General features: G+C 42.9%; 2 protein-coding genes and 1 pseudogene across 2 annotated transcripts in view; all 3 read left to right on the top strand.

Annotated features, from left to right (window-relative positions):
* The window catches only part of ARNT2 (aryl hydrocarbon receptor nuclear translocator 2), a 68,190-nt gene extending 24,015 nt beyond the window's left edge, over positions 1-44,175 (top strand). Inside the window, exons 5-18 of the mRNA XM_062501196.1 lie at positions 6,638-6,740; positions 8,745-8,810; positions 9,201-9,286; positions 16,237-16,313; positions 18,246-18,380; positions 19,150-19,224; positions 23,210-23,361; positions 29,162-29,234; positions 29,392-29,515; positions 33,568-33,667; positions 36,230-36,368; positions 38,832-38,997; positions 41,582-41,718; positions 44,077-44,175. Of these exons, the coding sequence (XP_062357180.1) occupies positions 6,638-6,740; positions 8,745-8,810; positions 9,201-9,286; positions 16,237-16,313; positions 18,246-18,380; positions 19,150-19,224; positions 23,210-23,361; positions 29,162-29,234; positions 29,392-29,515; positions 33,568-33,667; positions 36,230-36,368; positions 38,832-38,997; positions 41,582-41,718; positions 44,077-44,175 (1,532 nt within the window). The remainder of the gene's footprint in view (positions 1-6,637; positions 6,741-8,744; positions 8,811-9,200; positions 9,287-16,236; positions 16,314-18,245; positions 18,381-19,149; positions 19,225-23,209; positions 23,362-29,161; positions 29,235-29,391; positions 29,516-33,567; positions 33,668-36,229; positions 36,369-38,831; positions 38,998-41,581; positions 41,719-44,076) is intronic.
* Positions 44,176-76,088: 31,913 nt separating this feature from the next.
* Positions 76,089-103,927, top strand: ABHD17C (abhydrolase domain containing 17C, depalmitoylase). Its single transcript, XM_062501336.1, has 3 exons — positions 76,089-76,621; positions 99,383-99,562; positions 102,497-103,927. Exons 1-3 carry the CDS (start codon positions 76,089-76,091, stop codon positions 102,714-102,716), a joined length of 933 nt encoding a protein of 310 aa, XP_062357320.1. The 3' UTR covers positions 102,717-103,927.
* A 7,595-nt stretch (positions 103,928-111,522) lies between these two features.
* Positions 111,523-133,385, top strand: LOC134048999 (inactive cell surface hyaluronidase CEMIP2-like; annotated as a pseudogene).
* The last annotated feature ends 10,463 nt before the right edge of the window (positions 133,386-143,848 follow it).

The following is a 143,848-nucleotide window of genomic DNA, read 5'->3' as shown; positions in this document are numbered from 1 at the left end:
TGCTGTGGTGTCTGCTAACAGCAAATACCTGCTCCAAGCCAGTTGTTTATTTTGTATGTCAATACATTTATTTATCAGTGTATTGCAATGTAGTGTGAGTGCAGTGGGGTAGGGCTATGGGGCTGCTGCCTGCTGCAAGATAAAACAAGCATGTGAGGCCAGGGAAGCCCCAGCCTGGGAGATCTAAAGCAGTCTCATAACTTCTGGGTGGAGGCAGTGCCAGCTTTGGAGCAAGAGCAACTTAATTTTATCCCTGCCATCCCACGAGTTTCTTGGTTGGTTTGTGTGCAGTATGATCACAGCTGGGAATTCCTGTGTGGTCCCTGACATTGTTCCAGGCTGTGTGAGCTGACTGATTTTACAGTTCTACTGTATTCTCAAGGGATGTTTGTGTACCAATGTCCCCTTGTGTTGTACAGCAGGCTGGTAGGGTGCAATCCCATCCTCTGTAGAGTCAGGCCAGCTGGGAAACAAGAGTGGGGTGTATATATGGAGAGACCTTATTTGTACCTGCAGTGCTTCTTGGTCCTTGAAACTTCTGAAAGGATCATGATTTTAATATCACGGAAGATTTAGATTGCATCAGCCACCTCCACACGATAGGAACATGTCCATTTTTGTCACTCCTGCCACATCCTCCATTTCCTGAAATCCAGGGATGGAGGCGGTGGTTCTGTTCCGTAGAGGCTGTGGTACCAGTGAGGGATGACCTGTGCTACCAGACATCTTCCAGGCAGGACCAGGGGCTCCTGTACCACAGGGGAGACAGTCTGGAGAGCAGACCATTCACTCTTTGACAGATGTGAAGGAGGAATGTTTGAGTAAACAGGAGTATTAGTGGGTATTTTCCTGGGAACTGCACTGTAACCTTGGAGTGAGTGAGAGAGGCAGGCTGTAAAAATCAGCACTGGTAACTGGTGCCAGTCTTGTGGTTCTACCCTTAGTTTGTGATTTTAAGTTAGGATGGTCTTAAATTCACCTATGTTTTGAGTATTGATGTTGTTCCTATTGCTCATGTGTTTGCTTTCCATGAGGGGGCAGAGGGATGCACTTTTTTTCAGTATGGTTTTATTAGGATTGTATTCTTTGTTGTGTACTCTGATATGGGTATATGCATGGTAGGTAGAGTCTTTGCTTTTATGAGTCTTGCCTTTATGTAAATAATCAACCCCATAATGCTAAAAAAAGGCTGTCCATGTTTTGGGGGGTTTTTAAATTTGTATATTGTTCTATTTGTATATTGCTATATTTTTCTGGTTTGTATAAATGTGAGTTCCTGGAAGTAGAGTCTTCAAATACTGTGGTTGCAAGGCAGTTGTGATTCTTAATGTACTCTGTAATTTCTTTTATATTAGAATCCACAGGGTGGATGTATATTTATTACACTTAATAGAGCTTAAAGCACTTGCTGAGTTGCACTAAACATGAGATAAAATCGCATCACTTACAGTTGTGAGACGTACATTGTAAAGTTCTTTTATTTTGGTTTAATTGTTGAATTAATGCAGAGTAATTGCTCTGGCATAAGCTTATCAAGAGTAATTTAATACAAATTGATAAAATTTAGGCTATTTAGTCTTATTGGAGACATTTTGTTTATGCATTTGTAGTGCATCTGTTGTTTTGAAGAGGAACTCTGTCAGCTGAGCACCTCAGTGTAAAGCTGAATGCTCAGCTGTATTCAGTGCATATGTACAAACTGATAAATGGCAGTTTCAAGAAGAATTTCACCTTGTTTTCTTGAACTTGACTGTTTATCCCAAACAGTGACCTGGATCTTGATTCTCCACAAATTGTAGAACACTCAAGGTTTTTCAGTTGATCTTTTCTGCTAATTTCTAAAGTCCTGATATACTAATACAGAACATCACCACAGAAATCCTTTGTTCTCTGACCCTTCTGTTTGAGAGTGAGCTTACATTTGGAGCTGTGTTCAGCAGCAGCAGTACCTTGACCATCACTTTGTTGTTTTTTTAAAATCATTTCCTCTTGTTTTCATCCATCCTGGTCTTGCTTTTCCTGGTTTTATAGTGAGATAAAGATGGTTTTAGTTTTCATAAGGATTTTTGGGTGCAGTATTCCTGTGTTCTGTTTGTCTTCCGTGAGCAGCCTGTGGAGTATTTTTGATGAGCCCAAAGTCATCTTTTGTTATCTTGTCCAAACCAAACTTACTTTATCCTTTATTTTATTTTGCCTGGAAAGAAGTATATGGAGAATTGGTGGCTGAGAATAATTATGAAATATCTAACTTTGTATTATTATCATCTGAAAGGTGAAACTTGCTGGGTTGCTGAAGGTATTGAGGTCAAGGTGAGAATCCATATATTAATTCAGACTGTTTCCCTGTCAGGTCCATGATTCTGTGCAAGACAGGAGTCCATCTGCTGATGAGTTAGAGGGAAATGGAAAATTGTATCATGTACTTCGCCAATAATATTCTTGTGCACATGAGGCCAAACCAAATTTCTTCTGAGATCTATGAGCTGGGTTTTTCCATGCTGCATACTGGATGTGGGCACTGTATGCTTGTTTTAGACCAAACCATTTCAACTTGCACTGAAATTTTTGCAGAGGAATGCCCTTATGTATCACCCTTCTTTCTAGTTACAGACTGCAGCATTCTTAGGAACTGGGAATCCAGCAGAGAAAGCATTTGTGGTAGAATTAGGTGTTGAAGTATATGGAGTTTTGAATCAAAATAAACAAACAAAAAAAACCCAAAACAAAAACAAACAAACAAAAAAAAGGAAAAACACTAAAAAAACCCCAAAAATGTGGAAAAAAAGCAAAAAGAACATACTGTGATTACCAGGCTATAAACCTGAGCGTGCAGTGCATAAACATGGAGGAAAATTTTCGAACAAGCTGGTGCTATTGTGTGAAAGTGGATTTGAGCCAAATTCCCAGATTTGAAACCCCATGAACTCCAGTAGGCCCAGGCCAATCCTTGGTTTAGGTTCATCTCAAAACATTCCAAGCACACAACACAGGTTTGAACATTCTCTGTAGCAACTGGAGATCCAGAAGGGGAAGGTTTGTGCATAATGCAGTCACTGTTTGCACACACGAGGGGCACATCAGTGCCAGCGTGAGCATTTGCCCCCTTGATCATCATGAGAATGTTTTTAGAGCATCTTTTGAAAACACCCTGCAGGAAATGTTTCTGGCATGTGTCTGCAGTACTTGAATTTGTTCTCTCTTTACTGGTAAGAGCTTTATGTGGCTTCTCTAATTCTACCCAAATAATGAAGTTGCCCGTTGTCCTCACCTCCGTGTGCCTGTGTGCCAGCCCTTTCCTGTCACAGCAGCTGACATCAGGCTCCTGGATCACCCAGTGGTTTCTTGCTCGGAGAACAGCTGGTTTATTACAGGTTGAAGCAATACTGCCTTCTGGATGGGGACTGTAGTGGGGAGATTTCAACAAATTATCAATTATACCCAGACCAGCCAGAGAAATTTATGTGCCCATTTTAATCAGCATTGTGCTTTTTTGTTTGCTTTCTCCTTCTCAGCAGAGCAAACTCTGGTTTCCTCTGAATTGTGCAGCTGCTGTAAAGGGCAATAAGACAGCAGTGTCAGTCACAGCAGTGCTCCTGCACTTGCAGCATCCCAGGGTTGTGTCTGGAGCTGGAGAGGGGAAAAGTTTAACACAAAAATGAGCTACATGCAATTAACAGTTTATGGGGAAGCTCATAAGGGATCCAGCTGGTGTTGGCACTGGGCTGTTCAATGGCTCTTCTGAAGAAACTAGAAGGAGAATTTAAAAAGAATGCACAAATGCACTGTTCAGTTAACAGAAGTTATCAGAGCATCCTGGAATATTTCTTATTAATAACAATATAATTTCCAAGTTAAACATCAGATGTGCTTTGTGTTTGTCCCATGGAGAAACCTAAATGAGCATTTATCATGAGGATGCTGGAACAGAGATAAGAATACTTTATAATTCTGTGACAACTGTCATCATCAGGACATGCCACCTCCTTGAACTGAGCTGCCAGTGTGACTGAGGTGCAGTTTATGCCAGTTTGCTTGATTTAGTCTATTAATCTATAATTAATTAAAATGCCATATGTTGGGATTTAGCTATGATTAATATATAATTCTTCCTCTTTTTAATACAATTTGATCATAAGATTCTAATAATGGATGAGACACAAACTCCTTGTTCTATTTCAAAATCTGTAATATATTGTTAGAGCTCTACAAGGTTGACATATGAATGCTGGACTATTAAAACAAGCTGCTGAGAGAGCTTTGTCAAAGTATCAGTACAGCAAACATTTCTCTGACTCACATACCCCCTGCAGTGATTTTGTAAGTCAGGGCAAAATTTAGAACTCTATTTGTTATCTGGTACATATTTCAAAGACATTGCCAAACAAAAAGCTAAATTTAAAATCTCTGACTTTTGTTATTGGGGGTTCCAGACATGCCAAAGGAACATGTGTCAGCAGTTTTAGACTTAGTGGCCACATAATTGTGAAACATCCTTTATGTTTTGTAGTAGATGCTCTTGGATGATAAAAACAGGAAAATTTCTATTAGCTGTTTGAGTTACATTCACTGTCTCAGTGCTTTTTGATTAATATTGGTGTCTCTTCAAGAATTTGTATTGGAATGAAAAAAGAAAGTGCACAGAAAACAACTTTTTTCTTTTTGTGTGTATGACAAAGTTATTTTGCCCTAAGAGAAAATTGCTTTTAGTGGTTTGATTTGACTGGCCTCTTGACACAGCCAGCCATTGGATCCTGCACATATATTCTATCTTTATGTGCTTTATTGTGTAATGCCTTCATTTGTGAACAAGTTTGCCTCCTGCCTGATGGTATTTAATTTCTCTAAATTGTCTGATTAGCTGGGGGGGATGGGGAAATAGACTGTGCCTTTGGCTATAGAAAATAAGACAGACTGTTCAGTGCAGGGAAGGGAAGTGTGTTAGATCTTCAGATCCATCCTGCATCATGGGGTCAGCACAGCTGAGCTGGGAAATGTGGTGTGATTTCTTCCCAGCTCACACCTGAATCATAGCCCAGGATTAATATATGGCCCAGTGCTTTAAATTGAAGCACCTTTAGGAATTGTTCCCCAGGCTTGCTGACTTCTTAACCATCCGAGATACACCTTGAGGATAACACCAAATGGGATGTGACCTTCTGTTGCCAGGGATAACAAATAACTCCAGAAGGAGTTATCTGGAGTATACATTAAAACTAAAATCCTGCTGCCTAGTTCCTTATCTGAAAACTATTATGTAATGATTTCATTCCCATTCATGGGTGGAAGTAAATATTTGGAGGTAGAGTAATTCTGAATAGTGTTTGGCAGTAGGTTTATTTCAGAACTTAATTTTTGGACAGAGACTTTTAGGTCAGTCTGGTGAGGGAAACTTTGAATGTTTGCTGCATGTTTTCTTAATTCAGTACCGACAGAATAGGTGCCTTAGATTGCTGTAAACCTGGCTATTTATATCACACTGAAGGTTTGTATAGTTTCAGTTACTGAAAGATACTTACCTTAAACATGTGGGTTTGCTCATGGCCATGTGTTGTCAGCACTGGTGGCTGTCATTTAATTGCATGGCAGCTGTTCCACTTCATTTCTCTGGCCCACTGTCACTTCTGTGGCTGCATCCAGCCCTTGAGCATTGTGGATGTGGTCCAGTGATTCATTACTAGTCTGTGCTAGGTTTTGTAGTCATCTCTTGGCATTTGAGCTGTAGATATGAAAATCCATTCTGTTAGTTCTTTGGTGATAAGCAGAAGGATTCTGGGTGATACCCAGTGTCCTGATCTGAACCTGTCTGTAGTAATCAGTCTTCTGTTTTAAATGGAAATATTAATCTGTTAGCCCCTTCCTACCTTTGCATGCATTCCCTCTGTCCTGTCCTCTCTAGAGCTGACTTGGTGGCTGTCATCCCTTTTCCAAGCTGTGCCTGTGGTGTGATTCTGAGGGTTGTAGGGAGCAGGGTCAGGCCCTGGACCTTGCACAGGCTTATGTTGCTGTATGGTGAATCAGATCATTTCAGTGATCTGTCTAAAAATAAACTTTAGAAATGGTCTTGCTGTGTCAGTTTTTTAGCAACTTTAAAAGGGTCCCAGCACATGGACTGTTGTGACAAATCCTGTATCTCATCATCAGGGAGAAAAGTTTGGTCTTCTGTGCATCTCACCATCCTGACAGCTCTGACTGAGGTGGTGCTGTGGTGACTGTGTTCTGGATAGGCACAAGCACAGGGAAAGAAGTGCAGCTCTCAGGGGACTGATAAATGTTGCTTTATCCACAGTTCTGGTAAAGAGTGGAGCAAGCAGATCAAGTCAAAAGCTATGCCTGTTGTCATTGCCTTGTTGGCCTCCAGGCATTTGACTCTGCCCTGGAAGTTGGTCTTGGGCCAGCCAAGAAAAGAGCCATCATTCCTGTGACTCAGAGTCAACTTTGCTGAAATTGTTAGTTAAACCAGCACATAACTGATCCTCCCCTGTGAGACCAGGATCAAGATTTTTTTTGTTGTTGTTGGTATTTTTTCCCCTAACTGGGTTAATGGCATTCACCTCATGAATTTCTTGTTATCTTAGTTTCTAGTAAATGGAATTAAATTTATGTACTGAACATCAGTTGATCTCCCTGGCATTTCTAGGACGAATCCTGGACTTGAAGACGGGGACAGTAAAGAAGGAAGGTCAGCAGTCCTCAATGAGAATGTGCATGGGATCCAGGCGCTCTTTCATTTGCAGGATGAGGTATGCATTTACCCTGTGTTCCCATAATGGTTCCAGTCCTGTCTCAGCTTAGACTGCAGACATTTTGTTGCACTAATTTGGCCTTGATTTCAAACTGAAGCTGTAATGACACACTCCCATGAAGTATTTCTAGGGTCCTTGCTTTAGGAACTAGAGTGGAACTGAAACTAGTTTTCAGTAAACAGTAAATGACAAAACAGCACCTCATTTCTGTTGTAGTTTTTCTAATCAGTGTGGGCTGTAGGTTCCTTTTTCCAGAGATCTTCATGACAGCTTCACCCCTGGATTTTCGCCATTGTCTTTTCTAGTAAAGTGACTCAAATTGATACTTTGGGAACAAAGTTTTCGCAAGTGTAATGAACACCCAGCTCATTATGCTTTTTCAGCAAATCAAGAATATTAAAATAATCTTGAAGATAAACAAGAATTTGGTTGAAAACCTGCCAGCTATGCAGGAATTAACCTAAGCCTGGTATGAATTAATCAGATGTCAGCTGGCTGATGCTGGATAAATGAGTAATTTTTAGAGGGATTTTGATTTTCAGTTTTCCAACTTCTCCTGCAATGTTTGGGCTTCTTTAAAGAGATTTGTCTGCCCAGTGCTTTTTTGGGGCTTGTGAGCACTTCTCTTGTTTTAGTGCTAACAGGCTAAAATGCCTGTTGCTATTTATTGTAATAAATTTTTATCTGTGGTTAGGAGGAGAAAGTGCATAATTGCATCTGTAGGCTATGTCCAGTATAGCTGATAACAGCACTGCAAAATTCATTACAGAATGAAACACATAAAGCACAGTATTTGACATGTTAAAGTACAGATACCTGTACTTTGGTAATGTGGTGGATTTTTTCCAGTCCTGTGAGGATGCTGAATGTATGGCTCTTGGGTGCCTTTGTAAGGTGTTTATAGACTTTGTACCTGTTTGATCAGACTTCAGAGATTTAGAACCTTTTCCCCTGTTAACTGGGAGGAAAGAAATGCTGCCCAGCAGAGCAGCCCTGAGAACACTGCTTTTTCTTCCTCCCAAGATGCCCATCATGTTAGGAGAACTTGTTTGTGCAAAGAAAAACAGGCCTAGTGTCCTGGTTGCAATTGTTCCCTGGCTTTAAAAACAGGTCAGATTGCAGTTATTTCCTAGCACTCTTATTCTGTTAATTCCAGTGCATGAGAGTGATTTTACACATGCCAGTAACCCCACTGTTTTTGTATTTCTAAATTTTTTTTTAGCTGTTCACTTCTTCTCCTTGGCAGTGACTGATAAGAAAAAAAAAATAAAGGAATAAAAAGAAAACCTTCTGTGAAGAATGGCCCTCAGATAATGTGAACTTTTCCTTGTGGTTGCTTCTTTCACTGTTGTTATTATTTTTCCATTAAAAATGAGGCTGCTTTTACCCTTCAAACTATTTACTCAGCTTCAGATGGACTGTTGAAATTATACAGTTAGGCATACTTACAAATATCACAAAATACACATGAACAAGTGTTAAACAAAGTTACTTGACAGTGCAAATAGTTTGATCTCGCAAACATTATCTTAATGTCTACAGGCATTGTAGCTGGTGTCTGGCAGTGGAATTTTTCTGTCTAGGGAATCTACAGGAGCACTAAGATTGGTTTGTGTGAATATTTGGGGGTCTGACATATTTTTCTCTAGTTTTCACCCCTGTTTTATGACATTTTAAGGTGTATCTATTCTTTAGCCACCCTTGGGGTATCAATTTCAAATAGTCTTTGTACTGGGCAAGAGTGGAGGGGTATCTTTTTCTAGTCTCTTTTAGTTTTCTAAAATAAATAAGATTTTTATAGCACATCTAAAAAGCTCAGCCTGTGGAAGCAGCACGATTTAAGTAAACATGAATACACAAGTTTTTGCTAGGAATAAGTATGCATTACTGTCTACTTATATATGGTAGTAAAGATCTCAAAATGCATTTTCAGCATGTGTGTTTATATTTTAAAATATTAATTTACTTTAAAAGCTCTTTAAAATATTAATTTACTTTTAGGTGTGGAAATGCTCCTCTGGATCATTTACCTCTGAACAGAATAACCACCATGAGAAAAAGATACAGGTACTAATACTTAATTTACCACAAAGCAGCTGTAGTTCCCCTAAGCCCTGTCCTTTGCCACTGAGTTAATGCCCACTCCAGGAGTGTTGCACACACTGGATCCTTTGCAAACAAAATCTCTTTGCATGTGTCACTCAGATTCTTTGTTTTATACCAGCTCCATCTCTGAATCAATCTTTGATATTTTTCTCCAAGAAATATTACAGAAAACAGGTACAGCTTGAATAGCAGCACAACAGAGCTGGCAGTGTACAGAACCCTAGGTTGATTCTTGGGTGTTTCCAGCATAACTTACAAATATTGGTGAATCATTAGTAGTCATAGTTTGAAAGCATAAATCTATTCTGCATGTCAATCAATGTGATGTTTTTGTGTTTCTTCTTCATTCAGGAATGGCCTGGGCCCAGTGAAAGAAGGTGAAGCACAATATGCTGTTGTCCATTGCACTGGCTATATCAAGGCTTGGCCACCAGCAGGTTTGTATCCCTTGTGGAAGGTGGTGTGCACAAACCTTAGGACAGCTGAAAACCTGACTCAGGTTTCCTTGCTGCTAGAAAAACAGGGAGAATTTTAGTGGGCTAACCAGTTAAAGCTCACCTTGATAAGCTTTTGAGAAGAAGAAATCAGCTGTTGTTACTCAAGGCATCCCCGTTTTTCCATGTGACACCCTTCTCAATTTCATTGTCACAAAGGACCTGTAGGAATTGCCAGTAATGCAGGATTTCAGAAACTGAGGCCAAAAGTTTGCAAGTTATGTTGATAAACCAACATAAAAATGGTCTCATTGTAAGAAGGTGGACACAAAGGATTGTGTACCTCTAGGAAACGCCAAATAATGCTTTTATACTTAAGTACTGAATTGCAAGTACCTATATATGAGAATGTGTAATTTCACTTTAGACACAGGGATGTTCTCAGTAATAGTGTTACTTGAGAATGTTCAGTATTTGTGATAAATTCTGTTTTGAGGCTGTTGTTCTGGGAATCAGGTCTTGGCATACTACTTTGATCCACGGAGAAAAACATTTACCTGCTGGAACTCAGTATTGCATATGGGAATATTTACCTTTGAAAAATTCTGAGAGGAGACAGTGGAGCTCATCCAGACCTCATTATGAGTGGGGTTATTTGACCTTGGCATTTGCAGGAGTTGAAGAGGTTGTTTGCAATGTGACAGCGCCTGCTGGCATGAATCAAACCAGGAGCTGTCCTGCCCTTTTGTGGTTGTACACCACGGCCATAAATCACGTTGATCCAGGCATTATGAGTCCTGAGAGGTGGTTTGTACCAAATGTGTGCAGACATCAGCATGCAGATGTGAACTTCTTGTTGGTTTTCTGCTGAAATGCAGTTTCGGAAGCAGAGGAAAACTGCCCCTCTTGTTGCTAATAGGATTTAATAGGAGTCAAGATGATTCGGCTTTGCTTCTGTCTCAAAAGTGTGAGAGCACAGTGTCTGTAAAGTGCTCTGAAAATAGATGGTTTTTTCAATTTTTTTTTCTTCCACAAGAAGATTAACTTTTCTGTTGGTAATTCTAAACGTAATTTAATTTGACCTTGATATATGGGATGTCTCCTCAAGAAGGTGTAGGTCATATAAGATTTTGTTTAGCTTGAATGAGAAAATTGCTGCATGTTATGGGATGTTTAAAGAGATCTGACTCTTCAGGGGTGTATGTTGCTGATGCAGAGCTACAGATGCACGAACTTTTGTCGGCACTGGGTCCTGATGTTGGCAGTGTGGGCCCTTCAGGCACCAGTTCTTCAGGACAGCAGCCTGGGGTTAAAAGGAACTTCTGTGTCTTTGAGTACCCAGTGGTCAGGTATCAGCCACATTGTAAATCCCAGTTGGCATTAGTGAGGTCTTTTCCCCATCTCAACTCTTCCAAAACCTTGCTGCTTTCCCATATATAACAACCTCATTAATTTTAAGTCCTCATTACTTTATGGGATGTTTGTATTTCACTGAAGGGCAAATGGGAATTTTCCTGTCTTGTGTCTCTGTGTCTCTCCAGTGTTCTGTGTTTCCAGAAGGAGTTTATATCCTGTCAGCCTGGACCTTGCAAAGACAATCCAGCGCACTTCTCCTTTCCATTCTCAGGATGCATTCTCTTAACCCTTGTGACTTTTGTCTGCAATTGTTCATTTTTTCACTTCACTTCTCAAAATGCAGGTCACTGGCACTATGCATTCTTATTTCAGATGAGTTTGTAGTGATGGATAGCACAAACAGTATTTCCTGTCTTACCTGGCTGTGTAGGGTGCAGCATCCTGCTCTTTTGTGTGGTGCATCCTGCAGGCACCCTAAGACATCTGATACAACTTTATTTGTCTTCCAGGTTGCCTTTTTCTCACTTGTCAACTGCAAATCTTGCTTTGAATTGTGTGATGTTTCAATTAGTAATATCAAATTCCATCCTATTTCTCTTGCTTTAGCTTATGACTGTTACTGTTCCCCAAGTGCATGCTTATGCATTTAGTAATGTTGGATTTCATCCCATTTCTATTACTCCACTCCTCAAAATCACATGGTGCTTCCTTATGATATCCCAGTGCTCCTCCACAATGTTAATGTCTCCAAACTATAGCACAGTCCTAAGGGATGTTTTTGATTTTGACAGCCTTATGTGGAATTTCATTGGTCTTTTATGTTACCATTGAAATTGTTACTCCTATTAGTCATGTCTGAGTGCCTTTTTCAGGGCACACAGAACTGAACCAGGGCCTTTTCCATGAGTGTTTCTTTGCCCTCCCAGTCTTCCCACTTTGTGTTGGTGATTGTCCTGTATCCATTGGCTTTCAAAGCTGGATGGGAACATCCATGGGCTGAATTGTTCCACTGTATGTTTGAGTAAATAAATGACAACATCACTGCATTTGTTCTGATTTCCAGCAGTAATCCAACCATAATCTGCAAAGCAAATGAGATAACTACAGCAGTAATGGAATTTGCCAAGGCTTCTCTACCCTGTAATAGAATTACTTTGTTCAAATCTGCAAGCCCTGCATGGTCTCTGGATTCTTGGGAATAAATGGGCTTGTGCTAAATCACAGCTGTTTAAAAATTCAGTGATCAAAAAGATAATTTTCATTTATTTTTCAGTTGCCAAGTGGACACTGGTATAAACTCCAGATCCTTTTCTTTCAAAGCATGCAGTGTGGCATGTGCATTATATAGCAAATATACAACACAAAGGGTACTAACCAGTATTATCAAATGCCCTTAATATGTACTTTGTCTCATTTGTTCAGCACTTGGTATTTTCTCTTTCTGGGTCGAATTGCGTTTTCTGTGGCCAGTGTTCGGGTTTTTTTATTCCCACACTGAATAAAACAATCAGTGTTGATACAGAAACATCAAGAGAAGAACTGCTTTGTAATGATTATTGGTGTGATAGACTGTTTGACAGTGCTGCTGCAGGGAGGAGTCTGTGCAAGTCTGAAGTGGTCTGAGTACCTCAAGCAGGTGAAAATGAATAAGCTACAGACAGCTGGTGGCTTATTTTAAGGACTGGGTATGTTGTGTTATGGCTCAGGTCTGTGTTCAGCATGAAAACGTGTTGGCCCATCCAGCCTACCTTTGTGTTTTTTCTCACTTACGTGGAGCTGCAAGGCTCATGTATTTGCATTCTGTCTTCAGCCCCTTCTTCACTGAGAAAGGGGAGGGAACACAGAGCAAGCATCATGCCTCGCCCTCTGTTCAGGCTATGTGTTAATGGTCTGTTCATTTTCTTCCACTGAGCCTAAAAAGACTGGTAAAATTAAGATCAAGTGCAAAACCAGGCATATGACAGCTACACAATTCTATCCCCACAGGTTAAATGCTGGCCTCAAGTAGTCAGGGTGCAAACTTGGTGTGGAAGTCAAAGGTAAAAGGAGTCAGGTACTTCAGATGGATGTTCCAGCAAGTCATGGTGTATGTTTGGTTAAATAATGAGAGCGTGGTGTTGGGTTATTTTGAATGAGGTAAAAGGACCCCTTGTTTGAAGCTGGCTGAGCAGCAATCCCAGCCTTTGTCCTTCTGTTCCCAGCAAAGCAGCACAGATGGAACTTGTGATCCTCAGCCTAGAGAGTGCTGCAAGTTCATGGCCAGTCATAAAACTGAGAAGTGCTGACCTTCTCCTGGGGCTTTTTCCCATTTTCAACTTAAGCAAGATTTTCTTTTCTTCTGTTTTTTTTCCCCTCTGAATACCTCATTCCTGGAAGGAAATGAGTCTTCTGTGGTCCATATGATATTTTCCTAATAGGTTAGTTCTGCTTTTTTTTCATGCTGTAAGATTTGGTGAAGAGAGAAGATAAGTTCTGTCAGGATGTTGGTAGTTTTCTGTAAAACAATGCCGGGATGGGCAGAAAAGCACATAGTGAAGAAAAGAGATAGACACGTTTCAAAAACTTCAAATAAAAAGTCACAGAATAATGTTAAATTCAGATAATGTTGAAATCTTTTTTTTCTCTTTAGTTAAAAAAGAAACATTTTAGTCTTCCAAGTCAGACTTACGGTAACATCTTAACCACAGCATGCCAAAGCTGTTAGGTTATTTTAAAGTTTTGGCCAAAATCTGGACGTTTGTGCAAAGTAGTCCCTCTTCCAATACAAAACAAAATAGTTGCTTGAATATTCCTTGCAGTGCTGTCATTTTTAAGGCTTTATTTATTTTTTTAAAAACTGGTTAATTTAGTTTTTATTGGGATTTTTCACAAGATTTTTATCCTTAGTATCCACAGCCTTTTTTGTGAAAGCCTTTTTCCATTGTTTTGTATGAGAGATAAAGTCACATGGTGTAGTTCCTTCCCTGGCAAGTAACTATCAGAAATGGTTCTAATGGAGACAGGCATTATCAGGGGATTGCTAGTGACCACTGGACACTTAAATTCCATCTTTCTAAAGAATTATAAATAATTTCTTTTTTTAGTGTAGTGAAATAAAACCATAAATCAACTAACACTGTTCCATGTCTTGCAGAAAATGTGTGGCAGAAGGGTAGACAAAGAAAGCAGAAAATGGAACTTTTCTGTTGTTAGAGCCAACTGGAAGCTCATTGGGAAAACTAAAAAGTTCCTTTTATGTCCACACCAACACATGCTGTTGCCCTGTGGGAAACTGTTTGCTGGTATAAAGGACACGTGGAAATTAAATATAACCTCTGACAGCACAGCATTCTATTTGTGATGCTCAGTTGCAGCTTAGCTGTGCCAGTTGTTGATATGAACTCAGGCAAGCACAGCACTGTATTTATTATTTGAGAGGGGTGTATATTTGGTGTTGAGAAATAAACCCTCTCCCAGGATTACACATAAAGAATGTGAATAACTGAAGTATGTTTATTTTGTTGATGCCCCCTAAAGATCAGTTTCATGGCTGCTTTCCTCCAAGCTCTTACAACTTTTTTTAGAGATAGTGATGGTACTTGGTGATGTTAAGGAGCAATATTACACTATGTTAAGAGCTGGACAAACTGGTAGAAAGTGCAGTGCATGTCTTTATTTACCTGTCCATACTGGAGTGTGTTCAGTAGGAAATGTGCTAAAGCAAAAGTAAATCTCATCCACAAATGCACCCTCCCATATAAAGACACCCAGAGTTGAATCTGTGGAAATATCAGCTGAAGAACAAAGAAAATAATTTCTCTTTATGGAATGCTGCCAGTAATAGCACCTACATTGCAGAGAAGCAGACAATCTTTTTGTAATATTTTTTCTCTAGGCACTTTGGGAAGGGGTTAACAATTCACTGGGTCATGTATTGATTAATTTGCCTCCATTTATCAACAGAGTGACATCAGAAATAATGTTTCTTAGCTGGGTTTAATTTTGGAGGTTGTTTATGTTACTTTGATTTTATTTGAGCAGTAGCAAGCATGGACCAAGTTCCTAAAAAGGAAAGCATTGTTGAAAGCTGCAGAGAAAAGAAGATTATGCAAAGTGGAAGCTGCCCAGCTGTATCCTTGCTGTCCTTTGCAATACTCTGTGCCACTAAGGAAATGATTGGAAAAGCTTTTGAAGTCAAGGGAATATACTTTAAATGTGTCCTTCTCAAATGGAAAACTTCATTTGAAAGGGATCTTTTGGTTAAGGTTATCCAACTAGAATGCTTAAGAGTTATTTCCTTAAAACATACTTGTTAGATGATACAATAATGCTCCTCCTTTGTAAAGCTCTTGAGACCCTTTGATAAAATTCTAGCAGTAGGGGCTGCAAATAATGTTGTGCACCCCAGATTATGAAATTATTGCAGAACAAGTTTCAATATATACAAAAACATGGGGGCGGTCTTTCATACTTGGTGTAATTTATTTTATTATATAGTTCATTGAGGACCAAAAAATACCTGTTTGGAAACTGATTGTCAGATAAGATTCAACTATTTTGACACAAAACAACATCCTTAGAGATTACTCCAGTTCATTCAGCAACATTTTTAGTAATTTTTCAGAGGTGTCAGTTAAGAAAGTGGTGTGCTGTCATCCTCTGGACTGTCCAATGATTGCCTTACATTGGGGATTATAAATTTTAAAAATAAAGTGGCTGTTGTTTCAGAAATGGTAGCTGCTCTGCAATTAATTTCAATAATGCTTTTAAGTGCCTCTTAAATGATTCACTGCCTGTTATGACTGAATTCCTTAAAATCCTTGTGAAAGAGTTTATAGATCACTTAAAATAGGTCAGTGGTGTCAGTCCTGGAAGACATTTTTTCAAGTGTTTTATATGAGCTCAGTATCTCAGTTCTGGAGTTGGGAAATAGTCTTAACTCAAGGTTTAGCCAACAAGCAAGTAAACAGTGCTAATCTGAATGTTCCTATTTGTGAAACACTGAGATGGAAAATAGTACACATGTATGTTTTGAAACTATTCCTGTGTTTATAGTAGTTACTCCTGTTACACAACTGGAACAAGCAGTGTTAGCAAAACATCCACATTTTTTTCAGTCTTTCAACGTAACGACGCAGGTTTAGTCCATTATAGAAGAAAGTAAAACCAGCTGGTAGATATGTGTGCGGAGTTAGTGATTAATTTAGGCTGTGCCTTGTTTTTAAGGCTCCTAATAAAATGTTATTCCCAAGGAAAACAACGCAGTGTACCTTCACTGACCTTATTAAGTGACCCCATGGTTCCATAACATGCTGGTAGAGCAGCACTCATGGAAATGTTACTGTCCAACTTGGTGTATAATGGAATTTTTGTATCTGCTTTTCAGCAGCCAAAATTGCTGCTAAGGGTACTATGTATACATGTGAGGTACGTAGGATTGAGCACAACTGAGAAGGATCATCTGATGTGAATCCAGAAATAATGACTGAAACTTAGAGAAGAAAATTAGGTTATTTTGTAAGATTTAGAGCACCTAGAAGAGTATAGAGTCAGAACAGCAGCATCTCTGTTTATCCCCATTTCCTGATTGTAACAGTATTTGTTATCATTCACTCCAGGAATGACTATACCAGAAGAAGATGCTGATGTGGGACAAGGTAGTAAATACTGCCTCGTGGCAATAGGAAGGCTTCAGGTAATGCCAATCTTTCCCTTTACAAACTATTTCTGAAAGCATGATCATTGTTCTGGTGTGGTTGTAAAAGATTTGCATGCTGTTTTGCTACTAGACTGTAACTTTTAATATGCCTCCAGTTTATGAAGTGCCTTGATGTCTGTGCAGTCAATGATCTGTCTAGAACTTGTCAGCAGAGCAAAATGAAACTGTGATTTTGGTGTATATGTGTACTTAATCCAGTAACAGCAGCAGAGATGCTCCTGAAGATGAGTGTGCACAGACCTGCCATTCTTTAGGGTGTGTAGGGTCGGGGTGCTGGAGGAAGTGAGAAACGTGGCAGTGCAGGTGGTGCCTTAAAGTGACCCCCAAAGCCAGTGATAGCTCCCTGCCATTTTTCCAGTCATTGACTCTCTGACTAATCAACTACTTGAAAAACTGTGATTGCAGGAGTTATTCTGAAAATGGTAAAGATAAAGCAGTCAAGAGGCACTTGAGAAATCATAGCTTTATTCTCAGCATGTATTGTGTTATGCATTCGGATGAGATGTGAGCAGAAGGAACTGGGAGAATAAAATTTTCCTTCCTTTTTGTTTAGATGGTTGCAATTTCTGTAGTGCGTTTCCTCCTTTGTGCATTGCTGAGCAGAGTTCAGAGCTCTGAGCTAAAACAGTGGTGGTAAATCTCCTTCACCACAGCAGGGAGGACAGTTTTCATCTTCCTGGTCTGGGAATTCTGCCATGGGTAAACATGTTTGAGCCTCTTGCATGATCCCCTGCACTCGCTGCCATCTGCTAGGAGAGGATCACTCCTGAAAGGTGGAATGACCCTTTCACAGGGGCCAAACCCATCTTACCCGAGGTGAACAGCCTGCAAGTGTTAGCACGTTTGCAGAGTGGCTCTCCATGGCCGTGGCAGAACTACACAAGTACTGCAGGATGGCTTTTAGGCTAATCATGCTTTCATAATCAAGAGTAACATATTCCACTAATGGAAAGAAGGAAGTTATGGGGGTGCATGTGTTACAACTTCCAAAGAAAGATGGTTTCCAAGTAATGTCTGTTACATTAGAGGAGGCATTGTGGTATGTGAGGGAGGGCAGGAGGAAGCTCTGTGGTGGGTTAAATCAGAAAGGAGTCAGGGTGCACAAATTAAAAACTCTTGTTCTGTAACAGCAAGTTGAAATCTTGCATACGATTAACTGGCTAATCAGCTCCAAGTTAGCAAAAAAATTAAGGTTTTTGCTCATTTTGCATTGTTAGCAGAGGTGGCTCTGGAAGTTGTAAGAAAATCAGCGCTCCCCTGTGTACCTCCAGTGAGAAAGTGTGGATATGAAATGGCCTGATAGCACAGATTTCAGGCAGAGCTGAAAAATCTCTCTGGTGAGATTTGAGAAATATTTAGAGAACTGTTTCTCATTATGAGCAGCTGCTTGCTGGTCTAATATCCCCTACCTCAGCCTCTGGAGGACTTGGTTCAGGTTCTGTAGGTGTTTCAGGTGAGATTCATGTCACCTGAAACGTGAGTGTTTAGTCTGAGCAGTCCTGTTGGTTAGGTCTACAGATAACGGGTTGGTTTCCTATCCTGAAAAGAATAAATAGACTGCATTGTCTTTTGCATGTCACTCATTCTTGGTGGACAGGGATAGGAACCACGACGCCTGACATGCTGCAAAGTGAGATGAATCCAGATGGACTTATATCCTCACTATATCCCCCTTTCTTGGGAACTTCTGGTGTGTTTGTTTCTCTGCTGTGCTGTTAAGCCTCAATAGATGCTGTAGGGTGAGATATTTGCCCTGCAAAGTGGACTAAAGGCTGTTCTGTCACTTACCTGTGCTGTTGTTTTATTTGATTTCCTTCAGTTGTTAGCAGTCTGCCAGCAGATCTGTTCTTTAGCTGTGGGGTCAGATTTGGCCCTAGGTGACTGTGGTGTGGTCTTGCTTGGCCCCAGGTGACCAGCTCTCCCGTGTGCATGGACATGAACGGCATGTCAGTCCCCACGGAGTTCCTGTCCAGGCACAACTCTGATGGAGTCATCACCTTTGTGGACCCAAGGTGCATCAGCGTCATTGGCTACCAGCCCCAGGTCTGTGGCCACCGGGAATGTGGAGAATGGGTGGAGCTAATGCAGAAAATCCCATTTGCAAACATGAAGTATTTGTAGCTGATAATTCATACATGGTGCACTAAATGCTGTTTGTTTTCCTTTGCTGTCCACGCCTCTCTGTGTGGGGTATCTTCTTAGACCTTTAGATCTGATTAAAATTCTAACTGCAGAGTGCTCTGAACATTGCACAGCTTTCCAATGAAGACATTTCTGTGATAGAAAGTTAACAGTGCTTGGAGAGAGTTTTAGTCCTGTAGACCTTTGATTCTGCCAATCTCTTGAACAGTAAGCAAACATAATTTACAGCAGCTATTTTCCTTTAGGCTTACATCTGCTACTCTGAACAGGAGGCTAGTACAGAACTGAGTAGAATAGTAAATGAACCACAGCTCTCCCTCAGATAACTCCCAACAGTTGCAATTTAGAGACAAAAGTAGTTCCTTGTTTGTTTCCTTTATTTTTTTTTAATTTCGAATTGCATTATAGTAAGTGTTTTTGCCAAAGTTAGTTCCATAAAATGAACTGTAGTAGCAGATGTCATTCTTTTCAAGACACCATTTCACAGGTATTAGAAAATCACTTAAACTTTTTTGTAAAAACATAGGGCATGATGCCTACAAACCTTGCTTGTGTGGTTCATCTGTGATTAAGTATTATAGATCTTGTGTTTGCAAGAATTACTTGCAGGTCTGCATGCGGCTTTGTGTTGTGGCTTGGATTTTTTACATAGCTTTATGTTTTATTCTAGGATCTTCTGGGGAAAGATATTTTAGAATTCTGCCATCCTGAAGATCAAAGCCATTTGCGAGAGAGTTTCCAACAGGTGCTGTGTCCTGCTCCTTCTGTTCCACATTTTATTATTTTGTTATTATTTTGACCACAGAAATAGTTTTTATTTTATAGTTCAAGGTATGGTTTTTTTCTGTTATGCAGGAGGAGTGGCAAAATACAAAACAATTTGTTAGTCAGTTATCAGTTGGTTAAACTGCATAATAAATGGCAGCTTAAACTGCAGCACAAGTTGACAGTGTTTTCAGAAATAAATCTTCTAGTTATACATTTGGTTTTTTGCTGCACAGGGTGAACTGTTTTGGAGATGCCTGTATTGATCCCACTAGGTTAAGTAGTAACCAAAATGATTTACCTTCCAAGATGGGCTGTTGATTTGGAAGTGGTTACATCCCTCTGTTACACTGGATTGTTTGTAACTGAGTTCTCTGCTAGCATAGATGAAATGCTTTTTCATGTACTTTAATGGAGTTACACCACTTTACATCAGCACATAATTTGGCCATTTTCTCTACTAGAAATTGAAATGTACAGGGAAGTAACAAAAGAAACACAACATGCAGGAAGAGTTACTGGTTTGAATTCATTTTTACTGTGGGCCACATTTACATCAGCTGAATCGGTGACATTTATTCCATTGCAGAACTTGCTGTTTCACCTTGGTCTGGGACATGTATTAGTAGGTCTTTCCCTGAGCTGCCTCCTATTGCTGGGCTTTTCTGTGCCTTTCCTGCTGCACCAGAACACCCAGCACAGAGTGTTTAACCAATTGCTGAGGCTCTGCTGATCTAGGTGGTTCCAAATTTTCTAGCAACAGGCAATAGCTTAACCACGTTGTGTTCATCCATCTTGTGTTGGATGCTGAGATGTATTTTCAGCTGTGAAATGTGGATATGAAGTGTCTTCTAAATAATTCTTATAGCCAACTGTTGGTTCAGGCATGGCATGCACAGACAGAGCCTCTAGGGGAAAACCAACTGAATACTGTGTCCCTAGAACAGATTGTGAAACTGAGCTTATGGTCTCTGCAGAAGCATTGGAGATAGTGTAAGATATTGGTCCTCCTGAGCTGTTTCTCACCATCCCCCCCTTTAACAGGGATTACCAGCCCCATGGTCAACTCCATGTTCCCTTGCACAGTCTGAGTGCACACAGCAGCCTTTTTAAATTCAAGATGTTGATTCAGAGGCTGTGGGAGTTGAATGCTTTAAACAGGTCAGCACACCCAGAGCATCTCCTCTGCCCCACTGTGGCTGGGGATGTGATGCTGCAGCTGAATCCTCCTGACAGGGCTCTGTACCAGGAGTCAGTTCCTGCTTCCCCTCTTCTCTCCTGCCTGCCCTCCTCCCCTCCTCCCTGCTGCCTTGGTGCTGGCACGGATGGGCTTGCTGGGAAGGCTGAGGCACTAATTCTTTCTGCAGGGAACTTCCAGCTTTGGGCTGGTTCAGCTCCCTGAACTGGTGCCTGATGCCATCAGCAGCGCAGGAGCAGTGAGGATGCAGATGCTGATTTTCAGTGGTGCCCAAATGATTGATTCCACTCATCTGTCCAAGAGACAGTGACACAGAGCTGCTGGATAATGACCCGTCACACATCCAGTGTTGCCAGGGTCTCAGCAGGGCTGACTAAGGAACATTGCAGTTAATGGCTTGGTCCTCCTCGTGTTCCTGGGAGGGAGATCAGGCTGTGGGAGGCTGCCAGTGTGTCCCTGAACTCGGCTGCTGAGAGCTCCACTGTCACCACTCACTGCTAGGCATGTGCATAAGTGATTTGCTGGATCAAGGACCTACAGAATTTGCTTAAGGTCATACAGAAAGACAGCAGGAAAAGATGCAATTAGAAGTGAAAGTTCCTGCTCACTCAATCTATGTCCAATCTATGAAAATACTGTCTTGTTTCTGTAGCAGGCACTGCCTTCTTTGGTGTATTTTTGTTCAGTACAGTAGCAATGTGATGGGGGCTGTTATTCCCATCATGCAATGAAGGACTGAAGTAAACAGTTAAGCTTTGCACCAGGTGGTTTTTATTTCCGAAGAATATAAGAAAGTAAAGTTTAATCATTAGCCTTGAAATGTTTTGTGCTGATTTGTTTGTGTGCTCTGTCTTAAGACAGTTCAGGATTTTCCCACCAACAATCTCTCTGCAATATATATTATTACAGAATTACTGTTTGCTTAATTGGGGTTTCAGGGTAATAGTTCGCCGTTTGTTTTATTATTGTTAGTTCAGACTTAGAAATCTCTTAATTAAAAAGGTAACTGTGATTTCAAATAAACTCTTTTTTTTTTTTTTCTAAAACCTGAAAACTTGACACTTCTCATTTGCTGACAGTATCAGAACCAGGCTGGTGCATAACAGAGGAGGGAGGGAGGGTGGGTTTTGTAATTTTTGGTCAATTGCCAGTATATATCTCAGAGCTTTATTTTCTTGGGAAGATAAATTCATTCGTCAGGGTGGTAAAAATCAGGCCAGAATAAGATAGTCTCAAGGCTAAGACCAACAAATACAGGTTAATATCAAAGGCTCCAGTATGCAGCTATTGGATAGCTATGCAGTAGGATGCTATTCAGATTGCACACTCTACACCAGCTCTGTCGTTTCTACCCTGGGCGTGGTAGTAGAAAATTCCTGATAAAAGAATGTTGCCCAGTGAGCTCAGAAAAACCCTGTAAAAGCATTAAAAATCCCCCAACAAAACCAGTCTAAAGTCATTTACTTCAGTAAGATTTTGAACTTTCCTGGGCTTTGCTAAAGCTTGTTGTGTCTTCTGTTTGCATTCTTTCCATTTAGTTCTATATCCAGTTGATTAATTTGAATTGCAGACCTCTGAAAAAAACAGGATTGGAACATTTTTCTTAATCTAATTGCTTGTCCATAAAGACAGAGGGTAAATAGTGGGACTTCTACTTTTAGAGAATACAGGCTGCAGATAGCTAATATAAAGTAAATTCCAGATGTTAACGATTAAGAATCCACAAGATGTGGCATTTATTTGCAGTAGACCTTCCCTTTCCTTCCTTGAGGCAAGCCTGAGATAGCCTGGTGGAAAAGCTGTAAAATGTAAGCAGAGATAGGCCAGGTAAGTGCCAGCTGAATGACTTAAAACTGGAGGTTTTCTTCTGGTTTAACCCCAGATTGTTGGATAACACGTGAAATGCAGTTGCACTGTTAGAAGATTGCTTTAGTTGGCTGCTTCTTAATCCTCCAATAAATTGGTGCTCAACTGTTAACTTGAACAAAACTTCAGCTATTAAACCCAGGCATCTGAATTCTTCGTTACAAACAAATAGCCTGTGGAAGCAAGGAATTTATACTATTAAAATGGACAGTGGCTTATTGGTGTTCTCTCCATTCAGACACTGTCTCACTCTCTTTTCTTCTGAAAGCCAGAAGCAAGTGTTGCCTGTTAACAATTTGCCATCCTAGAGAATGTTTTAATATGTTTGGAGTGGGGGAGAACCAACCCCCGCTGGTTTCTAAAATAACAAAAAATAAACTTCATTGTGTTTAAGCATTGTCCTAAATTTGGATGCTGATTTATACCATCCATTAATTGTATAGCTGGGTATCCAAGCAGCAAAGCAATCAACCTCAAAATGGCTTTTCCTGTAGGCTATTGTTTAGCTGCAATGATTGGTTTATGATTTACATATAAACATTTAAAAGATCCTCAGTTTGGTTTCTGTCAATCTCTTGATAAGTGTTTCACATTAAAACATTCCTGAAGTTTCTTTGTTAGGATAACAGCACAACCTGATGATTGTCCTGAGTCTGTATTCTTTTTATAAGCAGGCTGGAAATTGGCATTTTATGTGACAAAGCATGAGGATTTCATTCCAAAGGAGATGGTTGTAAGCACGGATAGGATTTTGTGTAATCTTTCCAAATGACAAATTCCTCTGCTGTGCCCGTAGCTGTCTGGAATTCAAGTTTGAAGTGCACCAGTTGCTGCTGTTGACTATTCATTTGCACAGCAGATAGCAATCTCCTGTTATTAACCTTTCCAAATGGCTTTGCAGGTGGTAAAACTGAAAGGTCAAGTCCTGTCTGTGATGTATCGTTTTCGCACCAAAAACCGGGAGTGGATGCTGATCAGAACCAGCAGCTTCACATTTCAGAATCCTTACTCTGATGAGATCGAATACATCATCTGCACCAACACTAACGTTAAGTATGTGCCTTTCTGGGTGCTCAGCTCTGTGGTTTTAAGGAATTGTAACCATTCTTTTTCACTGTAAAGCACTTCCCAGTTTTTAACAGATACCTTTCGTTTCTGTCTGACAGTGCAGGCTGTAACAGGGTTTTGCTGCATCAGGAGATTTCCCAGTGTAGCTGTTTCTCTGTGTCATTATCCTGTGATACTTCCAGGGCCTGGCTGCACTGGGGGGAAGCGTCACTTATCTGTTATGTCATTAGACATGGCCATTGATCTCAGTCCAGGCTGCTTGAACTAATGCAGAGCTTCCAGCAGCTCAGCAGCTGTCCTGATACTGGAGGAAGGTTAGCCTCACTCCTGAGCCAAAAGAAAATTCCGTGTCCATGTTCATTGTGATCGTACCATTCTGTAACTCTGGGCTCTTCTGCTTGAGCTGTGTCTACTCCTGTGAACTAATGAAGGTGTCAAAATTAGTTCCTAGTAGGTTTGATTGGGAAGGGTTCCTGATAGTTTAGATTTGATAGAATGTCTCCAAGTATGGGGGCATTCCAACTCCTTATCCTAAGAGGGAAATGAAATCATCCTGTCTTGAAATTAATATTTTCAAAAATCTTTCATTTGGCCTTGTAGGAGGAGGTCACACTCAGAGTGTGGTGGAGGTTGATGTCTGTGGACTGAGCAGAGATGCTTTTGGAACCTGCTGGGTTCTCAGCCAGTAACTCCAGAAACTAATCTGGCCTTGATTGCTTTATATTGTGAGGCTTTTTAATAAATGTTTCTTCTTTCCAATATAAACTTAATCTATTCTTAAAACTAAATTTGCTTCCGGTCTGACCAGAGATTTTTTTTGCCAAGTCTTTAGCTGGGAGGAAATTACTGGGTTTGAGATCTGAGCCTGTTTGACCATGTATTGGAAATGCTGGATGAGCTGTCTGCTGCTGGTGGTGCCTGCTGAGAGCTCCACTGCAAAACCAAACCCCTGGGGCTTTGGCATTGGAGTTTGGAAGTGCCTCTGGGCATTCCTTGTCTTGCTTCTTTGGACATGGCACATACCTGGACTGGAAGGACTGTGCATGCACTTACATGCAACCCAGCACCACAGTTGTTTTCCCCTTTTTTTTTTTTTTCCCTTCTCTTCTGCGTACCCAAAAAGTTGGACTTAAACTGAATAGTTAAGCTCATTAAAAACAGGCAAATGTGTCTTGAAATCAGACTGCTTGTCTGCACTGTGCATCAAAATAGCTATTTCCACATTTCTGCTGTCCTGTAATACTTTTCCAAATAATTTGTATATGCAAAAACAGGCCTACAAAGTAAAAAACATCTTCTGAGGTTTGTCCCGGACTGGCTTAATTGTGTTTTGTTCCCAAGAGGCCACGGATGAAAAAGTGGGGCTGGAGGTTTATGCTGTGTTGACTCTGGGAATGCTTTTTTCTGAGCCTGCACTGTACAGTTCAGCTTGGCACCACAGCACTCTGTGATGAATAGGACTGTGCCAGCTCCTGGCTCTGCTTCCATTTCTCTTGCTAGGTTTGAATAACAACCCAGAAATGCTGACCTAATATGGAAGTTTCCTGCTGCTACTTTGACAGAGGATGTTCCCTCTTTCCTGTCATGTTGAAAATGTTCTGAAATGGGCAAGATACAGCCCATTATGCTCCTGCTTTTGAATAGTAGAAAGAATGCATTATTCAGACTGGTTTTGTTTTTCCCCTTATTCTCTCCCAGTTCTCAGATTTCCAAAGAGGACTTACTGTAAAGTACTGCAGTTCCTGCCTGCTTCTGGCTTTCTTTTTTTTTCCCCCACTCACATTTTGGGTCATGTTTTGATTTCTGATTTCCTAGCTGCCCTGAAGAATTTTATGTCATGGTGCAGCTGGTGATTTCCAACTTTTCATTAAGCTGCTGCTGGGACTGGTGGTTTGGCACCAGTGCTGGTGTGTGTGGCCATCCTTACGTGTTCCTGGAAGGTGCTCTGTGTCCAGCAAGGTGTTTCCCATGGACACCAGGCAGGGATGCCTTGCTGTGCCCAGCTGAAGGCACAGAGGCAGATTTGATCTGCCTATCGCTAGGCAGCCCCATAAAAACCAAGCTTGAGGTAGTTAAAAATTTAGCGTGAAATTGTAAAGACAGTGTAGCCAAAAAATCTGGTTTTAAATCAGTTTTTAGCTGAGGATAGTTTAAAGCCACAGTACATGTGTATGTCTGTTAATGGAGTAGCTCGAGTTGGTTAGTGAGCAGCATTTTCCCAAAAGACTGTAGAGGGCAGTGATGACTCCATTTATGGAGGGATTCACTGATTTTTACTGCTATTTGTTGGCTTGGTTTGGTTGTTCTGTTTCTTTTTTTCCTGTCTTTTTTTCTCTCCTTTCTGCCCTAACCTCCCCCCCCCCCCCCCCCTTTTTTTTTTAAATAAAGATACTCCTTTAGAGCTTCAAACAGTCAAATGTCCAAACTTGCTTTTGGTACAGAAGGACAGAAGGATAAGGAAACATTAGGTTCAAATGTTCACTTAGTTCTTTGCAAAAAAAAAAAGAAAAGAAAAAAAGAAAAGAAAACTTCTCTCAGTTTCACTTGGGTGTAGTCATCCAAGAGAAACTTCCTGGAGAAATGAAGCATTTAACGTTTCACATTTGTGCTGTGTTGGGCTGAAAAGAAGAGTCCCCTGTTTGACCACGTCTTCCTGTGTAGTTGGAACTGTTTGATTTCCAAAGAGAAAAAATGATTGTTATCAGTGTTTATTTATTATACAGATAGACCAGTGTTTGAATAAAATAATGTTGTGGTGACAGGTTATATAAAGGTCTTATGTGTATATATATTTATATGTATATACATCAAAATAAAGAAGAGGTGTATTTTTCTGACTGTGTGGAATATCTGATGTTTCATTTTTGGAAGCCACAAATCTTGTGCTGCACTGTGTGAATTTATGAGCCCTGTGGTCGTCCTGAGTCTCGAGACTTCTTGTGTTGGAGTGAGCTGGCACAGGTCACTGCTGGAAGCAGCCTGCTGGATGAATCAGCCTGTGGGAGAGGTGCATTCTGCTCTGGATGCTCCTGGGCCAAAATAATAAAAGAGATCAACTATCCTGATAAAATTCCAGTTGGTGGTAGTTGGTGGTAAAGACTTTCTCATGTTCTTGTGTCATCTGTGGTCTGTCTGATAACTGGAGTTAGACAGACCTTTTTTGCAGGGGTGAGTTAAAGCTCTGTGCTAAAGGAGGGAGATCCTGAGAATTTCTGAAGGAGGATTTTGCAACCACAGCCCCAAGGCTTTTACTACTCTGCTTTTGTCCAAACCAGACACAGGAAACGTGTGTGCCTGTATTATATAAAAATAACTTGGTAGGGATGCAGTACTGTTGTTTCTCTCCCACCAAAAAGCCTGTTAATTTTAAAGTTCAAATAATTTTTTTTTTTACTCTGATGCCTGGAAAGGGAACCAGTGTTTTCAGTTTTCATAGAGAGAGCTTAACATCCTCTCGAATGTCAGAAGAACTTCCATGCTATCTTCCTTTTTCTTCCATGTATATTTACTAAAGTAAATTTGAATTTAACTGTCAAAGCCTTCAGATTTGCTGAACCATTCCTTGTCCAAGGGCTTTCCCAGTTTCATACTGAACCTATGGGTCAGTACAGACAGAATCCACTGTTAACCCAGAGACTGGTTTGTGTTGGGTATCTTGTAGAGCCAAGAAATTATTCATTACCCCTTTAACCCATGAAACTGAAAGTGAAACCAAGGACAATTTTTGGGTTCAAAGTTAGAAGGCAGCTTTGAGTTCTGCTTAAATTGATGATAGTCCCTTGTTCTGTTTCATTTTTACTGTCCAGCAGTTGGGTGACTGGGGGGACCTGCTTGTGTTGGTTGTCAGAAGGTGGTGAGATGGCAAGGTCTGAAGCAGCCACAGCAGCAGCACTGAGCTCTCCCTGGTCGGCTGCTGCATTAATTGCTGAACCATTTCTTTCAGGTTTCAAGCACCATTTAAACTATTTATGCAGTAGCAGCCAAAAACAACAGAAGATGCTACCCTGGCTTTGCATTTCAATCTTAATTAAGTGCAGCATAACTTGCACAGAGTTCAGTAAAGATACACGCAACTTTTTGTTTTTTTATAGGAAATGGATTTTGGGAGGTTGTTCCCAAAGTTCAGTGCTGTTAACACAATGTGGTTGTATTGTACTGCAGCTTAATGAGTATTAGAGATGAAAGATAGAGAGGGGCTAAGGAGCACTAAGTTAGAGAAGTGCCTACAAAACAAATAACAAGTGAGTGTGCTGTTTGGTTTGGCTCATTTGTATGTATATGGCTGAATCAAGAAAACATTCTTTATAAGGAACAGAGGAGAACCCAATGTGCTGTTTATTGACACACGCACCAAGTCGGTGGTAATAAAAACAAATGAAACAGTGTAATTGGCTTTCACATTAACAACGGGATTTAATGGGTGTTTATTGTCCATGGGGTGGTATTTAGAAGCTTCCCCATAGATTCCCCACAATTAAATTGCCTCCCGTAGTTCTGTTGGAAAAGTTTGCATTTTATGCTTGTGAACAAAGAATGTCTTTGCATTCCAGAGGTATTTTTTAGGAATTTTCTATTCGCTGAAATAATAGGGAAAAATCCATGACTCTGTAATGGCTTGGAGGACTGCCTCTTTTTGCATGTTACTGCTAGGACAAAAGTTATTCCCTGTATTATGTGTTCTCACACTGGAAGGCTTGCGGAAGGCTTTTGGCAACTTACTCTGACCTGCTGTTTGTTGCAGGACACAGATTTTTGCCATGGAGCATAAAAACTGACCAAAGTGTCTTCTGGAAAAGCTTCAAGAGATAGCAAAATCTGTTACTTAGTTCAGTAGCTTGTTTGAGTGATTCTTCCCATTTCCACCAGTTTGTGTCTAATTTGTCATTTGACTCTGTCTGCAAGTTTGTCTCTCAGACCCTTGGCATTTGAATCTACTTCAAAATCTGAAACGTTTGGATGACAATCTAAAATTTAAGCCTGTGGCTAAAAATACATTGCAATTTTCAAAGTTTCAAATCCATGATCCTGCTGTTTTGCAAAAATTTTCTGGGGAAAGACACACGTGGTGTGTAGTTCCTGTTTTTTGAGTGATTTTTCTTTCAGAAAGAAGCAAGAAACATACACAAACTGTGAGCACTGTCAAGGATCATTCACAAGTATCAAATCCAAGTATTGTCAGTTCAACTCCAATCCAATGCTAACCTCTGAGCTGTAGCATAATTGTGGGGGTTTGTATCTTCTTTTCTCATCAAGCCAAGAGCACCACAAAGATGAGTGTTCGACCCATGCATCTCCAGGCCAGAAATTTTCTTGCTTCTTGTGCCTGTGCAACAGAAAGCGACTGTTAATCAAAGAGCTGCAAAACATCTGGATAACTTTCCAGCTGCTGAGGTGTTCTGTCATTAGGTATCTTCCCAGAGAGCAAGCTTACTGTTTCCTTCAGCAGAGTCAGGGGGTCTGGTATGTTCATCATTAACATGAGGATGACAATGCATTAAGAATAGTGAATTTTTAAATCCTTTATAAAGAGGTTGTGTTCCATCCTCCATTACTTACCCACCTGCACTTCCGTGCTATCACAGCAAAATTCTTCCTGAGCCCTGTTGTATTCCTGTGTGCAGATTTTCTCAATGAGAGAGCTTTGAAAACAGATGGATCTCACAGGAAAGGATTTAGTAAATCATCTGAGACACATTTCACTGGGAGTGTAAAATAGGAGACCATGACAATTCCTTTTTGTATCTTAATTGGTTTTTGTAAGAAAGTAATTTTGTCTCCCTTGCAGACAACTTCAGCAACAGCAAGCAGAACTCGAAGTACATCAAAGAGATGGGCTGTCATCCTATGACTTATCTCAGGTGAAATTTCTCAGATTTTTCTTTTTGTGCCTCTGATCATTTAAGATGTAAAACAACAGCAGGTTTCAGCAGAACTAAAAGTACATTGTGACTGTCCCCAAATTCCTTTTTGTCAAGTACAGTAGAGGGAATTACGTTCCTCTGTGTATCTCAACAGGTGCCTGTTCCAAGTATACCAGCTAATGTTCACGAGGGTGGAAAGTCTGTGGAAAAGCCTGATGCTATCTTCTCCCAAGAGAGAGATCCTAGATTTGCTGAGATGTTTGCTGGAATAACTGCTTGTAAGTGAATGTCCCTGATGTTTAATTTACAATACTGTATTAAGCTTGGTTACATGACATACAGCACAGCTTCAGGAGACTGAAGAGAAGCTGCCGTGTGGCAGAGAATTTTCTAAGCAGCATCAGTCTTCAGGACATTTCCTAGCATTTGTCATTAGTTGGTGTTTCCCCTAAAGATGATAGGAGTAAATTCAAAGAGGGAAGGAGGGCTTTTGTGTCACCAGAGCTGCCTGGTTTTGATTCTTTTCATTTCACGGGGACACCTTAGGCTATGCTCCTCGATATTAAATATATTGAGGAGAACATTCCATTTCTAAGTGTATATTTTCTTTCTTAAACAGCATATGTAAATTTATTTCTCTAAATTGTGACATATTTATCTAAAAAGGGATAAGAAAGTTACCATATAATCTTAAGATAGGCTGCAGGTTTTTTTATCAAATCACCAGCTTTTCTCTTGATGCTTTCAGAGTCATATGCTGCCAACAATATACTTGTTCATTATACTTGTCAGTTGAAGCATCTCCAGTCTTGTTACCTGGTTGTGAGGAGTCCTTGCTCTTTTCCCCACAACTTTTAAACTTGTTAGCAAGTTCTTCTAAGAGTGATAGGAATCTCAGGAACAATATGTTGTTCTGTATTCCTTGGAAATTACTGTGAGGACAGAGTCCTTACTGATGCCCTCACCAGAGGATTTCCCAGCCCTGTTCTAAGAGGTAACAGCCAGCTTGGCAGTCAGACAGATGGAGCTGTCTCAAAGTATTCCCAGCCTGTGCTGCCTTTTGCCCTAACAGAACAGAAACCACCAAGACTGGCAGCTGAAGGGATCATCTGAAATATATCTGTAGGAAACCAGGCTCATTAATGCCATGGCTTGTGGAAGAGCTCATTGAGTGTTTATTGTTCCTAACTGTCCTCACTGAAAAAAGAGGATTTTTTACATTTGTTTTAAATAAATCAATGTGCAAATGTCATGCAGTGCAGGGAGGACACAACCCACAGGGTTAGACTCCAGGAGTGTTGGAAAGTGACCTCACTGTTGGTTTCTTATGTCTGGATTGGCTTTTTCAATTGGAGAAGACATTGTAACTGCAATATATACTTGATATTCTGTCCTCCTGTTGCTAGGACTTCTCTGCTATTCCTGTTCATCCTTGTCTGTTTACTGGAACAGTGGAGTCAACAGCTGAGACCATAAAAGGGGTCTATTAGAAGGTAGCAAGACTCCGACCCTAAATACCATAGTATGTTTTTCCAAGCAAGAACATCTTGCTTTTTGGCTGCCTTACTTGCTCGTTTTCAGGCAGCTCTCAGCTGTTTGTAGGGAGGGGTTAGGGTTAGGGGTGTCGCAAGCTGTGAGGTAGCTGGGAAGTTATGTTCTTGAAAATGCCATTTCTCTTTTCATTGTTATCAATTTACAGGCTATGCTTTTTTTGGGACATTCTCCCTGTCTGAATTTCTCATGGGAGCTGTGATCAAGGTCTCCTCTGAATGATAAAGGATGGCTCCCACTTAGGGATGAGATACCCTATTCCAAAACCAATATTGACAAGCCTGTGTGCTGCCTGCCAGACTTTTGCATTATGTTGATACCTGATCTCATTCTGTAAGGACATGGGCTGACACAGGGAGATTGCTGCTGTAATTGCATGAAGTGGCCACACTTGATTAAAACCCCAGGAGCTGGGAGAAGATGCCTGGCTTTACTGAATCATGCAAGTGATTTGAAGCATGGGGTGATGCAGTCCTTAGAGAAAGATCCTGCCTCAGTCAAGAGGCAGAAATGTTGGAAATGCTGGTCCTGCTGGGGGAAGGCACATCGTTGACCAGTACAATGGTAGAGTTTAGAGAGAAACAGGTAAAATTCACCAAAAAAAATCCCCAAAGAAACAGTACTGTACCAAAGGTGAGAGCAGAGAATTGTGTGAAAAATCCTGGGTAGGAATACAGCTGGGAGAGATATGGGAGAGATATGGGCCATAATCAGAGGCTAAAGACCATTCAGGGTAACTCAGGAAGGAGAATTAGCTGCTTGCTATTAGTTTAGCTGTTTCCCTTTGTCTTGGCCTCATCCTGTGGCACAAACCCTGGTAGCTGCCATGGCAACTCTGCTGCACTTGAGGAATTCCAGTTCATTTGGGGTACTCTCAGTTTTTCTGGTGAGTTGTTCTCAAACATCTAAAGCACCCACAGGATTTTGGCTCCGTCTCTTCCAGCCCTGAGAGTTTGGTGTCCCTGCAAAGGGTGGCCTTAGAAAATAGGGCATCTCATGCAAGAATTACATTACTTCAGAAAAAGAGAAATTCCTCTCTCCTTCTTCTCAGAGATATGCCGACCCATTCTCAGTTCTTCCTACTGTATACACAGCCTTCTCTACACCTTGTCCCCATTTCTCCCTGTTGTTTTGGGTTTTTTTATACGAGAGTGTTGTTTTGCAGCCCAGCTTTGGTTTCTGTGATGGGCAGTAGGTATCCAGGGAGGAATTTCTACAAATTTCTGCATTACAAAAGACAAGCAATGCCAGCTTGCATCAGTGGCATCCACACTCCCTCTCTGAGGCTCCTGTGGGGGAATTTGAGGTGACTTTTTTTCTTTTGAGAGGCAAGCTTAGTGTAATGTAAGAACAACTTAGGTAACAGAGAAGAGCTGGTGTGTGTTGGAGGCCTTTGGTGAGTCACACTGAATAGGTCTTTAAAAGCTAGGGAAAGCCAAAAAATTAAACACCTAAAAATTACTTCTGGTACTTGTGAGTTGAGTGGGCCTTTCATCCAGAGAGCATCTTGTGAAATGAGTGGGAATCTGAAAAGAGCAAAGGGGGAAATGAGGAGGCAGACTTGATTTCTAGACCTGTCAGGTACATAGCAACAAATGGTAAACTATCAGTGAGTTTCAGGGTGTTTTGCACTTGTAGGAGAGATGGAGAAAGTGAATAAAGAGTGGTGTAGCAGACCTGTAAATTATTTTAAGAGAAGTAGCAGTGAGATTTCCCTGGGCTTTGGAATAATCCAGTACCAGAAAATTAAATTAAGGGACCAAATGGTGCTGTTCACCCAATCTTGTTCCATTCAATTAGAGATTGATCTCCAGTTGCTACATTAAGGGTAGACTATAAAAGTTAATGGCATCACTTTGTGCAATCACTTTGTGTTATTCACTGTGCTGATTTGTCTTCCACCCCTCTGGGATGCTTCCATTCTATTTCATGGCTCCCCCAAGCCACATGAGGACAGCAAATTCCACAGCAGACGTGTGTTTTGCCTTACCACAGGTCAGGTGTGCAGGTCTTGTGACACTCAGGAGCAAAGTGCCTCCAGCCACCTGTGATGCAGGTGGGGCTGCAGGTTGTCTGAGATGAGCAGGCAATGCCACCAGGCTGCTGGGGAGGTGGGTGCTCCTTGGGCTGTCCCTTGAAGCAGATTGTCAGCTGGTTAGGAGAGAGCTCTTGGACACCCTTCCTTGGCTTCTCTGACCAGCAGGGTGGGCGCCTTCAGCTGCACCTCAGTGCAGACAGTCTGTGGTACCAGCCCTGGGGCTGAAGGACTTTTCATGGTGCCAGAGCTGGACCCTCACCTGAGCCACAGGTGTGATGCACGTGCATCACACCTTCTTCAGAGCAGGCTTGTTTCAGGTGCCATCCCTTCATCCTCCTGGGCAGACCCTCACACCTTTCTTCCAGAAAAGCTTTGTTCCCCTCTCCAGTCTGTGTCTGGGGGCACCTCTCAATCCCCACCTGGAGCTGAGCTCTGTCCTGTCAGGAGCAGCTTCCAGCAGGTCTGGGCTGTGTGGCCAGAGGGCACAGCCAGCAGCATAATGTTCCATGCCAACAATGACATTAACGAGGGGGGCCCATGGGGAGAGGGTAGAGGAGACACAAACCAGCTGTGCCCCTGGTTTCACACTGAATTGTCATTTTGTGTCATTCCTAATGTGTTCCACAGGGCTTCTTCATGAAGCTTGAAGAAGGGAAGAAAGCATACATTGCAATTAAATAGTTTTTCCTCCATTATCTCATCCACTAAATTAATTTTCTGTGATTTGTTTTTCTCTTGTAGCAGATAAAAAAATGATGGCCTCTGCATCCACAGCGGGAAACCAGCAGCTTTACTCACAGGGAAGCCCATTTCAGCCAGGACACTCGGGAAAAACTTTCAGGTATTTAGTGCAGATCCTGAATGGATCAGTTTCTGTCTGAGAGGGGGGTCTGTCCCACTTCAGTACGATGGAAACAAAACCAACCCAAGGTGCAAGAGCTTTCTTTACATGAATGAATTTTACTTTGTGTGCACTTCACTGCCAAGGATGTTTCAGCACTTATGTTGGGCTTACAAGCTGAGATGATTTGGGTATCTCTCTTAAAAATATTGGCTGGTAAGTAGGTACTTCTTGCTGTGATATTGTAATTGGAAAAAACCTAAGAAGCAGCAACAAATTCTGAAGGGAAATAACTCTGAGATGTGACAGGACAGGGTCAGAGATCTGAGGAATATTCAACCAAGCTGGGAAGGTGCAAAGATTTGTTTTTCACTTACAGCTGTCACTACTCCTGCAAGCTGCCTTGAAGGGCATTGATGTGGGTGTCAAAGGGAACAGAGGGATCCTGCCTCCACAGTCCCAGGTGTGAGGACTGGGACAGGAGCATGAATACTCTTCAAAGGCAACTTCCAAATGCATGTAAGGTGGTGGTCTGGCATGTTCCAAGGCATTTTTGAGTTACTCTAAGTGCGTGTCCTTGCCTCCCAGCTGGCAATACAGGTTCCAGCTGCATCTGGAGAGTGTGATAGCAGCAGTTGTGTTTACCTTAGTGCTTTGTGATATCACCATTGTCTTACTGGAGTTTCATTCTCCTGTTCAAACCAGCCAAGGCTGTGAAAGTGAAGGAACAGCCACTCAGAACCTGTCAATCCCTTGAACTGGAAAACATCGGCAGACACTGATTTTGTTTAAACCTATATGCTCTTAAAGTTGTAATTGCTGATAATCTCAGTGAAGAGAAGTAAGATCCATGTGAGTGTGTTTTGTCAAATTAAAACCAAGTATAACTTTGAGAGATATGACAGTAAATTTAAATGTCTTTTATTTAGATATTGTGTGTTACTGGGACTTGTCATCTGGGGGTTTGGCTTGTGTTCTGTTCATTTCCTTTGCTAATTCCTGATGTTTATAGCTTTTTTCCTACTGCTATTCTGTTACTTCAAGTAATGGCTTTCATTCTTGCCAGCACTTCCACTCTGAGTGAACTGTCCTCTGTATAATCTCCAGCCTGGCCCATTCAGTCCCTGAGCCTGGGCAGTCTCTAGGCACTGTTCTGCAGAATCCTGCTTTCCAAGTGCAGTTCCAGATACAGTCCAAGCTCCTTAGATGATGGGACATGCTAGTCCAGCTGAGGTGCTGGCAGTATAGCCAGCCCTCCCCAGCAGTTACTGTGTGCTCCAGCCAGATTTACATGGACTTTCCGGTCTACATTTCCCTCTTTAGGAACTCTCTGGTAGTATAAAATAAAAATAAAACAGATTTTTTAGAAGTTAGAAAACTCTATAAAGAATTTCTAAACATACACTCTGCTCTTAAGCAGGAAGGAATCCTGAGTAACAGCTTCCATATTCAAATGCCTGCCACGTTTTTCTTTACACTCTGCGAGGGATCCTGTCAGCCTTTTCCAAGGATTCAAATTCCTCCTTTCTCTCTGCTCAGCGTTGTTTACTTCTTTTCCCAATCTGCTCTTTTCTCTCTGTAAGATTGTGAAAATAAACAATAGGGAAGGGATTGGAGAAAAGAACAAACTGTTTCAGTGGATCCACAAAAGTGGTTTTGTGTGCTGTCTTAATTTCTATTCATTTATATATGACATGTAAGAAATATGGGTGTATATATAAAAGTACAGTCACAATGTGTGGTTGTGTAGATTCCATTGCTGAAGACTTCCATGAGAATAAAATGGTGAAGTGGATCAGTTCCTTCATAAACTTTTTCTTATAATTAGGAATTTCTGGGTACTTCTCTGTAGTGAAATTCAGTAAGAAGGAAACAGCTAACATATAAAAATGTTCCTTAAAAATATTGTTTTTTATTATTATTATTAGTAGTAGTGTTTCAAACTAGCTACATGAATTTAACTTCCTGTCTTGATTATTGTTTTGCCTGGGTGTATAACAGCCTGTTCTTCTTTAGCATCAGTTGCTGAAAAAAGGGATTAAAAGCCCTTATTTTTAATATGCAGCACATAATTCTTCATTTCCCAGGCAGGAAACAAATAAAGAAGTGCTTATAAGTATCATTTTTGTGCCCATCTTCATTTAGAATGGCATTTAAGAAAATGCTCAAATACTGTTGACTTTAAACACAAATTTGTAATGAAGTACCTGCTTGAATACTCTCTACAAGCCATATTTTTAATGCATTAAATGTGAAACTGGTGTGGGGCTAAGTGTGCATGCAGCATGTGTGAGACTGTTTTTATTTTTAGAAGCCCTTTCCAAGAGATTGCTGCAGTCTAATTCAGAATAATTTTGCCTGTTGTATCTACTAAGACTGACATTTAGAATGCCAGTGTGTTTCATAGTTCTCTAAAGGTTTTCAGTCTTTTTTTTTTCTCATATCAAGACAGATTAAATAATTAGTTTTAATATATTATCAATGTTTCTTTATCTGGAATACAATTTGTGCATTGAGAATACACCTTACAAACGAGGCTCTGTGTCTGTTCTGAACCCTTAGTTCATCTGTGGTGCATGTGCCTGGTGTGAACGACATCCAGTCTTCCTCCTCGACAGGCCAGAACCTGACACAGATATCCCGGCAGCTCAACCAGAGCCAGGTGGCCTGGACAGGAAATCGCCCACCATTTCCAGGACAGGTATTGATTTCAAGTGCTTTGTTTTGGTGGTTGTTAAGGATTTGCACTCTCTGTGCATTTTGCAAAAGTGTTAGTGAAGCCATTTATAATTTCAGTGGGTTTGATTTGTGGTTGGGTGGAATTGTGACAGTGTGAGCAGCTGCCCCGTGTGTAACAGCACTTGGTTTGGGATGGTGGTCATTGAGGTGGCAGTGGCTGAACTGACCCAAACCCCACTGCAAGGTCTTGTCCTGCATTTGTTTTATGTGTGCACTGGATGAAGGTAACAGGACAGATCTTCTGCTTTAGTATTAAGCCTGCGAATTACATTTTTCTTGGACCAGGACCTTGCACCCAGCAGTGTTGCCCACGTTATCAGGGTGGGCAGAAGGGGCATGTACAAATCCAGGCATGGATTGGGAGCAGAGGCTGCTCAGCCTGCTGCCCCTCCATTAGCACTGCCCAGTGTAGCTCACACTGTTCTGTGCTGGAGGAAACAGCACATACCTCCATCAGATGCACTGTGCTTGTCAGTGTTAGCCCAGAAATCACCTCTTGTTCTGTGTAACAGTTTAAAAATGGTTTAAAACTCTATTAAAAGACAAATAATAGGAAATAATGAAGTTCGATCTTAATAATGCTGCTCTTAATCCTTCCTGAGTTCACACTGTTTGACAGGTTGGAATGGCATGTTGAGGTGGTCACTAAATAAATTTTCAACAAGTGAATTGTTTCCACATTAATCACTGATTATTCCCAGCCCTCAGAATGTCATGGTTATCTGCCACACCTGGTTAATGAAATCCAGTCGCAACATTAACTCATTTCTTCAAATGATATGAAAGATGCTGAAAATGACTGAAACAAATTATTCATCCCTCTTACTGCACAAATTCTGTCCAAGTCAACCAAGTTGGTATGTGAGTATAAGGAAATTGGAATTAATTCTTCCATCTTAAATAAAGTAAAATGGAGCTAAGCCTTGCAAAAGTGACATGCCAGGATCCCACTGCTACTGTGGAAACCTTCAGAAATGTAAGTTTCTTAGCTTGGAACTAAAATGAAGTCTCTTAGTAGCATCTTCCACATGTTATATGCCTTTTGAGATCTGTTTTCCTCTCCCAGCTCCCTTGCATTTGCCCAAAAATCATAGAATCATTAAGTTTAGAAAAGACTTTTATGGTCATCAAGTCCAGCCATTAACCCACTGCTGCCAGTTTCACCACTAACCCACATCCCCAGGTGCCACATCTACACATCTTTTAAACACCTCCAGGGATGGTGACTCAGTCTCTTCCTTGAGCAGCCTCCTCCTGTTCTTGACAACCCTTTTGGTGAAGGAATTTTTCCTGCTGAGAAATGATGGGAAGTAGCTCCATGAACACTTCTGCCAGCTACCTCAGTGCCCTTGTGTGGATCCTGCCCAACCCTTGGACCTGTGCGTGTCTGAGTGGTGTAGCAGGTCACTGACCTTTTCCCCTTGGATTGTAGGGGCTTCATTTTGCTCCCTGTCCCTCTCTTCTTGGGAAGAACGGCTTCCTTTGCATGCATTGATTGCCACTAACAGTGCACAGCATTGCAGGTATTCAGAGATGTAATGCCTTCAGTTTCTCTTTGTGGGGTTGGTTAGGCAGTGACTTTTTCTTGGGACTGCTGGACTTACTGATAGTGTAGGAAATGGTTTATAATCAGACTCTGTCTGTACACCATACATTAGCACATGACTTTGGATGGAACACTTCACTCCCTTTAGTCTCAGTGTACTGGCTGTACCTGTCTCAAAGCAGCCTCTGCAGTGTTCAGTCATTTGTATAACATCCTGGGAGATCCTGTGACAGAGCCATTATGTAGGTAGAATAACCTACCAGCAAGCTGGATTTTAGTGCTTTGAATTCACTCAGCTGCCCAATTAAAGCAATGTTAGACTGTTTCTTCCCTTCTGCCTGGACTTGGTGATTGATTCTTCCAAGCTTTTTGCAAGGCAAAGTAACTAGTGCCTGTATTTCACAGGCAGGGAGAGAAAGCAGCTCATTAGCTTTGAAACTTCTTTGGCCATTTAGTTCCAAGGACTGGAGGCTCTGGTCATCTGACACCTGCGTGTGTCCTGCAAGACATTCAGATGACTGATTTTACTGTGGCACTGCAAAATCAATACACCTGGAAAATAAAGATGAATTCTTCAGACCTGTTGGGTTTGAGATTAATCCTCGTAATAGTGGTGAAGGAAATCCTGGTATACCAAATAGCTCTGATACAGAGTACATGTGAGCTAATCAGCAGGAGAGCTGTAACTGTTGGTTTATGGTCTGTTGTATTCCTTCTGCAGCAATAAGCTGGTTTGGACAGATATTAAATACAGCTGAGACAGGAGAAACGTGCTTGTTGGCATCCACAGAGTTTATTTAGTCTTTGCTTCGTGTTGGAAAATGTGATTCTGCAGTGCTGTTCCCCAACAATAAAACTTTTTCCTTCTTTATTCCTCAGCAAATTCCATCTCAGTCTGGCAAGGCTCAGTCGTCTCCCTTTGGGATTGGAACAAGTCACACCTACCCAGCTGATCCATCATCCTACAGCCCCCTGTCCAGCCCAGCCACCTCTTCTCCAAGTGGGAATGCCTACTCCAGCCTAGCAAACCGAAGTGCAGGCTTTGGTGAGTTTTAAATGGTGTAACACAGAAATGCACGTAGAAATGAAACTCTTCAGCACTAACTTCATTAAAAATCTTCCAATATTTAATCAGTAAAAATTGGGGTTTTTTTGCTCTTTTGGTGAGTCAGTTGGGAAGCCCAGGTGGTGAAAGGGTTTTGGTGTCTGCTACTGCGCAGAAGGGACAGAACTGACCTGTTCCCTCGTGCTGCATCTCTTCCACATCAAACATATTTCAGAATATTGTCATTCTGTGGTATGAGGGAACTTTTTTTATTTTTTCCCCAGCAAATGGTGTCCTGAAAGATTATAAATTTGCTTATATCACTAGTAATCATCCTCCCAACTTGTGATCAGCTGGCTCAATTTCTTTTTACTTCTCGGTGGAACACTTAAAAGGCACAAATTTGCTTTTTTTTATATTTTATCTTCTTCTTCTTCATGGTGGTGTCCTCTTGCACTGAGATTGCATGTTGGACTTTGGCTGAAAAGAGGATTTATTTTGTACCCCCAGTGCTACTAACCTAATTGCAGCCATGTTTTGAAATGGTTTTCTTTTCCTGTTACATGCTAAATTTGTGGCTTTCAGACCATGACCCAGTAGGTAACTCCTTGGCAAGTTTTCTGCACTCACCAGAAGAATAATATTCAAGAGTAAAAAATATAATGGATTCTATGAGAAATGTCACTGGGTGACAATAATGTGCATTCCCCAAAGGCACAGGTAGCAGTGTCCTAATGTGTGTTGCTTGCTCCTGTCCCTGGGGAGCAGATCTGGCACAGCCCTGTTGCAGGCAGGGCCCCACGGGCACAGACCTGTGCCTAGAAAAAGGACATTGGGATGGAGCTCTTCCCACACGGCTTATTCCTCCCTCCATTTCCATTTCCACCAAGCATTGTACATTTGTTTATGAGACAGCCTTGTATTTCAGGCTTAAGCTACTTGGCAAGAACCCTTTGAGTTAATGAGAAACATCTCCTGACCTACATCAGTTTGGGTGCTATTAATAACCCAGCCTTCACGGAGACCAGCGGCTTCCACCGCCGGCTGGCAGGAGCTGTTCTGCTGAAAAGAAACATCATTTGCTTCACTCAGTTCATTTCAATGTGGTGTTCTGAGAGAGAAAAAAACCCAAACCCAAAACAAACTTGCAGCTTGCTTTTAAAGCGTAGCTTAGATGAATTTTATTTTGGCTCTTAAAATCTCTGCAGGGTTTTTGAGTCAGCTGAATTACTGGTTGTGGTAATGTCAGTAAGGGAAGGACTGTAATCTTCTTCTTCAGATGTGATTGAAATGCACCACTACGGCCTGTTTACTTTCCTGTAAAACCTTCCCTTTATCTGTTTTGCATGGCTTAACTGGTAGCCAATGGATTGGGTTAAATATGTGTGTCTGTATTTTCTGAAGTCACGGCTGTGAGTAGTGGCTGATTTGACATGGCCGAGTCTGGCTCTAAAGACTTGGCATGGCACAGCACAGGTGTGGAAGTTTGGCACAGGAAATTTGGCACCCTTGGCAGAGGATGCTGGTGATTGGGAAGAACCAGATACGTACAGCTTGATCCTCTCCTGTGAGAGGGAAACAGGAAGAAGAGGGGAAAAAATAACTGGAGCAGTTACAAAGAAAAACATTATCAAGAAAAAAAAGGAAGAAATGTTTGGAGGAAAAGCATAAGCCTGGTGGCAAGCTTTCTGAAATGCTAATTCTTAGAAGGAGATACTGTAACTAATGAATGGAAAATAATGCAAAAAATAATATAATTAAGTGGCAGTCTGCAGAAGTGCAGGGTAAAATAAATCCAGCTTAAGTGTAATCTGTTACTGTACTCATGAAAAATGTATGTGTAATAGGTAACCAAATTAATGTCTGGCAACATGCTTTTTTTCTGGTGGACCATTTAGAAGAAATTAATCACCTTGAAATCATTATTTGAAGTGTATTTACAACAAAGCCTTGCTATTCATGTTACTCTGTCAAATGTAGATGGCCTGAGACTTTTAGGAAAGTATCACCATATCGACAGGATAATAATTTGCTATGAACTGCATATTAAATGAATCACTTTGCAGATGTATCACTGGAGGACAAGACAGTCCAGCAATGCCTGTATTTAATCAGCAAGGCTGTAGTCTGTTGATCATAGTGTTTCTACATCTGCTTTAAAAAATCTTGTATCTGCGTACATGATTCTTAGATGAGTACCAAACTGCACCCATTGCTCCACAAGAATTCAGTGATTTTGAGGAGAAACAGCATTCAGATGGTGAAGTTTGGTTTTTTAAGTGAAATGAAAAATACTCCTTATTATTGATTAAAAATTGGGGAGATGCTTGAAGATGGTTTTCCAGTGCCTGGCTCACCATTTCACTGTGTTTTGCTCTGGGCAGTTTATAGCTGTGCCGCCGTGGCCCTGAGCTTTGCTCTGGGGCTGAAACTCTCTCCAGCTTCCTCCTCCTAGGGCTGCTGTCACTCAGGGCCTTTCTCCAAGGCTCCTTTGCAAATCCAGGCACTGATGGATGCCGCCCAAAGCAGGCAGATGTTTTGGAGGAGCTTCTCTCTGACTTCTGCCTTTTCTTCCCCCATCCAGCTGAAGGTGGCCAGAGCAGTGGGCAGTTCCAGGGGAGACCTTCCGAAGTGTGGTCGCAGTGGCAGAGCCAACACCACAACCAGCAGAGCAGCGACCAGCACTCACACCCACAGCCCAACCAGACCGAGGTGTTCCAGGTGAGGAGTGCTCAGAGAGCCCAGAGTCCCCCTGATGACCCCTCAGTTCTGAGAGTTGTGGCCCTTGAGCATCAGGGTCAGCAGGGTCTGGAGCACTTCCCTGCTGCAGCGTGCTGCCACAGGCCTGCACTGCTCTCCTTAGCTACTCAGGTGGTTTGGGTTTCTGCCACACAACGGCATCTTTGCTGATGTAGAACACTGTTCTGCCATCTCTTTGCATCCTATATTTAGGGCTTTCATCTTTTGCAGAGAACCCGTGAAGTATTCCCAAGTGGAGTGTCTTTCTTATCCTCTGCTGGCCTCTGACAACTCAAGTTCCATTAGATATCAATGTCATTCTCTTTGACATTGTTCAAGCAGGAAAGGGGTCTGATACTGCACAGAAGATAGTGTACAATAATTTTTTTAAGGTTAAACCCAGTCAGATATCAGATAGGTGGTAAACAGTCATCTTCAACTATCTAATTAACTCTAATTCTGAGTCGACTACAGATAGCAAAGACCTACTGTAGAGTAGGACTTCATAACATGAATGAGCAATGACATACCTGTCCTTGTGTAACTGGTTTATAAATTAGAGGAAGAAGACAGTTTACAAGGAAGCAATGCAGACAAATTCAGGAAAGACAGTTCAAGCCCCAAGCAAGGTTTAGAAGCGGGGCGCCTCCTTGTCTTTTGGGAAGTAAATTCAGCTGCAAGACTGGGCTCGTGTACAGCTGCTTGCAAGAATGCTGCAGAAGAGCTGTGAGCATGGGAATATTGCTGTGTGGATGAACCATTGCTCTCACACAAGATCAAACAGCAGCACTTCATCTGGAATAGCTGCCTGTCTGCATCCTCTTAGCCCACGGCCCAGACAAGATTGGTCTGTTGCATCTCTTTGTTTTAGCAAAGGTTAATTGCTATCCAAGAGGATATTCAGGGTAATTCCAGTGGACCTGATGCAGCATGGTTTGGTGGCCAGCAGAGACATGGGGCTCCAAGCAGTCTTGATTGTTTCTTAACAAACTTCTCACGAAGCTGGTGGAAGGGAGCACCATGGGATCATAGGAGAGCTGGGCTTATCTGCAGAGCTCTTGGAGGTGAGCGTGCTTTTGGAAGGAATTAGGATAATAGCTGGATGGGATAAGAAACTTGGATGAGTTTAAAGGCCTCCGAGAAGTTGCTTGGATTGTGCCCAAAGTCAGCCCTGGGTTAGCTGGGCTTAAGGAGGGAAGCAGACTCAAGAGGAGACCTTGCTGGATCTGTGCCTGAGGAGACTTTGCCTCAGAGGCCCCAGCAGCAGAAATGCCTTCAGAAATGGAAATATAGACAGGAGGGAGCAGCTACAGCTTCCCTTTGGCTGGGAGAGAATGTGGGAAAACATCAAATAAGTCCAAGTTTGGGTCAGAAAATGAAGGCTGGCAGCTGCTGGCAGCTCAGACACTGCCAGTTGTGTTCACAGTCTCTCTCACCACATTGACAAGGATGCTGTGAAGATTTCAGATGGATTTTAATCAGTCTTTATTTTGGAGGAACTTCCCAGTATGCAGCAGCTCTCAGTTCTTTCACAGAGCAGATCCCGTGAGCTTTCTTATTTGTTTTTTTTCAGTTTTGTTTTATTGTGAGGCTAATGAGCCATCCCTGGCAAGACTTGGCTTTGTGGTAAGAGCTTATTATTGTAAGAACTAACAGGAAAAGCAAGCGTAAACTCTGTTTTTCCCAGCAAGGGATGTCTTTTCCCTGTGGCTTCAGTCTCCGGCTGAGAGGAAAGGTTGAGTGTTTTTTGAAGGCTCCTGCAGAGACCTCACTTGGCTCAAGACACGTGAGAGCAATTACCACAAAATCCCATTTCTCCTGGGAAGTTCCTGCTGTTTCCTTTACCTCTGTACATTCATGAAGGCTGCTTGGGCACCTTGCTAGATGGGGTGGATGTCCAGTCTTGAGTGTTCCCCAGAGCAATGCTGCATGAGGAAGTGAGACCTTGCCCAAACCCATCCTGACACAGCTGGAGCTGCAGTGTGGGAGATGTTGTATACTCCTCATGCAGAGAAACCGGAGTTGGCTTCTCTCCATACGTAGCTCCCATTCCAAGGGGAGCTGTTTCAGTCTGAGAGGAGTAGGAGGCAGCTCAAATATGTTTTATTTTAGAGGAGCAATCCAAAACTTCTGCCCTGTCCCACCTCTTGTTCAGAAACACTCCAGCAAAATAAAAGTAGCACATAAACCTTAGCCCAGCCCTCTGCACAGGTCTGGTTTTCACCTTATCTAAACTTGGCTTTTCTTGATTTTACACTGAGAAGATGAACAGGAAGCAGTTTGTGTCTGGATAATGTGTTGGCAAGTGAGGCTTCACTTTGATTTTTCCTTATCATGCAGGACATGCTGCCGATGCCGGGGGATCCAACACAGGGCACTGGCAATTACAACATTGAAGATTTTGCTGACCTGGGCATGTTTCCACCTTTTTCCGAGTAGCTTGTGAAGCAGAAATGGAAGTTCTTCTCCAAGGCCATTTCAGTGTAATTTTGGCGCTGCTTTTTCTGTGTTGCATTTCTGTAGAAGCTACTAAACCAGAAGACACATTTCTCACATTTCAGATAGTGGTGTAGGGCTTGCTCTCTCTTCCTTGGGGTGCATCAGTGCCAACAGAAGAGCTCCAGCACTTGTTAGTGTTCATTGACAGCTCCATTGGGGTTTTTTTTTATTATCATCTACCTCAGAGATAAAAATTTTGCTTGTTTAAAAAAAAATAAATCTCTGAGTCTCAAATATTTGAATGTGAATGATACATAATATTTCCTTTGAATGGTAATTTTTCAGTAGATAACAAATTAACAAAGACTAACAGAGAAAAGGTAAGGTCGTGTCTCCTTATGGTGCCTACCGCTCAATTTCGATGCCTTGCTTTAAGCTTAAGTTTCTGAAAGCAGACACAGTATTCTGTTTTCTTTGATTCTTGTAGGTTTTAGGTCACTTTAAATGTTGAGATTAAGCAACTTAATGTAGGCCTCTCTCACCAGAAGATTCAGCTCTGCCTTTTCTAACTTAAACTTGAATGTGTGTACATTTTGGTACTTTATGTATATCTTGTGCTGTATGAAGTGATTTCCTGTACTGGTTTCTTTTACCTTTACAAAGGGTCCATTCTGGAGTGTACTGAAACGGTTGATGATGTATGTGAAGGATTTGAATATCATGGGAGTCTCCATCACTTCACATAGATGTTCTTACTTTTAATTCAGGTGGTTCTCTATTCAGAACAAATACTTACATAAGCTATTCGTCTGGTTTTGCACTGAATTGAGGCCTATAACCTTGTACATTTCTCACTGGCTGCTTTAATTATTAGTGTTCTTGCTTTCCCAAAAATATTGCCTCTTAAAAAATGACTGTAAACACATTGAGATTGCATTTTCTATATTAGCTGCATTTCCTTTCTGTGAAGTACTTTTTTATACTGTGAAACCTCACATTTTAACAGTGCAAGGTGGTGGCCTGTTACTAGGGAATCATTCAAGCTCATTTGCTGCAAGCAGTGAGATGGTTTTGTAGTGTATATTTTTTTTAGAGTGGGTTGGTAATAGATATTGATTGGGCTATTGTCCACTGCATACACAGTGATAACTTGAATTTTTGCTTGGATTCCCAAGCAAATGCTTCTGTTAAACCCTGTTAACCCTGTTCCGTTAAATATGGGATTTTCAGCTTACCAAGGTTGTTGAGGACTCTTGACTGCTCTGAATGCTGTGTGCTTTTCCACAGAGGTAAGTCAATCACCTTCCTCTTGGGCAAGTCACCTGCCATATGTCTTCATCAGAGATGTGGGAGGAATCTTTTTGTTCAGTAGCTCATGTGCATGATGAGTTACAGAGGTTGGATTGTAAGGATTTTATCCTAATCGTTTCTTCTGGGATGGGAGGTGAAAGAATCATTCACCAAGCCCCGAGTTCCTGCGTGCAGGTTGTTCATAACCTTCGAGGTTGGGTGTTGGTAGGCAGCCTCTGCGGAGGAGGAAGGGGCAGCTTCTCTCAGCTTTTGGACATTCAGGGGCCATCACAGACCTTGAAAGAGCAGCCCCAGGGCATAGCCCCCATCCAGAAGATCTCAGTGTGTGCGGCAATTCTTGGATTTCACAAGATTAAGTTCTGCCCTCCCATAACCCCTGTTGAATTCCGGGGTGTCTCTGAGTGGGGACACAGTGCACATCAGCACAGTCTGTATTTTTGGGATAACATCCTGGGGAGCAGGCAGGCCCTGCCCCACAGCCTGCCCTGGCCATGCAGGTTTCAGGTGAGTGTGGCCCAGGGACACGGCTGGCACAGCTGGGGCTGTGCCCATTGACACTGTCCCAGCCTTGTCCCAGAGCAGCATGTCGTGTTCAGTAGCCAGGAAGAGTCCTTCTTACTATTGCTCTCACTAAACCTGGGACCAATCTCTTACCCTATGTGCAAGTGGGGCTAGGGAGTCTTTTTTTAGGACAGTTTTGTATATCTCTAGATGAGGTACTGAAGAGGCCTCAGATCTCCTGGTCTGCACTTGCTTCACCAAATCACTGAGAACAAACAAAAATCTTCCTGTCTCTTCTCCCCTGGAGATCAGGAAAATACCATCTTAGGTGAGCAAGCCATGTGCTTACGCAGTGTTCTTTTAAATACATGGATGTTTATTCTCTTGTAGCCATCTCCTTTTCCCCTCGTGCTGCTCAAATAAATGACTGCTCATGGAATTGGAGAGGCAAAGCTCTGCTGCCTCAGAGTAAAGTTCACTAAGAGGTGCCTGGATCCTGCACCAGTGAGTGAGGTGCTCAGTGTCTGTGCAGGGTTTTGAAATGAGCTGCTTACAAGGGAGGGAGCAGTAGGTGAGCAGTTTGTGTCTCTGCACAGAAGATGCTTGACATGATAAATGTCGGTTGTTCTGAAATTTTTATAAATTTTTCTGTAAAGTGAATAATGAATTCAGTGAAAAAGTGCTGTTCCTGTGTTTTATTTTACCCAACAAGCTGCTCAAAGTATATTTATAGTTTATTTTATTTCCTGAATTCAATTTAAAAATAAGGTTTTTAAAGTAATTTTCTTTCTCCTGACATCAGCAATGATAGCTTCCTCAGTGTGTCGTGGGTTTTATACTACTGGAGAAGGCTTCCCGTGTACAGATTTTGGTTGTGCAGTTCGAAGTGCACTGTTAGAAGAAATTCAAGCATCTCTCTTTTTCTTGTTGTTTTTTTGAAGTCAGTACGCCTGAGGGAATCAGAGCATGGACAGCTTCTCACCTTGTTGACTCCTCCTGCCTTTCTGGTTGGGAAAGGTGATGGCTGCTCTGTTGGGGGCAGTGTGGATGGTGCCCAGGTTGGTTTGGCCTTTCCCTGTCAGCCGTTCCTGTTGTGCCAGCCCGAGCCAGCACTTTATTCTTGGCATTTCCACCCTTGCCCTGCTCCTCTGCCATTCCTGGCCATCCCATCTCCCCCAGCCCACGTGGGGGGCTTTGGGCTTCCATTCCCGAGCCGGCAAGGAGGGAGCAATTAATTAAGGAGGAGTTTGGCAACTCTGTGCTCTGGCCCCGCTGTGCCCGTGCCTGCTGCTCCCAAAAAACCACCCCAGGTCTTGTGGCTGACAGAGCTGTGTCGCCTTAGCTGTGCTGTATCTTGTGTTTGGTTACTAAAGCAACTTAACTTATCCTGTAGCCGCAGTTATAAGGTGCATTGGGAATGCCAGTTTTTATTACACGCTGTCAGTGTAGCTTTGTTGGCACTTTGGCTTCTAATCTCCAGAATTTCATAGGTGGTGGATTTCTAATTTCTTCTATGGGTTTTGTTTTTTTTTTTCTAAGCTGGAAATAAAGCTGTGATTTCTGATCGAACTGTTGCAAACACAGTGTTTCTTGAAACTGAATCTTTTGGGTTTAAAACTAATAGAGTAAGAAACTGCAAATAGTGGTGGTCTGGGTGAGTTATTTCAAGGAGCAGACATGGAGACAGTTTTAGATAATAAAATATTGATATTCATTTATTCAGTCAAACAATCCAAGACTCCATCACATTACTTGTACAAATGCTACTGGCAGTACCTACAGTGATGCTTTAACCAGATAGTTCCATTTGTAGCTTTGTTGCCTTTTCTTTTCTTTTCTTTTGAAGTACAGTATGAAACTGTAAATACTTCTTGCAGAACTGCCTTTTTAACTCTTAATTACTTTTGGCACAGTGTTAAATAGTGTTGGATTTACCCAATTGCTATGACATATATTTTTATACATAGGTGTACTCTTTTTTCGAGAATAATACAGCCATTTTGTCATTAATGCCTTATCGGTGTCATACTGCTGTTGCTCTTTGTTTGCAAGGTATCGAGTGGACTAATTTCTAGTTCAGATATTTTCACTTTTTCTGGCAGTGCTCAAGTTTGGCTTCAGGTGATTTTTGCCAGAGCCCCATTTTTCACAGTTGTTAACTGTGAGAAGAAGAGAATGTGGGCTTGGGCTTGTTGCTGTTAATGGAGCAAAGAAAAGGTGATGGCATCTAATTGTCTTTAAAAGGTCAGTCTTTTCCTACTCTAAACCAGAGTGCATTTCATTAAACTGATGACTGTGGTCCCTGATTACTTTGTGTAGATTAATGGTCTTTAAAAAACAAAGGGAAAGAAAAAAAAAAAGGAAACAACTCCAAAAATGGGCTTCTGTCATTGTTAGGCACTTGGTTATGTATCTGTTTAAACTCTTCATATTGATGTGAAATTGTGCTGTGGATAAAGTGTATTTTGTACCTCTGAATGTTCTATATTTATGACTAACAAGTACAGAATCGGTTGTGTGTATGTATAACTAATAACTGCCTTTTTAAATTTCATTAAAATAAAAATGTCATGAGCTGTTGTTAATTTCTGTCTTTCTGTAAATAAGTAAAATATGCTGTTGGGAATTGTCAAGTAAGAAATAACCCTGAATTATGAGAATTATATCCGTGCCAAAAATCAGAAGATGAGGCATTGATCTTTGTCCTTGAAATCTCCTCCAGTGCTGTGTGGTTGGGGACAGGATGTTCCCCTTTTATCTGTCTTGTAAAGGCCATCCAGAGGGAGCAGGAGAGGAATGGTAAGTTGAGAGCTCAACTTTTAGAAGTGTTCCAGAAAAACATTATAACAGCCTATTCTACTGATGATGCTGAGGTGTGTGAATTGGTGTCTGTATTGTAGAGAGTTTCATTAGAACACAGTTGGTTTAGAGCTAGCTAATTCATGGTCTGGGGCAGTATTTATTCACTCCCTGGGGTGGTATCACAGTGGTTTCCTTGTCTACCTTTTGGTCTCATTGTTTAAAGTTAAAAACACTTGTATCCTTGCCACAAATGTTCTGGTGACCTTTTCAGATTGCCTATGTAAGGCATATTTGCCTTTCACTGTGGGTCTTCATTGCATTTATATTGTTATTTCTTTGTCGACTTGTTACTTTGTGAGCAGGATTTACCTTGCTCATAAATCCAAAAAGCTGGTGACTGTGCCATGGCAGGAGCTGAGGACACTGTACTCCAGGGCCTGCATTCCTGGCACAGGGTAGGTGGTGTTTCCACAGCTCATACTCCATTTTTAGGGCTCTGCCTGTGGAGAACAGGCGTGGGCTCTGCTGGGACCTGGCCAAGAACTGGGGCACTGGGATGGGATTAATCAGATGCAGCCACCAGCCCCCCTGCTCTGCTGGGCTCTGCTCACTGTGTGCTCATCCCAGAGACACTGGCTGGTCAGTGAAAATGGGCCATTTCTGCTGTTTTGTTGTGAAAATTTGAGTTTCAGCGAAGTGCTGTTCTTGTGGCCTTTGCTCAGGTGCTGGTGAGCATCTCTGATGAACGGGCATGTGCCAGACCTTGAGCCCCTTTGGAAGTGCAGCTGCTTTCATCCTGGCAGTTCTTTGCTGCTTTTCCGGTGCATTTTAATAGGTTTATAGTTGCTTTTGAAGAACATTATCCCAACAGAAAGGCACACACAGAATGGGTGTTGCACCCATGCCAAGCAGGGTACAGTGTAGCTGGGCTGTTTTAAGATCCCTCATAGCATTCCTTTCATGTGGGTCATCATTAACTGTGCTCTCCCGTGCTAAATCAAGTGTACTTCTGGGCACAGTGGTGATAGCTGGGTGTGGGAGTGCTGGGAGATACTGATTTTGGTGTGGAATCTGGGTTTGGAGATGCTGGATGTGGAATGGTGCCACGTGTTTGGTCACTGATGGTCTCAGCAGGACACTGTGGTAGCAATCCATCCAGGCTGGCACGCAGGCAGAAAATGCAGCGAAGGCTCACTGTGTCACCACACTCACCATCTTTGCCTCTATCAGCTGCCACTAATGAGTCATAACAACAGGTCAAGTCTTCATTATGGTGATAGAAATACATTTTTCTTTATTTTTCCATGGGAGCTATTTCTTAACCACATTTCTGCCAAAATACCATAATGGTTCAGGAAGTGTTGCTGATTTAATTTTCCTAGTTTCTCTCCAAGTTGTATATAACAGGGACAGGTACAGGATGAATTCTTCCATTCTTTTTTACCAAGTTTCAGCATATTCCTCTTTGAAAATACTTGGCAGCATCTTTCTTCAAACTTTGTGGTCTGTCCCACATAAAATGAAATGGAATTGCTTGAGATGTATTAATGGATTTGGGATCATATCCAGGGGTTGCTAGGGCATCTTTTCATTAGCTCTGGAAAAAATTATCTTCTAATTATAGACTGGCACTAAATACTAATATACAAAATGTGCCATTTGGGACCCAGTTTAAGAAAATGTCACTGCTAGGCTGACCCTGGGCAATGCAGCAGTGCAGAAGTGCATTGCCATGGCTTTTGCAGACAAAAGTGTAAGGGCTGTACACGCACCACTGCAATGACAACTGTGCAGACAGAGCCTGGGGACAGCCCCAGCTGCAGCTTTGGGCTTTCCCCAGTACACACACCCCTTGTAAGAGATCACCCAACACTTTGGTGTCCTGCTGCCTGATAAAAATAGCAAGTACCTCTTTTCAGTTAGGAAGGTGAAGTTTTAAATACTTGGAGTGTTTTCAAAAACAAGAAGCAGTGCAAGGTTGAAGTACTTTGGTGCATTCTGTCATCCCAAACATGTTTTGGGTGGCTCTCAGAGCCTCCCCCCAGTCTCTGCCCATCCCTGGTTGTGCTGTGGCTAATGACCCTTTCCTTGGAGCTCAGTGCAGTTCTGTGTGTGGCCCTGATGGGAAGTGGCTTCAGTCCACAAAATAAAATCACAGGATAGATATTTTCCATTTAGCACTGGAATTACTGGTCTGATAGACCCATTGCCACTGAGGACCAAAGATTTTGAAGACCTGAGTTGCTGTTTTGTTGTCTGGGGCCTCCAGTTTGCTAAATTAACACACAAGGTGAGACACTGCCCTGGAACTTGTAAACACAACCCACCGCCTTCACTGCAGTGCATGTAAGAGGGGGCAAAGGCTGGATAATAACACTTCCCAATCAGTGAAGGAGTTTGTCCAGTGGAATTGTCCCAGAAGCAGCCCTCCTCTCCCTGCATGTCATTTCAACACCTCCTGGGTGTGATGGACCAGGGATACCAAACCCTGGGTCGCAGAGAGATTGTAAATGCTGCGGGATTCCTTCCTTCATTGAAATCACACTCAAACAAATGTTACATTCTTTCTGGTTCACATAATTCAGAGCAAAAGTCATCAGGAGGCAACACTGTACAGTGCTGCTGCTGAATTAAATTATATTTCATTTTGAAATGGGGCTGTTAATGTATGTATCCCATCCTTCTACTGTTGCCTGCTGATGCCTTCTCCAGGCACCAAGAGAGCACAGAGTACTCTGAAAATCTGGAGCTGGTTGAGATAATTCAGGCTGGTCCCTGGATGTGAGGGACAGCACGAGTCAGCTTGCTCCAGCATGCTCTGCTCTGGGAAATGGGAGTGACGTGTGGAGCTCACCTGCCTGAGAGGTACCTGGAGACACCAGCTCATGACCTCCCCACAGTGTCCCCTTGGCACAGCTTGCAGAGGTGGGATTGCATTCCTGGACCTCCCCCCAGAGCTCTCCAGGATGTGACTGCTCAGCCAAGCAGAGCTCCTGCATGGCTCCTGTTCCAGAATGGAAAAACTTACACTGTAGTGAAAGAAAGTCTGGGTTTGGGCAGTGATTTTGTGCAGTGTCAAGGAGTGATGGCCTCTTCAATACCAGGCCTATGTGTCATCATGGCTGTCTTTTGTAGTCAGGAAAAATTCCTGCCCAATGATTTACTTGGTGACGTAGGAAGGGATCTTTGTCATTGTACCACGAAGCTCAAACACTGAATGTTTACATCCATTCTGATATGGCACGGAAAACTACCAAGGTGTCTGACTGAACAGTGTTTGGATTTTCACCTATGAAACCCTGAAAAATAGATGTTTGCAGTTTTGTGTAAAATTTGCAAATTGATACCTTGATAACTTGAAATGCTTATCTTTGTCTGTTTAAAAACTGCATTTGATGGGGTTGAGGAAAAAAAAAAAAAGTATTCATTTAAATTTGTGAAATTCCTATTAGAAATTTTAATTATTGAAAAATTATAAAGCATTGTGCACTTCTTTTAAGCCATATTGATGCCCCCAGTGCACAGAGATGCTTAATCTAATGGAGTTCTGAATTGGAGTTTATTTAGATTCTTCACATATTTTTTGTGACCTCTGTAACTTAAGGTCGGAGACCTCCGCAGGGAGTCAATGGAAGTTGTCACTTTAATCATTTTAGTTCTAAAGGTTCATCAAACTTACGTGAATTGACCTAAATTTTCATATCCTGCTGGGGGAGTGGGGTTCTGCACTAACCTGCCAAGGCTGACCTGGATATATCAGCTGGTAATGAAATACTGGAGCAAACCCACTGAAGCAAGTGTCAATTATATAAATAAGGCTACTAAAAGGCAAAAGTCTTAATTCAGTGAAAGGTAACATTTGCTATTTCTAGATCACTGTAGATAACACAGCACTTCATCACAGAACTGTCGAGCTCAGGCAGCAGATTTCCTTTGACAGGTTTGTAAAATCCCCATTATGTCCCTTGCACCACCATGTCAGTGAAGGGTGGGTGGATTTTTGTACTAATGTTGATAAGGCAATTTTACAAGACTATTTTTAACACCAGCCAAGAGTCCAGCATTGAAAAAGAGAACTTTATTAGCAGGGGTAGGAATGTCAGATAACAGATTCCTGTTTTCCTCTTGGTTTTGTGCTTGTTCTCCCATAGGGAACATGTTTCACAGCCATTTAAAACACTGGAGCTGAGCTTCTAGCAACAAGTCCATTAATAGCTCCGACTTCCAGGAGGTTCTAAAACTGGGTTAAAGATACCCTGAAGGCACAAATTTCTCTGCTGTTTTAGTCTGCCATCCAGAAAAGAAAATGCTTCTCTCAAAAAAGAAAAGAAAAAAAAAAAAGCTTCTAGTTAATTCAGTTGTTTCTGTGAGAAAGTAAATGCTGTTAGATTTGTTGATTCCCTGTCACCTATGAAATTGAGGTAAAAATGGTACTTTTTTCAGCTGTGCCCAGAAATGCCACTGAAATAGTTTGCAGTTTCCTCTGTTTCCTCACCAGACTGAGCTGGGCAGTGGAGGAGGAGAAGGTCTGATTGCTGAACCCCAGGTCACAGCAGGGCTTTGCAGCCACAGCCATGATGTGCAGGAGGTGCAGTTTGGACATCTTCTATCACTTTGTGGGAAAAGGCTGCCAGAGGTCCTGCTGTCTCCATCCCTGGCTGACCAGGTCTCAAGCTGGGGAGAGCTCTGCTTTCCCAGGAGGTCCATGTGGAGCTGTACCTGCAGTGTTCCTGGGATCCAGGGGGGTCAGCTCCAGCCCTCGGCACAGCCACAGTGTCAGAGAAGCATGAGGACCCTGACATGTTTTCTGACCCTGAGTCAGTTAAAAGGTCCATGTGGCCTCCTCAGCCAGGCAGAGCTGCCCCAGGACTGAACATCCATGGCCTGCAAACACCTCCTCACCACTGACTCATCCTTTCCCCATATCCTGAGAAAGTGCTCTGCACCACACCACCTCTCGGATGTTCTGCTGTTGAGCTGTTCTTACACCCATCCTTCTTGAAGCAGCAGACCAGGTCTCTTCTAAAGTGACTCGAGTTGTTGACTAACGTCCCCTGAGGTTGCTGACAAAAGCCCAGACAGAGTCTATCAGCATAGCCAGTCCCTGAATTCTGCAAAGAACTTTATTACAGGCGGTGAGAAAGGAGAGACCATCTTGATGTAGCACAATAGCTGTTGCCTGATTTGGAACGTTGTTTTGCTGGAGAATCTCCAATATCCCATCAAATAAAACCCTTTTTAACAGCAGTCAAACACAAACACAGCAGTTACCAGATTTGACCAGTGGCAGAAGTAAACGAGGAGGATCTTCAATGGGCAAGGTCACAATTTAGCTACCAGCTAAAATGTTTTCCTATAGGATTAATTCTGTGATCATAACCCAGAACTATGGATTGGTTTGTAAGACAAAGGTGAAGGCTACTCTGTAACCTTGATGCTGTGGCAAAAGTATCCTGGATTGAAGGAATCTTAAGTAGGAAGGCTGTAAGTTCAGTGGTGTCATAGTGTAGGCCCTAGTTCAATATCACTGAACTATCAATTATATCAGTTTTGGTTTTATTTGGTTTTTAACCACCTGAGCTAGAACTAGAGCCAGTCATTCCATGGTACTTAAAATCCTATTGTTGTGCAAGCTCCTGTTCAGATGTAATGTTTGATAGACTCATCAGCTTTTTGGAAGTTGGTGGGTTTCAGCCATTAACATTCCTGAGCTAAAAGCACTGCTGCTTGTTGGCTTTTTCACTTCACTAAGGATCTGCAAAGCTCTGGGGGTCTCTCCAAGAAGGTTGTACTCATTGCTGGAAAGAGGGGCAAGCTGTTGCAGAGTGCTCATGGATGATCTCAGTTTGGATCAGGACAACCTGCACAGGATCATGTCAGATGCATCATTTCTGATCCAGGGACTGCCTAAGCCAAACTACCAGAGGTGAGAATGGAGGATCATCTCCAGTCCATCCCTCCACAGTCTTTATTTGGGTGTTTTTGACCCTGGGTGCCACATCAGGGTTCTGATCCTCTCCCACCCCAGGACTCACACGTGGATCTTCAGCATCACACTGTGATGAGGAGGTGTTGTTTTGGGGCACTGACATACACAGGGGTTAAATGACTCTGTGCACCAAACCAAACCACTGGTGACCCAAAATGACAACGTGGGAGTTTCTGACTGCTAGGCCTGTGCTCATTCCAGTAGACCACACTGCCTCCTGAGAAAATACGTTTTAATGGTATCTGGCCAGCTGTGTAAACATGTCAAGAGACAGCCATGTAGAACTGAACTGCTCCTATTAGGCAAGTTATAATCTATTTTATTTGTAAGCACAAATCCTAAGTCCCTCCTCTAGGATGGTATTTTCACAAACAAAAAAGTAAGGAAATGAAAAACAAAAGCATTAGAGAAAATGTTGATGTTTGGGGCTATGGGTGACATAACCAGTTCATTTCCCCTGGAACAGTGAGCCTCTTCCTCTCTACCAGACTCTGCTTTCCAGCCTGGTTCCTGATTAGAGAGCTGGTTTTGGGGACAAATAGGTTGGTGCCCATATGGCAGGTAGCAAAGGCACCTCTTTTCACCTTATGAGATTTCCTCAGCTGATGACCACCCACCCCTACTTAAAAATATATTGCTGTAAGAATCAAAGCTATCAGTTCATGAGTTTGAGCATGCTCAATTCTCAGTGTTATGTTGTCTCACTCTGTGTGTATTATGACAAGACAAAACTGCCTGGTGTAGGACATGGCCAGCCACCCAACAAGCGATCTTTGTTCTTTTATTAAAATGCCTCTCTTCTGTCTGTGCATTGCAGGGTGCAGAAGAACAAGGGATTTATTTAACACTAATGTGACCCATCCTCCCAAACACAGTTGTAGCAGCATCTAATACAATGAATTTTTGCTTGGTTTTGTTATAAAAAACAGAGAATTGGTTGCCATTTACTACCACTCTGAGGATAAAAAGCAGTGGGTTGGGGTAAGGTGCCTCACAACTTGTGTGAGCTGATTCCTCTGACAGAACGTTTCAGTTTGTAGTGGGACTCATGTCTTAAAAGGAAAACCTCTGCTGTACTCACTCCCTTGTTCACTGTTAAGGACCCTTCTCTTGGCTGTGTAGGTGGCACCAGTATCCCAGGACTCAAATCGCTTCCCTTTGCTCCAGCATGTGGGCACAGCTGCACCAAAAAACAGTGACATTTCTCCCTTCAAACAGTTTGGGGGGTCTGGTTCTTGTGTGAATGCAGTTGCTAAGTGACAGCATTTCCCTGATCCACCGCCTCACACTCCTCTCTACAGCACCAGAATGCTTTCGCCACAGGAGCAGACTCTGGCTCTCAGCTTTGCTCTTAACATATGTATCATGTTGTTTCTGCAGTGTTTATCAGTAGTACTTTCTCTGTTCCTCTCCAGCAGTTACATGCAGAGCCACGTTCCCCAGGGAAGTGGACCCATGCAGGGATGGAGATCCAGCACTGCTCCTCTGCTGCTGACTGCAGGGTGACAACAGGAAAGAGAAATGTTCCCCTGCTGTGTCACCTGCAGCAAACTTGTCTGACAATCTTCAAGGTCCACAGAGGTTTTCTGGGGCTGGAGTCTGAATGACAGCAGTAAGTAATGAACCAAGCACTGCACAAAGCTCAGCTCAGGCTGGGGCTCTGAGCGTTGATAAGGAATTATTTTATTCCTTGTTCAAGGGGATCATGTTGGAGCCTGCAATCCCCACTCATGCTATCATGTTGGGCGGTGGATAATAGAAATCAAAAGGCGCTCTGTCACAGTGAAAGAAATCATAGATGATTCAGAAGTTCCAGGTGTTCTAATGAAGCAGGAATGCTTGGTACAGGCAGGAAGAAAGTTTGAGTGTTGGATGTTAAAGAAAACGCCCGGGTTGGCAATGCTGAGAGCGGATATTTCTCACAGAGCAAATCATGGGTAGGGAGTTCTCATGACTTATTTCTTATCGGGGTTTCCTGCTGGGACCATTGCTTCCACGATTTCCCCCCTTCTTCCTTGCCCTTCCCTTTCCCATCCCAGCCCTCTCTGGGCTGGGTTTCTCTCCATGGGGTGACCCCACCCGATGGGTGAGAAAATGCCTTTGTGGATGTGTTGAGTGTGGTACCTGCCCCATGTATAAAGATGTGGAGCTGACAGCTCTTGCTGTTGACCTCATTTTAGACTTCATGGAGCAAAAGAGGTTACAGGTTTATTTCACACATCTCTTTATTATATAGAGTTTTACAAACATCTTGTGTCTATCCCCAATTGGTCAGTAATAAGCTGTTACTTTGTAATGATTGATCTGTCCAGCTGAGATGTGTATGTGCAGGGAGGAGTTTGTTGTGAGATACTGTTTTTATTTTTCTGCTTGATGGTTGGCGATGGTTGACACAGGTGCAGAAAACAGTCCTGATCTGTAGAATTCTTTCTCAGGAAAAGGAGCTGTTTTTCACCCATTGTAGGGTTCTATTCTAAGAAGAGGGTGGTAGCTTTCTCAGATTAAATCAGGATTCAGTCTTTGAGGCTTCTTACAGGCCTGGTGTTAGCCACCACAGATAGCAATGAGGTGGATTAACTCTTACCTGGCCTCAGTGCACCAGCAGAGGTGTTCTGCTGCCTGAGCAGGCAGCTCTGGGTCTCTCCCACACTCAGGAGTGAGGATGAGCTGTGCACGGGAGTGGAGCCCCCATGGAGCAGGCAGGCTGGAGAGTGCTGCTGGGCTCACGAGGAGATGCTTCACCAGCCCTGTCCTGAGCAGGCAGCTGTTGGCAGCTGTGTGAGGCTGCAGGTGGGTCCCGCAGACCAGACTTCCTCACACAGAGCTCCTCCACTCTCCCTGATGCTGAGGCTGGAGGAAGAGATGCCTTGTAAGCTGTTGGAGGTGAGGGACTGGCTCTGAATTCTGCTGACGAGGACTGTGGTGGAGGAGTTTTGTAGAGGCCTCAGCTCAGGGCAGGATTTTAGCAGGTGTTGAGGTCTCCCTGAGGCCAGTTTCCGGCAGGCTGAAAGCAGCCTTTCAGCATTACCGGTGATGACATTGGATGAGAAAACATCTTTTTTAAACAGCAGTTTCTTCAAAGCAAGATGTGAGAAGCAAAAAGTCCTTCTCAAACTAGAATTTACCTCCTAGAGCAGAGCACCAAAACTAATGAAAGCCAGGTGCCTTGGCCTGTACCAGGAATGGGAAAGGGAGGAAAAATCAACCTCAGCAGCCTGAAAATCTGCAGTTACAGGAACCTGCTCCAGCACCCAGCATCTCCCAAGCAATAGAAAAGCCCAGGAAGGACATTGTGTTTGTGGCACCAAAACATGGTGTGTGCAGGCAGTGGAAGGGACCGGAGCTGCTGCCACAAAATAAAACAGCTTCCAGGAGCTGAACTGCTTCCAGGATTTGCCAGAAGGGGAGGGAGGGTGCTGAAGGCTGCTTCAGGGCACTCAGGTGCACTAAGTGAAGCCCCAGTGAGCCCAGAGTCTGGCCTAAAGGCCAGCAGTTGCAAAAGTCACGTAGGTGTTCTGAGTCCTTCCTGGATGGGGACAGCCATTAGGAGCTGGGCTGTGATGAGCTGTGTTACACAACATCAAACTAGTTTGGCCACCCATTGCCCCCCCAGTTTCACGTTGTGTGTAAGGCAGCACCAGGCTGGCTACACTCCCATGGTGTATTCATTCATCCTGTCTTTCTGCATCATCATTTTGCAGGAAAAATGTTGGGAATGTTTGCTGATGGAATTACATGAGCATGGCAGAAATGAGTCTAACACACTTTCTGATGGGTCAAGGCCACCATAAAAATGTGTGCACATGCAGGAATATGTATCTAAAGTGGGTGTGTGCATGTATAAATGTGTACACATATGTCTGTGTGTATATGGACATTTGAGCTCCGCTCGAGCTGGAAAATACTTAAAAGGGCTACAAATAATTGCTCCGATGGGCAAGAGAAGAAAATGCCCCCTTTCCGTGGGCTCCCACAGCCATCCTAGCTCTGCCAAAGACAATGGCAGGAAGCCAAGGGGAAAGAAAGAGATCAGGGGGAGCAGAACCAGGCTAGGCGTCCTCTGTTTCACACTGGAAGTACGGAAACTCAGAGGCTAAAGTCTTTTTCCATGAACCTTTCATCTGGACCAGAAGTGCTTGTACAAGCCTTGCTCACTAACTGTGCCCCTGAGCTTACTTACAGGACTGTGGACTTTATCCAATCCTGCTGATTTTTCTGGGTGGAGATGAAACACTGATTTCCTTTCAGGAAAACTCATCTCTTCCTGGGAATGGTTAAATAGTGCTGACTGCACTTATACCTCTGGGAAGAATAAGGGAGGAACAAACCCAGCCAGTTCCAGGTTTTGCAAGTGGTGCAGACATTGTAGAATAGTCATTACTAATGAAGGACTGATAAACACTTTGTTACAGTTTGTTAATTAAGATGCCTATACTTGACTGATCCCAAGGCCTGGAATTTCTGCCCTGGTGTCCGGGTTCAGTCCAGAGAAGGATGCCAGATCCAGGCAGTCCCAGGTCTGTGTGTGTGCAGGATCTGGCTCACACTGATACTGCCTGCAGGGATGGATCAGCACAGGCAGTGTTTGGTTTGGGGACAGCCTCTGCACATCCCTCTGTATATCCCACTGGACTTCCCTCTGCACATCCCACTGGACTTCCCTCTGCACATCCCTCTGCCTGTCCCAGCTGACTCCTCACTGCACCGTCCTGGGCTTAGCGGCCAGGTTTTGATTAATGATTGATTCAACACCACGCAGGTCGTCCAGTTCCTGCTGACTCCTGATGGCACAGAGTCCAGCAGACACATGTGTGTTATTAACACTGCAAGTCCAGCAGAGCAAACAGCTCTTCATCATATATGCTTTCGCCAAGATGTTATAGCACAGTTTCCACTTCCTGGCAATTAACTTCATCTTTACCATTCAAGAACAAGAAGCACTCTGTTCCAGATAGGCAGGTCGGTACAGTTTGGAAGCTTCTTATTCCAAGTTGAAAACCCCAGAAAATTATTTTGATGAAACAATTTTCCTGACATTTAAACACAAGAAGAAAAAGCATGAAAGGTGGTGTTGCTTGGATGACTGGGCACAGGGTTGAGTTTGAGATGACTTCGGTACAGCCTTTGGCTGTGCTGTGGACCTGCATAATGTGACCCTGAGTTTTGGTCCTTGTCTCTCTCCCAGCCCTGGTGTTTGTCTCACATTGTTACCTGTGGGAATTACTAAAGGTGGTGGGGTTAAGAGTAAAACCATCCATCAAATGAGGAGCTGTTGGGGAGAAAAAAGAGGCCTGAAGGTGGCTGCATTTCCTTCAGCTTTGCTGCTGTCCTTCAAGGTACTCAGTAGCTTTTTCCAGTTTGGGGATGGGTACATTTGGCTTAGAATAGGCTGGGCAGATTCCACAGATCCCTGGTGGTCCTGAATATAAAGGAAGAGCCTAGCCCTTAGCTGCAGATCTATTGGTAGGACAGGTCTGATTTATTCACATAGGTGAATCTAACTGCAAAGACTTTGCAGCCAGGACTGTTTTCAATCTGGTGGCTGTGCCCAGAATAACAGGAGCAGGATGTCAGTGGGAGCCTCCAGAGCCACTGCAGTACAAATACTGATCTGTCCCTAACAGATAATATTTCCTGTCTCCAGCTTTTAAGAGAGCCTTATGGGCCAAGGGACTGGAAATCTTCCTCTCTGTGTTACTGGTTGCAGTCTCCAGTTCAGGCAGGTATAACAGGGAAGCGCCTGTTCACTGCTCCATCAGCTCTGGATGTTCTCCAGATGCCACTGGGGAGACCTGGTGGCTCCTGAGAAAGAAAATATGCTCACAAAGGCTCACTGGAGTGATTACTAGCTGTCTCACACCTTGGGAAGCCAGTGCTATCTGTGGCTCTGCCCTGATTAAACTAGGTACTGGCTGGATAACAGCCAGGCCTGGGCCAAATGGCCGGGCAGAGCACGACAAGGGAGCCAGGAGGAAGGAAATGAAGTCAGCCTGTGATCCACACCAGATCACACTCACACCACTACAAGCTCATTACCCCTGACCATTACCCTGATGGGCTGCCCTGGTCTGCAGCTACAGCTGCTGGGGATGCCAAACTTGGCCTGGACCCAACCTGTTCCCAGAGGTCTGTTTTGGGCAGGGCAGCCCTCTCCCCTGTGTGGAGCAGTGGTGGCTACATGGGCTATACACAATTATCCCTGCACAGCCAGCCACAGCATGGTGGGGGAGCATGGTGATCCATAAGGACTGGTGTGATCCTGCCAAGGCTTGTGTGGGACTGATGCATGGCCAAGGCTGAAAACATTGGGTGGATAGTGATCACAGAAAATATTTGCATTGTTTATCCGGCCATGAAAATCATGGGGTTTAAAGGATATATCCATGGAGTACAACCAGCAAAGTAGTTGCTTAAGACAGCCTGCTGCTGCAACAGGCAAATCATGGCCTCAGGACAAACTGGGAATAAGATCCTGTTCCCAGTAGGTCTGCTGGCAGCAGCCCTGACTGTCCTGAACTCCTGTAGGACAGAGATGACTGTGGTTCCAATGCTGGGGGCTGCGGCTGAGGGAGGAGGAGGTGAGCTCAGAGACGCAGCTCCACAGGAGCTTCTGACACCAGATGAGGTGAAAGAGAAGGAGCCTGGCCTTTTTGAGACTCAGTAGCACTGATTTGTTCGAAGAAGTAGCAGTTGGAAGGAGAGGGAGCAGAACAGATACAGCTGTGGGGTAGGAGGCCAAAGGAGAAACAGGCAAGACAAGGGAAGACCACTGCTAGGAGACAGGTTCAGCCAAACCAGATGCTCATATTGTGTTTTGGGGTTTCTTAATTGGTTTATACACTAACAGACAAGCTGATTTTTTTTGGATGTTTCTCTAGAACTGAGTCATTTCCTGGGGTGGGGGGTGGGAAGAAAGTAGCGTTTTTCTCAAAGTTTTAAAACAGAGTTTTAGCATTTAGATTGAGGATTCTTTCTTTGATTATTCTCTTTCTTTCACTGAAACAGTTACATTTTAAAAAGCATGAAAACAAAAGCCAGCAGCTGACAACCCCTGAACTTGTGCCAGAGTTGCTCTTTGCTCAGATTGTCCATCCCAGGTAGCCCAAAGCCGTGTACAGGGTGAGACTGGCCAAAGCAGCTCAGCTCCAGACTGTCTTGTCATCGTGTTCGCCTGCAGAGCTCAATGCTTTTTCCAGCTCCTGCACGTCACTGGTATTAGCGCCTGTCTGCTCCTCAGCACAGTGACCTTTCTTCTGGTTTACACATCAAAATAGACTGTTTTAGCAGCAATTTCCAGTTCAGTGTGAGCCACATACCTTTGAACTATAGTGGACGTAGGGCAAAGCTTCCTAAAGCTGCCAGAGCTTATGTGTTGACCTGGGGAAGCCTAGTGTGAAACAGTGGGGAGTCTGGATCTTTTTTTGGCCAGAAAACTGTAAATGCAATGTGTCAGTTAAATCATAAATGGACATATACAATCAAGCTTATTTGATAAGAGTTTAGAGCCTAATTAAAATGTAAGAGGCAAAGGGGCTACCAGCCTCAGAGTGGCATGCATTGACAACTAAGGGATGCACTGGCTTTTGAAAATAAATGGGATTTAACCACATTGAAGGAGAAGTCACACCATCCAAGAAGCTCCAAGTACCTACTTCACTCTGTTCTGTCTTGCCTGTAGACTGGAGACAGGGAAAACCCTGGCCAAGGTGAAATGAGCAGCAAAAACTTCCATTGACATCAGTGGGTCCTGGACTCCTGGCATTTTTTGTTTGTTTGTTAAGCATGTCCTGTAGTACTTGGTTTCTGGAATGCTGTATGTGTAGTCTCTCGATGGAGAAGAAAGCAAACAGACACTTTCAGAGTTATTGCCTCTACATCACACAGCTGGCTGCAGAGGGACCATTGCTCTTGGTTGAGCATTGGCGTAATTAAGTTGGAAATCAAACAGTCACTGCAGTTACCTCAGATCCAGAGAGGTTTATCTCAGTGCACTGTTTAGCTGGTTATCCTCCCTAACTTGTGTGCAATGAAGCTGGAAGTGGGAGAAAAGAAAACTTTTAAAGGTGTGCTCATTGAATACAGCAGGAAACTGCAGAACATATGGTGGGACCATGCACCAACTTCATGCAACTCTACCCTCACTTTTTCATGTCTTTCTTTCATGATGGCAGTGCTTGCTAGGACCCTTAGCACCACATGATGTTCAGTAACATCTGGAATTACAGCCTAGCCTGGAGCACTGACCCTTGGAAGTGGACAGGCACATGGTCAACAGCAGGCGATTGTAAAACACAGCCTAGCCCTTGAAAACAGCTTGATTTCTTATCCTGAACAGATTGTATTAACCCATTCTTGTCTAAACTGATGAGGAGCAGTGATTTAACGTTTTAAAACAAAAGGAAACTAGAGAATACTGATGACTAATTTCCTTCAAACAACGTCATGTGGGTCATCTTTCTCGTATGTTGTTTGTTTTGCTGAGTAGCCTTTAGGTAGATATTCATTTATCAACTATTATTTTCCACTGTGAATTGTGGTTTTCTGCCCAGCAGCAAGTCCAGTTTCCAGGGTAATTGGGAAGCCAACTCCTTTCTAACGACGCAAAAGATGAACTCTGTTTCCTGCAACTTTAATGTCTCTAATGTTAGTGGTTGAGTAATAGCCGGACACAACAGTGTCTTCTCTAAGGAAATATGCCAAGAGCTGCTGCTTAGAAGTGAATAAAACTTTTTTTTTTAAAGTGTTTTGAATTATTTGAAGCTGCCAAAACAGCCCTTTTCAATCAAAGCTTATCCTTCACAACAACAGGATGCATTGCTCTATTTAAAGCAAGTAATAATATTGGTTTTAGTCACTGGACATGCATCGCTTCCTGTTGGGAGGATTGCATAGAAAACTAATTTATTGTGTATCAGATCACTAATTCATTGTGTATTTGGAGAATTGATATACAGAGTTGTTTTCTAATACCATCTGTGTGTAAGAAAATACATCTTTGCAATCAGCTGTGTCTACTGGGTGTACAACATAAAATGAAGGTAAGTAGCCTCTGAAGGACTGTGTTGCTGTTAGCATTAGCAAAATTATGAGTATTTGGGGTCTCAGTGCTTCCGATTTACAGTCAGAAAAATTTAGTCATGAACTGCTCATTCTGGTTGTACAAGACCTTTCACCTAAAAACTCCCAGTTGCTTGAAAGGCAATTACTGGGAGCAATGGCAAAATTTTGCCCAAGGACTTCTTCATCACCCCCTGCTAATGATGTGCTGGGATTCTGCATCTCCTAGAACATAAGCATAGCAGAGTAATTCTGATATCTGACATTGCTCCCTTACTTATATTAACAGTGTATTTCATGGCTAACTTCCCATCTTGGAGAGTTGGTTTCTCCATGTTAGGCTGTACTAATGAACTGAGAACAGATTCTGAGCTCTCACTCTTCCAGGTGAAAATGCCCAAACTCGGCTGAAGTTAATGGAGTTGGTCTGCTTTGACCTGGCATAGGGAGGATCTTCCTCTGCCTTCAGGTAAATGCCCTGGGGCTTTTCTTTCAGCCAGGCAAGGCTGCTGACACTGTCCTGGAAGCAATTAACACTTCAATCATCTTTGGGTTTCAGCAGTGCATTTCCTGTCAGGTACTGAAGCAGGGACTGACAGCAGTCCCAGTGCCCCGACCCGTAATGAGATCCCAGCATTTACCTGACAGTGGAGGACAGGCTGGTTCTCTGCCCTGCACAGTTGGTGGGATTCTGGGGAAGGAAATGCATATCAAAGCTGGTGACAACTTTTCTGTGTGCATACATAAATCAAGGTTTTGCTGTGCTTTTAAAGAATTATTTTTTTTAATCTATCTGTATGTCAGTGGAGGATTTTCAATCAGAAAACTATCAACATCTGCAGATCCAGGCTTTCCTACATCATCTGAAGTCAGACTGAACATCTGTCAGCCCAGCCAATTGTTTTACCATTTTTCTGCTGAGCTATCTGCTGCTGGGAAGAGGAAGGGGGTGTTGAGCCCCCATCTAACCCCAAGGGCCCAGTTACATTGTCAGTGTGAATTGGGATCCTCCTTTCAGTGCCGTGGGGTTAGAAATAAAATCCTCATCAGAATGGACCGTGCTCTTCCCAGTGCCAACAGCCAAGGGGAATCTGGGTCACACTAAAGAGTGTGGAGTTGGGGGAAAAAGAGGATCCAGGGAACCTTGTCATTGAACTTCACCTTTATCCTCTGGTCACATGAATTGTGGTCCCCGAACACTTCAGCTCAAGCTGTGTTTAGCTCCTTTATCACTTTATCCCTTTTCCATCCTGTTTGTTCTTTGGCCAGTTCTTTCACTGCAGTTAATTGACCTGGTTTCACTGATTTCTGTGAAGACTGGCCAAGCCTCCAAAGCTGGAGAAGTGGGTCACTGTCCATCGTGTACACTGAGGCTTCAGCGGGAGGTTGCCTCAACTCTCTCATAAAAGAGAAGCCTTTTTGCTGACATGTGAAGCTACATTTTCACCCCAGTTTCACCAGACTTATGGTTGGTTCTGTAGGAGGAATACCTGGGAGGTGCTTTGAGAAAAAGGAGGGTCTGGTGGCTTAACATCTGTGTGAATCATGCTTATATTGGTTCAGATAAATTTAACTTGAGACTTGCTCTGTTTGAGAAGCTTCAGACAGAAAAAACCCCAACAGATTGTAATGCCCCCATGAGGGGTTTATTGCCAAATGGATGCACTGCATCAAGCCTTACAAGAAACAAATGTGTCCAAGAGGGAGAAGTAATCCTTCGGTTAGAAACCACTGCAAATGGAATTGCAAACGTTGCCATTGCTGTTGAAATTTGAACTGTGAGGGTGGAATTCCATACCTCAAAAATTGTATTTTGGCCCAAAGTGAGAGGCAGAAGCTTTCTCTTAAAAAAAATAAATTGCAGAATCCAGAGGATCTACCCTTTAAATAACCTTTCTTTTTAGATCAGACTACAGTTATGCTTAGATAGCATTTACTAAGCTAACTGTTCAGTTCTAAAAGATCAGAGTCTGGGAAAACAGGAAAGTTAGTTAGATGTGGACAATTTTATTCCTTTCAATGGAAGTACTGAACTGTTTCAAGTTAAGCACCAGATTAAGTACTTAATCGGAGCTAAAATTCATCCAATTTCTGTAAGAAAAAAAAACAATCCCATTTCAGTGCAACTAAAGCACTGCATTGTATCCATTTCCCTTTTGAAATAGACAGTTACTGCAATCTGTGAACACAGACACCTCCCTGGATGAATCACCAAAATGCCTGGAAATGAACAACAGCATTCAGGTAGAGACATTTGCTGTAAAATGAAGGAACCTGACTTCAACCAAGTACTCCATTATCCTAGAGTAATGCTACTCCCTGGCGTACAGTTCCAAGTACTTTTATTAGTATAGTGTGAATGACTCAGACAAAAGGGTTTTTTCCTCTATTCTCCCTGACTGACCAATGTGCAGGAAGAGGAAAATTCTGCATTTCACAAGGGAAGTTTTCCTGTATCTTACTGAACTTGTTAGACCTTCCTCCTCTGCTTTCCAGCTCTGCAATACTTGTCCTGCCAGCCAAGAAAGGCCTTGGTCAGACTGAAAAGAGATGGTGAAGTTGGACCAGCAGATACACAGAGCAGTGAGCCAGTCTTGGACCACCTCCTGACAGAGCCTTCACTGCTGAAATCACTTCAGAGCCAACACAAGGCTGGTCTAGGATGCAGCTCTGTCATTAGTGCAGTCACTGAAAGCCTTGCTGATGTGAATCAGGCTGTGGGAAGGAGGAGTCATCTCTTGATAAATAGTGCACTAAGATCTGTCAGCCTGGTCACTGCTCTGGAGGGTTGTGAGGCATCATCTCTTAAGGCATTTGTGGAATCCAGTTTTTATTACCTGCTGACAGACATGAGCAGCACCAAACTCCCTTTTAATACTGGACAAAATGAAAGCAGTGAGATATTCAGATTCCTGTGGTCTTGGGAGAAAAAGGAACGTGTGCTTAGCTATTATTAGGATGGCGCTCATCAAATTGTGACTGTCGCAGAATTGTTCTAATTACACCATCAATCCATATAGGATTAATACATGAAAGCCCAGGCAGGGAAACATATGCTTTGTGGGTTTTATCTTGACCACAAGCCTCTAATCTTTCCTAGGAAATTACCATGTATTTTATCAGTACTGTGGTGTTAATTTTTAAAACCAAGAGGAGCTGACCATCTATCATTTTTTCTTTCTTATAAATGTAGTTGTTGTTACCTCATTAACTATTTAGCATCCTGGCAGGTTCTTGCAATGAGCTGAGCTTGGCAGAACCACCATGGTTGTAACCCTGAAGGAAAATGTCATAGCTCTCCATATCTGATACATTTTGTTTAGCAGAGATTTAAAAGCAGCAGTAATAGAACAGTAATAAGATATATTTGGCAAGAATATAGAAAATAACTATTAAGCTGGTTTACATCTGTTTCCTTTTTCATTCATATTTCCTTCTCTAATTACATACTTAACAACAATCTGCTATCACAGTAGCTTGGATTATTCTCTTTTTGGGTCTAGCCTCCACGTCACTGGCACTGGATTTCATTACTGCTGCTTCACCAGTAAGTAACGAGTCTCTTTGTGCTCACATACCCGGACTCCTGCAGTCAAAGTGATTAGCAGCACATCTCTTTAAAACACCCCTGTCAGACAAAGGTATGAAGAGCAACGAGGCTTGTTCTGTATTGCCAGCACTCACATGTGTACAGTCTGATAATAACGTATAAAACAGTGTGAGATTTTGGAAGATGGGGGAAGACTCTGAGGAAAGCTTTATACATGTCAGGAAAAACTATCTTTCGAGTAAGTGCGTATGGCCTGAAGTACTCCATAAATATCAGCAGATGTTGCATCACTGGTTCAGCAAAAAAAGGGAAAACAGTTATTTTTTTCATCAGATGGTAAATAGCTTTTATGGTTTGTTTTTTATTTTCAGGTACTGTGAGTCAAAAAGAAAATAAATGCTGTCTTTGGAGAAATGTGATATTTGCTCCTGCCTGTCATGTTTCAAAGCTCAGGAGCAGAAGCTGGCTTATGGGATATGGGATATGGGTTAGGTTAAGGCTGGCACTTGGCCCCACAGCAGTTGCCCACCCATAGCAGATTAAGGGGCTCCCAGGGAAACCTTCTCAGTCACCCTGGCTGGCCAACAGCCATGGCAGCATTTGTCCTCTGCAGACAAGAAGGGATCTGAACATAAGATTATTAAGTGCTTCCTGCAAAGGCTGGGCTGACCTGACCAAGGCTCTGTGCTCAGCTCTCTTTGTTTGCAGCTCTGCAGGTGTCGAGTGTGTTGATTGTGTTAGAAGTGGGTAACTGCAACCTGATAAGGACAACTGTCATGGTCTGTGTGTTTGTAGGAATAATCAATTGCAAAGAAATGGAGTAAAGAGCCAACAGAGCAAGCAGGAGTTAGCTGAAAATGTATGGGAGAGAGAGAACTGCAGGCTCAATGGGAACCAGCAGTGTCATGTAACTCTTACTTAGAAAAAAAAAAAAAAGAAAGAAAAGGCAAACATTACATTGGGGTAGATCAGTGAAAGTGCAGTCTACAAGCTATGAGCTCATCTTTCCATTCTACTCACCATGAGTAAGGTCACAGTTGGGTACCATATCCAGCCTGCAGCATTTGAGAATAGTTGTGGGTCAGCTTGAGAGAGATGAAGAATAAGAATGACTCAGAAACTGAAGAAGGAAAAAGTAGAAGGAATTGCAATTATCTGAAGAAATTACAGAATAGAGGCAATGATAAATATGTAAATAACTGCAGTAAAGAGGAAAATAAATTATTCTTAAGGTTGATTGTATGAAAAGTAGTGGTGGGCTTCTGTGCTTGGATGTAATTGTAGTGCTTTTTTAGACCTTAGGGACCAAACATAAAAGACTTCTCTAGGAAATTTCCCCTAGACTATGAACATCAGAGTCTGACCTTTTGGAAACCACAGTGACTAAAAGGCAATGTGGAGGAATTGAGTTTGCCTGCAAAATGACTCTTGAGACAGCACAGAGGACTCTCAGCGCACTGTCTCCTCTTCTTCTGTTCTCAGAATTTGTCCTTGAGCTAAAAGGAAAAATATTTGGCCATAAGTAATGGTAATAGTTGTAGGCAGTTGGTGAGGACTGAAGCCAGAATGTGTCATTTCTGCTGCCTCCTACCACTCTTTTCACATCTCTGCTCATCTGTCTGTAACCTTGCTTCTTCCACTGGCCCCATGTGCCCAATGCACTCAGCCAATGCTGCATGTGGAGTATACACTGGTTTACTGCAGCAGTTTTGTAACTTCACCTCTTCCCTCCAGATTCATTGTGACAGGGTATCTGTTCAAAGTTTTCCCTATTTGCTTTCAGAACATCACAGTGGAGAATTCCAGATGAGTGCAACAAAATGGAAGATCACACTTGGGACAGGCAGCAGTTCTTGATGCTGTGCTGTTGTTGCCATAGGAGGCAAAAAGTGCCATCAGCATCTAGAGACTGGTAAAGTAACCCCCAGTATCACCACAAAAGAGGGAATATATTCCACAGTTCAGTTTTCTGCTTCCTCATGCAGAAAGGAGTATCAGTATAAAAGCATGTTAACAGAACAGGCTTTGTCTGGGATTTCTAGGAAGAATAGAGGAGATAAGAGCTTAAAGAGAAGGAAGAGAGGAGTAGGTAATGCTTGAAAGATGGGCTGTCTGGTTTCCAAATGCATGTTTCAGGTGAAAACATGTGACCTGCTTTTCAAATCTCTCTGGGAGTCAAGGGATGGTCTCAGACTAATGGTGGTTTTGATTTGTATGATTTCAGAAAACCAAGTTTAAGTGATGTTGAAAATAAAAAAAAATCAATAGATCTCCACATATTTTAAATAATCACCATTGGTCCTTCTGTGCTTGTGTTTTTAAAAAATTAAATTCAAGCTGATTATCATGGGTTTATTCTAGCTGAAGAATGTGGTTCAGATTTTGGATGTGAAGATTGACATGCAGCTGGAAGAGTCTGCATGCTTCAAGAAAGCACTGCTGATTTCTGACACGGGAGCATGCAGAAGCCAAAATACTTTTTTTTAATTTTAATTACATGGCCAGTACTCATGAATGGGAGCCTGAACTCTGTCTCGACTGACCTTGAAAATGCCTTGGAGGTTTATGATGAAATGAAGCATATGTTTTCTGATGATTTCTGGAAAGTGGGAAAGCACTAAAAACAGTCAGTCTAGTTTTAATTTTTTCTAGGGAAGTGTTATACACCATCAGAGCTCCCACATTATTGCAGGAGATTTTGGCAGATTTCCACTTCAGTCCCTGTAACATACATGGGATTTGGCAGTTGTATGCAAATGCTCAGATCAGGATTTCATATATGACAGCCTCAGCCCTGAATAACTGGACACAGGTAAACCGTGTGAACAGTCATTCTGGCTCTTGTTGATAAATCAGATCATCTCATTGGATGAATTATTGTAGAGAATGAAATGTATGTCTATGCCTCAGTCACATGAATGACTCTCTAGTGCTGTGGGTCTGGCCACAGTGACACAGAGCTCTGCCTCTGTCCAGGTTTTGTTGAGCAGTAACACTTCAATGCCCAGCTTCAGGCCCGAATGATGGCACTACTGACAGGTACGTGTAGAGATCCTGAGGAGCCTTTGGAGTGCACTTGCTACACCCACTCTGAATGCATGGGTGGGAGTGGAGTGTGGATCAGCTGCTCTCTGAAGGTCACCACGACAGCTGGAGCGCAGCTGGAAGGGCTGGGTGAGCATTCTGGATATAACAGCAAACTAAAAATTCTCACCATGACATGGGCTGGAAAAATGGTGGTCAAGAACAAACATGCAAAGAGAAAAACATATGATGAAAGTGTTCAGTGGGAGCTAATTTGTCTTTTACCCCTAATATTAGGTGATTGCAAGGTAGGTGGATAAAGTGGGTTTGATGTGGTTTCTTACAATTAGTATTCCTTCCCCCCCTCAGTTTTCTATTGTCTTTCTCTTTTTTTTTCCCCTCTCTCTCTCATGAACTGTCTTTGCATACATGTCTTACTGTTTTTCACACTTCTTTTCCCTAAGGCTTTCACTATGCAGTTTTATAACCCCTTTCATCTCCCAGGATACTGCTTACATACAGAGGGTGAAAATCAGCCTTTTCCTGCCCAGTTATGTGGCCACCCTCCCTGCCACTCCTGAATGACTCCAGACTGTTATTCCCTTGAGGACTAAACTAGACTGGGATTTATTAAACCCTTAGCCCCCTGTTTGAATGATATATGGCCTCAGGCAGTAGGCACTAAGGTGAATGCACACTGTTTCTTTGTAAAGGCACAGTAAACCACTACAGAGTGCTCTGCCCAAGGCATTCCTAAACTATCTTGTCCTGTGTCAGCAAGGTGCCTTAAAGAACTCTCTATAGAGCTTTCATTGCTCCATTCTCCCTCTGCTCCCACCCTGTGCATTTCAATACAGTACGGAAAGGATTTCATCCTTAATTGAAATTCCTTTCATCAGCCTCGATATAGCCTGAACAAAGATACTGACATGAAAAAGCAGTCAAGAACATATCTTTAAAATGTCAATTTGCCAGTGACAGGCATAAAATGCAGTCACTGCAAATTGAGACTCTAAGCCCCCATTGTATATTATCACATAGCTGCCACTTCACCCTCCCCCTGCCATCCCTCCCGTAAGTTTTGATGCTTGTACATCTTTGTTTTCCTTTCCACATTCTTCTCATCCTGTATTCACAGCAAATCTGAGGATAGCTGAGTCTTGACTAAAACCCTGCAGACCTAGAAGAAAGCTGTTTTAAACCCTGAAGAGTGTCATTTATCTTAGACTCATATTTCTGAAGAAATTTATCATTCAAGCTCCATGAATTTTCTATTTTTCCTTTTTTTATTCATTCTGGTAATTGATACATTTTTGTCCATATAAACCTGTACGTTTAATGCTACATGGGTTTATGTGGCAGAAAATTGCTACAGTATTGCTCAGTTGCAGAAAGAGAAGTAAGTAATCCAGATTCTCTCCACTGGCACAGTGTAGAGAAGGATACACCCAACAGAAAAAACGTCAGTGTGTGCCATCTACTGAAAGCTGTATTTAGCTTCCTTACTATGGGCGATTAATTTAGGTGTTATATCTTCAAGTTTTGACTGTACAGAGACCAGAGCCTGGAGAAAAGGAGGTTCAGGAGAGACCTTATTGTTCTCTGCATCTATCTGACAGGAAGTTGTAGCCAGGTGGAGGTTGGCCTCTTCTTTCAACTAACAAGTGATAGGACAAGAGGAAATAGCCTCAAGTTGTGCCAGGAGAGATTAGATATTAGAAAAAATTTCATCGCTTGGGATTGGGTTGTCAAGCACTGGGACAGACTGCCCAGGGAAGTGGTCCAGTCACCATCCTTGCAGGCATTTAGAAGATGTGTAGACGTGGCATTAAGGGACATGTTTTAGGGATGGACTTGGCAGTCTGGGGTTAATGGTTGGACTCCGATCTTAAAGGTCTTTTCCAGCCTAAATGACTCTCTGATTCTATGATCTTCTCACTAGCACCAGAGTGGTATGTCTCCTGTAAGTTCTTGATGCCACCCTCTGTTGCCCATGCTTTCTTTTCCAGACACACCACCTCCCACTACATTTGGTTCTCTTGTGTTTGGGAGGGTCTTCTTCCATTCCCAAAGCAAATTAATTTTTCTGTTTTAAATACTTCCTTCAAGCACACCTTTGTCCAGAAACTGCAAATAATTTGACAGTGACATGGCTGATGAGAACACAGCCGTGCATGCTCATTAATAGTGCTTCATTATTTACCCTGCACTTGAGTTTGGTAGATTCCAGTGTGATCTCTTGCCTTGTGTTTCAGCTGACAGAGCCATCGCTTGTCAGGACTGCTACTGCTTTAATATATGGTAGAACATGCCTGGGATACACAGTTACTAAATTACATGAGCAGTAAGTGATGCTTGCACTCTTCATGCACAATTTGTCCAGGAAATAAGCAAAATTGCTTTGAGGAATTTCCTAGTCTGAGTCTGGTGTTTGTAACCAGTCCCGAAGCAGACTATAGTTGCAGGTGTGCAGGTATGAGATGTGGAGTGTTTATCCAGCTGTGACAGCCACACAGTCGGCCAGTGGCAGCAGGAAGTCAGGCATGGTTAATGTTTAGGATACATAATCTTCAGAGCTGCTGCCAGGTGTCTTCCTTGGCTTCAGTCTCATTGTCTTCTGGCCGATTCTTTTGTCTATCCAGTGTTCAGGAAAAGGAAGTGTGGTGCAAAGTGCTCTGCCCTTGCAACAGGCATGGTGAGGCTACAGGACATGGAAATAATCATGACATAACCAATTGCAGTGTGTTTTGTTTATTGTATTTGCCTTTTTGGTAGCTATTTGAAGATCTTCCTGCTCACCTGAGGCATCTTTCTAGGTCCATCAAGAATTACTTAAAGGCTGATAGTAAATGCAGTTTGCATAGCCCTATTAGCCCAAGGAGCAAATTCATAACCCTTCCCCTTTGATTCAAAGAGGACACTTCAATTATTTAATTTTACTACTGCAAACATGACCTAAGGAAGGGCCAGGGTGGAATATGGGAAATATTGTCCTTTTAATTGTCTATTCTTTGGAGTAGCAATCTACTTACAATGCAACAACTTCTGGTGTCTGCCTCTGGGCAAGTCGTACAGCCTTCGAAAGGGATCTGAGAAACTTTAGTTTCATTTGGTGCTGATGCCCAGATTCCAGCTCTTATCTTAGTTTCAGTGTGTGTGAAAGGAGAGGACACATAGCGGCAGCACTAGACAGGCTCTTCGTCTTTGCAGCTCTCCTCAGCCAAATCATTTCTCAGAGTATATTCAGGGTTTTTCTCAGGGTTGTATCAGTCTTCCCACAGATTATCAATAGTGTCTCTAGTAACAGCTGAGGTGGTGTTTGAGGGCGTTTGTCATCTCAAGGAATTTCACAGGGTCCCTCATTTATCTATTCTGTGTTTTCCTATCACAGTCTGTGGAGTAGGAGTCCCTTTCATCATTTCCTGACCCATACATGGGTGCGTTGGCTGTCTCTGCCAGCCAAAGGAGCCCAGCATCACGCAGGTGATGAATGAAACACATTTCATTACCCTGCCTGATCTTTGGACCCCATCACCCTCCCAGTGGGACATGCCTGGGACATGTGTAATTAACTGGGCATTCCCTGTCCTCTAGAGGAACAGTCTGTCCATGCCAGAGGCCACAAATTCAAGCTGGATGGAGATAACACATTTCTCCCTTTCATTTTCTCCATTAACAGTCAGAATAAACACAATTATTGCTGGCTGATTTTAGCATTTCTAAAATTCCCATTGTTAGCAAAACTAAAGACTGCTGTAGATGGGGGCTGAGCTCATTTTTAATGTTCCAGTTCCAGAGACAAAGGAGGATCACACATGACCAACTTTTTATACACTGGTTTTGAACTGAGTTTTCTTAGAGTTGGCGTTTCCCAACGAACATGTAAGGGAAGGGCATCTTAGGTTTTAACTTATTAAATGACCCCAGTTCCTGAGTTTTTGAACTTTATTCCTCATAGTTAGCACATAGGGTAATGGCCAAATAGTAGGAGAGCAACACAAAGAGGTTAACATGCTCACCATGGCTCAAGTCTGGACACTGGTTGGAAGCACGAGAATTACAGGATAAGTGCACCTGCACAGGTGTAATTTTCTGTATGTTTTCACTTGGGATATGTGGCTTTTTTTTTTTCAGTAAGCATGCAATGCTGGTTAATTAAGGGGTATAGTTACAGGGTGTGTTACCAACAAAATGTTACACAAATGTAATTTCCCCAAGATCTTTGTGGTCTGCTCTCAGGGTCGAAGCACGTCGTAGAGATGCAGCACCACTTATCCATGGAGTCTGCCATATGCACCAAGCAATTTGCTAACTTATTCAATTAATTACTTGGGATACGGATCATTACCCTCGTTTTCTAACGAAATGAAGCTTCTGCAGTTACAGTATTTTAAGTTTTCCGTGGTATCTCCTGAAACTGCCGGCAAATCCAGATATCCCCCAGAGCTGCTGAGCCTGGGAGCGCAGCTCGCTCGGGGAGCGGGGCGCTGGGCACCGCGGAGGAGCAGCTCCACTGGCACTGCCGCACAGCTTGGGCGATCCGAGGAGCGACGCTCGGGGCCAAGGGGAGCCCCGCTCCGAGGGCTGGCACTGCCCCAGGCGCGGCCGCTCAGGCGTCCCGAGCCGGGCTCCCCTCACGGGCCCCTCCGAAGGCGCGAAATGGCCCCGCGCGCACCGCCCCTCGCCCCCGGCCCCGCCGCGCACGCGCGAGGATGTGCGGCCGGCTGAGGGGTTGGGGGGGGGGGGGGGGGGGGGGTCCCTTAAAGGGCCCCGCGGCGGCTCCCGCGTCCAGGCCGGGCGCTGGGGGATCCGCTCCCGAAACTCCCGCACCTCCCGGCGCCCCGCCCAGGCGGCGGCGCTGCGGGCGCGGCCCGGCACAGCCCCGCGCCCGCCCCGGCACCTGCGGCGGCGCCGCTCCGCGCTCGTAACCCGGAAGCGCTGCGGCGGCGCGGAGGGGGAGCCGGGACATGGCCGCTGCCCGCTCCTGCCTGCGCGCCGCAGCCGGCATGGCCCTGCCCGCGGCCGCGCGCGGCTGAGCCTCGACCTTGCCTTCCCCTTCCCCTCGGACCTTCCTCATCCTGCTCCTCGTGCTCCTCTTCCTTCTCATCTTCCTGCTGCCGCGGACGCTGCCGGGGCTGGTGGCGCTGCGGGGGCCCCTCGGTGCCTTGCGGGGCGTCCCGGGGCCGGGGCGGAGCGGGCGGAGCCGCGCGTGGTGCGCCGTGTGTGCGGGAAGGCGCTTCCCTGGATCCTGCATGTTCCCTGCGGCGGGCCGCCTCCGGGGCTGGGGCGCCGCACCGAGCCGTGACATCGGGGAATTCATTTTGTAAATGTGTACGTGTGGCTCGTGTGCTGTGAGGGGGTCTAGGCTCGTGTTTTAGAGAGTTGCGTTTGCTGTAGCGTTAGTTGCGGGTGGGGGGTCGAGGGCTGGTTGTGGCCCGTCTGTATTTCTGTGGCCCGTCTGTGGGGTTGTGGTTTTGGTTTGTTTAAGCAGTTTCCAGGCTTTGAAGAGCTGCATTGCTGTTGCTGAACTGTAGTTCTTCCAAGGTTGCCATTGTTTGCGTTCTGGGAGGGCAGCTGGTGGCCTCGCAGGAAGGCGGCAGGTCGCGCCGGAGGAGGGCTCTGGGTCGGTTCCGTGTGACTTCTTTCCAGGACAGGTTTAGCTTTTCTCCGGCGTCTCTGATGCCAGAACAAGGCCCCAGAATGAACGGTTTCTCTCTGGGCGAGCTGTGCTGGCTGTTCTGCTGCCCGCCCTGCCCCAGCCGCATCGCTGCCAAGCTGGCCTTCCTGCCCCCGGAGCCCACGTACACCGTGCTGCAGCCCGAGCAGCAGCCGGAGCCCGGGGCGGCGGCCGGGGCGGGCACCCCCACGGGATCGGGCACCTGCAGCCTGCACCTGAGCGAGCGGGCCGACTGGCAGTATTCCCAGCGGGAACTGGATGCCGTGGAAGTGTTCTTCTCCCGCACGGCCCGAGATAACAGGCTGGGCTGCATGTTCGTTCGCTGTGCCCCCACTGGCCGGTACACGCTGCTCTTCTCGCACGGTAATGCTGTGGACCTGGGCCAGATGTGCAGCTTCTACATTGGCCTTGGCTCCCGCATCAACTGCAACGTCTTCTCCTATGACTACTCCGGCTACGGGGTGAGCACCGGCAAGCCTTCTGAGAAAAACCTGTATGCAGACATTGATGCAGCCTGGCAGGCCCTCAGGACAAGGTAAATGGATACTGGGGACAAGGTATTTCTGTATTTCCCTTTAATCCTAGTAAGTCTGCACGGTTAACCTTGCTGAGTGGAAGGGAAGGGTTTGTAAACAGTTTCAATTGCTTTGGTGGCCTCACCAGATGTTCCACGAACAGCTACAGTGTGATTTACTGGATGGCTTCATTTGCTAAAATGATGGGCAGACCTTCATCCCTTGGCTTTTTCTAGATTTAGAGGATTATTTAGATGTAATTTGTGTTAGCCGTTGCTTCACCATTGAAAATCTCCATCTTGAGTAGGACATACTGCATGGTTGCAGTTTGAGCTTGCAGACTGCAATAAACCTGTTGTTCGAGACTTGCCTGCCACTGTCTGTGCTTAGAGGTAACCCAGGTGAGCCAAAGCTCTGACTGAATTTGGCACTAGCTTTGGCTAGGGTTTACCAGGAAACTGCTGATAGTGGGTGACATGTTTGGAGTTTCATGGGCAGATGTCATTTTCTTTTTGGCCTCCAAACCACTGCCAGCCAGTGCGTATGGAGGTGGGCTGGAAGGAAAAAGTGTTGATATCTGGAAGTAGAGCTGGGGTTGCTGCCAGGAGATGCCAGAGTAAGTGGCATCCAAAGGGATGGAGCAACAGTGAGACGGCTCTGGCAAGAGGCAGCATGGTGAGTGGAAACAGTGAGCCCTTGGCTTCTAGAAAACCCTGAGCAGAGCTGCTGGCTCTGGCTTCTTGCTACAACTGATGGCCGTCCCTGGGCCTCTTGCTTCTGTCCACAGAAACCATGAGCTCCTCTCGCTGTTGCATAAGTGGTTCTTAAAGTATGACCTCGCACAACATGTCCTGATAGAAAGAGCTTTAGAAAGCTTAAATTGTAGTAGGCTAAGAGAAAAGAGCGATGAACGTTTTCAGTTTTTGGCTCTGGCGCTGCATAGACAAACTTGGCTTGCATGAAATGCGTATTTAATATCTATCTTGGGGATACGTGCCAGCTTCAGAAATAGTGACAGGAGTTGTTACTAATTTAGATAATTGGCTTTGCAAGAATCCAGGGATTGGTTAGTTGTGGAGTCCAAATGCCTTTTGACATTGCTCTGTCTAAGTCAAGTGAAGAGTGGGGGGAGAGAGGTGTAGGGGGAAGCTACCCTTCCATGGCATGTGTTCTGTCTGCTTGGTGAGCAAGCCAGATTCAGGGCTTGTTTTCCAGGAGTTTAAAAAATATTTGTTTCCTTGAATATTAATAGTATGGTCTTATGTAAAGAAGTGGTTTTGGTATGCAGTTTGCATAATAAATTATTAAGTGCCACTACAGCACATGTGGGTGATGTAAATAAGATTCAAGGGAGGAAAAGTGCTATGTCTAAACCAAGCCTAGTTAATGTTTGTCCTTCAGTTGCTCTGTTTTCTCTCTTTCACTTGATGTTTAGTTAATGATATTGATTTATTTAAACTTTCTCAAGCTCTGAAAAAGTGCTTTCATACCTGCCTGGAGGTGCTTCTTCTGTGCTGCTAGGCATTCAGTGTATAGTTAAACTCCATGTAAGCCCAGAAACAAGGAGTTTCTTCACTTAATCCTTTTAAGAAACCTGACCCAGTAGGTGATGCCAATACATGCCCAACTTGCTCTCAGAGGATTTGGCTTCTTCAGTAAATGTGTGACTGGACAGGTTTGTGGTTTTCCATTATCATCCCTTCAGTGGTTTATAGAAGATCTAGGCTCTGCTTTCCACCTTAAATTGAGGGGTAGAAATTTCCCAGCTCTTACTTTGCCATGTTTGTTAATCCCACTTTTTAGTGTACCTTGAGGGTACAGTTAGAGTAGTTAGCATTGGTTAGGTTTCTCACGTAAAATTCCAATTCAGAAGCCATTGGAATTGGGTGCCCAGAGAAGTGGTGGCATCACCAGCCTTGGAATAGTTAGTGGACATGTGAATGTGGCACTTGGGGATGTGGGTTAGTGGTGAGCACGGTGGTGCTGGGTTAATGATTGGACTCGATGCTCTTTGAAGTCTTTTCCAATGTTAATGATTTTGTGATTTTACAGTATTTTAGGTGCCTAGTAAAGAAGTTGGTCACTGTAAAGTGTGAACTTCAATAGAAGGTTAATCAATTATATTAGCAGTTCACTTTAACAGGTATGAGCTGAAACCTTAGTCTTTCTTCTGATAAATTCTCCAGGTAACCATGTGAACTTTACAAGACTGATCATTTGCTATCCCTCAATCCAAGTGGCCCACAATTCAGTGAAATATTCTGCAGCAGAAATACAAGTATGCCTCTTGAGGTAAAATGTCATGTTTGAGCATTCCTGCTGCAGCAGTTCCTCAGTAGCTCCAGGAGATTTTGTATGCTTTCATTCTTAATGCAAATTCCTGGCGTTTGGCCTCCAGTCATATGGTGGTGAACCGTAATGCAGAGTTAAAAGTGAAGTCTTAAAATAGAGGTTCACTGTGCCATCAAAAGCATTTAGTCATCTGTGCTAGGTTCCGTGGGAAGCTGTTGCTCTTCTGAATCCACCAGACTTTCCACCTGGCAGCAGAAAGGAATCATTAAAATGTTGGAAGTCTGAGAGTCTTTTCCTTTTAAATTGTGCCTCTGAAGTACCACTGATACTTGGCAATCATTAATTTATCGGTGTGTTTTGAAAGTTGCCTTGAGGAAGGTGGGAATTAACCCTGTGCTTGGAGGAAGCTGTCAAATTTTACAGGCAATGGTGAGCTGGCAAGGGTTGCCATCATGGCTGCAGATTCTGTCTGTATTTTTTTCAAGGTCCTGAAACAAGGCTCTTGCTATCACATATACGTTTAGTAATCAAACCTTATGTAAGAAATGATTATAAAACTATCTGAAAACAGTGGATGAAAAAATAAAATCACGAAATTCTTTTGTTCAGTTTCAGTTATCAGCCTGTCTTTGCAGAATCAGTCTCAACTATTCTTCATTCTTGTAGTCTTTGTAAAGGAAACTTACTTTCCTTAATTTAAAGGAATTTACAGTTTATTCATGAGAAGAAATACTATCTTAAAAGATAATTTTACTAATTACTAATTTTGAATTCTGTCTTTTAGCCCAGTAAAGATGTTGACATACAATTTTGTTCCCTTAAAATGTGTTTTTATAGATTTTTCTTCAGAGGCTGTAATTGTAGCATTGGTTGTTTCATTCCAGTATCAGATATTGATCAGAGATTAATTTGGTCTTTTATATGTTTTTTTTCATTTGATTAACAGAGTTCCATCTGGTATCTCAGTGTTTCTCAAAAAGAATTTTCTGTCTTATTGCTGCAGATATTTTTGTAAGTGTTTTATTTTAGGCAGGTTGGGCTCATTTTGTTCTGTTTGTTTCAAAATCAGAACCAAATTGAAGAGAATGTGTTGCAGTCTGTCTTTTCTCATTGTCTGCGTGGTTTTAAGTTACTGCTTTTTGTTCAGATGTCTCTTATCCTAATATCTGATTGTCTTAATGCAACATCTGTGCAAAATGACTTGATTGTCCTCCTCTTCCCCCCCTTTCCTGAATCCCACATGGGAAGGTTGAACTTTCTAACACTTTTACATTAAGACAATGTACAGTACTTAAAAACAGGATGCACATGTAGGGCTTGGGTTCAGTGCTCAAGCACAAAACCATGGCTGCTTTGTCGATCACATGCTATTTATATTAAAATCAATTTGTATGTTCCCTGAAAATTTGGACAACATTGGTGAAGCATTTTAAAATCCCAGTCAAAAGAAAGAAGGCACTGCTGCCCCACTCCCTCTGCTTCTGTAGTAAAGTATCAAGGAGCAGAATCTGTTAGTCCATCTTTTGGATCCTGAAAGGAGGTGAAGAATATATAATTAATAAATAGCTTAGAAGAGCTGTTCTTGTTGCATTTAACAACGTACAGCTGAACTTGTTTCTCATGCTGCACAATGTAAACTGTTTTTAAGCTTCTAATAAATTATAGATGTTATTGTACTGTTTAAACCCTTAATTCTCAAAAAAAGCGCATTTGAATTTGTCTTACAATCCATAGGAGAGCATTGGTTCACTTTTAGTTTTCCATATGTTTCTTGATCAATACAGTATGATGGAAGGAATTGAATTGTGAAATGGGGTAGTAAAATCCACGGGCTTTTGATCACTGGGTAGCAGATAGAATATTTAAATTGTTTTCTAAACTATTTTACCAAATTTAATGTTAAAAAAATGTACACCTAACCTTTTATTATGCAGAAATTTTATTATTTGTGGTGCTGATTATCAGGAGATTATTATGAGATTATCAGGATTGCTGTTTCCTGTGTAGGAGCTGGTGGAGAAGTCTTACATTGAGTAAAATCAGGAAACACATCTAATTGGATTAGGCCAGAGTGATAACTAATCTTCTGAGGTTGTATCAGTTTAGTTCATCTCCATTCTGATGTGATGAAGTGCTTACAGCTCAATTTCTACTTCAATTTTCTTTGCCACAGAATTTTCTTTCACCAGCATCATAATTTCTGTGTGATGTAAGCCAAGTTCTTTAGATTGGATGCTGAAAGGTTTTTGTCAGAAGTTACCAACTAAGTCTTGACATGAGAAAAGGCAATGCTTGGCAGAGCCACAATTAATGGTAGATTGTTCAGTCATACCAGCTTTTTGATAATGTTGTTGCAATGTCTTCAAAGGATTGTTCAAAGCTACTGTCCTCTAAAACTTAACTTACTCTCCCTGCCACAGTCAACACTTCAAGAAAGGCTACATATAACTGTGAGCAAAAACAGATGTATACCCAATCCTCTGCTGTTGTTTATGCAATGAGCAGAGATTAATTCAGATGATGAACGTCTCTGGGACAAATACCAACAACTGTTCAGAACAGGTGCTCTGATGTTCAAAGTTATTCAAAATGTTTACTGAGCTTTGGTGTTGTATTACGTCTTTTAGTCACTGAAGTAAAAGTAGTTTTGGTAAATATTTCCCTGTTTCTGTCAGGACTACAAGATCAAAGCTTGTTTAAAAGGGAAAAAAGAGGAAACTTTTTACTGTCGAGAATGTTTTGCAACTGGTGTTATTTGGGAAGAAAAATAAGCTGCCAAAGAGCCTTTGGCTAACAGAACATGCTCTCCAGAGTGTGGATAGTCCTGAAATTCAACTGTGTGAACTGGAGATATTGGTTTACCCTGATGTACAAAGGTTGTAGGACCTGATTCTCAACATCATCAGAGCATTGAACACAAAAGATTCCTAGAGGAACATATTGTTAAACCCTCCATGCTGAAGTAACTGTCTGCTTTTTAGCACTGAATGACACGAAGTGCACAGCAAAGGCAGCTTTTTCTTTCTCTGTAGACAGGGAAGTGTCACTTTTTGAGGCTGAGCTGATGGTTGCTCTGCCACGGCTGTTTGACCTGTGCATGTTGCTGGTAGCTCTTAGATTTGTTGAGTTTATTCTTGACAAGGGAGTTTGAGCTGGACTGTGTGAACATCAATGGCTTTGCTCTGAAGCCAGGGTCAGTCTCCAGCCCATCACAACCTCAAAACCAAAAAGCCCTCCAAAATTTGCCCTTCACTCTATGTTGCTTTCCTACTTAGAAACATTCTGAAGTGCTGGGCTAAGTTTACACTGGTTTGTTACTTGTGAACATAAGTAAAAAGAAGAAAAAATAAAACGTAGCAGTGCTGTCCAGGTCTGTAGATAGCTGTGGGAATGGATAGGTGGAAATCATTGCAGGGTATGCAACTGGTCATCTGCCAGCAGCTGGCTTTATGGGAAAAACTGACAATTGGCAAATGGACATTTCTATTTCCATCCTGAATAAAGAAAATAGGTCCTTTTCAGTTTTCTGGGGTCTTTTGGTCCTGTCATGTTTCCTCATGTGGAGATAAACTAGTGCAAGGACAGTGCCAAGTATTGGCTGCTTGGAGCCTGACTGTGGGACTAAGGTCTGAATATCCCATCTCCTTTCAATATGATGTGCCAATGTGATCATACCAACTTTTCATCCCTGCCCCAAACCCACTTTTAAGTTTCACAGTTGTATTCTCTGTTGGTTTTAAGGCCAACAGTCTGAAAATTATGCAGCACTAGTAAAGAAAATGAGCAAATAACACAGGAGTTTTTTTTCCCGAAGCTGATAATAAATTTAATGAATAAGTAAGAATCTTTTCTGCCCTCCTTCACAAATGTAAATCAAGTACAAGGCTGCATTGGAAGCACTTGAAAGGAATCATAAAACAAGGTGCAGATGTGTTGTACCTAACATGCTTTGTACATACAGCTTGCTTTTGCCTAGCAGCCCCTAAGAACAGAAATCTTTTCCAGTGGATTAGGAGATAGCTTCAATTGCCACTGAACTTGAGAGGAATTAAAGCCACCTGTAGAAGATAATGGGTTTCTTGTGTTTTCCTGACTCTAGGAAAAAATCTTTTTGCAATTTTTGAATGCTGGTGGCTCTTAGGTGTCTGAAATGAAGTGATTAAGATTTGGTTTTTGTCTGACTCTTAAAGCTGTGGCCTAAAATACAAAACCAAACCAATTGATAGACAGTATCTCCCTATATCTCCTGTGTCAGTTGGTGGTGAATAACTGAGATTGCTGCAGACAGCACTGGTGAGTTGAATAAGCAGTTGCAGTGACCCATTTGCTGCTGCTTCATCTTGACTGCCCTGCTTTCTACTTTTTAGATGAATGACTTATACTGACTGGTCCTGCATGCTCAGCCTGGCATCTGATGATGAAGCTCAATTTCATTCCTGACTAAAACTGAGTGTTTTTCTTGGCAAAGTGGTTTTGTTTTTTTTTTTTTCAGTGTGTCAGGTTTTGGGAGCAATAGGAAATGTGGGATTGTAAACCCAGGAAACGCTGTATGAACACAGAGGAATAAAGATGCTTTTAACAGATGGCTAAGAATGTAGAATGGGATGGATGAACGGTGCACAGTGTCAGCTTAAGGACAGAGGAATGTCTTTGCATTCTTTATTCCAAGGGCTAATTTGAGAAAAATGGGTTACTGTTATTTGCACATTAAGCTCTGCTGCCCGCAAACAATCACAGAAAGGTGCAGGCATAGGGCAGTTGTATAATGACAGAGTTATACTGGCATTATCTGTCTCCATATCTTTATATTTTTAACCACTTTGTTAGCTTTACAGAGCAAAGGTACTCCTGTTAGAATTAAACACTGTGGTTGGATTTGCTGACTATGAGACCAGGTAAGACAAAGGCACAAAACTGAGCTAAACAGCAGGATCTGGCTCAGTGCTCACCCACCTTCCCACCCTTGGTTTCATGTCTCCTGATAAGCACACACATGTCTTTGGGAAAATCCCTATAATCATGAAATAAATTTGTAACCTCTCAACTTGCAAAAAGGGGAATTCCATGTGGGTTAACAAATGAAGAATGATGTTGATGTGGAAGATGAGGTTTTAAGTTAGTATACTTGCCTCAAAGTCTAGAGGGAAAAATTTAAATGAGAGGTAATCTCAAAGTATCGCCTCTGGTTTTTATTTTGTATTGCAAATTTGTTGGAAGTACTTCACGTATGCTTTTCTGACATTAATATTATTTATTGATGTGGATTCTTGAAGTTCTTTTTAGGCATACCTTCAAGGTGAAAATTCTGGCTTTAGCTGTTGATTAGGAATTGTTTGTTGTATTAGACAGTTTGGGCTATGTTCTTAGGAATATTAGTTTTACTGTACCTTATCTTAAAAAGCCTGCTTACATACAGAAATGTTACTTGAAGAACTTTGACTCATGGGAGCCTTGTTTATCAGCCAAGACATGCTGCTAAATGAGCTGCATAGCTCAGTGTCTGGCAAGTGACCCTTCTCAAGGCATGCAATGCCAGCTAGAAGCTCCAAGATATTATTTTTTATTTTTTTTTACAGGATACTTCGACATTTCTTAATATCCCAGTATGTTGGACCAGTTAATTTTGACTTTGTCCTATGGCATGGCCATTTCTTTCTGTGTGCAGCAGAACAACTGTGCAGTAATGGATAATGGGAGCCAACAGATCTGAAAGGTCTGACAACTTCAACACATTTCTCAGGGAATCACCCTTTAGTAGTATGACTTGAAATGTTTCTCCTTTAACAAGGTTGTTTATAATGGGTTTTGCTCAGATTAGAGATTTTTTCTAAACATTCCTCCTAACTTTTAGTTAGCTTTGCTATGAATGTTCTTACAGAGATGGAAAAATTATGTTCAACATCAGCAAAGAAGCAAAACCAGCTGGTTTTTCTTTCCCCAGTATGCAGGTAAACTGAGATTAGGTTCAGATTATTTTAGCATTATTCCATGCATCTTAATAGTTCTTTAAAACAAATTAAACAAGACATTTTCTATTAACTATTACACAGTACAATATATTGTGAGTCTTAATAATACACAAAATACAAAAGCAACAACAATACAAAGTGAACTTCTGTTGAGCACTTTGTAACTGAAATGGTCTGTAGAACCATTTCTACTTTAAAGGAAAGTTTGAGAAGTTGACTTGCTGCCTTAAGCATTGGACCCATGTGGGCAGAACTTAGTCATTGTCCCAACTCTGTATAGCCTTCCCCAACGTCTGATGAATTTAAGTAGGATTTTTGGCTGTAGGACAGCCTGGGGAAAGTGGCATCTTTCAAGAAAATGCTCTTGGTTTTGGAGCATGTTGTCCAGGGCAAATTTACAAAAGTATTTTCCAACATGCTATTTGTTGTTTAGAACTTAATTTCTCACAAAGGTGTTTGTACGTTTAAGTGTTGTTTTGGATTATTTTTGAAAGAAGTAGCTAGTTTTGTACAATATTTACTTTGGCAGTGTTCCCTGGACAATTCTTACCTGGAGGCAGCTACTCAAGAGCCAGTTGGTTTCCTCATTCCTCTTAAGACTGAAAAGTACCTCACCTTGCATATTTAAATTGCAATACACATTTTGTTTGTAGTATATTTTGTTGTAGCTCCCTACTGCAAAAAGCTTGTCTTTTTCTGGTAAAGCATGGGCTTTAGTGTGTGTTAGTGTTACAGAAAAAGTTACTGTCTCAGCCTGGGTATGAGCCTCCCATGAGTTCAACAAACTGTAAAAGTCGCAGAGTTGTGGGAAGAGGAGGGGTAATGTTTCAGATGCAGTTTTGCTATTTTTATGCATAGGGGTTTATGAAGGTGTAACCTTTGCTCACACTGGTTAATAAATACACTGGGAATTAACCGTGTGTTGCAGGCAGCACTTTCTGATGCAAGAAGCAGCACCTTTTCAGGAGTCAGTGCAGCAGGTTAAGATATTAAGTGAGGTTTCAAGCTTAAGCCTGTCCAGCCTGCCTAAAAGCTTTTGACTTGCTCTGTCTCTGCCAGCTTCCGACCTTCTGTTTCTCTGATAGCATAGCCCTCTGCCCTGAACTCTTGCTAATTATTCATGTAATGTGATGTTCACTTCTAAAGGCTGCTGTGCATAGGCCCAGTACAATCAGTTGTTTACCCTCTCTTTGAAATTTGTACTAAAAATCAATCTGATAATGCAGAAATTACTAGCGATAAAGGAATACAGGCACAGAGTTGGCTTTTAGAGAAAGAAATTGTTCTGATTTATATTTACATTAATAAAAAATGAATATAATGGAACATACTTGAAGATAATTTGGATTTGAATTTTTGATAGATCTTGAAAGATAATATTGTCATAAATCTCAAATGTTCATAGAATTTTGTAGAGAGCAGTTGGGTTGTAGAGTCTCCTTGATTTATGAGTTCTTTTCTGTCCTGACGTGAAGGAATCTCTTGCCAAGTATCCCACCCTTCCAAACTGGATGTCCTTCTGTCAAGGCTCATCTAAGATCTGTAGATCATTTTGTGCAGAACATTGAACAGACACTATTGACACAAAGAGGATCTGGCACCTTCCAATTATTTCTGGAAATTACTCTTTCCATCCAAAAATCCACTTTAATATTCATAATAAAGAACATAAAAGCTAAAAATCATGGGTATTCCTTACCTGGATAGAGTTCTAAATTTGTTGCATTTCAGCAGCAGTAGAAATTGCACTAAAGATTATTATTGTCTTTGGCTGACTAGCAGAACAATCTTTTATTTTTCTTTTTTTTTAGTACATTAATTTGTGTGTTAATTTGAAATAAAGGTAGCAGTGTTAGTTTAAATGTAACTCATGTAATTACTGAAATTGTGAGGGGCAGAGGAGGATTTAGTAGGCATTGTTTGTTGCCTGTTACTTTGTTTCTCATCTTTCCACTGTTTCTGTTGTTTCTGGGCTGTGTGAACTATGTGCTTTCCTGTTCTTCACTGTAGAACTGGCCAGACTTCCTCCTTATATATATATATATATATATATATATATATATATATATATATATATATATTTTTTTTTTTTTTTATTCTCATTTCACATTTCTCTTTTGCCTCTCTTGGAAGCTGTAAGGTATTATGAGAAAGGGAAATACTATATCCATTGGAACTGTAAAATGGAACTGTGTGGAGCTACGTAGGAAAAATGTGTGTTGTGGGAGTAAAGAGTGGTAGCTTGTAGCTGAAGGTGTCCATGTTGTGAAATGGTGAACTGCAGAAAACCTACATGGCCAAATGCCAACTTGGAGAGTAATGTAGACATTAATACACTTCTTTTCCAAGCACTGTGCTGTTATCTGTTATTTCAAAAATAGAAACTCCAGCAGTACAAGACTTCTTTGTGCTGTGCTGGTTTATTGGGAGGCAGTTAAGTGCCGGTGTGGCATGGGCTGGGATTGCTAACATTTTTTCCTGCATAACCAGTTGTTCTGTGGTGATGCTGCATGCAGTCAAGTAGGGAGCCTACATGCTTTACAAGGACTGAATCAGAGACAGGGGCAAATAGGGGCATGAATAACATCCAGAAGCTGCTTTTCTTCTCATTTTTATTGTTTTAAATTTCTGAGATGCAGCTGCAGATCAGTTTCTGCCTTTAGCATCAGCTGAAATAATGACCTTAAGTGATTGCATTAACAGTTGTCCTTGATCCACTTTGAGGTACTTCTGCTTCTTCTGGCATAGCTGGTAATTGCTTGGTAAGCATCCTTTTTTTGAAAGGAAAAAGTTGACTAGCAAGAAATCTTTCACTAAAAAAAACTACAAAAACAATTGGACCTGTTAACTAGGTGTGTTGGCAGAAAACTAAGTCTGCAAGTGTACTCTATGATCATTAAAACCTCTTTATTTACACAATCTGGGCAAAATGTCTTTTACTCCATAGACTCTGTTGATCCCAGATATGGCAGCTGGATAAACTGAATGAGTATATATGACCTGGTTTCAGGACTGAATTTTCTCATCTGAGTTTCAGAAAGTTAGTGCTTTTCTAGATGTACAGATGTAGTCTTCTCATTTTTTAGAATAAATAACATTTGTTACTTTAAGACAGGTTTACTGATGCTTAATGTTTCTACATATCATTAAATGCAGATATATGTTTCTGTAATAAGTTGCTTTTTTGTGCTATCTTTTCAGTTTCTTAGTGAGCACAAGGCAGGTTTTAGAAGCACTTCAACCAAATAGAAGTACACAGAAGAAACTTTGTGCTAAATTTTATTGTACAGAATCCTAAGTAGTATTTACTGGGAGAAGTGAAGAGGGATTTAGCCCCTGGGTTTGTGGTGATAAAGGCTGTGGCTAGGATATTTGATTTTTAAGCTTTGAACTAGTTATCTGTGGTCTGCTGTTCTAAAACATATGGTACTGTTAATCCTGGTGATTGCTATATATTTTTTAATCATCTTAGGTTTATATTGACTGTTACTGGGGCTTGAACATTGATTGTGCTAAAAGGTACATTAAAGGAACATGTGCAAGATGAGGGTGCTTGGGAAGAAAGGAATAGATGAGTCTGATTTAAAAGTCAAGACTGCCAATGTTAAAATGGCACAGAAAGAAACAGAACACTGAGATTTTCTTGTCTCTTAAAGGATACTTGATGAATCTTTTCAGGTAATAAATTGCTTTCATGAAATGACCGTCATCTTCCATTTGCCACTTACCGTTCTTGGTATTTGCTGGAATATTTAATGAATCCACTTGAAAATGGATAATTGAGAGAGACTCATCAGGAGAGTTGTGTTATTCTGTGAGGTTGTGAATTTGGCACTTTTTGAAAGCAGATGTTTAAACATATGCGGATTCACACTGTGACAAAGCTCAGTGTTTTGAGCAAATAAAAAATTGGTATGTGTTTTCTCCACTTGCCATGAGGTGGGGAAAAATAGAGGTTACAGTGTCATTTATCCAAGTAGGATTTTTTCCTATTTATGATTCAGGAGACATGTCATTGCAGAGGAAGTGCCTATTGTTTTGATTCTTAAATCAAAAGAAAATACTGTCTTTCTTCAAGTCTGTGGAAATGGTTGAAGTAACATAGAGAAACACGAAATGTTTCCAGGGAATTGAAGGAGGGCTATCCAAGCAGGATGTATGGCCTGCTGGATAACACAAACCATGACACTTCTGCACTGGGCTTCTCTATAGAGCCCTTCAGTGTTTGAGATACTGCATTTCTTTGAGAGGAGCTCATTCTTACCTAATAGCTTGGTGGTTCTACAGTGCTTGAGCCTGTTAATGAAAGTTTATAAAGGAGAGAGAAATCCACTGCCAGCTGAGTCATCTTCATACAATGCTGGCTGCTAAAAGACGTGTTCTGGGGACAGATGCCTTCAACTGCTGTTGATTCTTTTTAGGAACACTGGACCAATTTACTGTCGTGGATCACTTTTCTATCAGGACCTTTCTGCCATCCTTGTTCTCCATCCTGCCTCTCTGCTCTCTCATCTCTTTTCTGTTTGAGACTCCAGTCACTGCCTGAGCTATACTAATGCTTCTGCATGGAAGAAATGCTGCATCCAGTTTGTCTGCTTGCATTCCTGCAAGGCCTTATCCATTCCAGCTCCTGTGTAATCCTCTTGGACTCCAGCTCTGGTGCTCTGTGGGAGAGACAGCATTCAGATTTGCAGAGGTCTTTGAAGAACAGTATGAAAATGCCAGCTGTAATAGGATTTTGGATACAAGCACCTGCTGTTTGTGTAGACAGTTTAATTTTTTCTTTGTTCTCCTCTGTTAGTGTTAGGGAGGTAACACTTGGACTTTTTTTTTTTTTTTTACTACCTTGTGTTTTAGCTACACCTGCAGTTGTCTGTAAGGAAAATGCTGTATCAGTGCCATGTATTTCACATTTAGTGGCTTGTCAGCTATATCAAATAATCGTAGCAAAACCAAGTCACTTAATGCTGCTAGTATTTGAGAATGTGAAGTTCTTAGTATAACCTGTAAATGAAGTAACTTTTACTTGGAGACTGAAACATAAAATTACAATAAACAGATAAAAGAGCATGCAAAAAGAAGGCAAGAATGGAAAAAAACACAACAACAACAACAAAAAAACAAAACAGAAGCCCCCCACACAAAAGAAAATATTTTGAATTCAAAGAGTGGTGAGATTCATTACCTGAGCAGTTTAAGGGCCGAGATCTATACATACCAGTTTCTGAGTGCTCTGCTTTGAATTTTTTTCACCTAATCTTCCAAATATTAGTCTCCAAAGTATTAATTCCCGCATGAGCAAACCATCTAATGCTGCTATAGCACCCAGGCAACTAAATGCCTTCAGCCAAATTTACAGGTAGACTTTTAGTTTAAGATCCTTAGGTCAGGAATACCTTTTTTATGAAGTTATAGTGTGTGTGACTAACAGCTGTGCAAACCTTCTGGTGAGACATTTTTAGTGAGCTTTGCAGTTTGATCCATTACAGACTAGGTTAATCTTGTTTTGTTCTATGCTTATACAGGGATAGGTGTTTTCAGATAGTACAGCCTAATACATTGAAAGAAGACTTAAATTGAGCCATTTCCTTTAGTCTTCACTGTCCTGGTTTGTGCACTGGAGCAGTTATTCCCTGCTTTGTGGGCAGCTGGGCTGTAGCTGGTGGAAGGGGAGAAATGGGTGGAACAGGCAGCAGCTCTGGTCAAAAGCCACTGTGCTCCTCCCATAAATAATCCCAGCTCATGAGTCAGAGGCTTAAGCCTTGCAAGGTGCAGCTCATGGCAATTAGTGCTACAGCAGGGTGCTTTGGGTGTGTAGGGGTAAGGAAATACATCAAGAAATTGGTGTTTGATGTAAAGAGTCCTGGCAAGTGCAGTGCTTGAGACAGGTGTCAGAGGGGCTTCAATGAGCAGATGGAAATACTAGAGGAATAAAACAGTGCTCCTGAATAAAAATGCTTTGAGAACTGTGGAAGAGATGCAAGACTGTTTCCTCCAGGCTTGTAAACCCTCAGTTTCCCAGTGCTGAGCCAAGGCTGGTGAGGGGGGTTGTGTGATGGGCTTGGGAGGTGAGCCAAAATGCATTGGCTCACTGTGAAATTTCAGCCTTAGGAGCAAGGCAAGGCTCTCCAGTTCAGAAGCAGCTGAAATCGAAGAAACAGCCGTGAGAGCACAAAACTTTTGGGAATGCAGAACTGGTATTATATTTGCACTCAGGTTTGCTTAATGTCTCCTAGAGAATCAGTTTCTGTGTTAACTGACACATACTTGTTTTAACTGAAGTCTTTACATTAAAAGATAATGTGTTAATGTATGTGGATATCATAAAATCTTTCTTGTTTTCATAACAACCCTTACTAGGTGCACAGTTTTAGGGAGCAATTTACCTTATTTTTCATGTTTTGGGTGTAGGATGCCCAAAAATGAAGCCTTTTTGCAACAGTAAAAAGATGGATGAAATTTTAGTGTCACATCAAGTGTTTTGAGTAGTACACTCATCTATCTTAGCTCTGCTCTCTGTGTTAGAGCATAGGGTATGTGTGCAGTTGACGTAAAAATACCCCAGCAGGAGAGAGGTGAGATAGACACTGAGGGTGAAGATAATGGATTCCTTCAGAAGATACTGTAGAATGAGCTGCTCTGTGAAATTAGCTGAATTTTTTCTGCTGTCTCAATTTACTTAAATGTACCTGAGAGAATGACTGTATAGGTTTTGTACACTGCTTGCAGTAAAGAGTATATATTAGAAGTAGCTGAGTATTTGTGAATTACTGATGCTATAGTCATAAAGAGTGCTCAGTGGCCAGCAAAAGTTTCCAGTCTTCTGTATTCCAGGTTTATTTGCTGCAAAGCATCTTAATTAAATGTAAAATAATTAATTAAATTTAACTCCAGTGATCTATTTTAAAAATAACTAGAGTAAAAAATTCATTCTATATGCCATTTGCCTGTTGTGTTGTGGGGCTCAATGGTACAAATCAGGATTGGTCTAAGAAAGCACTTTGGAAGAACCAGGAAACTATGAAGAGTAGAGAGCTCCCATGCTTGTTCAAATTCAAAACTATTATCTTGTGCCAGTGCTGTCTGCAGAAGTCCAGTTGATTTTAAGGGTGCTAAAGCAAAGGTGAGGACAGTGGGAATTATATCCGTGTGTTTAGGACCTATTTCCATTAGCCTCTTGTATTTAAACTTGCAGTGGGTTTGGTTTATATTTGCCCCTGGGATTAGAGAAATAAAACAATCCCAAGCATTTAGAGGTGGTTATTTTGGAATTAATCTAGGAAGGTGCTCACTCCCTCTCATTGCATGAGTGTGCCCTGAGTTTGGAGTGTTATTCTCCTTTTGTGATAAAGCAGTGGAATGGTGAAGGTAGGAGTTCAACAGATGGCTGAGCCACATCATTGCTGTTTTTTCTGGATGTTTTACAGGAGTCCTCTTTGCTTGTCAGTGGCCTTCTTGCTTTCACTCAATATGAAAGAATGCTTGTAGGGGCTAAGTTATTCTATTACATCAGCATGACTGTGGCACAAGTCTCTGCTTAAATTTCAGTGCACATTTAATGAAAACTCTTATTTCCTGCTTCCCTGCTATCTAGGGAAATATAAAACCAAACAACCAACCAAAAAAGAAAAAAAAAAAAAAAACAACAAACCCTCAGTCAGGCAGAAGCAACTGTTCCAAATCTGTTTGTTGTTTATACATAAAACTGCTAGTTCATGTAGTAGACAAATGAGCAATCTATCATAAACACCAAAATCTGTATCCTGGGTTATTGTGGTGGAGAAAAGTTGTGTTGTAAATACACTTGAGCCCCCAGTACAAAAGAAAACAAAGGAGGTTTTACTTTTTAGTTCCTTAAAGACATAAATAGATCTGCAAACACAGATTACCTTTTTTCTTTTTTTTTCCTTTTTTTTTCTTTTTTTTTTTTTTTGCCTGGGGGAGAAGGAACTTCCTGGTAAAGGTGAAACTGGGGGGAAAAAAAAGGAGGGAGGTGGGTTTACTGTTTAAGAGCACTTGGCTTGCTCTGAGTCCTGAGCAGTCTTGCTTTAGTCCAAGAAGGTATTTCCCACTTTGAAACATGACAACTTCAGGAGCTGTGTTTGAGACAGATGAACAAAAGGTGACTTAAGGCTGTATTTCAAAAAGGAACAGTTTTTAGACAAACTAGTATTACTTGGATTAAAAAAAAAAAGTCATCCAGCTGTCACCCCAAAGCCACTCAGTGCAGATTAGCATAATTCAATTTATTTAAAATGTAATCTCATTACAGTTTGTACTAGAGATTGTAATGAAATATCACTTACCTTTACCTACCCTGGTTGTTCAGGGTAAACTTGCAGTGGCTTCACTACTCAGCAGCACATAGATCCCTGCTTTTGTCATGGATGCTTGAGCTCTCCAGTGATACTCAATATCCTTGTCAGGACTTGGCTGAACTGTGAGCACACTTCTCAGTGTTTGATAACAGATTGCTGATTATCTAGGACTGTAATCAAGAACCAGTTGTAGTGATTTCATGCTTTGGTATAATTGAGGTACTAGGCACTCAGAAGTGCCTAGAGGTTGCTTCCCCTTGATCCATTTATTATTGATATGAAAAGAGGAGCTGGTACATCACTGGATTAGTGCTGTAGTTATAGAGTCCAGCAAGCCTGTAGGAGTATGATATTTGTTAATAACTCCCAAAATTGCCTGTAAGAGGGCATTTTCAAGAATCATAAGTTCATTCTGTAATTCCACTATCATATATTGGTTAGCACTGGGGTTTCTCCATGGCATAATCAAATTACTCTCTGGTGTGATAGTATAAGTAATAGTGATATAAAACTGTGGTGGAATCCTTGATTAAATTTCTCTGTCAGCCATTTAAATTATTTTGAGAGTGAACACATTTGTGGAATTACTTGTCTGCTCCTATGACAGTGTGCTGGGACATATGCCAGAAAAATTGGTCTCTCTCTCTTTTGCAGCTTCATAAACCAGTTTTGGCTCTTAGTTCCATGAAAATGTGAGGTGAAATAGTGTGGTGTACCTGAACTTGAATTGCATGGTACTTGTAGGAGAGGAAGAAGGTAGAGAAGGAGGAAATCTCATGTTTTAAAGAGTCAGTGTCAGTAAAACAGTGAAGAATTTTAGACATATGTTTGTGTGAATACAAGGAAACTGGAGAAACTGGCACAGGGATACTTCTGTGCCAGGGTTTTCTGTCAATCTTGAAATCTCATTTTTCTCATTTGGCAATTGTTATGGCTAACTCACAAAATCCTTAATGTAATACCTTCCTCTCAGTTTAATGGCATTTGGACTGAAAAATCTGCTGTAATTGCTCTGATATTTTGGCTGACATGCTGGAGTGGTATTTGTTGGAACACAATGCAAAATTCAGTGTTTTGTTCTAGTATTGTATGTTTCTTGTAATGGTCATTATTGAAAGCTGTCCAGGTCTCGGCAGGTGAAAATTTCAGGAAATCTTTACAAACCACCACACTAGTGTTGATTTATTTTAATGTAAAAGTCACACAGCATAAAATCATACTCAATGTGTGCAATGTGCATGTGTGACTTACTTAACTGAGGATTTTTTGTTTTCTTTCTATCCCCAAAATTAGATTTTTAGATTCATACAGGATTAAATAACCAGTTATTTCTGAAAATGTCCATGGATATCTTATAGAAGTGTATAATGATGCTAGAGAATACCCATCTGTGGTTCTTAACAAGTGATCTAAATGTCTCTGGATTATTAAATTTAGGGATAATGCCAAGATGATAAATAGTATTTTGTGATAAAGTGGTAAATAGTATTTTGTGACAAATGGGTTTGTGTAAACTGAAAGAAATGGACTTGAATAGGTTATGAGGAGCTGAGCACATGTATGTTCTGGTAAAGGTACTCCATAAGTCACTATTTCCTCCAAAATGGGGCATGAGTTGTGTTATTCCTGATGTATGCTGGATTTTCTTTGTGTCTTGAAAATTATTTATTTGATTGGTGTTTGCTGGAGAGGGAGTGTCCAGTTTCAGACTCAGTCCCCCTGTGAGAATGCAGGAGCTGCTTACCTCATTTTCCTGGCCTTGTAAATAAATGTATGTACTTTGTGTTGTAAGGAAGAACTCACCCATCAGTCCCTGCCTTAGTTTAGTAGAAGTCAAACACTAAGTCTTAACAGCGTTATGGAGTGGGGTTTGTGCCACCAAAGTACTCTGCACAGACAGTTTCTGAAAACTAATTTATTGCTGTTGCTGTATACAGGCTGCTCTCTATGCTTTCCTTTTCAGGTAGGGGATAATGGAACAGCAAATACCATAAAAATTCAAATGGAAATTACAAAATGAGGTTAACTTCATGGTTTCAGTGAGCCTGGGAAAAGGACTGGCCTCATTAATGAATATGTATTTAGCACTTTTAAGGACTGGCAGCTTTGGCCATGAACATTGCAGGGCTTCAGCTGTGACATGTCTGGAGTCCTTGTAGCAACATTCCACTGGTGCTCTCCACTGAGCAAGGAGAGAGTAAAAATAGCAATGGTAAACTTCCCAGCTCTATAGCTCAGAGCTGGAGCCCTGCGGGGAGGAGGGATTCAGTATCTTAAGCTCATAATTAAAGATGCTTTGAGATAATACATAGTTATCACATAGTGCTGTCATCCAGAAAGTCTGAGGTGCTTTGCATGGCAGTTGATGCCATCATTGGTGCTGTATGAGGAGACTGAGGAGGGACATTGCCACAGCCATACAGCCAAGCAGGGGAATTAGAAGCAGTGTCTCATCCTCCTCTGCTGTGCCTTCTGTCAGCAATATTCCCAGTCTCCTGTATCCCACTGATCTGCTGGAATGACTGAGGCATCGTATTTCTCTGTGAAGGAATAAGTAGGAGAGTCTGGGGTGTGGATTCTTAATAACCAGCTTCTGTACACATAGTTCATGCTAGCATGGGGAGACTGGAATTGCTGGTCAACCTCATCTGTTTTTCCTGAGGCAGTAACACAGGGAAAAAAAAAATCCAAACCCAAACTATTGTTATTGTAGACTATGGAGTGCTTTGGGGCCTTAGCTAGACCTGGCCTGAAGCTCTAGGTACAGAGCAGTACTGCTTGTAAAAGTTGCTGGGGTTTTTTCTGCACACACAAATGGAACGTGTAAGCCACACCGTGTACTTGTGGCTTATTGAGACTGCAGTAGTCTGGAGAACTTTGAACTTTGCCACCTGTGTTTGTGGGTAAGGGGAGCAGAAATGCTGGCATCACTTATACAGCAGTAGCTTCAGTAATGGAGTTCCCTTTGGGAAAAAAAGCATGCCTGCCCTTTTTTCTTCTCTTTTTTCCCCCTTTGTCAAAGCAGGGTTTTGCATATGTCTATGGTAACTTGAGTTGTTTCCTGCTTTGGCTTTGCTGAAGGCTGGTTGCCACATTGCTGTGTTGCCCTGCCTCTTTAGAACTCTCTGATGGGGCTCCACAGAAGTACCCAAGCATATCCAGAAATTTTACTTGCCTCTCCTGCTCCTTCGGATGGAGCTCTGTTTCCACAGAGACCAAAGCTTGTGTGTTTCAAGGAAGTTATTTTTAGGAACTGCTGTTTAGCTGGTGGAAAGACTTTCTTCCTTAATAGGAGAGCAGACTGTAACAGGATTCCTCTCTTTCCAGAATGTCTTCTGCCTTTTTCTACCATATTCTTTTCCTTTTTCTGTGTTACCCAGTTTCCCTCTCATTGCTGCCTTCCTACCCATGTCTTCTCTTCCCCTCTTTCACTTTCTGTATGGCTGCTTCTGTTGTTGCAAGGATCTAATACAAGGAAGTTTGGAGAGAGTGAGGGAGGGACCCAGCCTCTGCTTTCAGTGTTGTGTTTTAAAGACAAAGCCCCCAGGTGGGTTTGTACCTGGGCTGAGCAGGGCTTGCTGAGTCACCACTGGGCAGTGTTTGTGAGGACACAGAGGATCACAGAGCCAAGCCCTGGCCCTCAGCTCTGAGGACCTTGCACAGCTCAATTATTCATGGCCTTCACTCATGGGTTGTCCTGTGTCCTTTGGCCTCACTAAATAAATAATACATTTATGTTTAGCTGTTTGTGCTGATGTTTGCGGTAAGCTCGATGTCTCACTTGCTGAGTGATGACCTAATGGTAAAGGGCTTGAGAAGATAAATCTGTTACAGTAACTCTTCTGTCTTGAAAAGGGGGACCTGTCCCTAAATGAAGCAGCCCCAGAGATTCTTTTATTGTCAGTCAGTAGGAGTGTAAAGCAGAAAAGACATTTGCTCTAATGATAGGCTAAGAGTGCACTAATTCAGTGTTCTAATAACTTTCTACAATTACTCATTTTATCCAGATAGTTACATTTCCCTTCTGTGAAGGGCTGCTTTAAGTTTAGTCGTATCTCTGGGCTTTTTAAATGATGGTATGGACTGTATCTGACTTTACCTGGCATACTGTTAAACAGATATTTCTGTAGAGTACCTATTGCCACAACAGCAAGGTACTCCCCTAACAATATGAGATTCTTTCAGAAACAAAATAGCATCAAAAGGAGTGAGTGCAAAGCAGATCAGTGTTGGAGAAAATTGCCATACTAAGGCAATTGGACAGCCACCCTATGCTGTCCTGTTATCCTGTCATGCTCATTCAAACTTCTATTTCAACATTCTGCTTATATTGTAAACCTTTTAGAAAGGAAACTGCGCATTTTATCATGACATTGCAGTTCAGGATGGCGTTGCAAAACCTACCAACATTAATGTCATTCCATCCCTACTGAAATGCGATGTTCCAGTCCTGTTTTCTTGTATATCCCTGATGCTGGTGCATTTCTGCCTGTCTCTAATATGATGCAACAGCTGGCAGATAGGCTGGATGCATGTGGTGCCTTTGGGGTGCATGCCTCCAGCCCTCCCCACCCAGCAGCTGGAATGAAGTCTGTGATGACAAGACTTTGTTCCAAGTTCCTGTTAACCGAGTCAAACAGGCCCTGCTGTGTGCTGGACCATATCTAATACTGAGGGAGAAAAAAAAGTCTGCTAAAAGAGCTGCACAACATCTCTTTAAAAACATCAGGCTGTGGCTGTGGTGACATACTGCCAGCATCAGCTGCTGCTTGGTTACCAAGAGGATAAAATTTTACTCACGAGAGATATTTTTATACAGTTGCTTATTCATATAACTGTAGATGCCAAAAGCACCCTTATGCTCAGCAGTATAAAAATATTAAGAAAATATCAGTTTCACAGAGGCTACAATCCAGTCTAGTTATACTTCATCATGAAACAAGGCAGTCTTGACAGCCTGTAATTGGGCGATTAGTACTGGATTATTCTTAATTTGAATTATTAATTGATCTTTCTTCTATTGTAATTTTCTCTCTTGGCACATACCAAATCATTTAGCTGCTTGAAAGTTGAGTGCTTTCCAGGCCTGCTATATACCTTGCAAGCAGTTTTGCAAGGAAATTGAAACCTTCCAGGTGTACATGGGGTATAGCCTAAACTGCAGGGTTTGCTTTTCATTGTCCCCACAGTGACCACAGGACTCTGGATGGTTTAGACTGTCCAAAAGACATGCTTTACAGAAAAGTGTTCTTTTCTGTATTCGATTATACAGCTTGCAAGGGGAGGTAGAGTTAACAGAGAGAAATCTTCTGGGTAAATACTTTTTAACTCAAAACAGCTTTGATTTGCAGCTTTCCTAACAAGTTCTGGTGGCCAGATACTCTTTACATCTTCCTATCCAGTGTCACCTCCTCCTGTGCCCCTTCCAAATTCCTTTCTGTTTTGCATACATTAAATTAAAACTGAATTAGTCTCATTCTCAGCTCTTTTTGCATTGTGAAGCAGCACACGGGCTGGGACAGTTTAATAGACTGGATGGGAATATTAGGGAACCATCCAGTACCTGCTATGAACCCTGCATTCTATGGAATGATGTATTTTTATAGTTACAAGATAAACTTGACCTGTTTTAAACTGGCAAAGAAAAATGAGGAATATTTTATATTGATCAGTAACTGGAAAAATGAACAGACCAGTTGTCTTTGCTGTCACTAACAAGGCAGTTTTGTCTTCTTATTCCAGCTGCATGGAATTAAAAGTGGGCAGAGGAGTAACTGTCTTGTTTAATGGTGGAAGGGCTGTTAGCCTCTAGGACAGCCAGCTGAAATTCCTGAGAATGACTCTGGGTGGGGGGGAAGTCTGATTTATAGTTTGCTGTGCTGTGGAGTGAAAGACAAGAGCTGTTCCTGAAAAAGGTGAAGATTAATGACCAAACTGCCATTCCTTCTTTGAGGATAGCTCTCTTTACCCTGTGTCATATTTGGGTTATTTACTTTGCTGAACTGTTTTAAAGTTTAAAGTTCATGTCTTCTAGGAGCAGATTTTGAAGACCCACAGAGGATAAGGAGGGATACTTTGGGTTTTATCCTCCTCTACTTTGGTTGGTTTGGTTTGGTGTCTGCATCTGTGATGTGAAATTGATGTGAAATATGTTATGTTTTGGCTTTTTTTTGTTTTAAAGGGATCTTTCTTTTCCCTGCAGGTATGGTGTCAGTCCTGAGAACATTATCCTGTATGGCCAGAGCATTGGTACTGTCCCTACAGTAGACCTGGCATCTCGGTACGAGTGTGCAGCTGTGATCCTCCATTCTCCCCTGATGTCTGGATTACGGGTAGCTTTTCCTGACACCAGGAAAACCTATTGCTTTGATGCTTTCCCAAGGTATGTGTCACTGCTGCGAGGGGGTTTTCTATACTCACCATGCTCTGTAGGTGTTTAAAAGGGACTGGTGGTGTAAGTAGATACCAGACTTGTATTTGTTCCTCCCTGATGGGGATCTTGTAGGATCCCGATTTTGTGACCAAAACAAAGTCCCCATCCCATCTTCTGGCAGATATGAAGCTTGTTTTAAAAAGCTCTAGAAAACTATATACAACTGGTTTTAAGATAAAACCTTTGCTTTTATAGTCTTGTTTTCACCAGAAAAGCAACTGCAACCGACCTGGAGTACCCAAATATTTGGGAATGATAGAGGTCATGGGAACAGCAGATATTCTAGGAATCTTTTAGAACTTCTCATCTGATCTAGTTTAAGCTATGGGAGAATATGAGAGGGGAAGCCAGTCTCTCTATAGCAGGGCAGGGGGAAGCACAGGTAAAAAGCTTGGTGTTCCTTAAAGCCTTAAACATAGCTCTGATTACAGAAGTAACAGTGATCAGCTGTTACCAGCCAAATCAAATAACAGTTTTAAAAAGAAAAGTGGGACTAGGAACAGTGACAGCAGATGTGCTATAGCACTTAAGTGCTTTGTTCTTGCCCTACTGAGCTGTTCATTGCTGTCAGTCTGACTTCCCTGGTACTGGGAGCAGTGAAAATAAACAGCAGTGCACTTTATGAATGTGTGCAGCTCAACTGTCTGTCTTCACAGTGGGAAACAGAATAGTTCTGCGTGCACCTACAGTGAGTTGCTATTATGTTGGGACTCCATGAGAATTTGGTCTCAGTAGATTTTTCTAGCTGCAGAGCTGTGTGGCTGAGAATACTAAGTAAGGCTAATGTGCAGTTTAAACACTGCTTTATGAGTCGCTGAGTTGGCAATGGGACGCCTTCCAATTTTCTGAAAAATATAAATATTATCTGGCTTAATGGTCTGTGAATATATGTGACAAAAGAAGTTTCATTATGTGAATACTGAAGTGAAAGGGGTTTCCTACAATACATGAGAACTTAGTGTCTAGCCACAAAAATTATGCATTAACATCTCTGTAGCTGTGTGTAGCTGATGGGTCAGTTACACCAGACCTTTCATGGGCTTGAAACTTCAGTTTATACAGCATATTGACTATAAAGTATTTACATTTGTCTATGATACTAATTTTGGGATTAAAATTATGGGGAAAAATAAAATCTGCATTATTCTGATGGCTTCTTTTATGTTGGGATTTTTTTTTTTATTCAGCATAGTTGCACACAGCTCAAGTTCCACACAGGAAAAGTGAAATAAGGATGCATTTTAACTTTAAATAGTACCTTAAATGGCATGAAACATGAGGGGGGTTTTCAGAGATATAGAGACAGAGAAAGAAATGTGTTTACACCCAGCTGTTCACTGGAATACCACTGGCAGTTCTCTAGAATACTAAGTGCTGAGGTTTGTAGGTGTGAGGCTTAGTGCTTCAGTTTACATGTTTTTAGTTAACTTTGTTCTCCTAAAACTTTTTTGAGCCTGTTTTAAGTCAGGGGTTGCTGGCATCTGTATTTTTCAAATCCTTTTAAGCAGTCTTGATAATTTTTTAAAATCAATGGTCATGCCAGAATTGCACGGCTTCTTGTTCTTTGGGAGCAGGAAAATCCAAACACCTTTTATTGGCTACCATGAAGAAATAGATTTGTCCTTCCATAAAACTGAGTAGTACCAGCACTCATTTTTCCACATTCCTCCATGTATTGATGGGAGTGGAGCTGCTAGGAAGCTGAGAGTTCATTAGCACATGGTTTCTCTACACAGCTTTGGAATCATTGGTAACTACCAGCATGAAATGGCTGATTGGAAATAAAAGCTGGGGTCTGTGTGAGGAGAGTCAGAGAAAGCTGCTGTTCACTGCTTGCAAGTTCATGTGCTACCAGGATGCTTCATAATTGGGGTTTTCTGGTCTTACCTCTTAGGTGGGAAGGTGCCATTGTCCTGTCCTTCCCTTCCCTTCCCTTCCCTTCCCTTCCCTTCCCTTCCCTTCCCTTCCCTTCCCTTCCCTTCCCTTCCCTTCCCTTCCCTTCCCTTCCCTTCCCTTCCCTTCCCTTCCCTTCCCTTCCCTTCCCTTCCCTTCCCTTCCCTTCCCTTCCCTTCCCTTCCCTTCCCTTCCCTTCCCTTCCCTTCCCTTCCCTTCCCTTCCCTTCCCTTCCCTCAGAACCCATTTTCTTGTAACAGGTAGTCTCAAGCTATATTGGTCTGATAAAGGTAGCTAGACAAAAAGAAAAATGTTGCTGTAAGGCCACTTTGCAGTCACAGCTGGCAAAGAAGCTGGTTACATTAAGTAAAATCCTGTGATTGTTGTGGTTTGCAGTTAAATATCCCTGTGTAATGCTCTTCTGCTGCAGTTTTTTAGTTCATTGTTCAAACTTAAACAATCAGTACTTAGAACAGATTGTTTTCCTTTAGCTGAATCTGCATAATTTGGGGGTTCAAGCTCCATGAGCCAAGGTGTTTTGTTTTTTTTTTTAATGGAATCTTACGACTGAAATGTAGTTAATTAGTTGGTAAGCTGTTAAATTGGAAGGTGATAATGTGTCATGTGAGAAGAGTCCATGCTTGCAGAATGTCCCATGGAATCTTACTTGACTCACAGTGCTTTGTGTGATAGATGTAGTCACTGTTTTGGTGGCGGTTTTTTGGGTGCCAAACTTTTATTTGAACGCTGCCTAAACTTGTTGTTCTTAGCACTGGTGGGGTGGTGGTGATGGGAGTGCAGGATCCTTTTTTACACGTGTGTTTTGGGAATGAGCCTTGTCCCATATCACTTGTGCACAGTTCCGGTGTCTGCAGCCATTTAAAAACACACAGTGCTAACTGGCTTGTGTGTCAACAGTTAAGCTTGCTTTCTCTGATGATGTGAAACTGAAAGCCCCAAACTGAGCTGTGTCTCTCTTCCTTCCCCCAGCATTGACAAGATCTCTAAAGTGACCTCTCCTGTGCTGGTGATCCATGGTACTGAAGATGAGGTGATCGATTTCTCCCATGGCCTGGCCATGTACGAGCGATGTCCACGAGCAGTGGAGCCCCTCTGGGTGGAAGGGGCTGGCCATAATGACATAGAGCTTTATGCACAGTACTTAGAGAGACTAAAACAGTTCATATCTCATGAACTTCCCAACTCCTGAAGAAGCCTACCTGATTTTACCTCAGTTACTGTGAACGGAAGAAATTACCTGGTTTTGCACATGCTTTAACTGGATAGCTGTAATAGCTTTATACTATGAAGAAATACCCTGTCTTGAGGGTGTTCTAATCAAACATCTGATGAAATTTGTCTTTTCTATCTGGAAATGATTCTACTAATGCACACAAATATGGTCAACTACTGTAATTCCAACAATTTTTAGCTTCATTGCCCTGAAGGAAGTGGGAATCCTAACTGCTTATGGGGACACTTTTTACCTAGTGCTGTATTAATTGAAGATCAGTTTTCTCTGTCTCACTTCATTTATAATTCTGTCCTACAAAGACTTTTTCCCTACCGTGTTCTCAGAGTGGAGAACACAACTGTTATGAGCTACAGCTTGTTCTGAACAATCATGGGTTCAGTCTAAGGGAGTACTTTCTCTGTGAAGTTTCTAGCTGTGGTATTGTAACTGGAAAGTTATTGTGATGAAGTTCCCCCTCCTCCCTTCTAGTGTTCTTTTGTTAACTTACTGATCTTCCCAAGTAAATTATTTAAATATACTTCTACCTGAAAATAAACAAACTACTATATGGGGCTAAACTCTGTAACGACCTCTCCATTACTTGTATAAACATAACTGGAATATTCTTAAAGGATCTAGGGACAAAACTGCTTTTGTTTAAAAATAAATGTGTAAATTTACTACTAGATAACTCATTTTAATATTCAGATTGTCTGAATAATAGCCATAACAGACATTTCCTTCTGTAAAGCATTCCTGTAGACTTTTTAAAAGTACTGTACATATTTGAATTTACATTGTGCATAGATTCTTAATTGGTAGTTTTAATTTAAGTCTAGTTACAATAAACTGCAAAATTCTGGTTTGTATATGATTGAATACATTTTGTTAAAATATGTTTTTATCCCTATATTATTTTGCTATTAAAGTTTTATAAAGTTTCCAGGACAAAAAAAAATTTACACATTTATGTTTTGATGAATTATGTAACTAAATTTTCATTGAGCTGATCTTTTTAGTTTAGAAGTAATTTGATTCTTTGACACTGGAATCGCACAGATTATGCATCAGAAATGCAAAACACTTAAAAATTGTTAACACTACTAGGATAGGTCTAATTTTTCCAAATTTAAAGGCCTTAAATGTACTGTAAGCCTCAGATTGTTGTATAAATTGATCGCGATTGATTGCAGTTTGTGTCCTGTTGCTAGAAAGCAACACAGTGATTGTAATGGAATAAAGGATGCATGGATTAGAGCTTGCTCAAGTTTTGAATCTTCTTTGGTGCAAAATTTTCATACATGAGGAAAGTGTAAAAACATTACTTGATAGAGTAAGCTGGGTGCGCAAATCCAATCTGCAAAAGGTTGTATTTAAATAGTGTTCAGCTGGTTCTAAGTAATGAAAAATCATGATTCATTGCCTGGAAGAAATATTTGAACATAGTTGTTATGCATTCCTGTAACAGGCCTGCAGTTGATTTTCAGTGCTGCAAGTGTGCATTGTCTTTGATTATTGCCTTTGTCCTATTACTGCAAAAGGGGAGAAACTTGTATTTTCACTTCCAGGGAAATGAGGACGTGCATCCTGGTCCTCAGGACTCATCTGGGTCCTTAGACTCTGGATCTGGCCATCAGTGTTGTCCAGTGACATTTAACTGTTCCAAGCAGCAGGGCCACCAGCAGTTCTCTTGGTGACTCTGCCAGATAAAATTTTCAGGTTTTGCCTAATCAACTCAAGCTCAGCACTTCCCTTCTGTATTTTTAAGTAAATATTCAGATATGTGTCTGATTTTATATATATTTATAGTACCTTCATAAATCCACAGTGGTTTTCTTCCATTCCTTCCTGGGACTGTAGCCCTGTGGGGGAACCAAGCTGCTGAGTGTAGTACTGGTAATGTTTAAGGTAACAAAAATTTAAGGTAATGAGAAGGTCAGCCTGTCCATGTAGTGACTTGGGGAAATTTTTACCTAATTAGCTCTGGTTTTTTTGTACCCATACTGAACTTTGTGTTGCTCTGAAACCTCAGCCTGCAATGTTTCTTCTCCTCCTGACCCTCTGTAGCTACCCTTTTGCTTTTACAAACTGATACTTCTAACCTTTTACCTATAAATGGATTTGTTGATTACTACTTTTCCAACTCCTGAAGCAATTTTGTAACTTGTCTTTGCATTTGCTTTTTTTTTTTCCAGTATTCCTCTGTTAATGAGAACCCTGAATATTAATTCAGCATTGTGATTTATGTCCCATGGTCTCTGCAGTTGCAGCTGCAGTTCACAGTGTCCTGGCTGAACACAAATTTCCACTTGTACTATCTTTTATTTGCCCAAATTCCTGCTTAACTAATTCTCAGATGGTTTTCTGGCTTCTGCATTGTCTGGTTTGGTTTGTGAAGTTCATCTGCATTAAACTAATGCAGATATTTTGCTCTTAATTAAAATGTTAATGACCTATCATTGATCCACTGGTATGGATCTTCTTCCCTCTCTTTTAATTCAGTAATTTGTTTACCTTTTCGTTCCCTTAAATAATTTTCCTTGTAGCCCTATTCTCATCCAGTAGTTCTTAAATGAATTCTGAATTTTTTTATATTTTACTGAGGCACAAAATAGATGCTAATAGTGAGCTGCTTTGTATTGTAAACTTGTATCAAGGTTTCAAGCATTTCAAAACACTGCTGGTCAACCTTGGACCCATTAGTTGAAAAAATATGGCCAAGTCATAAAGATGCAGTTTCATCCATGACAATGAGTTTCAGGTCCTCATTATTTTAAAGAAAAAGAAAACATTTTAAATTTTAAAAAATAATAATTTTAAAATTAAGGGGGTGATGTGAGGTTATGAAAAACAAATTTTGGGCTTAAAAAATAGTCTGCTCCAGCAAACTGCTAACATGCTGTAATTTAAATGTATAACGTGGGCCTTTACAAGAACTTGTTATGCATATTTTAGAGCTATCAAGGTGTCACTGCAAAAATGGCTCTGTGTGCCTAGATAAATTATGCAACAGGTCTCCCAAAGGTGTGAGTGATCACTAACGTTTTGTTGTTGATGGGGATGCTCTGTCCGTTTCTCCTGTGTGACTGACCATTTTTGTTCCTGTAGTGCAGCCACAGGTGATGTACAGCTTGTTTGCAGGAAGGTAAGATGTGGTGCATCTGTTTACCATCAGTGGTTGTCTCGTGTTTATACTTTGGAAAAGCCAGAGGAGAATATTTGTTACATCTTCAAAGTTGTCATTTTCCAAAGAGTCTGATATGTATCTTTTTAAAATTTATGTAACTGTTACAAATATAACTTGTGCTCACATGGAGGCCTGTTACCTGTGTCACCTCTGCTGCGGTTTTGTTCCTCCTTCTTCCACATCACTCCTGTAACTTGTGCCAGGTCTGCTCGTGGTGCTGACCCTGGAACTCTAAATACCCAAACCTGTATTTATGCTTAGAGCTGTACACATCTCTCAACTCTGTATCGCATTTGCTTTTTCTAAACGGTGCTAAACATAGAAGTAGAGACCCGATGTAATGTACTTGTTTCCTCTGGTTATTTGTTCAGCCATAAAACTTGATTGTTCTCACTCGGACAGCGCTTTCTTCCCCAGGTCTATTCATGTGAAAGCAATCTAATGATCTCGGTTAAGCCCAGTTAACTCATTTCTGTATGTTCTATGTGGAACGCTCCAAACATTTTTGCTGTGAAATTTAGCTCAAATGCAGTCGTTGTACTGTCCAGCACTGGGTAAGGGTGGGGTGGCTCTTTGATGGAGGGCATTCCACTGTTGGGAATGAGGTCAGGCACAGAAACTCCCCTGGCTCTGTGTTGCTTTCCAAGTCCAGCGGTAATTCTGAGGTCAGATGGGTGTGAATTTCAAAGCAGGAGGTTGTACTTGTGTCTCATAACTTTGGTACAACAGTAAAAAGCAGGATCTGGTCCTTGCAGCAGGAGAGTGAGCCCTGCTCCTTTGACGCTGCTGATGTCTGGTATTGCAGATGAGTTCCTGCAGTAATCAAATTAATTTTGCAAAAAGCATAAGGGTAACATGTCTGCTGTCTTTAAAAGAAAGAAACTCCAAGAAGACCCCTACACCATTCTTAGGTCAATTATAAATTGTCTTCTGGTTCCTGTAAGGGTAAAGAGGTGCTTTGGTCTGGGTTTCCTCAGGGCCCGGGGCTGTGCGGCTGGGAGCGCATCACGTCGCTTTATGGAATAAAATCGTGTGCTGGCTGTCCCTGCGGGCTGTGCCGGCCCTGCCGGGACGGGGCTGCGCTTCCTTCGCTCCAGAGGCCGGAGCGTCCCCGCTGCCCCGGCCCCCGTTGGTCCGTGCCAGATCCCCCAGCCCCAGCGCTGTTCGGGCTGCGCCGCGCTCGGCGGGGCTGCCCCGGGACCCAGCGATGGCACGGGGGCTCAGCTGCTGCTGCTGCTGCTGCTGCTGCTTTTGCTGCTCTGCTGGTGAGGGTGGTGGTGGTGGTGGTGGTGATGGTGAGAGTGGTGATGCTGATGGTGATGGTGAGGGTGGTGAGGGTGAGGATGCTGATGGTGATGGTGAGGATGCTGATGGTGATGGTGAGGGTGGTGATGGTGGTGATGCTGATGGTGATGGTGAGGATGCTGATGGTGATGGTGAGGATGCTGATGGTGATGGTGAGGGTGGTGATGGTGGTGATGCTGATGGTGATGGTGAGGATGCTGATGGTGATGGTGAGGGTGGTGATGGTGGTGATGCTGATGGTGAGGGTGGTGATGGTGGTGATGCTGATGGTGATGGTGAGGATGCTGATGGTGATGGTGAGGGTGGTGATGGTGAGGATGCTGATGGTGATGGTGAGGGTGGTGATGGTGGTGATGCTGATGGTGATGGTGAGGATGCTGATGGTGATGGTGAGGGTGGTGATGGTGATGATGCTGATGGTGATGGCGGTGGGCTCCCAGGCGGGGCCAGGCAGCCGGTGGAGCTGCCGGGCAGGCGGAGGGGTTCAGGAGCTGCTGCAGCCCCCGCGGTCCCGGGGAGGAGGCGCGGAGCCACTGGATCTGAGCCTTGCTTTATCACGAGAAGCAGCAGAAGGAGAACGCCCCTCTGGATTGCGCTTGGACTTCCAGGCAGACATAGATGCTTGGTTTGCTGTGTCTTTGGAGGTGACTGCACACAGTGGGTCTTTCGGTTATTTTCTCCTATTGTTTCTAGGCCTTACTGGTTTTAAGAGCTGCTTTAAACTGGGAAGACATCGATACATAATTCTGCTAATCCTAAGTGACGTTTTTCATGGTAGTTTGTTCTTGGAACTTGCAGCCCTGCTGAAAAATTTAACATCACTTACATTTCAAGTCTCTCTGCTGTAGCAGTGCCATTAGGAATGCTTTGGATCTGCCCCAAAACCCTTTCTCTTTGGCTCAGACCAGGAGCAGTGGGATGGCAGCAGTGCCTAACGTCCTCCTCTGTGAGGACCATGTGTAAAATAAAACTGCTAAGCTAAGTAATACAATGCTATATTCCAGGGATGACTTACAGCCATGAATGTGGATTTTGATACATGAAATTCCAACGTATCAGTAGAACACTTAACTAATACAATTATAATAGGCAAACAATCCCCTGGACCCTGAGTTACAACTAGTTGAAGTTGATAACTTTAATCTTGAGTCAAATAAATAACAAACCTAAAGTTTCTCAAACATGCTGATCTGGGATGCCCCTCTAGGAAATAGAAAAACAGTCCTAAAATTTTTGTTCTCTGCTTAGAAATGAAAGGGAAGGCTTCAGGCACATTCCAGGGCTCCAGGACATGACCTTCAGCCTTCATCTGTATGCTGTTACATTAAAACATTCCCAATTTCAAACACTCTTGGCAATATGCTGCTGAGTTTTGGGTTCCTTGTCCCTTTTAATTATCTGAGCTTTCTTTTGTGTTTGCAGCCCTACTTACGGTGAAGTCCCAGCCTACTTATGTTGCATGTAATTGCTTTATTGATCCATTCCCAGAGTGTAAATGGAACCTTTGGGCTCAGCCTAGAGGAAGAAGAACTGGATGGGGCACTGCTTTAGAAGAAAATGTAAGGTCCATAGAGTCCCAGTTGTCCCTTACCAGCACGTTTTTATCAACAGGATGAAGTTGCTGTGGCCTTTGAGCAGCCACGGCTTCACCTGGTTATACCAGACTAATGGCTTTAATCAGCAGGCAGAGACAAAGAGCAGCTAGAGAGCAAAACAGCCTTTAAACCCAGCTTATATCTGTTGGGGAAATAGAGTCTGTGCTGGACGCTGGGGCTGAACCCAAAGTACAAATGGCTCAGTGGGAGTGTAAAAGTTTCCTTCCTTAATCAAGTATTTTAAAAGTCTTTAACAAGAATGACTTTAATGATTTTTATTTTTTTTCCCAGAAAATTAATATGGAATAGTAAATTTCCTTTTAGTGATTGGGTTAGTTTTGTTTTTTTTCCGTTTTTTTTTGGTGTGGGGGAGGAATCTGTACAGTCTTGGAGTGTTTGTATGAATAATGAAGATGGTTTTCCTGAGCATTAAAGAGTGTTTTAAATGAAAAATTATATATAACCATTGTTACATTTTAATACCTAAAACCCGTTTATCATGCATCTCTTGATTTGGCCTGTTGAAATATTCAGTGTTTGTCAAAGTGGTGCAGTGATCTGTAGCCAGGGCTGCAGCAGAACATCCATAAGTGTGGTTATGTACACATATATTTTGAGAAAACAAACTCTCTGGGATTCTTTGCCGTTTGTGTTTAATAGGTTCACTGTATTTGTAATTATTTCAGAACATAGCCCAAATCGCAGAAGTTCTCTGTGGGACATGGATTATGAAAGACTTGTGTAGTAAGAAAACCCATCCTGGCTCTTACAAACCCTCCAGCCTGTTCAGAAACAGCTCTCTTGAGTTTTCACAGGAGAAGTTTGCTAAGTCAGAACCTGGGCGAGAAGCCACAAGAAAAGCACTTGTCCTGTGAAGCATTCCTTAAACTCTTCGGATGTATTTTAATAGATACCTTTGGACCTAGCTGGCCTAGAATCTCTCTTGATTTTGTAGCTGTGATCAAAATGCCAACCTGCACATAATTCACATCAATGCTCTCAAAGTGATCCAGAACAAGGTGAAACCATTCTTGCTGCACAAGATGCTCCATCTCCTTGAGAACATGGGAGTGTTGTCTCCAGCCCAGCAGTCCAAGGCCTTCTTTCTGTTCCAGAAGCAAACGAATAAACCAAGAAAAATGCCATTATAGCCCAAAGAGGAACAAAGTGGTAGGTACACTAGGAGGATATGTGGGTTTGGTATCTCATACACTTTCTGGTGCTGGCTGACAGGAACGGCAGGGCAGGGGAGGGATGGGCATTGCTGGGTGCAGCCTGGTATGGGTGGGTCCTGCACTGGGCCAGGAACCACACTCATTGCTCCGGCTGAGAGACAGCTGGGCTTGGGGCACTCAGCACTTGGCAGGAGCAGTGAAGGATGGGCAGGAGCAGTGAAGAACAGGCACGATTAGTGCAAGGTGCGGGGTGCCCAGGACCAGCTCAGGATGGCCAGGACCAGCTCATTGTGCCCAGGACCAGCTCAGGGTGCCCAGGACCGGCTCAGGGTGCCCAGGACCGGCTCAGGGTGCCCAGGACCAGCTCAGGGTGCCCAGGACCGGCTCAGGGTGCCCAGGACCATCTCAGGGTGCCCAGGACCATCTCAGGATGCCCAGGACCGGCTCATTGTGCCCAGGACCATCTCAGGGTGCCCAGGACCAGCTCAGGATGCCCAGGACCAGCTCATTGTGCCCAGGACCGGCTCATTGTGCCCAGGACCATCTCAGGGTGCCCAGGACCATCTCAGGATGCCCAGGACCAGCTTATTGTGCCCAGGACCGGCTCAGGGTGCCCAGGACCATCTCAGGGTGCCCAGGACCATCTCAGGATGCCCAGGACCGGCTCATTGTGCCCAGGACCATCTCAGGGTGCCCAGGACCATCTCAGGATGCCCAGGACCGGCTCATTGTGCCCAGGACCATCTCAGGGTGCCCAGGACCAGCTCAGGATGCCCAGGACCATCTCAGGGTGCCCAGGACCATCTCAGGGTGCCCAGGACCAGCTCAGGATGCCCAGGACCATCTCAGGGTGCCCAGGACCATCTCAGGGTGCCCAGGACCATCTCAGGATGCCCAGGACCAGCTCAGGGTGGCCCCGGGTCGCTCGGCAGTGGCTGTGCAGGGGCGCCCCCTCCCGGCCGCCCGCGGCTCTGCAGGAACGGGTCGCGCTCCCGTGTCCCCGCTCCCGTGTCCCCGCTCCCGTGTCCCCCCTCCCGTGTCCCCGCTCCCGTGTCCCCCCTCCCGTGTCCCCGCTCCCGTGTCCCCCCCGTGTCCCGCCCCATTTCCCCCGTGTCCGTGTCCTTGGGGGCTCCGGGCTAGCACGCTGTGGTCTGTGCCGCAGTTCTCCCGCGGCGCCCCCCGTGCTCCGTGGGACCGGGGTGCTGCTCAGGGGCTGCTGCCTCCGTCCCTCCTTCCTTTCCCGAAGGAAACAGGAAACCGCCCAGCGAGGGAGTGTGCCCGGGGAAAGAAAAGTCGCTTACAGAGGAGGAACCTCCCTGTGCTCGTGTGCGATTGCCGAGTCCCTGGACAGGGATGTCTCTGCCCTGCGAGTCAATTCCCGCATGCCGCTCACTCAGATTAGCTTGGTTCTCTGCCCTTGCCTTCCCGTGAAAATCTCAGCCATCGATATTTGGTATTGAAGGCTGCAGCTGTGCTTGTAGACAGAGAATCTCAGTCACTGCGTAGTGCCAAGACACGGGATGGCTGAGGTTGCCTCGTCCCTGGCAGAAAATGACCCATTTTTGTTTGTTAGGAAGGTAAACTGCCGTTTATTGCCCACAACAGCACTCGGAGGAGGGCTCAGGTTGGTTATTTTTGTGAGGAAGAGCTGCACCAGGCATGTGTTGGAGGCAGTGAGTATTAGTCATGAATTCTCATTTGCAGGTGTCAGGCTGTTCAGGGGTGTTCTCACGCTGTGGATGCATCCTGTATCAGAGGGCTGTGATGTAAACTTCATCCTGTAGCTGCTGTAAAACAGAAATCAGCTTGGAAAAATGAAATCTAAAGAGTGAAAGGGAAAGAGTTTAGCAGCCAAGCACCACTCTACAGATAGTAATGGGTGCTTCTATGTTTACTTTAAAAAGAGACAGCAATCTTTAGAAAACAGGGTGATATGTTCAGTCCCTATTAGTCTGAAGTTTTTCCCCCAGGCCAGTGAAAACTTTATAGGGGTGAAATGGAACTGCAATCTTTTGCCTAAGAGTAGTTCTTGAAAAAAAAAAAAATCAAACCAGTCTGTTTCTGCCTATGAAAGAGAAAATGCATTTAATGGATTTAAACAGTACTCACACCTTCAAGATTTTGGTTGCTTTTTCAGGAAAAGTCCCAGCTAAGCAGTAGTGACTTTGGCTTTGCTGATTGCTCTGTAAGGCCTGCACAAAGCTTAGCGCTAAACAAAGTGCTTTACAACCTCCACTATGTTAGATTAATTATTGATGCTGTTTATTTAGATTGTCTGAAGTAAATATTTTAAATAACAGTGTTACAAGTTTCAAGGGCCCTGGCAGATGTAAAAGGCTCAGGTCCTCTTTGAATTTTGCACTTCTACAAGCATTCAGTTCAGAGATTTTAGTGTGTTTTAAGACAAAATACCCTTATTTGTCTTGTCTTGCCCGAAACTTCCACCAGCAGATAATTTTTTCTTTTAAAAATGAGTGAAGCGTCCGATACTTCTGGTAACAGATCTGCGTTCCCATGACCTGCATTCATATGTGTCATATTCAGATAAGGAAGAGGCACAGTGCTGACTAATGCTGCTTTTTTGGAAGGAAAATGACAAAAGCTATTTGAGACAGGAATAGAAGTGCCAGCACTAAATGACAGATGAACAGCTGGTAGCAAAGGTGGCAGCTCTAGCATTTCCCTGTATTTAAGGAGTATTGAAACAAAGGAGTGTTATCTGGATTTGTTTTCCTGGGCTGGATGCTTATCTTTAGATTCAGCAATTCTCTGGGTCCCAGGACCGGGTGCAGGAGAGTGGATGGGTTTTGTTTAGCACAAGTGAATGTTGCTCCCTCACCAGAGCCGCTGCCTGGAGCATGGGGCATGGCTGTGCCCCTCACCCACCCCCTCTGCTTCCAGTCTGTTCCTATATTTTGTCTGACAGCACTTGCTCCTTATTAACATGACTATAGCATCTTTGTGCCCTCTTTCAGAAGAAATCCTGCACCAGAATAAATTTCAGAGGTGACAGATTGGAACAGTTTGACCAGATGATGGCACACAGATGTCTCTGAGACCGACAGCACCTGTGGCTCTGCACCTCTTTGGCTTTGGCCCTGGGCAGGAGTAGTGCCTGGAACCATTGCCTACCCACTTCGGGCTTGTCCTCTCGGGGTGTTGGGCTCTGGAGTGGAGATGAGGGATCATAATCCCTCATTAGGGATCTCTCACCCTTGCAGGAGAGAGGCTGTGGCTGCAGGAAAGCAGATACCTGTATTTATGTGTCATCCAGAAGCTCATTTGTGCTGTATTTCAGAGTCTATGAAAAACGGTGATGTTGGGGTTCATGGAAAACAAATCAATGTGTGATGGTCAGTGCCAGGCGTGATAGCTGTGATGGTGTGACAGGCACTGCCATGTCCACTGAGACTGGAACCTTCCCAGCCAGGAAGGCAGCCCCAGCACATGGGGGTTTTGTGTCTGTGTCTCGTCAGAGCAGTTTCTAAGCCTCTTCCTCTCACGCCAGACTCTGAGGGCAGGTTGATGGGAGCGAAGTGGCAAATACCTCTCTGCTCACCCACTGTCAGGGGAGCTTTTGCAGCTGCTGGGTTACAGCGTCGTCCATAGATCTGCCAGGCAAAGGACAGTACAGAGTGAAACACCCGCACGGGAAGGTGCCAAAGGGGTCAGCTGCCTCCCAAGAAGGGCCAGGTCATGCCAAACCCGGTTTAGGACATCGGGAGCTGGGGGCTGGTGTGCCTCAGCTCTCTGGCCTTGGAGAGATAGCTGGCACCCGGCCACATCCTTTGCGTGGGGTTGTTGAGCCCCGCCGGGGGCACAGACCCGCGGGGAGCCGGGCAGGGAGCCCGCTGCCCTCGGAGCCGGGGCAGAACTTTCCGTGCGGGCAGCGGGGCATCAGGGCGCCGGTCGTAGATATACGTCCAGGCTGGAGGGAACGTCCCCGGCTGGGAGGAGCCAGCGGCTCCGCCGCTGTAAACAGTGCGGGCACCGCCAGCGGTTGGGAGATGGATATAAAAAGGGAGGCGGAGGGGAGGCAGCCGGAGCGGCGGAGCGGGAGCTGCCTGCGCCTGCCTGCCCCTGCCCTGCCTGCCCCGCCAGGTGCCCGGCAGCCCGGGCCGGCTGCTCCGAGAGGCTGCGGGCAGAGCCCACGGTCGGCGCTGTCGGGACAGGTAAGTGTCTGTAGCGAAGTTTGGGACCCGCCGGTGCCGCTCCTCGAGCAGCCGCTGGGTTCGCTCCGCGCCGGCTCCCTCTGTCCGCGCTGCTGCTCCGGGCTCGCCGCCGGCGGGGTTGTGCGGAGCGGGGACGGGCGTTCTGCTTTCGCCGTTGCGACGTTAAGTGAAGGGCGGAAAGGAAAAAAAAGAAACAAAAACAAACAAACAAAAAAAAGAAACAAACGAAGCCATCCAAACATCCAAAGCAAAATGTGGCTTTTGCACATTGGCACATTGTGCCTCCGTGCAAAGTCGCGGCGCACGTGTTGCGGACGGCAGCGGCCCCGGGCTGCAGGTAGCGGCTGCGGGTCCGCCCGGGACCGCGGGCAGCCCGGGGGAGCCTCGGCTCCTCCTGCCCTTCGCACCCGGAGACGGTGCCGGTGCCGCCGCGGGACGCGTCGTGGAGCAGCGATCGGCAGCAGCGCCAGGTCGGTACCGCTCCCTCCGCTCCCCCTCGCCCCGCAGACCCCGCTGCCGCTGCCGCCGCCTGTTTCTTGCAGGGTCCTGCCCGGATGCCGCCCCGCAGCTCGCCCCGTGGCGACCCGGCTCCGACACCCGCCGGGCTGAGCCGTGGCCGCTGCGCCTCGAGGGCTCCGCCGCCTTCCCTCGTCATCCGCCACGGAGGTAAGCGGGGCCGCAGGAGCCCGGGTGCCGCGGGGGATATCCCGACCGTGCCCCCAGCCCCTCCGCTCCCCTCGCCACCCAGGGCAGCTGCTGTTCGCCGACCGCCCCCACGGGCCCATCGCCCTGCGGGCCCTCCACATCCTCATCCACGACGGCGGGGAGCCGCACATCGGCTCGGAGCGCCGCCTCTACGGCTCGCGGGCCACCAATCTCACCGTACGGGCGAGCCGCCGACGGGGCGGCCGGGGAAGGCTTCGGGCAGAAGTTCGTGGGCGTGGGTCGCGGCGGCATCCTGGAGCCGCACGGCCTCTCCTGGACCGTCCTGGGCGGAACGCTGCATCCCTGCGGGCTCCTCCACGGCCCCGACTCCTCCGAGAGGCTCTGGGGCAGCCGCGGGCTCAACCTGCGCGTCCTGGACGGCGGCACGGGGCGGCTGCTTCCACACGCACCTGCGGCCGGCTCGGAGCTTTCCTGGCCCGGCAGCCCTGGGGGGACTCGGCCGCCCGCAGCCTCACATCGGAGACGCGGCTGCTGCTGCGGGATCGCCTGGGCGGAGGCTTCATCCTCCTGCGCTACAGGTGAGGCGGGGGTGGGAGCGGCGAGGGGCAGGAGAGGAGCCACCATGGACAGCTCCGCGCCGCCGGGGGCTCGTCCCGACCGAGGGGCGGAGCGGGGCTTGGCCGGGCCCGCGGGCGGGGGGATGCGGTGGGTACCGGGGGGATGCGGTGGGTACCCGGGGGGATGCGGTGGGTACCCGGGGGGATGCGGTGGGTACCCGGGGGGATGCGGTGGGTACCGGGGGGATGCGGTGGGTACTCGGGGGGGATGCGGTGGGTACCGGGGGGATGCGGTGGGTACTCGGGGGGATGCGGTGGGTACTCGGGGGGGATGCGGTGGGTACCGGGGGGATGCGGTGGGTACTCGGGGGGATGCGGTGGGTACCCGGGGGATGCGGTGGGTACCCGGGAGGATGCGGTGGGTACCCGGGGGATGCGGTGGGTACCGGGAGGATGCGGTGGGTACCCGGGGGGATGCGGTGGGTACCCGGGGGGATGCGGTGGGTACTCGGGGGGGATGCGGTGGGTACCGGGGGGATGCGGTGGGTACTCGGGGGGATGCGGTGGGTACCCGGGGGATGCGGTGGGTACCGGGAGGATGCGGTGGGTACCCGGGGGGATGCGGTGGGTACCCGGGGGATGCGGTGGGTACCTTGGGGTCAGTATGTACCGGGCCACCCGTGCCAGAGGGAGGGGAGTTGTGCCACGCTGCGCGCTCCCTCCTGCCCAAGTTCTCTGCGGGGAGGAGGGCTCGGAGTGTCGCCAGTTCGCTCCTTCCCTGCCTCCTTCAGGCAGTACTGGGTGCACTGGTGCGGGTCCATGGAGGGGATCAGCTTTCCACAGCAGAAGATAAACAGGAGTATCTTGGGAATGGGACAACAGGGTTAGCCATAGCCCAAAGAGATTTCCTCACATACAGCGGCACCTGTTTTACTGTTACTGCTTTCAGTGGATGGATAAAAGGCTCAATCTTCCCTGAGAGTTGCTTGTCTTCTGTTGCTTTGCTCTGCTTTTCCTGTGTGGCCGCTGTGAATCTGAACAGTGATAATCATACCATAGACTTTGGCACACGTGGATGTTGACCAAGCTAACAGAAATACTCTCTCAAAGTAACATTTTATCTTTCTACAAAGAGATGGCACTGACACATTTGATGCTAGAGCACTTCTGTCATGCCCAGGGTTATCTAGATCAGAATTAAATCAGTATGTTCTTCATCTACTCTGATTCTGCCATGTGCAGCTGTAAAAATAATTGATTGCTTCATTTTTTCAGGCGTGCCTCATAATGGGTTTAAAGTGGAAGTGTCCAAAGGAATAATTCTTCATCTGGTAGCTGAGGTTACAAGTGAGTTACCTGGTGACCTGGTATCATCATCGCCAGTACGGATTATTCTATGCATCAGCTTGAAGAGTTTAATCTCCTTCTTTGTCCAAGGAAAAACAATCGAGTGAAAATTTACGGTATGAAATATTTTTATCAAGGTACTCGTTTGTGGTAAATATTTACATTGTCTTGTCTTTAACTTTCTACATTTACTCATCTTTTAAAGTAGTTTTTGTCCCATAAACATAAGCACAGATATGAGAGCTGAAAACCCTAATTTTATTTCGGGGCTTGAAAGTTTTATCAGAGGCAGCAACCCTTTGTAGCAGCCTCTGGGATCAGATACTAACAACTGGCATGTCCCCAGACTTGGTGATTGCTTCAAGGAAAGCTGTGCACTTGCTCTGAACAATTAAATAATAAAGATGCTCTGTTCATCCTGGGTAAAAAGTTTTCTGGTTTCCACAGGCAGCCCACTTTGTCTTCACATTGGAAAAGTCATAGATGGTGTTGATATGAGGGCAGAGGTTGGTTTTCTGACCAGAAATACACTTATTCAAGGAGAAGTGGAAGACTCCTGTTATGGACAATATTAATGTCAGTTTTTCTCTTTTGATACATTTGGAGGGCACATTACAGTGAGTAATTTTTAATACATTTGCTTGTAGGTGGTTTCAGATAGTTCCATTCCTGGTTGTAAACAAGAGATATAAAGCATCAAATTACCATTGTATGTGTGGGAAAAAGTATATTTGTCGATTAAAAAGGGGGAAATTTGTTAGCCTGTCTTGCAAAACCAGACTTGCAACAAGAAATTTTTTTCACTATGTCTGCAAAGACATGCCCTTCTAGGGGATGCCCTTAGAGGGGATTCTTCAGCAGCATTGCTGTCAGTAGGGCCTGTGTGAAGTCAGTTCATGAGATGCCACTGAAGAAATTGCAGTTCCTGCAGAGCAAACCTGCTCCCTCCCTGGCTCAGAGAACTGCTGGGTCTCACCCTGTTGTGCTTTGCCTCCTCTGGGTGGAGGTGCAGCCTTGCTGTCTCAGGGGCTTTGTGTAAAGTTGCTCCTGTACCAGGAGGTGGAAACTGGGGAGCTGTGCAGGTCTGGGCTAAAATCACTCGACAGTAGAAGCTGCCAGGAAATAGAGCCCGGTGGCAAATGCTCCCCCTTCCTGCAGTTGGCAGGAGCACGGTGTCTGTCACTGCTATTGCTAAACACTGCACATGCTGCTTGGCAGCTGCTCCTTGGCAGCCCTGTGCCCATAGGTGTGCAGCTGCTGGCACACGGCTCTGCAGGTCCTGAGCTGCTGTGGGTGGAAACAGGGAGCTCACACTTCCTCCTGGGACCAGACCATGTTTAACTCTGCAAAAATATTGCCTAATGGAAGAGAAAAAACAACCCACAAACCTGTTTTGCTTTTTGTGTGTGTTTCTATTGTAACGCCTTACCTGGATCTACATTTGTCTCAACAGATCCTAAGGAATTTTAGCGCTGTTCACATGTCAGGAGTGGAACTAATAAAAACATGGGGCAACAAATCCTGGCAGCTGGCCAGTGCAATTTCACCTGGCTGAGGATGTGGATGAGAGAGAAGGACATGAAACCTTGATAACCTGGCTATCACCACTGCTTCTCTGGGTGTGTTTCCATACGTGGAACTCGTGGCCTGCTGGTAGGAGACATATTTTATTAGTAACAAGTTCAGTTCTTTGCTTAGCCAGGGCTAAATGGTGAGAGCCATTTGTGATGCAAAGAGAAATCAGAATATTGAAGTAAAGCATCTTTTTCCCAAGAAATGCCCCAATTTCTTCTTTTTGTGAGTTAGGACTGTTCCTCTGGTAGTGCAGATGTTTGAAATGAATGTCAGGTTCTCAGCACAGCCTAATTCATATTATCAGATCATATACAGTGTGATCAGATATAGAGAAATCTTTGCTATGGCAATTCTGGATAGTTTGTGATAATGGGAACTTTCATTTAAAATTAAAGCAGTGAAGTATAAATACAGCTGACTGAAGCAATGTACCTTTAATTTGCAATGAGATAAAAATGATGGGGCTTGTTCAAGTCATGGCAACATGAAATATATCCCAGAATGTTCATGTGATAAAGGGAAAGAAATATGAGCAGAACAGACCTAAATGGTCACTTCAGTGCCAGGAAAGCCCTCAGGAATTTGGCTTTGACCTAGATCCTCACAAGGCCATTGTGAAGAGGAACTTAAAAAAAAGGGTCACAACAAAAGCCATACACGTCCCAACTGGAAGAGAGATTCCTGCTCCAGTCCCAGCTTGTCCAGTCGCTGTGTGCACTGCAGGACCCTGAGCAATATTTTGGTGTCTGTGAGCATTTCCTCATTCACTTGGTGTGTGCTCAGGCAGACACCCTGACCTCCTGTGTTTTTCCTGACAATTTTTTCTTAGTCCTGTAAGAACTGAAAAAGCTGTGTAAGCCACAAGATAGAGATGTGCTCCATGTGTGAAAGGGCCCCCTGAAAGGATGTATTCATGAAAATGCAATATAGGACCTGTACAACACAGGAGCACTCCTCCTGTATCCTAAATTTGATTTATATTGTTCAGATCACTCACAATTTTTGATTGCCTTCTGGTGTTTGTGATTTTCTCTGTCTCTAGAGCCTAATTCTCTGTACAGAGTCCTTAGGTTGACAGGAGGCTTGTCCAGTATGTGTGGACATAGTTTAACTTGCTTTCTTCCCCTTGGGTATTACACTTCTGGAATTGAAGTAATATGTCTGGGATGAAAAATAAAGCCTTATGCTAATAACGGTCCCTAGAAAAATGGTGTATGGTCTTGCTCTTTGTCAGAAGGGAAGTACTCCATGGTTTATCTGGATGTGTGGGGTGCAACAATGCAATCAAGAATCTAAGTGAGATCCAACCCTGGTCATTTGAGCCTGAGGGCTTGGAGTACTTGAACCAGTGAGAAGATTTTATAGTAAGGATTAAATATGTGACTCTTTGAAAGAATCATGTGTCTTTGATCTATAGTCATTAAAATGAAGAGTAGTTAAAATGCAATAAAAAGCCTTGCTTTAAAAGAATTTGAAGTAATTTGCAGTTCCAGAGAACAGCATGTGTATTAGAGCAAGGCAGTTAAATAACACAGACAGGTACCTGTTTCAGCATTGTGATGAAATCATGAAATTCCAGCCCCTGAGACAGAGTAAACCAGAGAGGAGGTTCCCCCCTCCTATTCTGAGGTTTTAGAGATGCAATTTTAGATGTGCATTGCCAGAGTGGCTTGTGCTCCACTGTGTGCAGGTCATGCAGGGCTGTCTGCACTCCCCTTCTCCATCTGCTGCTCTGTGCCAGGCTCGTGCTGCTTTGCAAGCCAGCAGCAGCTTGGGTTGCTCAGGAGGCTGGAGCAGGCTGGGATGTGCTCAGTGCTGGGCACATGTCAGGCGTGTGCAGACTGCTGGATCTTTCATGGCTAACATTGCACTGCATAGAGGTCATGTATATTGTGTTGCTGAACTATATATAATTCAGTGTTTAGTGGCATCTTAATTGTCTGCTGTTGGCCACAACAGCAAGTGTGCAGCTTGTGCTGGGGACAGTGTTTCATGCTGGCACATACAGTAAAATGTCACTGTGACAGTGCTGCAGGTGGGTGCCTTTCCAGGCTTGGGTTTTCTACCAGTGATATGCTGGAACTGATCAGTTATTGGGGTTTTGTTCTGATGGCATGGACCCTTATCTCTGGGTGCAAATATAACTGATCTTTTAATCACATCAGTCCTGGGCATGAGAGTGATCACTACAGTTTCATGTGTGTAAATTTTCAGGGCTGCCATGCAAGCCTGAAGCTGGGACTAATCATATTAATTGAAGCTAAAATCTGGTTTTGGGTACAAGTCTGGCTTGTCATGCAGAAATTTGAAGCACAATTAGCCAAACTGCAGCTAAATGCAGAAAAATTAAACTCTACAATTGAAATGCTGTTTCAAACAACAAGCATTTTGTTGTTGCAGTTTTCTGTCCAAAACTAGTCTTCCATGGCCTCCTTGGCACAGCTTCTGCCCATCATTTTGGAGGGTGGAAGTAGCCAGGCTGACTGATCTTAGCAGGCTGGCAGGGACACTTGCATTTTTGCCTAAATTAATTTCCTATTTTTTTTTATGAGATTCAGCTGGCCGGGAGGGACATGCTCAGTGTCAGTTCTCTGTTTCCACCCCTGTGGCTCACTCCAAGGTGCTGTACCCATATGGAGGGTCCCAGTGGATTTCCAGCACTCAGTGGGAACTGGGCACCTGCTTGTGTTGTGCCTCATTTTTAACTCTCTTTTGGACACCTCATTGAGGCAGAAACAGGAACAGCAGATGACAAGTTTGAGGGGTGACTGCCAGGAAAACAATGAAATCCAGCAGATTATATATATACCTATGGGGACTACACTGTTTGTGACTCCAGATGTTATGTACAGTTGCAGCCCATCAAGGGGAAATTACAGGATATGATTCTACAAAATGGATTTATTTCAAGTATCCCTCTGTATACAAAAATAACCAAGTAGGTTAATATTAGTTAATCTTGCAGTCTTGCACAGACATAACTGACGTCAACAGGAATTTTGTATGCCTGAAGAAGGAATATAAATGCTGACAGGGATCATTTGAGTACAAAGTTAAGATTTCTGTAAGATTTAGCAACAAATAGCTGGTATTTTAACTAACCTGATTTAATATTTACATTTAAAAGAAGGATTTGTGAATTTATCTTCATAAGACTGTACATCAAAGGAGTCTTGTGCTAAGTCCTTTTGGTCCAATTAGGGTTTAATGCAATATCCCCGAGCATGTCAGTTAATATTAAATAGACAGAAACAGTAAAATGCCATCTCTACCCACGATGATCATTACAGGAAAGAAGTGGCCTTGCACCTTCTGAGAATGGAGGACAAAGAACAGGAATCTTGTTAATATAAATTACTTTGCATGGTGCATTTTAAAGTATAACTTATTTAATTTTGGAAATATGGCAATCATAAAAACTTCTAAACTGACCATACTGTTGATTTATCATGTGAGACACACTTATCTTCATGCATCTTTATGTAGATATTTACTCTATGACACTGAATCAAATATTCTCTCTGAGAGCTGAGGGTATTTTTAAATCCAGTGTTTTGCAATCTCCCCTTAATTATGCATGTAATCTTCCTCAGAGTAGTTTTAAGATCAGTCCACTGTTATGAACACTGCCAGTAGTTCGAGTCAGCTCCAGGACTGATGGAGGCACCTCTCACAGTGACAGAAGGTCAGCAGCATTTTTTTACATGGTCTTTATTACTTACTTGCAAAAGATGTTATCCAATGAAGTAAGACAACAGATGGCAATGTTTTTATAGTTACATCTGGCTTCTGTGTGTACCACTAGTGATCTTCCCTCTGAAGAACTCCTTACTGGGACAACATCAACATTATTTCTCCTTAATCTTCTTCTTAATGGGCCATTTGTGGCTTGCAAGGATATTTGTTTGGATTTTTCACATAGAAGCTTCATAAATGCATAGAGATCCCCTAATTCCTGCCACTGCACCTGAAGTTTCAAACAGCAGACCAGAAGTTACACTTTTCAGACATTTTCCAAAGCTTCTTAACTTAAAAAAATGCCCCAACCCTTGGATTTCCTTCATCTGCATTGAACAGAGCATGGATTTTGTGTTAACATTCACATATAATTTACAATAGGTTCAGCATGTGGCTCCATAAATGACCATGTCTGACATTACTAGATGGTTTATTTTCCTTAAAGAGTGTCATTAAAAGGTTGTGTGGAGTTTTAAAGTCAATAGGAGAGTTGTGGCTCAAGTCCAGGGCAGTGCTATGAAAATGTATCCCTTCCTGTTTGGTAACTGCTTAGGATCATTTTGAATTTGATTTTTCAGGGCTGTCAGCACATTCTGGATTGCAAATCCAAACAACAGCTTAATAGAGAATGCAGTGGCTGGTGCTCAGGTAAAACTATTTAATGGCAGAGCTATACTTTGCCCCCACTTCACAAATATCCTACACTTATTTATTGATGTCAAGAGCAATAAGTTTTTAGTAATACATGAAATTTGGATATGTATTTCTGCAACCTTTGTCTCTCTTAAGAACAACTATTTGCTTATGCTTCTCCACTGATTTCTCTCACAATTGTGACTGGAAATGGTGTGCGATATCTCTTAGAAAATATTGATTGTTATTAGTAGTTAATAGTTAAATACTCGATAAAATTTTGTATTTCTGTACGTGAATATATGCTCTGTCTTTATTATTATCTCTTGTATTTACCCAAAACACGTTTGTGTTTTATATACCTGTACAGACCTGGCTGTTTTCTAATAAACCACCTGAATTTCACCCACAGTACATACATTTTTAAAACACTTATGTGTTCCCTGGGGACCTACTGTGCATGCCAAAGGCTAAGCTGGGAGGTGTAGGAGTTCTGGGCTGCTGTGTGTCCCCCAGGACCCACACATTGGACAGCTCAGGTTAGAAATCTGGCTAGCACAGTATGAAAAAGCTAAATTCCCAAGGTAACCTGTACCACTGATTGCAGAGCCCCGTGTCTCAGATCTCCCTTTGTCTTTTAGGATGCTGGGATACCGTGCCTCCTCCACTGGGTCCCCACTGGACAATCTGGGGGAAGATATCCCGAGGGACAGGCTGAACTTGAGGTTGGGAGTGTTTTACAGCAGAGTCCACTCCAATTTCAAGGCATGTGGATGGTTTTTCTGTTCCTGTCAATGTAACAGTGAGACACTGACTGTGTGCGCTGCTCTGTGATGGTTGCGGGTGTGTCGCATTTTGATCAAGGTCTTTTTAACACTGTATCAAGACACAATCAACTTTTGGGGCCCCTGTTTGTTCTAAATATTAAAGAGGGAGCTGAGGAGAGCGTAGGTCCCATTCCAGGAGCTTCAGTTGGGTGGCTGTGTTAGACAGAATGTGCCCAGGCTGTGAGGACACCTACTTTAAAGTGAGATTTAAGGAGAGACAGGCAGGACCCTCAGCACTGCTGTTGACCACAGTGATGCCAGGATGCAAGGGGATGAGGAAAAGTAATTTGTGCCAATGACTGCTCATCATCTCTGGAAAATGAGACCAAAAATTCAAAAATACTTTCCCCCAAATACACTATTGACATGAAAACATAACCTGAATGATATAAAAAGCATTTTAAGCTAATTTCCAAGTATTCTAGGTTGAAATTGGTTTTGTTCTCTGTGCTTCGTATATTTTACATCTTGGGCCATGGTGGCTGCTGCTTTAGCCCAAAACCTGTAAGTTGGCTGCAGCAGCTCATGTTCTCTTTTGACTGTCGGGGGACTCGTCACTCATTATTTAAAGCCTTAATTCTTAACAACACTCTTTTTCCAAAAAGTTATCAAGAGCTTGGCAGGGTCTCTTATTGCTTTCTGCGAGGGAGAGAGAGAGAGAGAGTGGGAGTTCAGAGCCTTGCTTTGGGTCAGGAGAGAGCCCAAGATGCTGATGCATAACATATGGCAGGACAGGCTGTGTCCTGACTCCAGCTACATCCTGTGCTAATGTCATGCTGAGCAGAGCCAAGAGACACCGAAAGGGGAGAGAGAGCCCTGGCTGCTGGTGCTCCTGTGCCTGCACGCACTGGCTGCCCGAATTCATTGATAAAATCTGGGGTCTTTGCTCCCTGTTGAGCAATCTGTGAAACTAATTGGAGGGGTGTGCATTTCCAGGCTGGTTTGTTTATTGGAAAAGGAGTAAAGACAACGAGAGCCAGTGCTGAAGATCCCAGGGAGCATCTCACTGTCGATAATGCCAGGTAAGCACATGCTGCATGGCTCGGTGTTTTGGATAGTTGTACTGCATCTTGGCTTCTGCATTGCATTTAGCACATCGTTAATGCCTCATTATGGCTCGAGCATCTGAAAAAAAAAAACAAACACACGCTCTCTCTGATGTGCAGAGGCAACTATTCCATAGCTATGCACTGGGCTGTTTGTGTTATTGCTGGCCAAAAAGGACACCCATGCACTTGGGTTGTGAGGACTAAGCAGTGAGGCATGTGGAAAGGGATCCAGATCCCATTAGTGCATTAGTGGGTTTGTAAACTCTAACATTCATTACTAATTGCTTAGAACTTATATCTGAAAGGTGATGTAAGAGGCTGCTGAGACTGGTCTGGGATTAATGAGGAAAATAAGTAGCCTCAAAGGTTTTTGTCAGCTGCTTTGAAATGTCTGAGCTTCCTTTCAGAGAGTGGAAGCAGGTAAATTTAGGCCATTTTCTCCCTCACTGCAGTCCTATGGGTCTGTTTGAGAAAGCTGAGAGAAATCAGCTGCTGCTCCTGGTCAAGCGTTGGCTTTTTCCCTCCTCCATCATACCCTATCGATATGATGTTCCATAAGGCTGAAAGGAAAGGATGACTGGGTGTCCCTTGTGACACTTCTCTGCCAGGGTCACCCCTTTGGGCAGCAAGGAGACACGTTCCTTTGTACCTCAGCTGGAAGAAGTAGGTGAGGGTAGACTCAGAAAAAGCTGATGATTTTTTTTCCCCAAACACAGCACTGATCTACCATTAACAGCCTTAGTGGCAAGAGATAGCCTGCGAACAATTTAGATGCACCCAGCTCCCAGAGAAAATATTTTTTGCTTTTGGCAGCTTCTCTTTCAACAGACACAGAAGCATATGGGGGTTTGGTCTGAACATGCAAGGAGAGCAGCTCCAATTACTCTGTTATCCTTGCTGAATGAGATTCTTGAAAGTGTTTAATTGATTTTCTAGCATCAACAGAGGGATTCTCAATGGGCCCTGTAAGGACATCTACAAAAGGATCTGAGTGACTTGGGAAAAATGTTTTCTATGCCTCTAAATCGCACTGAATCAAACTAAGGAGTAGCTGTGGGCCCATTTGTGTCTTGTGAGAAATCATCTGCTCACTTCACCTGGGCCAGAATTTTGTCCTTATGAATGTTTCATGTTTTCTGCTTTACACCAAAGCTCAAAAGTGAAATCAGCCTAATAGCCTGACTCTGATTCAGGCCATGTCACCTCTTTAGACCCACCATGCCAATAGCTGGAAGCCAAAAAAAGATCTGCTGGGCATTGCTGCCTCTGTCTGAAGTGGATTCCTGTGTCTCTTGTGCCATATTGACTAAGTTTCTTTCTTCAGGTTTCACCCACATCAAGATGCTGATCCTGAAAAGCCACGAGTTCCTGCCATGATTGATGGTCTTATTGCTCTTAAAAATAATGACCATGGGGCCTGGGGCAGGGGTGGTGACAAAATTCTCCACAACTCAGGGTAGGTTACTGTTATATCATTGCACCCCCAACAAGCATAAATAGGTCTGTAGGCCAAACTCACTGCAGATATTGTTCATTTACATCATTGTGTTTCCTCTGTCCCAGGTTTTCAGACAATAGAATTGGACTCACTCTGGCAAGGTAATTTCTTAAAATGGATCTTCTTCCTATTTTTGCCCCAGTGTAACATGCTTAAGAATGGAAACTGAGACACTCCCCTGCTAATTAGTGTAAGACAGGAGAAAAGCTCACATTTCCCTTCTGGACCACATCAAGTCTTTCCTGGGCAGCCATAAATGCAAGGGGCAATTTAGCCTTTCATTCTCTTTGCCTGAGCACACCTGGGGAATACATATTTCCTGCTGGACAGGAGGTCCTGATGCTCAAGCACAAAGCTACCTTGTCACTAACTTGCCGGTTTCTGAACATACTTTAGAGCAGGCTATTATAGCCTTTTTCCAAATTAGGGATGTGAATTTTGCTGTGTCTGTGGTGTAATTAAAAGTGTTAATTAACTGGTGTCCTGTGCTGCATATTTACGTGATGTTTCTTTGCTTGCAGTGATGGGACTTTCCCAACAGATGAGGGCTCCAGCCTGGAGGTTACACACTCCATTTTAGCTGGAGAAAGCAGCAACTTTGGCTCCCAGGGAGGCCAAAACAGCTACTGGGGAAAAGGGGCAAATGGAGAACACAGACCACTGCCCAGAAACAAGTGAGTCATTCTTCTGCCATTTCTTCTTGGTGTTAGCTTAAGGTAGAAGAAAAGCCCCAGGAATTAATGCGGCTACCAATGAGTAATTTATACCAGGTGCTTAAATTATTGTTCAGGCCAGAAATAATAAGCATCCAAATAAACTTACTCTTCAGGCCAACAGCTTGAGAGCATTCTTGACTGAATGTGTTTGATTTAGTTTTCTCCTTAGTTTATTAGTCAGTGGAGAATGGATTAGAGAATCTGACTTATGCCAAATGGCTCTTGTGTGGTGCTTCAGGGGTGCAGCATCAAGGTGAGGGTGCAGCTCCCACACACCATGGCACCCTCCCTCCTGAGGGCATAGCTGGGCAAACACAGCCAGTTTGGAAAAGAAGAAACTATTTTTCATTATAACATCTTTTTTCTTTTTCTTTTTTTTTTTATAACTATGTGTTATTTTCTGTTTTCAGCAGCACAGTCTCCTCTCTAGCAACCACAGTGCCTACCCACATCCTCACAGTAAATTGTGCTGCCCTAAGCCTAAATTCTAGTTTAATATATGTTTTTGGTGAGGCTAAACAGTTATTCAACCTTGTATGAGGTATAAAAAAAATTGAGTAATAAGCAGTAGTAATTAGACATCTCATGAACACAGCTCTGGCTATACATGACTCAACCATCAGTGACAACAGGAAAGGGATTTCTGCAGGACAGCAAGAAAAATCAGAGTTATCCTCAATTATTATTGGTGTTGTGATTTAAATTGAAACTGAACAAAACCTCCTTTGCAGTTCAGATAAGCTCTAATTGTGTTAAGCAATGTACTCTTGGGGAGGAGTGTCTGTCCTTTTGGTGGAGACACTTGTCTCCAGGAAGTCTGACTGCTACCATTTTTTCAGTCATGCTGATGTTTTCCTGAGAAGCCCATCTGCCCTGAACAAGGGGCCTGATGGCAATGCTGCCCTACACAACCCTTTGAGTCCTTCTTGTGGTGATGATTTCCAGGGTGGCTGAAGACAGGGGCTTTGAACTGCTTTACCCCAGCTTACCCAAGTTTTAGTCAAGGTTATGAGAAATTTTTTGGCTTTTGAGCCTCATCCTGAAGAGGACGTTCAGCAGAATTTCAACATTCACATATGATAAGTTTTCAGATCCCAGTTTTGGAAAGAAAAGGTGGATTAGCTACTTGTTAATATTTTTCTATGTTGTCAGAAGACATGGAGTTTGCCCAAGCTTTTTACACAGGACTGTGTTTGTATTTAAATCTTCTAGGACATTCCCTATCCATGGATTCCAGATTTATGATGGGTGTCAGGATGGCAAGATGCACTTTCAGGAAGTTCACCCAAGTGCTGACAGATATTCAAGTGCCATTGGGTTCTTAATGAAAAGCCCCTGGCAGATCAGCCCCCAGAACAATGTGTCAGTGATCCTGATGAAGAAATTGTAAGTGAGAGATGCAGAAATGTTTGCTGTTAGATGTGAAAGGTTTTGAAGTTTTTAGCAGTGCTGAGAGATCTATCCTAGAGCAGGATCTCCAAGTAGAGAAAATATTACACTGGTGCATACCAGTAACTACTTTTGAAACTCTTTTCTTCTTAATAATGAAGGTTATTTATAAGCAAGTAAAATGTGATTATATTATACCTGGGCAGACACACACAAAGAAATCTGCATTGGAGAAAGGTTTCACCTGGTAACCAGAACACAACTCTTAGGTGGTGCAGCATTGCCAGCTGCTGAGGACCTGGTGAGGATCTGGCCTCAGAGGTTGAGAGGGTCACACAGGAGATATCAGGAGCCGATAAGCTGCAAAACAATTCCACAGAAATAGCAAATGCACTGAGAAGCAAAGCCATGACCCAGTTTCTGAGATCAGCTGTGAAATTCATGTTGAGCACAACAGGGTCTTGAGCTGTGACAACAGAATGGGGCTCTGTATCTCTGCCTTGGCAGAAGCTGTAGAATGCTGAGCAATTCCAGTCCTTGTCCTGGATTCCTGCAGGAATCATGACCCTGGACACTTGGCTTGGGAAATGATGGATTCCACCTGGCTCTCTCCCAGGAATCATGACCTCTCCTCAGCTTTTTTCAAACAAGGTCTGTAGTTGTTAGGATGTCCATGAACTACAGTAACTTTGGCTTGAGGTTTGGCTTTATCTTGAGGAAAATTTCCATTGCTCTGAGACTGACCAATATCACTCCCTCTGGCAAGCAGATCATTTATCTGGCCCCTTTCTGGCACACTTTGGACCAGCAGCCAGGGGATATTTCATGAAAGGATGATGTTGATTGCAGTCACTTGACTGCTCCTCTAAGGGACGCACGAGCTCTGTGCATTTTGGTGAGGAGATCTTGGTTAACTCAGATGCTTTATGGACCTTTGGAACAAGAATAAGTGTTAATTTGCTGTTCCTTCTTCATGTGTTCTCTTGGGGAAATGGATATGAGATGGTCTTGGGGAACATTAACAAGAAGATCAACATGGAACTGGGGAGGAGAGCTTAGAGAAAAAAATGTTTGATCAGTGGAGTGGAAGAGTGGAAAACTTCCTCCAGTAATGGCTGTAGGACTGTCCACCAGAATGGCTTCAGACAAGTGATATCTGTGCACATTGGCAAAGGGTTGATCACACCTTGAATGGCTGAAAATGCAACTCTTTAAGACAATCACAACATTTGAGGCCAATGAGCCTGCTAAATATGCAGCATTTTCTGCTTGAGAGGCAGTTCAGTGCTGCAACATCTTTAGGAGTTAAGGTCTTCACAGGAAAAATGGTCAGAAAGTTTCCTAAGTTTCTTCAAAACAAATTAAACCAGCGCAGTGTAAGCCTATTTAAAAAAAAAAAAAAAAAAAACAAAACCCAAAACTAACCAAACCCTAATGACATGATCTCAATAATTATTTATTATTTGTATATTTCCAAGAAAATATCAACTTCTGAAGCTGGTACTTTGCCAGCTTTAAAAACATGTATGTTTGTAACCACCTGCATCCCAGAAACTTTCACTTTGATTCTTATCTGGATTGAACCCAGATGTGCTACATCTGATTTTGTGCTTGTAGGACCACAGTTTATTTTTTGTTGTTGTTCTCATTGCTAGATGGGATAATATATCTTTGCCTAGTTAAGATAGAGCCTGTCAACAATTTTAATTAATTTTCCATCTCCAGGCTTCATTTTATTAGTTTTTAAAGGATGGCTAAGTACTAATTCCCTAAAGTACAATCATTTCGCTGTTGTTCTTTAAGAAGAAATTAAACATTACTGCAAGTTGTACAGTGATGACAAAACTATTAGTCATGCTGAAGGATAATTGTATAATTAATCAGACTAATCAGCAGATTGGTTAGACAACAAAATAATAAAGCTAGTCAGGTCTTGTTTAATTCCAGCGTAAAAATAACAGTGAAGCAGAGCAGAAGACCTAAACATTGCACTCCACACAAAGGATTCTAGTTGTCTATCCATTGACAAAACTGAATCTCACATATTATCTACGCATTTATCCATGGCAATATTATTGCTGGGCTTGTTTGTTTGTTTTGAGAAGAGTGCTTTTAAAAAGTTATTTCAAAGCAGTGGAAGCAGCAGGTGGCTGTAGCCCAGCTGAGGGATGACTGATGGCTGTGCTCTCCTGGATCTCTGTCAGTCAGGAGGACCTGGAGAGCCCGAGGAAGATGCCCCAGCCCAAAACCAAGCCATGTCCACACACTGGTGCACCGCCTCCTAAGAAGACCAGACATATCTTTTTAGTCATAAAACTGCCACCCACTCACGTCTCTGAGGCACAGAGTGAGGTGAGGAGAAGGATCCAGGTCACCTGCAACAGATGCAGAAGACTCCCAAACTTTCCCAGCTCACATTCACTGCTAAAAGTCCCTCTGGTCATTTTGTCCCTGCAGCCAGGAGTTTAGGGCGGATTCCATCCTGTTCCAGTCCTACCTGTGCCAACTCTACTGCATCTCAGGAATTTCTTCTGCCAAAGAAATCCCAGTTGTCTGTGTTGAGTGGGTTTGTGGTCCCTAGAAAGGCTCACACAGGCCAGTACTGACCCCTGGCTATGGACTAGCAACTCCCATGGGTTTGCAGTCCAGCCTAGCTAGGAGATGGGAGCTTCCTAATGTTGACTTTGCTATGTTTGGCCTGTGTTGTTTTAGTGCTGGGTTTCTGCGTCAAAGCACACATTTGAAAACAGCTCATGATGGGAAAAAGAAAAGCAGACAGTGAGTTGAAGGCTGTTATTTCCTGAAACAGAGCAGAAAAAAACCAGTCCCGACCCTAAAGAGACTCCTGACCAAAGGGAACTTGGCAGGGTGAGGGTTTGCATCACTGCAGCAGAGCAAAAGCCATGGGGACAGAGACCTTGGGTGGTAAAAGAGAAGAAGGTGGATGAAAATGGTTTTATTAAAATGATAACAGTGATACAGTGAGATGTCTTTTGTTGGCAGCTTGTGCCAACACTTGAATGTTACAAGAAGTTACTAATTATTACAACGCTTTCCAGCACATTATTATTTTTTAATATAGAAAGTGCAGTCATCAGGGTTCCTTGCAGGTGTGTGAGGTGTGCTGCCTTTGGACAGGTTGAGTTAGCACATTCTTAAGGGATTACAAAGAGAACGCTGTCAGGCTTCAGGCAGGTTACTCAAGTAACATTTATACCATCTCACTCGGAGGTAGTCCACACCTAGTGAAAATTAGGTGGCTGAATAGTAGTGTGGTATCCAGGCACGGCCTGTCTCTGCACCTTCTTCTAGCTCATTCCTAGCTCCATGTGAACAGATCTGAGGAGCAGAGTCTTTGTGCTCACTTAGGAAAAGAAAATATACACTGCCATAGTTGTAATTGAAATCTCAGTTGCACTCCTATCCCACAGTGTACCAAAGTAAGGTAACCTTGAGGCTTATACAAGAAGTGACGCTGCTCATTAACATTTCCACTTTAATTCTGACTTTCAGATTTTTTAGAGGAGAATGTTAGAGATAAAGATAAAATTAGCACCAAAACTGACTGCTGCTGGATGGAAACACTGAGAGTGTGATCAAATGTAAGATGTACTGGCTGTGCCTTCCTTTGGTTTGAAGTGCAGCTGACTTTGTTCTTCTCCCCAGTGAAGTTCCTGTTTTCATATGCAACTCCAGAGGTGCCATCACAAAGTATTTGTAATGGAGTTTTGAGCTGCTGCACAGGGTTTACATTTTTTATTATCTCATCTTTTATAAACTGAAACTCAAGGAAAAAAACCCAACTTTTGGGATCCTCCTAGGGCAAGGCCAAGTAGCCTTTTGGGGAAAAACTTTCTGTGGTACAGCAAGAAAATATTTCAAAAACCTCAGAAATGTACCTTAAATTTCCAAGTGCTTGAGCCTCCTTTAAAGGAGACTGCTTTAAGTATTTGTTTATAAGATTCATACTTAGACAAGAAGGTGGCAGAAAAGGGTTCTAGGCTTTAAAGACTTTTATTCTGCAAATAGTTGTTGCTGCAGAGTTTGGGGTTTTTTTTAACATGATGGACTTCCCATCCAGCTCAGAGTCACAATAACCCTCCTATTCTCCTAAGCTGTTCTGTTTATTATTGTTAAAATAAAGCCTTTAAAGCCCTTAATAAACTTTCAGCCTAATCCTGCTGACCCTAATTCTTACTCATGTGCACAGTCCAATTAAAATTAGTTGGGCTAAGTGGAACAAAGGGCAGTTCTTTGGGTCAGCATGATCCCGTTGTTATTTATGCTGTCTGCTTTTATAAGAGTTGCTGCCGGATTCATTCAGAGTGCTTGACCTGGAGTAATTGTTTTCTTGATTACTTCAGAACTTAATCTTCACACCCTGTAATAATTTCATCTGCAGACATTAAAATATTCCATGCTTTTTTTTTTTTTTTTTTTTTTTTTTTTGCTGAACATCTGCAGCTTCCTTGTTTTGCTGGGTTTTCATATCAGGACAGATATTTTTACTTAGCTGCTGAATAATCTTGAGAGCAGAGCTATGCACAATGAGGATAATGCTTCTTCCTGTTATTTCTCTTTCCTAAAAAAAAAATAAAAAATCATGGGATGAATTAGAATGTGCATGAGAGCCAATTCTGAGAATTTAAAATTTTATAAGTGTTATGGGGGTTTAGGAGGAACAATTAGGAAAAAATGACACTAAGAACCACTTAAAATGGACATTGAAAAAATATGAGAAAATTCCCCAAATAGCCAGGGTTTTTTTCTTTTTTTTTTTAACAGCTGTTATATTCCTCAATAAATTTCATAATCATCAGTATTTTCCTACACTTTCAGTCATCCTCTTCTTTTGCCACCATTCAGTTTATTGCTGTGTGACTTCAAGCAACACATGGTGATGTGGATGCACTTCAAAGAACCAAAAGTCTGATTTTTGTAGAAATATCTCCTGAGATTAAGAAATGAGAGGGAGAACCATCACGACTAGCATTTCTGTTCTAAATAGAAGAGGCAAAACAAAACTCTGTTCAGACAATAGAGCTTTCCAGTTCCAACTCTATCACTGTCAAAATACTGCAGAGCTGAGTCCTTACTTTGAGCTAAGCAGTGATTTTTCACTTTATTTTCTCCTCTAGGTTGGACTGAGAGCGTTTTTTGGCAGCACAGGCCAGTGGTTTGGAAACAGTGACAAGGAAAATGTCCCTCTTCCATGATGTGGATGGCTGGGTGACAGGGTATCCAGACACCTTCAGAGGCAGAGCAGACAAGTCCTGCTGCCTCATCCCTCCTTGTGCCCTGCTGGAATGGGGTGATGTGTCCTGGGAAACTCACACAGGTAATGCCCAGCCCAGCCAGCACCAGATATTCTGCTGAGCGGGGAGCAGTGAAGCTGCTCAGCACTTCTCACACAAAGGGTGAACAGTGAATTTGGTATAATTTTGCCACAAGCTGACATCCAGTTGAGGGAAAGTTTGGTGTTTTCTTGTTCCAGGCGTTTGTCTTTTCTGTCATGAGGTTCTAGTGGATTGTTCTGGTGAATCAAGTTTTATTAATGGAAGATGTTACTTCTCTGGTACATCCTACTTGTGCTCAGGATGGTGAAATGGGTGGTTGAGATACAAACTTACACCTATTTCTTATTTCCTATGAAGAAATCACAGGCTGAGAAGTCGCCTTAAACCTTGCCAGTGACTTCACCAGCAGTGGATGTCACAGTCAGAGTATGCATGTCTCCTTAAGCTAAAAAAATTGGATGCATTTGCTTTAGTTGCACAGCAGAGAGCAGAAGTTGCTGTTTAAGTATCTAAACACTGGAATTTAAAACCCTGGTGTGTTTTGGCTGGGCAGAAACAGGATTGGGCTCCTATGAAACAGTCCCTTTGAAATAGGGTTTTGTCCTTGGCACTTAGTTTGGCTCTGTGTCTCTGGAGAAGTAATTGTCCCCGCTCTGGCAACGTAACAGTTAAATTCAGAGTTGCAAACAAGTAGGCATTTATATTTTTATTTCTATTAATATCCTCCTGGTTATGGCACTCTACATGGTGAGACAGTTTTTCCACCATAGAAAATTTCCTTGGCTAGGTTTAGGCAAGCATAAACATTTACTTCTCTGGGATCCATTACTTACCAACATTTTCAACTAACAAGCATCCAGCAGGATGAGTAAAGGTCATGTTAAATGCTTCACTTTATGTTTTTCAGGGAGGGAAATATATGTGTGAGCAGGATAGAAGAAATCGATCTTGTGCTGCAGGGTTTGATTAATTTGAAGAGGATAACTTTTAGAATATTTCAGCCTCACTCTGATTCTCAGCACCCTGACTAGCTGATGACTTGTTTGTCTGCTAAATTCTGAGTGTCATACTTCAGATCAAAAGCCCAAAAGAGTGAATCCAATTATGGAGAAAGATGGTTTGCTTTGATCTTAACAACTTAATTACAAAATCTGTTTTTCTGCTTCTTTTCATGTGGCTCTGGTAGAAAAGAACTTGTATTCTCCCCTAGTGGAAGCAGGTGAAAATGAGCTTTCAGCTGAAGGAAATAGTGACTCTTGTGTTACTGCTGAATGGAGCCCAAGATAGTCTAGGGATGGGCTACTTGGCATGGAAAACTGAGATCCAAGTCCTTCAGCTAACATTGCAGGCAAATCCTTTCTGAGCTAAGTGCCTAGAGCACAGTTAATTCCTTTCTGCTTTGTTTCTTTTATTCCTATTTCATGCTCCTCTTCTCCTGGATGTAATTTGCCCAAGAAAAGAAACACCTGGGGAAAAGCAATTCCTCTGGCAGTGTTTCTAGATCCAAAAATCCTGGGGATGGGCTTTCCTGGGGGTGTTTTAATCTGGCAGCTCAGGCTGATGTTCCCATCCTCTGTGGCTGGTTCGTGGTCCTTCCTCCTCTGTGCCTCCAAGGAGCATCAAATCTCATTCCCCCTGTGGTGTCCAAGGGCTTCCTACAGCAGGGAGCACTAAGTAAAGCCTCATGGTCCTGGGACCGCCTTAAAATTATGAAATTCTGACTAAGGAAGAGCTATCAGGTCTTTTAGTCCTCCCTTTTTGATTCTGGAGTCTGCAGGGTTGTTGTCCAAACAGGACCAAGCCCTTTGTTCTTTAATGACAGCTGAAACTCTCACGTTGTAATGTAAATAAAGCAAGGCTTCGAGGAGGAACACTAAACAGAGGGAAACTCACAGGGAAATCATGAAAGCTGTCAGCATCACTTCTGGCAGTCTCTGCGTCCCTCAAACTTCATCATCGGGGCACCACGGTCCTTGGTGTCACATCAACCTGACTTTCAGCTGTTGCAAAGGCCAATAAATAAAGAAAAATGTAAGGAGAGGCTTCATAGTCCTCTCCATGTAGGTGTGTGAGATTTCCAGTGGCACAGAACTGGAGGCTCCTTGACACCTGCAGTACTTGTTGCAATGTAAATGAGATTCCTAAACCTTTTCTGATTTTTATATAAGTTCTAAGACAAGTGCTTTGGTTCCCACTGGGCAGTTGAAGCTGTGCATTTACTGTTTGCCTGCAGACTTCAGAGCAGCTCATCAGGGGAGGCTGTGAAACTTCTCTTTTTTGGTATTAGTCTTTATTAAAGTAAGCAGGCTTTTTGGCAGTATGTGCTGTTTTCTTTAATAAGCTTAAAAAGTGTTAGACAGTCATAACAGACTGCCACACAGCCAAATTAGTGTCAGTCTTAAATTTTAAAAAATTGATGCCTTGCAATTCTAAAATACTCTAGGAAATGCTGTTGATTTTATACCAGTTCACTTAGTCACTCCTTCATCACCATTGGCTGAAATAGAAATGATTCCATTTTTGTCAACTCTGTTCTTGCAGTGAATGTTTGCAATTGTGCTGATCCTTCATCTCTGGGTTTCACACCTTCTGCTGGTTCTGTGGGTTTGGTGTCCCTGGGGCTGGCTTTGGTACTGATGCTCTTAGGTGCAATGCAAGCAAGAGATGCAGGAGGAAGTGAGCAGTGCTTTTCTAGCCACAGGAAAACTGTACAGTCCCAGGATTTCTGTGGTGCTTGAGGATTATCAGTACCTCACAGACTGGGAAGAAGGAAGAGCCTGCAAGATGGTTTTCAGTTCATGGTGTCTGTATTTGGATAAAGAGATTCAGTTTGGATCTCTGATGTAAACCAGTTGAAATTCAAAGTTTTCCTGATGCCAGTGACATCCTAGGCATGTCTTAGAGAAGGAAAGCTGCATTTTTTTCTTTCTGCGAGAATTTTGAAGCCTTCGCTTGGAAATTTCATCAAGAAAATAGTTTTCCTTAAGATATTAACATTTTTTGAACAGGTCAGTCAACCAGAAAGGGAGAAGGTATGTTTTGATCTTTTCATTTTTAATGGTTTTTTTGCACCAACATGACAGCTGACAGGATGACAGGACAAAAACAAGAGTAATGAAACAAGAAAGCAAGAAAACCTTTTCTCAGAAATCAAGATTGGATTGTTATTTCCAATATTTGGCATGTTGCTTATCTTCATACTCACTCTTCAGTTGAATAGCAGATCCCCCTGAATTGTAAAGAACTTATCTTCTCAGTTTCACAATCTACTTGGGAAAATTGCCTGGTAAGCATGGGGGAGTCTGACACATCTCCTCAGCATGACCTGTCAAGCAGCTAAAATGACAACTATGCCCATTAAACCACCCAAGCAATTAGAAGGGTCACAATTTATAATGTTTTAACCACCTCTTCCTCTCCTAACACATCAATCTGCCACCACTTCTCTTCTCTTAAAGTCTCTCTGTGAGCATTTTCTTTTAAAGATTTTGATAGAAGTAACCAAAAATTATGGAGGTTCTAAGGAAGATGGGTTTTTCTTTCTAGAAAGTGGATGAATTTTTCATTCCTGTTGACTTAGTGGTGCTCCACATGGGCAAAACAGCCTCTTCACATAGGGTCTGGATTTATTGATCAGGGCTGTAACTTCCTTTCATAAGAAACATGTTTAAAGGTCTGTCAGATATACTATTCTATTTGTTTGGGACTGAAAATCACCCTCTTGTTGTCTTGCAGTTCTGGAGAGCTTTCACTCAGTAGCCACTGTTTGACATTGCAGGAGACCAAATGACACTCTGCAAGTCATTTACAAGTAATTTTACAAACGTTTTTTATAAATCATATGTGGTATTTTCCCTTATTCTAGCTATCACCATTTCATTCTCCAAACAGCTGTGATCTTTATCCTTAATGTCAGACCAGTGACTTGGTCCCTACACACCTAGAGGAAAATCCTGCCAACAAATCTCTGACCTCCTTCCTTCAGCATCTTGTTGAAGCATTCTGTAAACTATTCCAGCACTTCTTTGGGCTCACTAATAATAGCAAGCAGCTTAAGCCATGCATAACTATTTTTATTTTTATTTTTATTTTTATTTTTATTTTTATTTTTATTTTTATTTTTATTTTTATTTTTATTTTTATTTTTATTTTTATTATTTTAAATTTAAGTCTTTACACAAATAGCTTAAAGCACATAGGAATCTTTTGTTCTTGGTAACCTGTAATCTAGGAATCTTTGAGACTCAGTGAATGCATCTTTTGCCTTTCTTGGCATTTCATTTTGTAGTAAGTACAATATAAGTGTTTATTCCCACCTGTTTTTTTATTAGAAATTGCTCTTTGGATTGTGAACAATCAATGTACTGATGGGATTTCAGGTCTGAATGGACCTGATGGATCCTCTGCTCTGACCTCAGCACTACCCCATCCTGATGGGACCAAGTGAGGTTGAAATGAGGGTTATTGTGTTGTGTGTTATTGGCTTTCCAATCATGGTTTAATGTGAATGCAAAATAAGTTTTCTTCTTGCTTTCATAGATAAAAAGGCTTTTTTTGTCAGACTGTATAAATAAATTAGTCTTTCTTGATCCATCAAGAATGAGCAAATGAGCCCAGAGATAGTTTGGAGTGAATTAATTGACCAATAGTTTCAGCCATCAGGAAAAATGTATGTTAATGTCATTCTGGGATCCACTTAAATCTTCCAGTACCAGCAGATACCACTCGCAAAAGCTTCTCATCATTGAAGTGTAATGGTGTGAAAGGAAGAGTGGACTGAATATCTGAGAAACTTTCACAACCAATTTCGGAGTGTTCCTTTGGCATGAGACCCAAATATTTAATTTAAACCTTCAGCATGAGACTGCTGGATCCAGGGATGAGAGGAGGGGTAGGCAAATGTGGGCCATCTATTGGACATCCTTAGGAGCTCAAAATCAACACCTGGAGCAGGCACAACTGTGAGATCCTTCTGAGCATGAAACTGGAACTAGGGGCTGAACTCACTAGAATCCTTAACTAAAATAAGCCCACATACAAACCAATGAGAGATAGTCTGGTTTTGCAGATCTTTCAGTTTGTATAGACAAGAGGAGGATAAGCAGATCTGGATCTGTGAGTGCACTGCATTAGCAGGCAGATATCCTGACAGATGGAGTCTCAACCTCTCTGCTGGTCCTGGCCGCATTTGTATCCTTGTGAAATCAAAATCTGATAAGAAACTACTGCTTCCATTTAGATCTACCTCAAAGACACAAATTGAGTTTAAAAATAATTTTGATGGATGGATGCTCATGTAGAAGCTTAGACACTTCTGAGCTGCCACAGATTTTTATGTCGGATGTTTTAAGTCCTTGATGCAAAGAGTGTTATTCTACACTGTAGGAGAATGAAGGCAGCAGGATTATAGATGTCCTCTTCTGTCCTTTGTGCATCTGAAACCCTTCAGGGAACATGACAAGCTGCCTGAAACAGCCCTGCATGCAGAGACAGATTTCTATGACTAGCTGTGCATCCTCCTTTTGCACTGGAATTCCACATGGTGGAAGGCAGGGACGCATCATACATTCAGCCTTAAAACTAATGTTTGCCACACGGATTTGCCTTAGTTTGGGTGATGGCAGGGCAAAAAAAGCACAAAACTGGAGTGTGGTTTTGTAATTGGTCTGTAGAGTTGAGCTACAGGTCAGAGGCATATCTTGGTCCCTGCAAGAAGAGCTTTGCTGAAGCCTTGGACTTTGGTATTTAGTCCATAAGGTCATATAGTCAGGACACCAAATTTTAGCCCCCAGAATTTCAGCCTAGTCTGCTACTTGAGAGCAAAGATGTGGATTCTATTAGATAACTGGACCTAGTCCAAAGCCCATTGAAATAACTTCAGTTTTCTGTATTTTCAATGGAATAAACCTGTTTTGAAAGTGCAGTTATTTGAATTTATAAAAAAAGAGTTACTTTGTGATGCTTCCTTGATTACCCGTTTCCCTAAAGATTTTGATTAGTGATCATTTTTATGGCACTGTACATCTCATATCTCACTTCATGGTGTCCCCATGGATGGCTGCAGATGCTATTTCTGGTTTACCTTTTTATTTGAACTGGAAACGTTTCAGTGACTTTCCAAATGTTCTGAATACTTCATTGGCAAAAAAACCATTTACAGGCAACGATGATCAAATGCACATGTTACAGCTGTGCCTGGCTGGTTTAATGGATATGTTTGTCATTTTCCTTTCACCCTCAGCTTTATATCCAGGCCAGGTGCCCCAAGAGCCTGACCTTGTCCATTGCCAGAGCAGCATTCCCTTCCCATCCCGTGTGGCTGCGAGGTGTGAACGGGGGAGCCGTGTTCCAGTGTCGTCATGACTGAGCAGGATTGCATCCCCCAGTGGAATGGCAGAGCACCTGAAAATGTCATCCTGGACCCCAGGAACTTCAACAGGTACTGCCCTATGTTGGTAGAAAATGTTCTGTTTTCCAAAGGTCTGGATCTTTATGATTCTCCCAAAATATTCATGAGTGACCTTTTGAAGGTCTCAGCAGTATCTAAGAGTGTGGAAGCAAGGTTTTAAAGGTTGACACTAACTGATGCAGAGATGCTTCTGCTTTCACTCTATTCCAGCTTTTTGATGTGCAGAGAGGTTTCTCTTTCCAGAAAGTTTTGAAATAGAATCCAAGTAAGTCCTGGCCTGCTATTCCTGAAATCCCTCCAGAAGAGCTCTGGCTCTGGTTCATTTATTTGTACTTGTCACTGCACACATAATTTATCTCTCATATATATAAAGTGCAGAAATACATCAGAATGTGCACAAAACTTTGCATCTGCTCTAATCCAAATCTGGAATCATTGCATCTTTCCAACTAAAGCTTTAAAATGTTAGGTCTCAGCACAGCACAGCAAGATTGCAGGCTGTGCTCTTTATTTCTCATGCTTTCTTAGCATTGTATAAAGACAGGGTATATCCATTTTAGATGCTGCTTTCCCCCTTGCAATCTTCTTCATTTTGCTTGATTTCATTTATGGCTTTTAGTGCTGTTCTTACTTTAGTGAAATTACTTGATCTTAGCACTGGTTCACTGTTAGGATGGAGTCCTGCATCCCAGCCAGCTCAGCAGAGGTGGGCATTGCCATGGCTTGCACAGAGGAGATGCTGCAAGGGATGAGCACCACAAGAAAGCCTGGCCATCACCTTGGCTTCTGCAGTTTGTCTGAGTCCTCAGTTAATGTTAAAAACACACTGTGGTAAAAAGCCAGAGGTTTGCAAGCAAAACCTGAGCTGATTACACACAACAGAGACACAGCTTTCCAAAGCAGGTTGGAGATAGTTGGCATGAAAGAAGGCAAAGGCACTGGGGACATGAAGCAGCACGTTCTGCTGGTAAACCTGGAGGGCTCCCAAGTCCCTCCAGTATTATCCACCAAACCCCACACCCATGCACTGCTCCTCTGGCAGTGTGCCTGTTGTGGGTTTGGGTAGGATTGTTTTGGCCAAAGCTTGAGCTCTATTTAGTTCCCCTGAACTTTGGAGCTGAAAAAAACCCTAGAGATCTTATTCTTTGATCCCATTATGAAGCTCCATGGGAATGCACCTGAGAAGGGCAGTGTTTCCTCTTTATACTGCACATTCCAGGGGGTGACACACACCTGGGCTTCTTGATTTAAAGATGCAGTAGCTGTAGGGCCATGACTGAATTGCTGCATGATGTGTTTGGACACTCCTGTAATGGGGGAATTACCAAAATTACATCACTGTTTTATATATCTGTATTAATCCATCTTTGTACACTTTAAGGAAGAGGAAGACCTACTAGCAGCTCATGGACAGCCTGAGTTTTGTAGTTCTTATCTGTCTGAAATGGTGAGCTCTCTCCCAGCAATTGCAGAGCTGAATCTTCTGCCAAGTCACTGTTGGCCATCACACTTGCCAAAGCATTGGCCCACAGTCTTCAAGCATTAATTTAAATTTGAAGGCAGCACCAGGGCTTTGGTAAAGTTCAGCTTTAACTTTAGCTCTTGTTCAAGCATCAATTTAACTACATTTTTCTCTTGAAAACCACAATGCGGTTGTGGTTTCTTTTGTCTTGTACGAAACCAGTTATTTGAACTGAGCAAAGGTTTGTAGAGTTTCTTGATCCAGAAACAGCTGGCAGTGTATCTGTTTTGAAGAATCATAAGCAAGAAATATACTGTAACAAAGGAAAACCACAATTTTACTTCATTTCATTTAGAGCATCTTGCTAAGAAATAACTGGGAATGAATTGTGTGGCTGCTTTGTCTACACCTCAAGTATGCTGGATGTTAAGTGTGAGACTTAAGGCTGATGCAATAGTGAAGTCTCCAGACTGCATGGAGAAATGTGGAGGAATGAGATTCCCATGGAAGGTTGAAGGAATTGAGGAGAAAAAGAGATTTTAGGAGTTTGAAGGAGAATAAGTGACCGCCTAAACAATTTCATGTATGGCCTCTACTAGGCATTGTATTCCAATGATTTCTGGAATGAAAGAAATCTCAGATTGTGGAGCCCAGAGTAATCGTAGATAGAAAAACAGACTTTTGCCTGACTCAAGTGGCTTTATGTTTTATCTGTTCTTTTAAAATTCAAAATGCTGCATAACCTCCAAAACATTCTCTTGGTGTAGTAATATCTGTGCCAATTATAAGATGCAAACCAAATCACATTTGGATGAACTTTAATAGCAATCATCTGGGGTTAATAATTTCAGAAATAGCCTGAGTGAGCAGGTGAAGTGTTTTCAGTCCTGTCATTGTAAGCTGATGGATGGCTGTACCCAGGATGCTGCCTTTGCAGGCTGCCCTCACACTCCCAGAGTGATCTGCACTGGGCTGGCTAAAGGAAGGTCAGAGGGGAAATAAAGAATTTGACAGGGAGATGTATACCAGGATTTGGGCAGATTAATGTTGAATACCTGCATGATTAACACTTTCCCTGCCTCAGAGGTGCTGTAGAAAGACGCAGTAGATCTCATGCCAGTCCAGACATCTGTTCGAAGGCTGGAACGCCCAGATTCCTGGGGTAGGCAGGAGCTGCTTGGGATGAATCCACACGACTCAGCTGAAACTGGCAGCGCTGTGAGCTGAGAATCTTGTCCAGTGAGCTCAGAGGCACCGCTTGGGTGGATTTGCTCAGTGGAGGAGGACACAGTTACAGCACAGCCACCCAGCACATCTTTATCTTTCTGTTGTGCTTTTTCTTTCTGACTTGCTGCAGCACTTGTGCCTTCCTCCCACTTTTTCAAACCAAGCTCAGAGTAATCCTTCAGTTTCTTTGCTTCTATCAGGCTAGGTGGCCGAACCAAGCAGAATTCCTGTGTCTCCACTTGCTGCCATGTGCTGCAAAGAGGCTGCTCCATTCTTGCCAACGTGGTTCCCAGGGAGAGATGGACTGGGTTGCATCTCTCATGGGGTCTGTGTCTCTCACTGACTGATGGGCAAACATAAAGCCGTGGTGGAGACCCGCAGGTTGTGTTTTCAGGCTGCTGGGAAACACTGCAGGCTCAGCAGAAATGCCTGATTAAGCTGTAGATAAGAGCTGTCTGTCTCATGCCTGGGGGTTCCCTTCCAGGATGAGCAGGAGGATGGGTATTGATGCTCCTGGAAAGGGATAGCGCAGGGCAAGTAGCTCTGAATGTTCTGGCAAGTGAACAGGAGAGCACAGGCTGGAATTTTAATGCCTAGTAATGAAGTGTGCTCTAGAATCAGTCCAGGTCTGCTGAGGATTTCTTTCAGGGCAGAAAAATTGTGTGCAAACCCTTTATGTACCCTCAGATCCCTTCCCCATGGGTTTTGTCTCTTTGTTGGAGGGTTTCCATGTCCTTCATTCTCTCCAAGCTGTTTTTCATTTTTATTTTCCTTTCCTTTTGTTTGTTTGGGTTTTTTTGGCTTTTTTTTCCCCCTGTTTGTTTGTTTGTTTGGTTTGTTTTGGTTTTTGTTTTTTTTTGGGGGGGGGGGGCAGTGTTGGTGTTTTTTTCTGCTTCATAGAAGTTTGAGAATTTTCTGTAAGACTTAGTTAAGGGCTTTCCTCAAAATTATTGTCCTGAAGCACAAAGGTCTGTAGAGAACATCAGGCTTGTTACAAGATGGAGAGGCTGGTAATCCAGGACAAGAGGATGGAAAACATTATTTGGTTGTGAGTAAGTGCCTTCTTTTGGCTGCTGGAGAACAGTACAAAGATTGGCACTTCATACAGTAATCAAAGTCAGAAATTTAATCCTTCAATTTAATGACCCAGGCTTTGTGCCTGTGCAAATTTTCTAATCACAGAAGCAGAAAAGGCAAATACTATTATCAAAGGCACAGGGCTGTTCAGTAAGTCAGCCAGGCTTCTTTGTGCTATCAGCACATCTAAAGATAAGAATTATATCT

The sequence above is a fragment of the Cinclus cinclus genome, chromosome 13 (genome assembly GCF_963662255.1).
Source record: "Cinclus cinclus chromosome 13, bCinCin1.1, whole genome shotgun sequence".
In the NCBI taxonomy this organism is placed as follows: domain Eukaryota; kingdom Metazoa; phylum Chordata; class Aves; order Passeriformes; family Cinclidae; genus Cinclus; species Cinclus cinclus.
This window is presented reverse-complemented; position numbering and strand designations above follow the sequence as displayed.

Bases quoted from the DNA above. Each gene is read 5' to 3' on its own strand.
- ABHD17C (XM_062501336.1), top strand. From the start codon at position 76,089: ATGCCAGAACAAGGCCCCAGAATGAACGGTTTCTCTCTGGGCGAGCTG. The intron at 76,622-99,382 runs GTAAATGGATAC...TTTTCCCTGCAG, and splicing joins TGGCAGGCCCTCAGGACAAG to GTATGGTGTCAGTCCTGAGA. The intron at 99,563-102,496 runs GTATGTGTCACT...TCCTTCCCCCAG, and splicing joins TGCTTTGATGCTTTCCCAAG to CATTGACAAGATCTCTAAAG.